At 31.8% G+C, this 117,648-nt stretch overlaps 1 protein-coding gene and 2 long non-coding RNA genes across 5 annotated transcripts; 2 read left to right on the forward strand and 1 right to left on the reverse strand.

The window, feature by feature from the left end:
* The first annotated feature begins 3,807 nt into the window (after positions 1-3,807).
* Positions 3,808-77,928, forward strand: LOC143062574 (uncharacterized). The gene is made up of 13 exons (XM_076234236.1): positions 3,808-3,895; positions 4,277-4,433; positions 6,373-6,421; positions 16,611-16,695; positions 18,066-18,230; positions 25,215-25,301; positions 28,461-28,617; positions 39,416-39,422; positions 40,340-40,372; positions 43,229-43,383; positions 56,880-56,962; positions 58,887-59,043; positions 77,827-77,928. Exons 1-13 carry the CDS (start codon positions 3,823-3,825, stop codon positions 77,888-77,890), a joined length of 1,272 nt encoding a protein of 423 aa, XP_076090351.1. The 5' UTR covers positions 3,808-3,822; the 3' UTR covers positions 77,891-77,928.
* Positions 77,929-92,321: 14,393 nt separating this feature from the next.
* LOC143064844 (uncharacterized) lies at positions 92,322-94,647 on the reverse strand. The gene is made up of 2 exons (XR_012975331.1): positions 94,539-94,647; positions 92,322-93,143 (listed from the first exon to the last, which is right to left on the reverse strand). It is a non-coding gene; the product is annotated as an uncharacterized LOC143064844 (long non-coding RNA).
* A 4,597-nt stretch (positions 94,648-99,244) lies between these two features.
* LOC143064845 (uncharacterized) lies at positions 99,245-109,958 on the forward strand. Of its 3 annotated transcripts, none has more exons than XR_012975332.1 (4): positions 99,245-99,259; positions 106,551-106,682; positions 108,897-108,967; positions 109,823-109,958. It is a non-coding gene; the product is annotated as an uncharacterized LOC143064845 (long non-coding RNA). The 3 variants fall into 3 exon arrangements; XR_012975334.1 differs by having other exon boundaries at positions 108,897-108,963; XR_012975333.1 differs by lacking the exon at positions 99,245-99,259 and adding an exon at positions 99,427-100,262.
* The last annotated feature ends 7,690 nt before the right edge of the window (positions 109,959-117,648 follow it).

Below are 117,648 nucleotides of genomic sequence, written 5' to 3' on the forward strand. Positions count from 1 at the left end.
AGAGCGAGAAATTTTAACTAGCAACAGATCACCAACGAAAATTTTAAACAGTTGAGGCAATAATTCAACTTGTGCAAAGAGATTGGTGCCCACCATTGTGTCTTTAAATATCTAAGACAGCCAAGCACACGTCCAGCTCAATGGTTTTTATGTGACAGTTCTTGTCCATTCGTTTTTGATGCGTTTTGTTATTTGATTTTGCCATGTGATTATGGACTTTCCGAATTGATTTTCCTCTAAGTTCAGTATTTTTGTGATTTTACTTTTTATGCTAGACGAAAAAATATTCTAAGCCATACTATATTTGGTTAACCAGTGAATAGGCCAGATCATAATTCTAAAAATTGAAATCGTGAAGTATCTAATATTGAAGAACAATTATTCCAAAAAAGATCACCAAACAACAGCTTCTTGACCTATGCACGAAATCAAAATCTTAGAACTTTATGTGTGACGTAAAAACGTAATTATGGCGGTTGTGAAATAAATATCGCCCAGCAATACATATAGATATCTCAGTGGCACATTGTAATTCTGGATCATCATAAGAAACACATCTATGTTGTACAAAAGGTCCCGGTCTTCAAGGTGTAGATGGTTGGGAGGTTCACTCTTTTAATCCACTTTTTACGACAGAGGTCTATGATCAAGTTGTCGTTGTGTTCATGTATAAAGTCTTTTTTCCCTTTTTATGGATTTGGAGTATCTATTTCGACAACTTCCCTTTCATATCTTATTTCCTGTTGGATGCCTATATATATATCAACTTCTTTGAAAACCACATTGTCTTTGTTCCATTAACATTTGAATTTATTAACAACAGGTTTATTATAAGAATCGATGTATGTGTAAACACATATTGAACACATCCTGTTTAATCTTTTGACATAATTTCCAAGTATAAACTGATTGATTTGTTGTGTGTATATTGTTGTATCAACACCTTGAACTTCGTGTAAATCTGAACTGGTTTGTACTTTTATCCGTTCATTGACTCAATTGTCATTTAAATAAGTGACATCTTCAGCATTAGAAAATATGAAACCTTCAGTTCATCTTAGTGCCGAATTAAAATAAAGACTTGTTTTTTTTTTGTCTTTGCTTCTTGACTTATTGTCATTTGGTGCAATGCTACTTTTCCCTCTGGAATCTAGTTATATATGTTATATTTACTTCTTTCATTTTGAATTGTTGTTTCGCTTGCACATTATTGGTAGATAGTATTTTTTTATATGTTTTTCGAGTTTGTCAGCCTGAATTTGTAAAATTCTACAGTACCACAGAAAGTATACTCCAGATTTAAATTGTGTATGGTGGGTGTCATGATTTAAAGTTAAGGTACTGATGAGAGTCCGTCGTTTTATAAAATATATCCGTTATAATTCTGTTGGCACAGTTTTGTTTGCTGTATAACGTTTGATGGAATACCTGTACAAAAGAAGTGTTTCTAACTTTTTCCATTTCTATGTAGCAACATTACATCAAGAGTGCATATGGAGTATACATCCCCAAGCGTAAGGATAAAAATGAGCTTTTCGTTCTAATAAAACAACTATAAGTTATTAATTCAAAGAGATTTGCTGCTTACATATAAACATTAGACTATGGCTTCAAAATGATGAAATTGACGCTATCATCATTTGTTTGAACGTTATGAAATACCTATGTCCCATAGGATCATGGACATGTCTGAAATGGTTTATCAGTTTCGACGCGCTTTTCAGGAATAACCTTCATCAGATTCTGAATTAAAAAAAAAGTTTCCTCTGGGTTTTTTTTTCCTTCAGGGGTTCTAAGATAATAACAGGTACATTTCACTGATGAATAGAAAGGCAAACACGAAAAAACTAAGTTAAATGAGTAAAGCATTCACGTTGAATTTCCGTATGGTTGACATTTGTCTTAAAAGAGGGACGAAAGATACTAAAGGGACAGTCAAACTCATCAATCTAAAACAAACTGACAACGCCATGGCTAAAAATGAAAAAGACAAACAAACAACAGCACACATGACACAACATAGAAAACTAAAGAATAAACAACACGAACCCCATCAAAAAACTAGGGGTGATCTCAGGTGCTCCGGAAGGGTAAGCAGATCCGTGTGGCTTAGGTAGCACTCCACAGTTAGGTGTGTAGTTTCGCATTTTGGCCCCTGTGGATTTTTCAAATATGAGAGCTAGTGTGCAATAAAATTAATATTTAGATAGCTGAGTATTAAAATAGCCTTTGTATTGGGTATATATGAACATCAAGGTTATGTAATGTATGTAATATAGGCTGTTTTCTGTATGACAGTCCGTATTTGCATGTCCCTACCATACATTGGTCCGGCAATTATTGTAATGTTTTTTTCCAACTTTTTATCGCACGAACTTTGTGATTGGATTTTACGAAAAAATAAGGCGAAAGACACTCATTTTTTATTTGATCATTAGGAAGATTTATGAAAACAGTTTCTAAAAAGGTATCACTCAAAAGCATTGAAATTCTAGTTTGATCCAAATTTTGGGGGGATATGTGACATGTTTACCCCTCCTTTTTGCAATATTTTATGGTAAATAAATGCAGAATGTTGCCATGGATACACATAAAAGGAATTAATGTTCACCCTTTTAACCTTTGAAAATCAAATTTATGGAAGATACTGATTACATACATATGCACATGTACAACCTAAACAGTTAGGTTAATGTATAAGAAATCCAGGAAAAGGAGATGATAACACATTTTGCGGCTCATTTTTAATTTTATTTTCTAACTGTGGAGTGCTACCTTATGTGATAACAAATCCGGTAAATAGTCTAATTCGGTAGGTCACATTCATGAAAGGGAAGGGGATTGTAGTTACGACGTAAGGAACATATCCGATATCATTTGTGAAACGGTTATTCCATAACGGTCAACCAACTCGTGATGGCGTCCGTAAAATTTACCAAGGGATGATTTCAACTTCACCATTTGGAACTCTTGGTTTAATAGCTTCCTTTTGAGCAGCAACCCTCTATCAAGAAAATCATGATAGGAAATGCAAGCACGGGAATATCGTATCAATTGGGAGATCCATACCCCGTATGCAGGTGCTGCTGGAATGTTGCTACTTAGAAATGGAAAGTTCACAATTGAAAAGCTGAAATCATCTCTTTTGTCGTAAAGTTTTGTTTTCAACCGACCCTCGTTGTCAATTTCTAGATGTAAGTCAAGATATGAGGCCGATTTAACTGTATCTGTAGTATCTTTTTAAGGTCAAACGTGTTAGTTGGTATTAAGTGTATTAAGGTTATGGGTGATAAGAGGTTATTTGAGACTATATAAGACAGAATGCTTACAAACTGTCTCTAACACATTTCCTTGCAAGCAGGTAAGACATTATCTAAATTGTTACCAATGTAGCTTCGCATTCATTTAAAGTCGCTAAAATAAGAGTGGTTAATATCATCTTATACTACATTCAGTCTTTTGGGAGGTTGTTTTGTTAAGCTGAAACATACTTGAATTCTGTATGCATATTTTTTTTATTGAACCTGGATATCTCGATATTAAAAATGTTTTCCACCCAAAAATGTCTCGATACCGTTGAACGTGTCATTCATAAAATATTTCCATTTATCAGTGTTTGTAAGAACAATAATTGATTGCCTTTAAATCCCCAATGAAACCTTTTGATGTATGAAAAATGATATACTAATACATCAAATGTAGTTCCATGTAGACGATTAAGACAATTATGGATTATACAATGTATTTTGTTTGATTTTAAGAAAAACATCCCTTTCAATAAACTATTGCTATTTACTTTCAGAAAAAAACAACACTGTCAAGATGAAACTTGCTTTTGCTCTATTGTTGGTGCTACCAGTTGTATTTTCTATGCCACAGAAAAGACTTGTTTTTGGTGAGTGCTGACCGCGCTGTGAATTTTTTTTAACAAACACATTTTATTTAAAATTATAAAACCCGTTATAACAGTTGAATATTCTAACTGCAAGCAGTTTAACATACCGAAACATATTGGGAAAACTGATAACTCAGAGTAAAAGATAGAAATTTCTAACACTTTCAAAGATTTGAAAATAACATTGACAGAAAAAAAATACAACTATTTGTATTCACATGAAAACTGTCGATTCAACACAAGTTATATATAATAGTATACATATTAGATATAAAACCTTTGATGGTTTTGATAAACTGGTTTTCATATACTCTATTCGAAACCGATGATTTAAAAACATTAGTCTAAGAAAGTAGTGACATAATTTATTTTCTATTTTAGATACGTTATTCCAAACTGGTGAACTGAAAACTTTAGTAGATGGGATTGTAGGAACATTAGGTACTGATGCCACCGAACAACAATGTGAAACTGAATGCCACACACTCATCCAAGCAGATCATCTCCTTCAATTCGGATGTCCATTGGTTTGTAAAAGGTAAGCATATTCTGCGTTTATCAACACTAACCAATATCGAATAGGTTGTTTATTTTCATGTTTAATAACAGATGTTAAATTTTCAATATTTCTTGTCTATTCAAGCTTTCAATGAATCTGACATGTATGTATTTCTAATGATTTAAAAATTTGTCATAGTATTACCAATGTTATTTCAACTGATCGGGTGGAGCTGACGTTTTAATTTGCAAAAGGACAATCTTGAAGATGTGTGTGATAAGGATGATTGCCGTTATAATTACTATTGATTTCGAATCACCTACTAGTCTCACCAAACGAATTTACCAAATAATGAGTGTATGATATGGGAGGAATAGAATAATTTTAAAATAAAAGAATATTTATATGTGTATTTAAGTATTTTACAATGTCAGATATTGTATTATTTTGTTTAAATATTTCTAATTGAAAGATAAATATTATAAAAACAATATATATATTAAAAAAACAGATATTTACATCCTATTTGTCCTTCCTTGAATATAATCATTACACTAGCTTTAGATCAAATAACTTCTCGATTTACGCGTGAATGTTTTGTCGCTTCTTAGATTTACTATTTAAGCACTTCTTTTAGTTCTTGTAAATCATTCTGTATTACGAATCATGGCCGAGCGTACGCGAATACTTTCCTCTCATTCAAAAGAAATAGTCTACAAGGTAAACAAATAGAACAAACAAAAAGAAAGAGAGAGAGTGTAAACGTTATAGAAATACGAAATATGCATATTTTGCAACTGTCGTCGTCACAGTAATACTTTTATATCCACAATTTCCGAAATGTGACAATTATAACATGTTTTAAAACTCCGTTTAACAATTAAATGAACTTCTGTGTCTCACTATTTACTTTTCGAATACACGTACAGTGGTTAATTTTTTTTACCGGATCAATGACCATAACTGGACACTTCATTGATGAGTTTATCCCGAAACACCTATCTATAGATGGACTGGTCTATTATGAGCGAACCGTTTAAACTAAGCCAAGTCAAGTAAAATAAATCGAGTAATACACTAAGATATTTTTTTTCATATATATATTGTCGTTTATCTTTGTACTTGTTGTTTGAGATAAATAGAATTTAAACTACGGAAAACTTTAAATACTTTTCAGCACATGAAAGTACAAGACATAGTTTAAATGAATAACATCAAGTGTTATATGTACTATAGATATTTCTGGAAAGCCATATATCCTAATCCAATAGTTTGGAATACAAAATATATACATTGTTTAATTAAGAAAATTTAAAACAAGTCCAAAATAGAACAGACAGAATCTGTTAAGACCTACTCTATATGAATCATTAAGACTCAAGGGAAATTTATCATATCCTTTTATTAGCATGCTAACAATTTTATTTATTAACAAGTTGAGCATGTCATGAATATCAAGCTAAAGTAACATGCTTCTTAGAAGAAAACAATATGGTACATTTACTTACAATTAAAGGCTGAATAGTTGATATTATATAGAATGAATTACACGAATTACCAAAAATCGTAAACGGAACAATGTACCACACAAACAACTTACACACATCTTCGCAGAAAAAAAGACGAGCAAACAAAACCAAACAATTATATACCATATGATGTATGTCAATATAATCATACCAACATGTTACCCACTTACTTTTACAATGAAAGTTAAACGGAATATGATATGACAAGCAAGGTCAAAGTGTGCTTGCTACTACAGCTACCTTATTTTCCCACAGCTGTTGGTTGAATACTGCCACGTGAGAAAGCAAAGAGAATAATAAAAAAAAAAACACTCAGTTTTCCTTTACTTAAAAATAAATATAAGAGTAACATATGATCCACACACTTTCAACGGAAAATAATATAAACTAAATATATTATATTTTGTTTTGTTTTGTTCATCAAAACATTAATTGCTTTATATTTACAGTTTACAGAGTCTGGCTCACCGTTTTGGACATGCCACAGCTGCACCAACTGTTTAAATACTGAAAATAAATCTATAAGATTTACAACATATTGTGTTTTTTTTATGAATAATTTTACATAAGTTCATCCAGAGTATTGTACTCTACGTGTTGCTCAAAATTTTGTTTCTTTGTGTAAAATACCCCGTTTTTGTCTTGCCGTCTTTTTCTATTGGTCACGGCGTTTTGCTGTTGTTTTTTGTTGCTCCTTTGGTATTATTTTCCTCTCGTCTTTTTTCAAAGACCATTTTCCATAGACAATATAAAAAATATTTAGCTTATTACAATTATACATCATGTGCACAAGCTTAAATGTTTTGTTCCACCCTTAAACATTTTCGTGGTTGATCTCTATGTCACAAGCAATAGTATTGTCAATATAAAAATAAGGAGATTTGGTATGACCGCCAAAGAGACAACTTTACACCAAAGTTCAAATGAAGTGAAATTAAACAACAACAGGCAACCATGCGGACTCCAACAATGAGAAAACCTTATACTAATTGGTCGACAATTAAAGCCAGTTTGTTTCCGACTATATAATTTGAATAACCTTTTACTATCTTATGCCTCACTTTTAAAGTAAAGAGATTTGCCTTTCTTTTGTTAAACTTTTATGGGAATTTCAATTAATTCCTTGGTATAACAAAGACCAAAGTCGTCCATCTATATAAATGCCTATTATTTTGACTTTCTACAATTACTTTACAGATTGACAAGGGAACATATGAGTACTTTTGACGATCAGTAATGTTGGGTTTAGTTTGTTTTCTATCTTTAGAGTGTTGACTATTGAACACCGGTATGGTACTGATGTTTTTTTTTTATTAATGGTCAAATTTATAAGATATGCCTTGCAAACAACGAACATGAGCTGCCTATTTTTTTTTTTTAGTTTTAAAGGAAATATGGCAACCTTTATTATTTCTATATAATTTCAAAAGGTTGTCTTCCAAATTTGTGTTTTCTTGATTTTCTGATAAATACATTCTTATTTTCAGATTTGTATTATCAGGTTATGTGTGTATTGCATAATGAAATAATTCTCTCATTTTTATTTATCACTCATTGTAAAAATCAATTTCAATTGAAAATCTTAGTTATATTTTTTGATTTTCTTATTAGATAAAGATGAGTTTTGTTATATCGAGGGATGTCAAAAGATCTGAAATTTAATACTCGAGTTCTCGGTCATGATACTTGCAATTACTCGAATACTCCAATAAATCTCTAATATTTTGTGCAAAATATTGTTTTGTTCTTGGAAAATTAGGATGCTGAACTTTTGTTATTATTTTCATATGATGACATCTTACCTATTATCGAAGACATCAAACTTTATGACTATGAAATATAACTGTATCCCTGGGAGTGTGTATCGCTCCGTTTTTGTGATGGCTAATTGAACAATGAATTCTGTTCACCGTTTTACAAAACCCATATCAGAATAGTAATTATTGCTTCTGTATATGTGTTCATGTATCAGATAAAACATGACAATAACAACACCAATATGTTAAAGAATGTCCTACCTCACGAGAAATTTGTATCAATAGTTCCTTTGGGTTTCGTAATTTTGATGTAATGACTTGTCCGATAATTTGTTAACACAATAATGGTCTTCAAATTACTTGTACAAAACTATGTTTATTTATAAATTAAAGAAAAATATAGGTTCATTTAACAATTGATTGTTTATCTCACACCATCACGTTTTCAAAGAACTCTTGAATAACGATCAAAGGTAAGTTTACGGCTTGTTAATTATTGATTAATGTATCACAGTCTTCTTCCGAGTAAAAACACCATAACAGTTGCATGGGATGCTCTTTTTTCTTTGTTTTTTTGGCCTAAGAAAATAGAAATATAGGCCTAAGATTAGTTTTTCGAACAAGGAAATGTTAAATCGAGGTTATATAAAAGAACGTATTGACCTTTGTCTAAAACAGTTCATCGGAAGATACCAAGACGATATCGATGAAGATCCCGTTCACAACTAATACATGATGGTCGTGAAGTATAGCTGTTAGGTACTGAAGTTGTTTATTACTACGTGTTATAGGTTTTTTTTGCCTTTGTATATTTCAAACTTAACTCTTTAGTCTATTTTTGGTAATATACTTTTAGCTTAGCTCAGTATTCATGCATCCCGCCTTGATGTTATTGTGCTATGGACTTTTTTGTATTATTGTCTTTTATTTTCCTTATACGATTTGTCTTTACAGGGTTTATATTCCCTTTTGTATTTCTTTGTTGAAATAGTTTTTTTTTGTTTTTATAGTGATTACGATTATACCACAATGTTGACTGCAGTTCCCAAAGTTTTACATTTTTATCTGTTTGTTTTGCTCATACATTGATGTAAATGTAATTGATTTCTTTGCATACACGTGAGCGGTTCAGCTAGCTATAAAACATGGTTTAATCCATCATTGTCTACATAAGGAAATGCCCGTTCCAATTCAGATATATGATAGTTGTTTCCCATTCGTTTGATGTGTTTGCGCTATTTATTTTGCCATTTGATAAAGGACTTTCCGTTTTGAGTTTTCCTTGGATTATGGTATTTTTGTTATTCTACTTTATAAAATTAAAAATATCAATCTTTACTAAACTTGGTTGAGTAATACAAAAAGGAGCAACATTTTGGGTTTAACGTGCACCAAACTAACCTTGATAATTGCCCTATTAATGTTTGTTTCGGTTGAACATAAGACCACAGTGACTATATTTTACCTAAATTATTGAAAAAGTTTTGTTTCCAGAAAATATATATATTTTGAACCACACAATTGTCAACCTCCCTTTTGCATGTTTTGGTGGATTATACGACTTTTGGTCGACTTATTGATTGGATCAAAATTATAGGGCACGGTAGTGATTAGTAGAGAGTTATTTTGGCAAATATTCGGTTGTCACAGAATATAAGTTCCGTCATAATATTTATTCCAAAGATAATTTATTATGTAACAAAAGTTTCAATTGGAATTTTTGTTATGTGATATTTATTCCATCAGCATAATAAAATGACTGATGCCTCAGAATTTTTATCACATAAAACAAATTCCAATAGGATGTTTTATTACATAATAAATTATCTTTGGAATAAACATTAGGGTAGAAATTTTATCTTATGACTGGTATTATTTGGACTTTTATCACTTATCACTTTGACATATCACTCATTAAAATGAAAAAAAGGAAAAAATCTTATGTAATAATTATCCCGATTGGAAAAAATATTATGTAATATATATTCCGATTGGGCAAAAAAATATTATATAATATATATTTCGATTGGAAAAAATATTATGTAATATCTTTTTCGACCCCAAAATATTACTATATTCTATCCATAACTAATGCCGGATTGGAAAATTGGTATTTACAATTATTATAAGAACAGGTATCGTGAATATTGAAAAGAAATGTTCCCAATCTTGAAGATATTATTTTTGAATTATCCACAATTACTGGTATGCATATTTTACCTTTAAATGATATTTTCTCATTAGAATTAACATTTATATTTCACATATTTAGTTACCTTCATCATATGTTCAATCATTAAGAACATAAATATTTTCTCATACTCATCAGCCTCTATATTTCAGTATACATTCAGGTGTTGTGTACGTAAAATAAATTCATCAAAAAATCTTTTCTGATCACATTCCTATACCCTGTTGAGCCATATAGTTTTGGACCCCCTCGGAAACATTTTTCTTCTAACGTTTCAAAATTTATTCCTATGGAAAATAACCTCTGCTTATGCTTTATGATTACGTGCATTTTACTGCAAAATTTATAGATTAATTTAAGCTTGGTTTAAGTCCAATGGAAACTATTTCGTATTATGTTTATGCCGGGAACACAGTAAAAATCATACAATAAGTAAGTTCTGCAAGGAAGGTGGACTCGGCAGAAGAGAATGCATAACTGTATTGCAAATAGAGCGAGAGATTTTGACTAGAAACAGATCACCAACGGAACTTTTAAACAGTTGAGGCAAGAATTCAACTTGTGCAAAGAGTCTGGTGTCCACCATTGTGTCTTTAAACATCTCAGACAGCCAAGCACACGTACAGCTCTATGGTTTTTATGCTAGACGAACAAAAAATCTAACCCATACTCTATTTGGTTATCCAGCAAATAGGGCAGATCATAATTCTAAAAATTGAAATCGTGAAGTATCTAATATTGAAGAACAATTATTCCAAAAAGATCATGAAAGAACAGCTTCTTGACCTATGCACGAAATCAAAATCTTAGACCTTTATGTAAAAGCTTTGTAAATAATTTATTGCGGTTGTGAAATAAATATCGCCCAGCAATACATATAGATATATCAGTGTTATTTGGCACACTGTAATTCTTGATCATCATAAGAAACACATCTATGTTGTACAAAAGGTCCTGGTCTTTTAGGTGTAGATGGTGGGGTGGTTTACTATTTTCATCCACTTTTTACGGCAGAGGTCTATAATCAAGTTGTCGTTGTGATCATGTATAAAGTCCCTTTTTCCTTTTATGGATTTGGAGTATCTATTTCTACAACTTCCCTTTCATATCTTGTTTCCTGCTGGATGCCTATATGCATCAAGTTTTTTGAATACCACATTATCTTTGTTCCATTAACATTTGAATTTATTAACAAAAGCTTTATTATAAAATCGATGTCTGTGTAAACACATCTTGAACACACCCTGTTTAATCTTTTGACATAATTTCCAAGTATAAATTGATTGATTTGTTGTGTGTATACTGTTGTATCAAAACCTTAAACTTCGTGTAATGCTGAACTGGTTTGCACTTTTATCCGTTCGTTGACTCAATGTAACAGCTAATATCTATACTATTAAACGAGAAGACCTCATTTTGTGTGTCGCTTCTCTTCTTTCCACAATAAATTAATCATCATGCCTCTATGTCCTATAGGTACATAGCATAGTCGCATTTGTCATTCATTCATATGATTATTCAGTTATTTTGGTAGAAAAACGAGAAAAAAAGCGTCCGGATATTATTTCCGACATTGGACGAAATTTTAAGTCAGATTAGACTTCCGGTTTGCGTTTTCTTTATACTTTGAACATACATATTAAATACGAATAAAGAGTATTTTCTATCTGATATCATTTTCAAGTTAACTGTCCGCGGCGGTCACAGAGTTTATTAATTGAGAGAGCCTGTATAGTATATCAATGACCGCTGGTCCGTGGATGGATTAGTAAAGTGAGAATTGAAAGTAAAACACAAATACACTTTATTTATAGTAATGAATGTACATACTATACAGATAAGCGCTAAAATTATCCATGTGTTATTAAAAAATAATAGAAACCAAAGGAGAATTTTTTGGGAAAAAAGGAGGAGATGGGCTAGGAAAAGTACCTATGACTTTTGATATCTTTTCTGAAATTCCTTAAATCTTTTACAAAAAATTATTGATTCAATAAAAGAAGATGTGGTATGTTTGCCAAAGAGACAGCTCTCCACAAGAGACAAAAATGACACAGCAATTAACAACTATAGGTCACCATACGGCCTTCAACAATGAGCAAAGCCCATACCCCATAGTCAGCTATAAAAGGCCCCTAAATGACAATGTAAAACAATTCTAACAAGAAAACTAACGGCCTTATCTCTGTAAAAAAAATATGAACGAAAAAAAAAATATGTTACACGTAAACAAACGCCAACCAATATTTACAGGCTCTTGACTTGCATGTTCATAATATACTAAACATATTTTCACACTGTAATGAATAGAAAAACACTTTACATACTTTCAACCACGCACTGAATGCCCGCGATTTCGCGGGTGTGTTCTAGTTGTCATTTAAATAAGTGACATCCTCAGCTTTAGAAAATATGAAACCTTCAGTTCTTCTTAGTGCCGAATTAAAATAAAGACTTGGTTTTATTTTTTTTTGGTCTTTGCTTCTTGAATAATGGTCCTTTGGCGCAATGCTACTTTTTTTCTCTGGAATCTAGTTAGAAGACGGGCTTCAAAGTTATTGTGAAACTGCCTATTCAAGAGGTGGCGTGAATCTACTTTGTAAAGGATCACTCTGATTCAAACAAAAAAATCACTGAAACTGACATTATCAAGATGCTTAAAAATCCCAAAGATCTTTTAGAGTACATACAATCTAACTCTCTTTTATCTTGTAATAGTATTAAAACATTTGACTTTTCTACTCTTTACACAAGTATTTCACATTCCAAACTAAAAGACAAATTGAAAGAGTTGGTATTGCTTTGTTTCATAAAAAAGAATGGCCAACGTAGATACAAGTATCTTGTCTTAGGGAGGGATAAAAGCTACTTTGTAAAGGATCACTCTGATTCAAACAAAAAATTCACTGAAACTGACATTATCAAGATGCTTGATTTCTTGATTGACAACATATTTGTTACGTTCTAAAGAAGGACGTGTTTTTCAACACGTCGGCATTCCAATGGGAACAAATTGTGCCCCTCTCCTTGCCGACTTGTTTCTTTATTATTATGAGGTTGACTTCATACAGGAACCTCTTAGGAAGACAGATAAGAAGTTAACGACATCCTTTAACTCTACGTTCCGCTATATAGATGATGTTCTTTTACTAAATAATTCAAAATTTGGTGACCATGTGGAACGCATCTATTCCATCGAACTGGAAATAAAATATACTATAGATACAGTTAATTCGGCCTCACATCTTGACTTACATCTAGAAATTGACAATGAGGGTCGGTTGAAAACAAAACTTTACGACAAAAGAGATGATTTCAGCTTTCCAATTGTGAACATTCCATTTCTTAGTAGCAACATTCCAGCAGCACCTCATACGGGGTAGATATCTCCCAATTGATACGGTATTCCCGTGCTTGCATTTCCTATCATGATTTTCTTGATAGAGGGTTGCTGCTCAAAAGGAAGCTAATAAAACAAGAGTTCCAAATGGTGAAGTTGAAATCATCCCTTCGTAAATTTCACGGACGTCATCACGAGTTGGTTGACCGTTATGGAATAAGCGTTTCACAAATTATATCAGATATGTTCCTGACGTCGGAACTACAATCCCCTTTCCTTTCATGAATGTGACCTACCGAATTAGACTATTTACCGGATTTGTTATTACATAAGCAACACGACGGGTGTCACATGTGGAACAGGATCTTCTTACCCTTCCGGAGCACCTGAGATCACCCCTAGTTTTTGGTGGGATTAGTGTTGTTTACTCTTTAGTTTTCTATGTTGTGTCGTGTGCACTATTGTTTGTCTGTTTGTGTATTTTTCATTTTTAGCCATGGCGTTGGCAGTTTATTTTCGATTTATGAGTTTGACTGTCCCTCTAGTATCTTTCGTCCCTCTTTTATATATGTTATATTTTTTATCTTTCGTTGTAAACTGTTGTTTAGGTTGCACATTGGTAGATGGTATATGTTTTTTCGAGTTTGTCAGCCTGAATTTGTAAAATTCTACAGTACCACAGAAATTATACTCCAGATTTAAATTGTGTATGTTGGGTGTCAGGATTTAAAGTTGAGGTACAGATGAGAGTCCCGTCGTTTTATAAAATATATCCGTTATAATTCTATTGGCACAGTTTTGCTTGTTTTATAACGTTTGATGGAATACCTGCACAAAAGAAGTGTTTCTAACTTATAAAAGGGAACTTTTCATTTCTATGTAGCAACATTACATCAAGAGTGCATATGGAGTATACATCCCCAAGCGTAAGGATAAAAATGAATTTTTCGTTCTTATAAAACAGCTATAAGTAAATAATTTAAAGAGATTTGCTGCTTACATAATAAACATTAAACTATGGCTTCAAAATGATAAAATTGACGCTATCATCATTTGTTTATGAAATACCTATGTCTCATAGGATCATGGACATGTCTGAAATTGTTTATTAATTTCGACGCGCTTTTCTGGATTTACCTTCATCAGCAACACCTAAAACAGAATACATAAAGCTCTGATGTATGGGAATCAAACAGTTATAAGGGCTATATGATTAAAATGTTCCGTTATGTCAATAGCAAAATCCCTTAAGATAATTTATCAATTTATAAACGGACAGTTTGTTATCAATCATGTCACTACTGAAGTATTCCTTACTGAGTACTAGTATATGATCATGATGATACCCACGGCGACTGAAAGTTGATCAGCAGTGGTATGGACCCAGTGATGTAAACATTGAAAACAACCTATTATAAATTTCATGCGTCCGACGCATTTTTCTAGATTTACCTTTAGTGTGAAAGCTCAAGCCAAATATTTGAAAGCAAATGATGCAAAAGAAACAAATAGTTGAACTACTGTCTTCCAAAAAAAGAACATAAGATAAAAGTCAAATCCAACTGAGGTCAATTTTGCCTGAGAACGTCGAAACCTTAGGTTCTAAAATGTTTATTTATTTATAAACGGATGTTTTTAAACGAAATACCCAATAGTTTTATACATCTGCCGATCAAAAGTCATTGAATGTTTTCAAGGATATATTGTAGTTTATTCTTATATAAAGAGTTATTTTTGAATGAAGTCATGCTGTCAAACATACTTTAAGTTCAGAGAAATATTTTCATTTCATTCCGGTCAAATGAAAAAACTGTCGGCCAGAGGTAGATGTTGGACTCAATTAACCAATTTTCACGAATTTTCTTTTCTGATTTGTTTTGTGTGATGTTCCAAAACAAGAGCAGATTCTACTGTGGAAAGGAAAAACTAAACAAAGAAAAATAATTACATGATTACAGCCTATGTCACAAAGTAGAATTTCTATGGGATTATCAGTTGTCACATTCAAGTTCAAACGTGCCTCGTCTATAAAGGTTATCAATAGTTAGAGATTTCATGATACTATAAAGGACGTTTAAAGCGTCCAAACTATCTCACACAACATTCTATTACAATCAGGTAAGACGTTTTCATAATTATCGTCAATTAAGATATTATCAAATAAGAGCAGTAAGTCTCACTTCATTTATTGGTTTGGATATTTTAATGAGATGAAACATACCTGACTAGTGAAATCAATTTTTATTGAATCAAAAATATCGCAACATTTAGTACATTCATCAAAAAACCAAAGAAATACTTCTGTGCTGACATGAATTATCAAAGATATGGTCATAATTATAAATTAACCGTTTACAAAACTTTAAATTTTGAAATACTAAGGGTGTTCTACCTCAGGAATTGAATACCCTAACCGTATTTGGCAATACTTTAACGAATTTGTGGTCTTCAATGTTCTTCAAATACGTACTTTATTTGACCTTTTAAAGTTCTTTTTATTCGATGATGAGTCTTTTGTAGACGAAACGCACATCTGGCGTAAATACCAAATTTCAATCCTGGTATCTATGATGATTTTAATGATACCATATATAAGTAACAATACAAATCCGTTCTATCCTTTTCATATTTAAAAAAAACGTTTAATAGTGTAAGTGTATATAAAGATATCTTTCAATCCGATGCATATATCACTCCTTCAATTATTGTTTTGTAAAGTTTTGTAAATTTGAAAATCTTTCCTATTACAATGCAGTTACACATTCTGTTTTATTCACCAATTAAAAAAGGGAAAGAATACATGGACGATTATGCCACTAAGACAAAATATTATCATTCCCCCATTCTTAGTTTTAAATTGTCGCCACGGTATACTTTCCTCGTTTATGTCTTAAACTGTTGTTTTCTGAGCAGGATCTATTCGATGGTATTTTTAAATATTGCCCGACTAATGATGACTATAATTCATAGATGCTAATGCTATGTACTGCACGTAATCTGTTCAGTAGCGTATCTTTTTGCTTTGTTTTATCCACCTGTTTATAGTTATACGGAAAATATTGTTGATCCGTAAGGAAATTTATTACCATAGAATATTGTCAAATTATTTTAGTCAAAACTCATACAGCCTGCTGTTTCCAACACTTGTTGTATTAAAAAGTGAATGATAATGGTAGCACGTAAATTTTCCCCTATTTTTTTTAATCTTTATTTCTATTTGCGAAAACGTTGTATGTAAACCTAAAATCTAAAGGGTCAATTCAAAGAAACAAAAATTATTGGATAGTTTTATATTTGGTTTCAATATATATGATACTGACATTTCCAGATTATATACTGTATTTGGTTTTTAAGAAGTTGCAGTTTAATTAAATAATTGATATCTATTTTCAGTAAAACAAAACCTTGAAGATGAAACTTGCTTTAGTTTTATTGGTATTGTTACCAGTAGTATTTTCTACACCACAGAAAAGACTGATTTTCGGTAAGTGCTCATAAGGCAGTGTTTTCTTCTCTAAGAAACTCAGGTTTCAACTTTTTAGGTAGAGCTGACCATAGAAATAAATGGTTCTATTGTATGTCCTGTTGCTCAAAAAAGTTTTCAAATGTTTCGTTTTTTTATGCATCTTTAATCGTTCCTGACGGATGTATATCCAGAAAAGCGCTTCTGATGAGTGAACTTTTTTTTGTTACAACTATATATCATGTAAGGATGAATTTAGTTATATATTAATGAAATTTTAAAGCTTATGAACTAAGCATCTTTTTTGCTTGATTCAAACTTTATCGTAAATATAACTTATATAAAAAATTGAATATCGTCGAATAAGCAACGGTTGTTTTCTATTTGTTGTCAATTTTTTGAATGTTCTGTTGGTATTTTTGAATATCAGTAAAAACATATCAATAACATTCAAAAGACTCGCAAAGTCTAATGAAGAATTAAACTTTCAAATCTAAATCAAGGGCTCTACCAATAATGTTGAAATTCTTGGTAAAAAGATATCTGTTACAGTAGATAAATATCCATCAAATATAATATTGATAAGACCTTCGGTACGTCTTAACGTGGTATGGGTGTCTTTCGCCATCTTGAATTGTAAAAAACAGAGAATCTTAGGTCAAGATGTTCAATCAAATTAGCAAAATGTGATATAAAATGCAAATAACAGATGTGATTTGCATGTAGAAGAACAAATTTATAAGATTATAACTTCTAAATATTAATATTTTACAAGCGTAGATTATTTTTGTTTGATTTTTAATGATTTTAAATTGACATTTTAAGAGGAGGTAGCTCTCCAATTGTGCATTTTCTGTAGGAATTTTGCTATTTTGTATTTTAGCCGAAACAAACGCACGGTGATCTCATCTTTTCTTTTGATATTCTTAAAGCATTTTCTAAAAGCTATCTTCTCGTATTTCATTTTACAATTCTATCATTTGGCTTAGCTTCTAATCACATAATGATGTTTGATCTTTTATAATACAAACAAACCTGTCATTTTGTCACAACCTGTAGCTTGAGAAAATATCATTTTAATTATATTTTTGAACATTAATCAATATATACTATGTTATGGAAAAGTATGAACAAATTTTATCATTTTCAATTAAGACTCCCATACCACCTTAAGAAGTTTATATGTATAATTTGTTTGACACCCCCTCCACATTCTTCCCAACAGAATGTGTAAATAACCGTGATACAACAACTCAACGTCACAAAAACAAGTCTAGTAAATGTTTTCTAATAAAGAATAATTTTCGGTTCACTAATCGATAAAACCATATACATTGTTCATATCATTACAAGTAGCTAAGAAAGTTGTGACAGATTATTTTCTATTTTAGATACGTTATTCCAAACTGATGAACTGAAAACATTAGTAGACGGGATAGTAGGTACAGTAGGTACTGATGCAACTGAACAAGCATGTGAAGCTGAATGCCACACACTCATCCAAGCAGATCATCTCCTACAATTCGGATGCCCACTGATTTGTAAAAGGTATATTGGTTTTATTTTTTTTAACATTTAACAGGATTTGTATATAATCATTTAAGATGATTTGTATATTATCATTTAAAGTATGTATTAATGTTATATATTTCTCGACACCTCACGTTTGTAATGCAACTGGGTGTAGCGTTTTTGTGAAAAATAAACTAAATTTTGGTGTACACTTATACATTTCTCTGTCTTTGTCGTTTGTTATCAAGAATTTGTTAAACTATTCCAAACATTCTGTTCATCGAATGTAGTTATAAGACATAATTTAAAGTATCAAATCTAATAAACGGCACGTGAAACTGTTGAAACATCAGTTAACCTTCTTGACCAATAGTTTGAATAGAAAATACAAACATTTTAATATCAAAATTTGAAATCCTTACAGAACAATCAAAATATTTTAACATGAAAATCTGAAACGTTGATAACACATATAAAGAATAGCATGACCATACAATATGTCGGAGAACAAAATACTAGTACGTATAAGTAACACTTAACGTTGATATATTGTTCGAATATAGCCTGATTTGGTGCAGATTGAACACGTTCCTTAATATTAAACAATAAGACAGCATACAGTTTTGAAAACAACAATCAAAATGTGTTTGCTACTCTTGGACGTTATCTAAGGTTCCCATAGCTGTTGGTGAATATACTGTCGCTTAAGAATACAAAATAATCTGAAAACAACATTCATTTTTTCTTTTTCCTAAAATTCAATATGAGCGTTACTTAAGATCAACAGTACTTCAAGGGAACATATTATAATCCAGATATATTATATGTATACATATTTATTTATCTATATTGTTTATTCAAATTATCTTTTATTTTATATCAACAGTTTCCAGAGTCTGGTTCACCGATTTGGACATGTAACAGTTCCCCCAACTACTGTTTAGATACAGAAAAAAATAAATCTACAAGATTGATAGTATCTTGTTTTTTGTGAATTATTAACATAAGTTCATCCATTGTTTTGTGGACTACGTGTTATTCAATCTTTTATCATACCACATCTGCCTATATGCCCATGTATACTTAGTGGTTAAGCAACAACAAAAAATCCACAAGATTAAGTGCACCGTGTTTTTTTTTATAAGTATTAAATGCTTATATTAAATGAAGATGATCTTTCGATTATAAAATTATAATAAGAAAGACAATAGCAAAAGGATTAAGAAAAGTTTAAATCACACGTAACTCCAAGTCCTTAAGGAAGGAATGTGATACGAACAACAAGCATAACATTTATTTGACAATATACAGCAACAAACAATTTGCTCAATTTCATTTGATGACAACTGATCACTGACGGGCAAACTAATGGTCAGTGTAAAACAATGTATAGCTACTAAACAGATACATGATAGATCAAAGAGTAAAATTTGAATGAATAACTGCCAAAATTGGCCTTTTTTTTAACTCACCATAAAAGGCTTACTTGCCATGACAATACTATGCAGTAGGTTTTTCTTTTATCTTTTTTTTAACATATAACAGTGTTATAACACAATTGCTTACATGCATCGGATGAAAAGAATAGACTTGATAATATAGAAATAAAATGATGTGGTATGATTGCCAATGAGTTAACATTTCACAAAAGACTAAATGACCCATATATTAATAATTATAGGTCATCGATCGACCTTCAACTATGAAGATAGCCCATACCGTAGAAAATATTTCAGTTTATTTTAGGAGAGGGTATGTTTACTCTTCCAGAACACCAACTGACACGAGGCCTTGTTTTAGCTTTGTTTAGGGTTGGGATATGATATTAGCTTTTTAAATTTCAACATCTGTGTTTCAACCGATAACAGTCTTGTCCATCCTTTTAAAAAATGTTTTTTTCTAGTTCAAATTTTTTTTTTGATGTTCGTTTGAGATTAGGAAATTTCATTTCAAATGTTTACGATTTTAATGATGTCTTACGGTTAGAAAATAATCAATTAACAATCCGCCATTACGTGATGGCTTATCACCTTATGTTTCATATATTCTAGGAGTTAAAGGACTAATGATACATGGAAAACACCATATGGTCACCCGTCTTTTTCCAGCCCAGTAGTCAACACTTCGGTGTTGACATGCATATCAATGATGTGGTCATTTTTATAAATTTCCTGTTGACAAAACTTTTTTTAACTAAGTATTTTCTTATCTCAGGCATATATTAACTTAGCCGTATTTGGCACAACTTTTAGGAGTTTTGGATCCTAAATGCTCTTCAACTTTGTACTTGTTTGGCTTTATAAATATTTTGATATGAGCGTTACTAATGAGTATTATGTAGACGAAAGGCACGTCTGACGTACTAAGTTATAAATCTGGTACCTTTGATAACTATTCCTAGATACCAGAGATCAAACTGGGGTTTTATAAGGGATTATGTTAGTCAGTCTTAAGCCTTTAGAAAGGATTTTTTTTGTTTTATCTTTTTCGTAGTTTTCGATTTTTTCCACTGAAGTGTCATTTTGTTTTCCAATGTTGTGTTCTGAATGTCCCGTTGTTGACGAAAGAAACAAATGACTATTATTTAGATTAATACTGTAGGTAAAATGAAATGAGATTATAAGCAACAAATATAGTAAATAATGAATTCAATCAACTGATATTTCTGTTTGTTAAATAAATTGATGAAGATGTTATTCAAAATATCCTGCAGTTTCATACAAAATACAGTTGTGGTGCAATTTATGTATTCATTATTACATACAACGCTATTAATCTCATAACGGTCGGAATGTAGGCAGTGTTCTTCAATGTATGATCACTGTTTATTGAAGATACGATTATAAAGCGTCTTCCTAATTCATTTTTAAAGACAATTGAAGATCATGAAAAGAATCTCCAATTAAATGTCGTGGTTGTAAGCAAAGTGTTCTAAAATATATAGAATAATATAGAGGAAACAATAAAACACAAATAAAAACACAAAAAAGCACCGTTGCAACCATGTACTAGTATTCTTAAAGCATAACTACTGAACTGCAAACGAAATAGCTTGAGGAATTGCAAGAAAAATTGTTTCCAAAAAATCATGAAGTATCTACTGTGGATTCATTATTATTCGTTGGATACCAAATAACAAATACCGGGAACCACGAATTTCAATGCACAACGATTTACAAATTGTCAATAAGAATGAATGTAAACGTAAATGCAAGATTTCTCCAATTCGTGAAAATTGGTACCCACGAAAATAAATGAATCCACAGCATACAAGTTACAATGTATTCAACTTTATAATCGGCTAACCTTTATTGAATATATATTTCTTTTCTTTACTTAAATGTATCTGTTCTAACCTATAGTCCCGCTTTCCTTAAAGTCGTAGCTAATAAAGCGCCACACCCGGGCAAGCTGTTAACTCTTATGTAACTCCAAATTCATGAAAGTTCAGGCAACTGACCGGCTCAACTTGGCCCACCATTCTTGTTTTCATTGTTACGGTTGGCCAATACATGTGACGGGACATATAAATTTATTATACAAGGAGCACCGCTTTCATAATATGTAAATAGCTGCCGTGGCGGGTAACTACACAATTCCAAAAAGAAGAGTTATAATTATTTGAAAGATATAACAACACAGTAGCGGCATGAATATTTATTATAATTTTTATACCATTTTTAAACACATGAACGCACAGAATTTAAATGGGAAACAAGAATAAAAAAGGCTGTCAGTTCCTACCTTGTCCAGTTGCCCTAGTGTGTTAATAATGTAATCCTGTAGTTATTCCCCATCACATCGATCTTTTGTAACCATTGATATTTAACAAGGGACCATTGATTAGGATTCTGCTAAGGATAAACTGTTATTTCAGGCCTGAAATAATTAGTTACATGAATGTGCAAATTGTTTGGTGTTTGAATGTTCCACTTCCAATTTGGATGTGTCATCACAATCTTATAGATTGTTCTTACCCTAAATTATACATGCTTCATCACCAGGCTTAGTCAAGGGTGACTTAGTTATAGAAACAATATAAGAACAATATGTCTTATTCATGTATTGTACCATATTATTATATCTATGTGCTAATAAATATTTAGTCCTGTGGATTATTCATTATAGTTAGTGAAATATGAATTTCCAGTAAATGCTAAATCAACTTACAATTTCCAAATGAGCAAAGATTGGTTTCCTGACTAGAAATGGATCCTTCTGAGAAATCATCTAAGTGCTGGTGCACTAAACTTCATAAGATTAAGATTATGCGTTTTGGGAAGTTATCCTGTGGCTGGGCAGATATTTCTCTGTTACAGGCAGGCACAATTGGTCCACAATGGCTGACCATCTAGACATATATATAAATTGTTTATTGCTGCAACCTTTACAGAGACTCACCCAAATGATATAATTATATTGAAACCCATCCCAGGTCCCTTACAATATGGCGTATTGAATTTTGCCGTATATTCCTTATGCGAGAAATTCTTTATTCTAAATGACATATTTTCGGTAACTCGTTTTTCTTGCCGAATAAATGTACAAATAATAATGTTAAGACAACTCTTACCTTTTACAAATTAATAAGCATCTAAATTGTTAAAAATGGTCTTGTTTAATGTGTGACATTCAGCTTTACATCGAGAACAGTAATATTTCATAAAGTATTTTGAGATTGTTATATTTGTTTTTCAATACGGAAGATAGTTTTATTTATTCTCGGATTTATAGTCTGATTGTTATTGTTTATAGATATAGGAAGATGTGGTGTGAGTGCCAATGAGACAACTCTCCATCCAAATATCAATATAAGCGAAAAAAAGATTCAATCGCATTCTGAATGGGCCTGGGCTAAAAAAGAGGGTCGAAAGATACCAAAGGGACAGTCAAACTCATAAATCTAAAACTAACTGACAACGCCATGGATAAAAATGAAAAAGACAAACACACACCAGCACACATGACACAACATAGAAAACTAAAGAATAAACCCCACGAACCCAACCAAAAAACTAGGGGTGATCTCAGGTGCTCCGGACGGGTTAGCAGATCCTGCTTCACATGTGTCACCCGTCGTGTTGCTTATGTGATAAGCTGTGCTGAACAAATAAATTAAAAAAAAATGAAAACAATCTTAATAAATTCATGCGTCCGAAAGTACCTTCATCAGGACTGCTCAAAGACAAAAACGTGTGTATTTGAAAGCCAAGGATTTATAAGAAACGACATAGTTAGTAGCCTTTCAAACCATTCATTACTGTTTTTGGATATGCTAGCAAATCAATAAGAAAACTTCATTGGCATGTATTTGATAGTACAGAAGGTTCAAATTATGGATATTGTTGCGTTTGTTGTCGACTTGAACTACGACAAAAACTAAAGTAACAGATATTGTAGATACCAAGATGCCAAGGAGCTATACTACGCGATATAATATTCATTAAGACCATATGGTTCATCAATCCAAATTTCGTTATTGCGAAAATGCTATTTCTTAAATAAGGGCTTTAGGTCTGATAACCGACATTGTTTAAACGTTAGATACTACAATCTATGCCATATTACTTATTTATTACGTTTAGCAACCCACAGTTTATCAATCGTCATTTGCTGTCACCCTTGCCTGAGGCAGGTAAAACCTTAGTTTCGAAATGCTTATAAGTAAAATAGACTATTCAAGAAATACCCAATTAACGTATACACATGTCTGTCCAAAGTCAGTGAATGTATAAGTCATAACAAATTGAACTAAAATTAAAATAAATAAATATATGAGCCTTCTTGTCTGATTTGTTGTTTTGGAAGATTAAAAAAACAACACCATATATACATGTGGAAAGAAAAGAAAAGAAACCAAACACGCAAAAAATGATTACATGCTTACAGCTAATGTCGCAATGTGGAATGTCAGTATGATTATTAGTTATGACATTTTAAGTACAAACGTGCTATAAAGGTTATCAATACTAAGAAGTTGGTAATACTATAAAAGACAAACCAAGCCTTCATACTGTCTCACACCACATTCCATTATAAGCAGGTAAGACCTAATCATAAGTATTGTCAATGTATTTTGTTACACTTAGTTTATTTATTAGCCTATTTTTGTTGAGTTGAAATATACTTTTCATTGGAGAAAATGTATTTCAACATTTATAGCATTTATTAAAACTCAAAAGAAATCTTTTGATACCATTTTCAGTACCAACAATTGAAAAAAAAACCCATTTTATGCTTCTCAAATTTGACAAACTTTTCACTGTATTTTTGTAAATACACCTAAAACTATCCCATGCATGTATTACTACTTTGACAATTATTTGTAATTTTTGTTACTTATATTTTCTTATATAAAATGTTATAGCACATCATTTTTTATTCACTCATTTGGAAAAGAAACAGAAAGAATCAAGGGATGAGTTATGCCACTATGTTGAAAGGAAAAATATTATTATTCCTCCATTCTTTGTTTATCTTATAATTGTCGTCTCACGTCTTCAATTAGTTCAAAATATGTTTTCATCATTTGAATAAAAGATCGTCATAAATTTTGTATATATGTACGATGTTTTCAATTTCTTTGCACTTTATGAATATTCTTCAATAAGGTCCGACTATGGAGGACTATAGTTTTTAATGATATTTCATACTGCGTTCTAGTCTATTTTGTTATGTATTGCTTTTCTATTTTGGTCAAGCATTTATAGACATCGCAGAATAGAGGTAGGTTCTAGTGATTTTTATTCCCATCGAAACATTTCAAATTAATTTAATACACAATTTTATAGCCTGTGTTCCAATAACTTGCTATAACAAACGGGATGTGATAACTTTGTATACCTGTTTATCGTGATTACTATTTCCTAAAACATTCTCTCGTCAGCATTTAACCTTTAGGGTCATTACAGGGAGTGTGCCATCCTTGGACAACTTTCAATATAGTTCCAATAGGACCAACCTTTTTGGATTATACACTGTATTTGGTTTGATTCTAATGTTTAATTACTATTGTTATATTCTTTCAGCTAAATACATGAAGATGAAACTTGCTTTTGCTTTATTGCTGTTGTTACCACTAGTGTTTTCTACACCACAGAAAAGACTTATTTTTGGTAAGTGGTCACAGGGCAGTAGTTTCTTCTTTAAGAAACTCAGGTTTCAACTTCTTTAGGTAGAGCTGACCTTAGAAATAAATGGCTCTATTGTATGTCCTGTTGCTCGTAAAGGTTTTCAACTGTTTCGGTTTTTATGCGCATCTCTGATCGTTCCTGACGGATGTTAATCCAGAAAAGCGCCTCTGATGAGTGAACTTTATAAAAAAAAAGAATAAATTTAACTTACCGAAGTGGATAACTTAGTAATTACTTTTTTGTGTACTATTGTATGACGAAACGGGTAATAACTTTCTTGTTTTGGTAGTATTAAGCCTTGACAATTAAGTGAGTGACAATATTTTACCAGTTACATGTAGTTATAGTTTTGAAGCTATTGTACAAGTTTATTCCAAAGATTTGAAAGGTATATTATAGTATTAAGTTTGTTATTTATCTGATCTGATTTTTTTTTTCATATGCTGGATTGGAATGTTATTCAAATATAACATTATTCCATTAGTGTGCTGAAGTGAAATATCATTTAACTGCAATATGTTTTAAATATCGATAATTATTGTGCACAACGAGATATAATGAGTATGAAATCTAACTTAACGAGAAGTTGAAAACTGTATGGAATGAAGTATTATTTCTAATTTTCATGTTCATTTTGAAACTATTTTTAGTGCAATCATAACTGATCGTTCTAACAGTTTTTATAGTGGACATTTTTGAAATATTTGAAATTTTCTTCATTAAAACTGTATATCATGTAATGATGAATTTAGTTATATATTAATGAAATTGTAAAGATTATGAACTTAGCAACTTTTTTGATTGATTCAAACTTGACTGTCCCTTTGATATCTTTCGTCCCTCTTTTAATAAAATCAAAATCTAAATATCGTCGAATAAGCAATGGTTGTTTTCTATTTGTTGTAAAAAAAAATTCCCGAGTTTTGAATGTTCGGTTGGTGTTTTTGAATATCAGGCATAACATATTAATTCAAAAGACTCGCAAAGTCTAAGGAAGAATTAAACTTTCAAAATTAAAACAATGTAGAAATTCTTGGGGAAAAGACATCTGCTGTCCTTATGAAGGTTTACTGTTACAGTAGATAATTACCATCAAATATAATATTGATAGGAACTTTGGTACGTCTTAACATAGTATGGGTGTCTTTCGCCATCTTGGAATGTCAAAAACAGAGAATTTAAGGTCAAGATTTTCAATCAAATTAGCAAAATGTGATATAGAAATGCAAATAACAGATGTAATTTGCATGTAGAAGAACATATTTATAAAATTATTACTTCTAAATATTAATATTTTTACAAGTTTAGATTTTTTCTGAAGGAATCTACATGGAATTTTGCTATTTTGTAGTTTAGCCGGAAAAAAACGCACGGTGATCTCATGTTGTCTTTTGTTATTTTTTAAAAATCATTTTCTAAAAGCTATCTTCTCGTATTTAATTTTACAATTCTATCATTTAGTTTAGCTTCTTAACACATAACAATGTTTTTTTTTCTTCTCTATAATACATACAAATCTGTCATTTTGTTACAACCTGTAGCTTGAGAAAATGCACGGTTACCTATCATTTTTATTATATTTTGAACATATTTCAATATATACTACGTTTTGGAAAAATATGAACAAATTTTATCATTTTCAATTTAGACTCCCATACCTCTTTAAGAAGTTTATATATAATTTGTTTGACCTGAAAAAAAAACAACCCGACAGAAAGAGTAAATAAAATTGAGAATGGAAATGGGGAATGTGTCAAAGAGACAACAACCCGACCAAATAAAAAACAACAGCAGAGGGTCACCAACAGGTCTTCAATGTAGCGAGAAATTCCCGCACCCGGAGGCGTCCGTCAGCTGGCCTCTAAACAAATATATACTAGTCCAGTGATAATGAACGCCATACTAATTTCCAAATTGTACACAAGAAACTAAAATTAAAATAATACAAGACTAACAAAGGCCAGAGGCTCCTGACTTGGGACAGGCGCAAAAATGCGGCGGGGTTAAACATGTTTGTGAGATCTCAACCCTGCCCCTATACCTCTAACCAATGTAGAAAAGTAAACGCATAACAATACGCACATTAAAATTCAGTTCAAGAGAAGTCCGAGTCTGATGTCAGAAGATGTAACCAAAGAAAATAAACAAAATGACAATAATACATCAATAACAACAGACTACTAGCAGTTAACTGACATGCCAGCTCCAGACTTCAATTTAACTGACTGAAAGATTATGATTTCATCATATGAACATCCGGCACAATCCTTCCCGTTAGGGGTTTAGTATCATACCATCATAACATATATGAGAAGAACATAACCCGTGTCATGCCAACAACTGTTTTTAGAATAGATGTGTTTAGTTCCGATGCAAAGACCTTATCAGTGACTCAATATTAACGCCAAAATATGCAATCTTTAATGACTTGACAACAGTATCGTAATTATATCCCTTCTTAAGAAGTATGTTCAAAGGTTTTGTAAGTTTCTGAGGTGAATACTGACACCTTTGTGCTTTATAAAGAATATTTCCATAAAAAATTGGATGTGAAATACCTTAACGTATTAGAAGTCTGCATGTTGAGCTATATTTACGAATGATGTCTTTATACCGATGATAAAATTTAGTAAATGTTTGTGATATCGAAAACCCTGGTGTAATAATTTTTCAGTAATGCATAAATTCTCTTGTTAAAATCTAAAACATTGTTACATACATGAGATATATAAACACCGTAAGATGGTGACAAGGGAACGTCACCATCTAAACACGGATAATAACGATAGGAAATGAAAAATCATCCCTTTTATCATAAATTTTAGTATTCAGCTTTCCATTAGTGATATAGATATCAAGATCGAAAAAAGGGCAGTGGTCATTGTTAGTATTAGCTTTATTTAAAGTAAGTTCAACAGGATAAATTCCATTAATATACATACTGAAGTCTCATTATTGAGAGCCAAAATATCATCCAAATATCTAAAAGTATTATTAAATTTTTTATCAGATGTTGTTTCGATGGGTCTATGTTTTCTAATAAAGAATAAGTGTCAGTTCACTAATCGATAAAACCATATACATTGTTCATATTATTATAAGCAGGTAAGAAAGTTGTGACAGATTTTTTTTCTATTTTAGATACGTTATTCCAAACTGATGAACTGAAAACATTAGTAGACGGGATAGTAGGTACATTAGGTACTAATGCAACTGAACAGGCATGTGAAACTGAATGCCACACACTCATCCAAGCAGATCATCTACTTCAATTTGGATGTCCATTGGTTTGTAAAAGGTAAACATATATTGGTTTTATTTTTTTTTAACATTTAAGAGGATTTTTATATTATCATTGCAAATATGTATAAATGTTATATATTTCTCGACACCTCAAGTTTGTAATGCAACTGAGTGTATCGTTTTTGTGAAAAATAAACTAAATTTTGGTGTACTCTTATACATTTCTCTGTCTTTGTCGTTTGGTATTAAGAATTTGTTAAACTATTCCAAACATTCTGTTCATAGAATGTAGTTATAAGACATAATTTAAAGTATCAAATCTAATAAACGGCACGTGAAACTGTTGAAACATCAGTTAACCTTCTTGACCAATAGTTTGTATAGAAAATACAAATATTTTAATATCAAAATTTGAAACCCTTACAGAACAATCAAAATATTTTAACATGAAAATTTGAAACGTTGATAACACATATAAAAAATAGCATGACCATACAATATGTCGGAGAACAAAATACTAGTACGTATAAGTAACACTTAACGTTGATATATTGTTCGAATATAGCCTGATTTGGTGTAGATTGACCACGTTCATTAATATTAAACAATAAGACAGCATACAGTTTTGAAAACAACAATCAAAATGTGTTTGCTACTCTTGGACGTTATCTAAGGTTCCCATAGCTGTTGGTGAATATACTGTCGCTTAAGAATACAAAATAATCTGAAAACAACATTCATTTTTCTTTTTACTAAAATTCAATATGAGCGTTACTTAAGATCAACAGTACTTCAAGGGAACATATTATAATCCAGATATATTATATGTATACATATTTATTTATCTATATTGTTTATTCAAATTATCTTTTATCTTATATCAACAGTTTCCAGAGTCTGGTTCACCGATTTGGACATGTAACAGTTCCCCCAACTACTGTTTAGATACAGAAAAAAATAAATCTACAAGATTTATAGTATCTTGTTTTTTTGTGAATTATTTAACATAAGTTCATCCATTGTTTTGTGGACTACGTGTTATTCAATCTTTTGTCATACCACATCTGCCTATATGCCCATGTATACTTAGTGGTTAAGCAACAACAAAAAATCCACAAGATTAAGTGTTATAAGTATTAAAAATGATTATATTAAATGAAGATGATCTTTCGATTATGTAATTATAATAAGAAAGACAATAGCAAAAGGATTAAGAAAAGTTTAAATCACACGTAACTTCAAGTCCTTAAGGAAGGAATGTGATACGAACAACAAGCATAACATTTATTTGACAATATACAGGAACAAACAATTTGCTCAATTTCATTTGATGACAACTGATCACTGACGGGCAAACTAATGGTCAGTGTAAAACAATTTATAGCTACTAAACAGATACACGATAGATCAAAGAGTAAAATTTGAATGAATAACTGCCAAAATTGGCCTTTTTTTTTTAACTCACCAAAAAATGCTTACTTGCCATGACAATACTATGCAGTAGGTTTTTCTTTTATCTTTTTTTTAACATATAACAGTGTTATAACATAATTGCTTGCACGCATCGGATCTAAAGAAAAGACTTTATAATATAAAAATAAAATGATGTGGTATGATTGCCAGTGAGTTAACATTTCACAAAAGACTAAATGACCCATATATAAATAATTATAGGTCATCGATCGACCTTCAACTATGAAGATAGCCCATACCGTAGAACATATTTCAGTTTATTTTAGGAGAGGGTATGTTTACTCTTCCAGAACACCAACTGACATGAGTCCTTGTTTTAGCTTTTAGGGTCCCATTGTTGACGAAAGAGACAAATGACTATTATTTAGATTAATACTGTAGGTAAAATGAAATGAGATTATAAGCAACAAATATAGTAAATAATGAATTCAATCAACTGATATTTCTGTTTGTTAAATAAATTGATGAAGATTTTATTCAAAATATCCTGCAGTTTCATACAAAATACAGTTGTGGTGCAATTTATGTATTCATTATTACATACAACGCTATTAATCTCATAACGGTCGGAATGTAGGCAGTGTTCTTCAATGTATGATCACTGTTTAGTGAAGATACAATTATAAAGCGTCTTCCTAATTCATTTTTAAGGACAATTGAAGATCATGAAAAGAATCTGTAACTCCAATTAAATGTCGCGGTTGTAAGCAAAGTGTTCTAAAATATATAGAATAATATAGAGCAAACAATAAAACACAAATAAAAACACAAAAAAGCACCGTTGCAACCATGTACTAGTATTCTTAAAGCATAACTACTGAACTGCAAACGAAATAACTTGAGGAATTGCAAGAAAAATTGTTTCCAAAAAATCATGAAGTATCTACTGTGGATTCATTATTATTCGTTGGATACCAAATAACAAATACCGGGAACCACGAATTTCAATGCACAACGATTTACAAATTGTCAATAAGAATGAATGTAAACGGAAATGCAAGATTTCTCCAATTCGTGAAAATTAGTACCCACGAAAATAAATGAATCCACAGCATACAAGTTACAATGTATTCAACTTTATAATTTGCTAACCTTTATTGAATATATATTTCTTTTCTTTACTTAAATGTATCTGTTCTAACCTATAGTCTCGCTTTCCTTAAAGTCGTAGCTAATAAAGCGCCACACCCGGGCAAGCTGTTAGGTAACTCCAAATTCATGAAAGTTCAGGCAACTGACCGGCTCAACTTGGCCCACCATTCTTGTTTTCATTGTTACGGTTGGCCAATACATGTGACGGGACATATAAATTTATTATACAAGGAGCACCGCTTTCATAATATGTAAATAGCTGCCGTGGCGGGTAACTACAAAATTCCAAAAAGTAGAAGAGTTATTATTATTTGAAAGAAATAACAACACAGTAGAGGCATGAATATTTATTATAATTTTTATACCATTTTTAACTCAGCACATGAACGCACAGAATTTAAATGGGAAACAAGAATAAAAAAGGCTGTCAGTTCCTACCTTGTCCAGTTGCCCTAGTGTGTTAATAATGTAATCCTGTAGTTATTCCCCCATCACATCGATCTTTTGTAACCATTGATATTTAACAAGGGACCATTGATTAGGATTCTACAAAGGATAAACTGTTATTTCCGGCCTGACATAATTAATGACATGAATGTGCAAATTGTTTGGTGCTTGAATGTTCCACTTCCAATTTGGATGTGTCATCACAATCTTATAGATTGTTCTTACCCTAAATTATACATGCTTCACCACCAGGCTTAGTCAAGGGTGACTTAGTTATAGAAACAATATTAGAACAATATGTCTTATTCCTGTATTATACCATATTATTATATCTATGTGCTAATAAATATTTAGTCCTGTTGATTATTCATTATAGTAAGTAAAATATGAATTTCCAGTAAATGCTAAATCAAGTTACAATTTCCAAATGAGCAAAGATTGGTTTCCTGACTAAAAATGGATCCTTCTGAGAAATCATCTTAGTGCTGGTGCACTAAACTTCATAAAATTAAGATTATACGTTTTGGGAGGTTGTTCTGTGGCTGGGCAGATATTTCTCTGTTACAGGCAGGCACAATTGGTCCACAATGGCTGACCATCTAGACACACACATATATAATTATTTTCTGTGACTGTATCTTACATTAATTTGTAGGATCCTTTACTATAGATAATTTAGCTGATCTGTAACAATAACATCTTCATGCCTTATATATCATGTACTGTAGTACGCCGCTAGATTAAAACTGACGTGGAAAGGTAACACATGGCCAGCGAAAGCTCTTTTTTTGAGAGCCCAGGTGGTCGTGTGGTCTAGCGGGACGGCTGCAGTGCAGGCGATTTGGTGTCACGATATCACAGTAGCATGGGTTCGAATCCCGGCGAGGGAAGAACCAAAAATTTGCGAAAGCAAATTTACAGATCTAACATTGTTGGGTTGATGTTTAGACGTGTTGTATATATATATATAAGTACGTCTGAGTCAGTGACAACTCTACAACAGGTGTATCCATCGTACTTATAAATATAATTATTTTCTGTGACTGTATATTACATTAATTTGTAGGATCCTTTACTATAGATAATTTAGCTGATCTGTAACAATAACATCTTCATGCCTTATATATCATGTACTGTAGTACGCCGCTAGATTAAAACTGACGAGGAAAGGTAACACACGGCCAGCGAAAGCTCTTTTTTTGAGAGCCCAGGTGGTCTTGTGGTCTAGCGGGACGGCTGAAGTGCAGGCGATTTGGTGTCACGATATCACAGTAGCATGGGTTCGAATCCCGGCGAGGGAAGAACCAAAAATTTGCGAAAGCAAATTTACAGATCTAACATTGTTGGGTTGATGTTTAGACGAGTTGTATATATATATATATATATATATATATATATATATATATATATATATATATATATATATATATATATATATAATGTCTAAAAATAGCAACAATCAACATTCAATCTATTTAAGCGTGGATCAGTTTGTGAAAATAAACTGATACAGTTACTGAATTAAAATTATATAAATGTCTAAGAATATAACTTAAACACACTAATTAATACATTAAAAAGTTCTATTAGATGTTAAATAGAAATACGCAATATTTCGCTAAACAAATTAGCTTCATCAGGCGTGTGCATCTCTCAAGGTGAAATCGGATGCTTAACTAATCGATCAGATCGGTAATCGAGCACTAATCGATCATATTTGATCAGTACTCGATTGATGACTTGAAGTCATCGATCAGTAATCGATCAAACTCTCTCAGGAGTTTGATCGATTAGTGATTGATTAGATTACTGATCGATTTAAGACCGATTACTGATGGATAAGTGATTGATTAATGACAGATTAGTGATTTTATTATTATTGACAAAACAATGCTATTCCAGAAACAAGCCTTATGAAAGACATCATTTGTGAAATAAAAATTCCATGAAAATATTTTCACCATTGCCAAAATTTTCTGGAATTCTAGAATTTAAAATCATTTCACTGCTAAGAAGATACTGGAATTTTTTGTTCATGATGTTGTCAATATGTCTGGAAATTTGAATGTAAAGATTAGAACCAATACCCATGCCAGACATCAGTGTTTATTTTTAAGTCTTGAATTTATGTTTCTGTCTAAATATGCCAAAAAATCCAGGATTTACTCAGCAATACATTTTTACACATAATGCAGTCGTAACCAAGAGAAGCGTATCTAAAAGCTTAGCCCTAACATATTCCTGATTAAAAACTACATTTTTGTAGGTTTACCCATGTATATTGGTACAATAACTGTGACGTCTTGAAAGGCTATTGTAATTTTTTCTTTTACAAACTTTCATTGACGGAAGGCGTCAAAGCAAAATTTAAAAAAGCCATCCAAGATGTCATAATTATTGATATAAAAACTCTAATTTTTATATGTGTGCATGTAACAAATTTGGTTGTAGAGGGGTCTAAATACAGCACAAACTACATTTTCCAAAAGACCAAAAGAGTGAAAAAATAGATTTTAACAACAACATTTGACTTGATAATAGTAGTATATATATACTTCCATTGTTTGATAAGTATTTGATGCCTTTTAAGTTAATGACCTTTGTTAACACATCAAAATTAATTTTTACATATAATATTAGCTTCAGACACTTGTGATTTTATTAAGAAGATGAAAATTTCAACCAAGCTAATATATACTAAAATCTGTATTTTTCATATATACGGATTAATCAAGACAAATAAATTGTGCAATTTGATATATCCTTAATTTTATGATGAAATTTAGGGTTTGTCCTATAACATTATTAACTAATGCCAGAATTTAGGTCACAACTAAATAGCCAGAACATTTACCAATTAACAGAAAATTGATACATCATTTATTCAAACACACTTGTTTGTCTTCACAGCAGGATATTGTCTAATTTCCACAATATTGTAGAAGACTGACCAGAAATGACCAGCTGTGGACTATGACTCTACTAAGGATTGCAAAATACTGATAAAAATAAATAGATTGTTATCAGAGTCGGTGGAAAACTTTCTATTGACTTTTGAATTTACATACAGAAGATCCCCCCTTTTTTCTAAAATTTTAAAATAGTCCTAATGCAAGGCAATAGTGGTTAGTGTTTTATTTTCACACGAAAGCATACACATCTAAAGATAAGTAGAATGAATATGAATAAGAAATTAAAGATGTTTTTAAATAGAATTGAGTATGTGCCCGTCACAAGTCAGGAGCCTGTAATTCAGTGATTGTCTTTTACATATTTGTTTTTAAATAAATAAGGCCGTTATATCCACCTATGATTTGAAGTTGCAAAGCGCAACTACAAATCATTGTTCTGGCCTTTCATTGATACTGTGTAGCAATGTTTAGAGTTTTTCTGTAAATATGGTGATTAAAAGGAAACTTTCAGCAGAGACCACCCCTTCTGTTTGTCATTTTTTTATTACTGCTTTTAATTTATTGATTTTTTCATAATTTTGTAAAATTTGTTAATTTGAATTTAGATTTTTTGTTTTTTTTTGTAGAGTTCACGAAATCTTTTTTCCCCAGGTGGTCCTTGGAGAAAATCTGCTGGTCCTCATTATTAATTCTATTGAAAAATACTAAAATTATGTCAGTCCTATGCAAAGTTTTGGTGGTAAAATCCAGAGGACCACCACTTTTCACGAACTCTGTTTTTGATTTTCTAACTATTTCATCCTATTTCAATAAATATTGAATTAAGTGTTTCCTGGTAGAATTTTGTCTTATAAGAATTTCAGTTTACATGTGAGGTTTACATGATGATGGTCATTAATTAGTTCTGCACAGTGAAATATTTTGAAGGAATTGTGACCTTCATACAAACTATTTTATAGGTCATTTCATTAATTCACCAATGTTCTATTTCTTTTGAATCCTATGGATAGGTTTTAATGGGATATGATACACAATGTAGCACTTATTGAAGAATCTGTTTTAATAAGATGCCAGAATTTCCTGAATACTTTTTGAAGTTCTTCTGCTTGAGGATGATAATATGTAAATGATACATAACATCTATTTTAAACTTTTTTCTTTTTCTTAATTTTATCTTTTCTGTCATGGAATTTAATAAAATTTGTTTTACCAATTTTAGTTAATAAAATGGTTTTTCAATAAAGAGTTTTCTTTCTGGTTTATGTTTCTATGTAAATGAATACCTTTGCCTTTAATATAGGATTTAAAGTTCCAAATGGGTTGGTTTTGGGTTTTTATGAAGATGTTGAAATTTTTCTGTATTTTTTTTTATAGCATTTCATATCTTACCAGTATTTTCATGTGCTCGTCTTTGAGGATTTCAAGGTCTAGAAATTTTATGGAATGATTATTGCATTCCTTAGTAAACTTTAGCAGGGTAGTGTTGTTGAATGAATTGAGTGGTAGGGATGAGCTGGTCACCATGGTCACTATTTCAAGCTCTATTATATATTTCATGATAAAATCGTGAAATTTAGATGGAGGTGAAGTTTTCAACTTGCCTGTTTATATCACAAGTGTCTGAAACTAATTAGATGTCAGAATCTTTTGATGTTTGTTAATGTTTCCAATAGTGTGGTCAAATCAATTATCTCTAAACAATTTTCCCAAACAATCTTACCAGCTATTTATTTGCTGTTTGTGCTTTTGATCCTATTATTTTGACATTTTCACTTAATTAACATTAACAATATATAATAATGAAACATTACATTACTACAAATGTATCCTGAAAAGAAATTCTGATGTGTTTAGAAAAAAAAGCAATGTATCTTTCATCAGTTATATGCATGTATACTTTAGGTTAATCTTATTTTCATAAAAAAAAACATTTTATGACAGATATACATTTTTGATAAGTAAAAATATGATACGAGAAGGGTTGGGTAAGTGCTGGATCCAAATTCACATGGAAATAATGTTGTAGGTCATATCTAATTATATAAACAGTAGTCCAAATAATTATGACATCTTGGAAGGCTATTTTAAATTTTGCTTTGACCCCTTCCGTCAATGAAAGGCATAAAAGAAAAAAATACAATAGCCTTTCAAGACGTCATATCATAGTTTTTAGGACTAATATACATGGGTAAACCTACAAAAATGTAGTTTTTAGTCAGGAATTTGTTAGGGCTAAGAATTAAATACGCTTCTCTTGGTTACGACTGCATATTGTATAAACATGTATTACTGAGTAAATCCAGGAATTCAAGAAAATTTTGGCAATGGTGAAATTATTTTCATGGAACTTTTATTTCACAAATGATGTCTTTCATAAGGCTTATTTCTGGAATAGCATTGTTTTGTCAATAATAATAAAATCACTAATCTGTCATTAATCAATCACTAATCCATCAGTAATCGGTCTTAAATCGATCAGTAATCTAATCAATCACTAATCGATCAAACTCCTGAGAGAGTTTGATCGATTACTGATCGATGACTTCAAGTAATCAATCGAGTACTGATCAAATATGATCGATTAGTGTTCGATTACCGATCTGATCGATTAGTTAAGTCTGGTATTAATTAGTGTGTTTAAGTTATATTCTTAGACATTTATATATATATATATATATATATATATATTGCTGCAACCTTTACAGAGACTAACCCAAATGATATAATTATATTGAAGCCTATCCCAGGCCCCTTACAATATGGAGTATTGAATTTTGCCGTATATTCCTTAGGCGAGGAATTCTTTATTCTAAATGACATATTTTCGGTAACTCGTTTTTCTTGCAGAATAAATGTACAAATAATAATGTAAAGACAACTCTTACCTTTTGCAAACTAATAAGCATCAAAATTGTTGAAAATGGTCTTGTTTAATTTGTGACATTCAGCTTTGCATCGAGAACAGTAGTATTTCATAAAGTATTTTGAGATTGTTATATTTGTTTTTCAATACAGAAGATTGTTTTATTTATTCTCGGATTCATAGTCCTATTGTTATTGTTTATAGATATTTGAAGATGTGGTGTGAGTGCCAATGAGATCCATCCAAATATCAATGTAAGGGAAAATATTATTCAATCACATTCTGAATGGGATTGGGCTAAAAAAGAGGGACGAAAGATACCAAAGGGACAGTCAAACTCATAAATCTAAAACTAACTGATAACGCCATGGCTAAAAATGAAAAAAAAACAAACAAACAACAGCACACATGACACAACATAAAAAACTAAAGAATAAACCCCACGAACCCCACCAAAAAACTAGAGGTGATCTCAGGTGCTCCGGAAGGGTTAGCAGATCCTGCTCCACATGTGTCACCCGTCGTGTTGCTTATGTGATAAGCTGTGCTGAACAAATAAATTAAAAAAAAAATGAAAACAATCTTAATAAATTCATGCGTCCGAAGGTACCTTCAACAGGACTGCTCAAAGACAAAAACGTGTGTATTTGAAAGCCAAGGATTTATAAGAACCGACATAGTTAGTAGCCTTTCAAACCATTCATTACTGTTTTTGAATATGCTAGCAAATCAATAAGAAAACTTCATTGGCATGTATTTGATAGTACAGTAGGTTCAAATTATGGATATTGTTGCGTTTGTTGTCATCTTGAACTACGACAAAAACTAAAGTAACAGATATTGTAGATATCAAGATGCCAAGGAGCTATACTCCGCGATATAATATTCATTAAGACCATATGGTTCATTAATCCAAATTTCGATATTGCGAAAATGCTATTTCTTAAATAAGGGCGTTGGGTCTAATAACCGACATTGTTTAAACGTTAGATACTACAATCTATGCCATATTACGTATTTATGACGTTTAGCAACCAACAATTTATCAATCGTCATCTGATGTCACCCTTGCTTGAGGCAGGTAAAACCTTAGTTTCGAAATGAAGTAAAATTTGAAACAGACTATTCAAGAAATACCCAATTATCGTATACACATGTCTGTCCAAAGTCAGTGAATGTATAAGTCATATTGTTATTATTTGTTGTAATTTTCAGAATTTGGTTATGTCGATGTTATGCTTTCAAACACGCTTTAATTTTAAAAATTTCAACAATTATTTCCGATCTCAGGAAAAACTTTTTGGCAAGATTAAGTCTTTCGGCATGTTAACCCAATATTCAAGCTAAAATTGAGGTTAGAAACAATTGAGAGTAGAAACGGGGAATGTGTCGAAGGGTTAACTATCCGACTAAAGAACAAACAAAAAAGATAACACCATTTAATGGTCATAACATAGCGAGAAAATCCCGTATCCGGAGACGGACTTCAGCTGACAATATTAAGAAAAATGTGTACTAGTTCAGAGAAAATGGATATCACAATATACTCCGAAGCATACAAATGAACCAAAATTAAAATAAATAAATATATGAACCTTCTTGTCTGGTTTGGAAGATTAAAAAAACAACAGCATATTTACATGTGGAAAGAAAAGCCAAACACGCAAAAAATGATTACATGCTTACAGCTAATGTCGCAATATGGAATGTCTGTACGATTATTAGATATGACATTTTTAAGTACAAACGTACTATAAAGGTTATCAATACTAAGAAGTTGGTAATACTATAAAAGACAAACCAAGCCTTCATACTGTCTCACACCACATTCCATTATAAGCAGGTAAGACCTAATCATAAGTATTGTCAATGTATTCTGTTACACTTAGTTTATTTATTAGCCTATTTTTGTTTGAGTTGAATTATACTTTCCATTGGAAAAATGTATATCAACATTTATAGCATTTATTAATACTCAAAAGTATCTTTTGATACCATTTTTGAGTACCAACAAATAAAAAAAAAACAACATTTTATGCTTCTCAAATTTTACAAACTTTTCACAGTACTTTTGTAAATACACCTAGAGTATCTAAAACTATCCCACGCATATATTACTACTTTGACAATTATTTGTAATTTTTGTAACATATCTTTTTATACAAAATGTTTTAGCACATTATTTTTTATTCACTCATTTGAAAAAGAAACGGAAAGAATCAAGGGATGAATTATGCCACTATGTTGAAAGGAAAAATATCATCATTCCTACATTCTTTGTTTATCTTATAAATGTCGTCTCACGTCTTCAATTAGTTCAAAATATGTTTTCATCATTTGAATAAAAGATCGTCATAAATTTTGGTATATATGTACGATGTTTTCAATTTCTTTGCACTTTATGAATATTCTTTAATAAGGTCCGACTATGGAGGACCATAGTTCTTAATGATATTCCATGTTGCGTTCTAGTCTATTTTGTTATGTATTGCTTTTCTATTTTGGTCAAGCATTTATAGATATCGCAGAATAGAGGTAGGTTCTAGTGATTTTTTTATTCCCATCCAAACATTTCAAATCAATTTAATACACAATTTTATAACCTGTGTTCCAATAACTTGCTATAACAAAAGGGATGTGTTAACTTTATATATTTATTCTGTTTATCGTCATTACTATTTGCCAAAACATTTTCTCGTGAGCATTTAACCTTTAGGGTCATTACAGGGAGTGTGCCATACTTGGACAACTTTCAATATAGTTCCAATAGGACCAACATTTCTGGATTATACACTGTATTTGGTTTGATTCTAATGCTTAATTTTTATTGTTATATTCTTTCAGCTAAATACTTGAAGATGAAACTTGCTTTTGCTGTATTGCTGTTGTTACCAGTAGTATTTTCTACACCATAGAAAAGACTGATTTTTGGTAAGTGGTCACAGGGCAGTGTTTTCTTCTTTAAGAAACTCAGGTTTCAACTTCTTTAGGTAGAGCTGACCTTAGAAATAAATGGCTCTATTGTATGTCCTGTTGCTCGTAAAGGTTTTCAACTGTTTCGGTTTTTATGCGCAACTTTGATCGTTCCTGACGGCTGTTAATCTAGAAAAGCGCCTCTGATGAGTGAACTTTATAAAAAAAAGAATAAATTTAACTTACCGAAGTGGATAACTCAGTAATTACTTTTTTGTGTACTATTGTATGACGAAACGGGTAATAACTTTGTTGTTTCGGTACTATTAAGCCTTGACATTTGAGTGAGTGACAGTATTTTACCAGTTAGTTATAGGTTTGAAGCTATTGTATAAGTTTATTCCAAAGATTTTGAAAGGTATATTATAGTATTGAGTTTGTTATTTATCTGATCTGACTATATTTTTTTTTTCATATGCTGGATTGGAATGTTATTCAAATTATATCATTATTCCCTTAGTGTGCTGAAGTGAAACATCATTTAACTGTATTATGTTTTAAATATAGATACTTATTGTGCACAACGAGATATAATGAGTATAAAATCTAACTTAAGGTAGCACAATACAAAGATTTTTTCACTCCCAATCAGATAGTTTAAACTGATCTAATTCATTTCATCCTTCTTTATATTTTATAAATGAGGTACCAAAAGAAAGAAGAAAGATTAACTTTCAAATTAAGATAATTTCATTATGACATAATTATTACATTATTAATTATTATGTAATTAGTTGCTATATTGTGATGTTCACACTTGAATGAATTTAGCGTCTTTGTTCTTCTTAGCATCCCAAAATATTTTATAGATTCTTGTACAACACAGCGACCTCCAAAACTGTGTCTCAGATTTCCAAAAACATCAATAGAAATTTTTTTATACCCAACTGAATTTAGTGGTCTCTTATGAATTAATGTGGCAAACTTCATTGAAGATTTATGAGAGAATGAAATACAATAGGAAAAATCTGAGACACAGTTTTGGAGGTCAAACTGTGTTGTGAAAGAATCTATAAAATATTTTGGGATGCTATGAATAACAAAGAAGCTACATTCATTCAAGTGTGTACATTACAATATAGCAACTAATTACATAACAATTAATTATGTAATAATTATGTCATAATGAAATTATCACAATTTGAAAGATAATTCCTTTTTCTTTCTTTTGGTACCTAATTTATAAAATTTAAAGAAAGATGAGTGGAATTACATCAGTTTGAAGATGTGTGATTTGGGATGAAAAATCTTTGTATTGTGCTACCTTAACAAGAAGTTGAAAACTGTATGGAACGAAGTATTATTTCTAATTTTCATGTTCATTTTGACAATATTTTTCAGTGCAATCATAACTGATCGTTTTAACAGTTTTTGTAGTGGCCATTTTTGAAATATTTGAAATTTTTCCTTTCAAACTTTTTTTCATGTAATGATGAATTTAGTTATATATAAATGAAATTTAAAGGTTATGAACTTAGCATCTTCTTTGCTTGATTCAAACTTGACTGTTTCTTTGGTATCTTTCGTCCCTCTTTTAATAAAATCAAAAGTAAAAAAAATCGTCGAATAAGCAATGGTTGTTTTCTATTTGTTGTAAAAAAAAAAATCCCCGAGTTTTGAATGTTCTATTGGTATTTTTGAATATCAGGCAAAACATATTAATAACATTCAATAGACTCGCAAAGTTTAATGAAGAATTAAACTTTCAAATTTAAATCAAGGGCTCTACCAATAATGTAGAAATTCTTGGTAAAAAGACATCTGCTGTCATTATGAAGGTTTACTGTTACAGTAGATAAATACCATCAAATATAATATTGATAGGAACTTCGGTACGTCTTAACGTGGTATGGGTGTCTTTAACCATCTTGGATTGTCAAAAACTATATTTATAATTGAATTCGAATCGAATGCGAATCGAATTCGCTAATCCCGTTCACACACTCTTCTTTTTTTAATTCGAATTGATTCGAATTGGCTAATTCGAATTAACTAATTCGCATTAGAAATACGTTTTTAATAATCCGAATAAAAAGTTAACGTCATTAGGATAATAAAGCGAATTTGACGCGCTTTCCAATTCGAATTAGAATTGACGTTAGGACGTTAAACGTTTCGAATGCGAATTAAATTAATTCGAATTAGTTAATGCGAATCGAATTCGAATTACGTGCGAACTCAGCATTAATATTTTTACAAGTGTAGATTATTTTATTTGATTTTTAATGTTTTTAAATTGATATTTTAAGAGGAGGTAAAACTCCAATTGTGCATTTTCTGAAGGAATCTACATGGAATTTTGCTATTTTGTATTTTAGCTGGAAAAAAAACCACGGTGACCTCATCTTTTCTTTTGATATTTTTAAAATCATTTTCTAAAAGCTATCTTCTCATATTTAGTTTTACAGTTCTATCATTTAGTTTAGCTTCTAAACACATAATAATGTTTTTTCCTGTATAATGCATACAAATCTGTCATTTTGTCACAACCTGTAGCTTGAGAAAATGAACGGTGACCTATCATTTTTATTATATTTTTTAAAAACTATTTCAATATATACTACGTTATGGAAAAATATGAACAAATTTGATAATTTTCAATTAAGACTCCTATACCACCTTATGAAGTTTATATATAATTTGTATGACCTAAAACAAACCCGACAGAAAGAGTAAATAGCAGTGAAACAGCAACCCAACTTCTCAAAAACAAAGATGATATCAAGAAGTCAACAACAAATGACATATGCCTATGTAATATGTCAAGCTCTAAATAGTCGCAAGTGTAGTAAATGTTTTCTAATAAAGGATAATTGTCGGTTCACTACTCGATAAAACCATATACATTGTTCATATTATTATAAGTAGGTAAGAAAGTTGTGACAGATTTTTTTTCTATTTTAGATACGTTATTCCAAACTGATGAACTGAAAACATTAGTAGACGGGATAGTAGGTACAGTAGGTACTGATGCAACTGAACAGGCATGTGAAACTGAATGCCACACACTCATCAAAGCAGATCATTTTCTTCAATTCGGATGTCCATTGATCTGTAAAAGGTAAACATATATTGGTTTTATTCTTTTTTAACATTTAAGAGGATTTGTATATTATTATTGAAAGTATGTATTAATATTATATATTTCTCGACACCTCAAGTTTGTCTCGTTTTTGTGAAAAATAAACTAAATTTTGGTGTACTCTTATACATTTCTCTGTCTTTGTCGTTTGATATCAAGAATTTGTTAAACTAGTTCATCGAATGTAGTTATAAGACATAATTTAAAGTATCAAATATAATATACGGCACGTGAAACTGTTTTTGAAACATCAGTTAACCTTCTGGACCAATAGTTTGAATACAAAATACAAACATTTTAATAACAAAATTTGAAACACTGACAGAACAATCAAAATATTTTAAGATTTTAACAACCATCAAAATGTGCTTGCTACTCTTGGACGTTAAGGTTCCCACTGATGTTGGTGAATACACTGTCGCTTAATAGTACCAAAGAATCTGAAAACAACATTCATTTTCCTTTTTCCTAAAATTCAATATAAGTGTTACTTAAAATCAACAGAAGCTCAAGGGAACATATTATAATCCAGATATATTATATGTATACATATTTATTTATCTATATTGTTTATTCAAATTATCTTTTGTTTTATATCAACAGTTTCCAGAGTCTGGTTCACCGATTTGGACATGTAGCAGTTGCCCCAACTACTGTTTAGATACAGAAAAAATAAATCTACAAGATTTACAGTATCTTGGTTTTTGTGAATTATTTAACATAAGTTCATTCATTGTTTTGTGGACTACGTGTTGTTCAATCTTGTGTCATACAACATCTGCCTATATGCTCATGTATACTTAGTGGTTAAGCAACAACAAAAATCCACAAGATTAACTGCACCGTGCTTTTTTGTATGAATTACGTTATCTATAGAAATAAAGAGATATTGTATGATTGCCAATAACACAACTATCCACCAAAGTTCAAATGAATTGGACGCATACCAGAATAGGCAACCGATCGACCATCAACAAAAAATAAACCCAATACAGTATATGTGTGCCTATGACTGTGCGTACATTTTTACTTGATTATTGAAAATAGACGTAGCACTGAATTCAGAAACATACAAATGAACTGTAATTTGAAAAAAAAACATTATCAATGGCCAGAGGCTCAAAACTTGGGATAGGATAAAAAATGCAGCGTGATTGAACACGTTTTATGAGATATCTACCCTCCCTTACACCTCGTTTTATTTCTCCATTCAATTGATTAATTGTCGTATTTGTATTTTTTCTCCTTTTGAAGAGACCATTATCTTTAAACAAGGTGAACAAAATTTATTAAGCTAATTACTATAACATCTGAAAGATATGTTTTGACAAGTAAGAACTGTACATGTTTAGTTCATACGATTCCACAGAAACATATGATATTCTGCAATATCTTTTCCATAGAGAACTTTCAAAAAGAGGATTAATTCTGCCATTATAACCTGTATGATCAGGAGATAGGAGTATTTTATAACGGAACTATTCTCTCAATTATGAATACTATTCAGAATAAAAAATAAGTTCAGTTCAAAGTCGTACCGAAAGTATTAAATGCTTATATTAAATGAAGATGTTCTTTCGATTATGTAATTATAATAAGAAAGACAATAGCAAAAGGATTAAGAAAAGTTTAAATAACACGTAACTTTAAGTCCTTAAGGAAGGAATGTGATACGAACCACTTTTTTTAACATATAACACAATTGCTTGCATGCATCGGATGAAAGGAATAGACTTTATAATATAAAAATAAAATGATGTGGTATGATTGCCAATGAGTTAACATTCCACAAAAGACTAAATGACCCATATATTAATAACTATAGGTCATCGATCGACCTTCAACTATGAAGATAGCCCATATCATAGTACATATTTCAGTTTATTTTAGGAGAGGGTATGTTTACTCTTCCAGAACACCAGCTGACATGAGGCCTTGTTTTAGATTTGTTTAGGGTTGGGATATGATATTAGCTTTTTAAATTTCAACATCTGTGATTCAACCGATAACAGTCTTGTCCATCCTTTTACAAAATGCTTTTCTCTAGGTCAAAATTTCTTTTTCGATGTACGTTTGAGGTTAGTAAATTTCATTGCAAATGTTTACGATTTTAATGATGTCTTACGGTTAGAAAATAATCAATCAACAATCTGCCATTACGTGATGGCTTATCACCTTATGTTTCATATATTCTAGGAGTTAAAGGACTAATGATACATGGGAAGCACGATCTGATCTCTCTTCCTAGATACCAGGCCTTGCGGTCATAAAACTTTCGAGTCAGTTTTTTGTACTCGTACTCGAAAATCAACCAATCAAAATGTTGGATTTCATGTTTCGAACATGATTTTTGTGCTCCATGCACTAAGCAAAGTTTTATGACTTCAACCCCAGATATCAAACTGTTTTTTTTTATTGATGGATATGTTAGTCAGTCTTCAGCTTTTATGAAGTGATTTTTTTGTTGTTGTTTTCTGTTGTTTTTCGATATTTTCCTCGGCATTGTTATTTTCTCTTCCAATGTTGTGTTCTGAATGTGCTGTTGTTGACAAAAGAGACAAATGACTATTAATTGAATTATTACTGTGGGTAAAAAGAAATGAGATTATAAGCAACAAATATAATAAATAACGAATTCAATTAACGGATATTTCTGTTTGTTAAATGAATTGATGAAGATTGTATTGTCAAATAAATAACACAAACTCTATGTTTATACTATGTTAAAGTTGGTCCGAGTACACTTTAAAATTACGACCAGAGTTGACAGTCTTTCAAGTTATACAAACGATAAATATAGAGTTCAACAAATAAATTAAAAAAAAAAACGAAATCAACCTTGATATTGTGTTGCTTCAAGTAAATTTTATACTTAATTGATTAAGATGAGAGGCAGTTTGAATTCACATTAAACGAATTTGGCAACATGTAAATAATACTTTCATGTGAAATATAACATTCAATCATTTATAATTTACGTAGTTTAAATACTGTCTTAGTTATAACTATGAGCGGTCCGAATTGACTTATGAGCCCGTCCGAGTTGACTCGGAGTCAAGAGTCGAATTTTTTTTTTACAAAAATACTGAACTCCGAGGAAAATTCAATCGTTAATTCCCCAATCAAATGGCAAAATCAAATGACAAATCAAATCGAAACGAGTCGTTATATTAAATCAGTTTACTATATGTACAGAGAAATGGGGAAGAGGTTACCATCGTCACCTACTGGAAATTATTCCAAATCTTCAGCTTGTGCTGAAACTTTATTTAAATCCTCCAGGCAAAGTTTATCTAAGATTTGGCCGTTATATTTATTTCATTTTGGATTTATTAGCCCTCACCTATCGTTTGTTTGGCAAAACAAAGTAATTTTGCAAGCATTTTGTTCACATTGGTGGGTTTTTGTTTTGCGTGGTTGGTCTATTTGGACGAATCATATTCTATAAAGTTCAAAAGAAATTTAGATATTTTTACAAAAAGTTCTCTTTTAATCATATTTATATGCAATGCAGTTACTAACTTTTTACCACCCTTGTATTTTGTTTGTCGTCATTGTTTTCGTTTTTTCTCCATCCCTCTCAAAACTAATTAAATATTAAGATAAATAATGTAAGAACCTTCATGTGCATCTATATTAATAAAAGTATTTTTTGAAATCACATGATATTGATGCACTTGTTTTGTTGTTAAGAAGCTGTTGAAAAAAGAGGGGCGAAAGATACCATGGGAACAGTCAAACAAAAGTATAATCTTTAACAGCAATGCCCTGAATAACTTTATTTTGAATTATTGTTACGGGACGGGTGTGTTTGTCCCATATATAAGTAACAGAATTTACAAATGTTTGCTGGTGACTATACTTTTTGCAAAACAATAACTATGTGTATGTCAACCCTGGTGTCGAGTTAAAAACTCCTTAATACTGGTCGCGTAGTTGGAAAAATGATCACAGCAGTGATAGCGTAGCAGGCAAAATAGCTGAGGCACTGGTTAAAATAGATTTGCTCAGAAACTCACATAAAACCCACCCGACCACTTAAGTTATAAAATATACAGGACCCCTTTATCATACGTCAATCGTCTGTCAACATCGTAGTTAACGTACTAAAACATCTAGGTCAAACATGGTTTGGTCCATTTATTCAACGGGAATGCATACAATAGTATAGGTACATGTGTTTTATGGGTTGCATCGACTGCTGCACCTTCTTTTGCTTTGGCAAGTTTCCTTGGTATCAGGAATGATCGCCCTGGTAACGGGCCTCATTCTGCTTGAAGACTGTTGTGCACCTGTTTTTATACTTCTGTCCCACCTATGGTGATGTCGGGCAAATTACGTAATGCTGACAGGATGCTGATCTCAGGTCATTAGGTCACTGACGTCAGTAAATCTAGTGATACTAATGGCGGCGATTGTGCATGTTGACATTCTGTCGAGTCGGGGTTAATCTAAGCTTACTTTAAGCATGTATGGGCCTCAGTTACAAAATTCAGGTCTTACGTAAATAAAATAGAAAGGTGATAAAGCGGAAACGTCTGAAATAAGGGAAAACAGAAGGTTGGAACAGTCGTTAAGTAACTGTGAAGAAGAACTATATAATCATGAATCCCAGAGACCTATTTTACATTATTTATATACAACTACAATAACATGTATCTAATGTTCATCAAATGTCTCTGTATACGCGTTTTCTAACAGTAAACGACGAGCGTGAAAAAAGAAGCGAGTGTTTTATAAGTAGCTCAAACCTACAGCTACCCCCTAAACCGTAACAATATGTCTCTTTTATTAGTTGCTGATGTTTTACGTGTCCAAAGAGGTGAACTAATCTCTGTAAGGTAGAGGAAAAGTTTAATCTTTGAAAACAATGCACTGAATCACATTATTTTGAAATTATTTGAAAACACAACATGCGCGCGAAATCTTTTGAAAACATCCCTTTAGGCCAAAATCTTTAAAAAAAATTACACACAAATTTTAATAGCGAAATGAAATTGGAAACCTGTCAGATGCCGAATAGAACAGTCAAACATTTGTAAGACGAAAATCTGAAATGTTTTAAAATAACATATAAGCAGGATAACATGAGCAAACAATTTTGAAGAACGCAAAAAACAAAAATAACGACACATTGTTCAAATAGATTTTGTACAGACATACACTTTTGTTATTATTATTATATGCGCCTATTCTAGCCTCATATGCCTATCTAGACCATATGTCGTAAAAGTAAAATATACAATAAAAGCCATGCACTGTACAGCTATCAAAATGACAACTTTTCTTGATATTGACAGCATACAATTTTAAAAAGAAACACCAATATGTGCTTGGTACTACAGGACGCTAGCTGAGGAACCCACAGCTGTGTGCATTCGATGACACTGTTGATGGAGTTTTTATCCACCGTGGATATCACCAGTCCTATAGTCAGCCAATCTGTGTTAACATGGACTATCATTGATATGGTCACACTTATAAATTGTGTGTTTACAAAACTTTGCATTTATGAAATACTAAGGAATTTCTTCCTTAGGAATAGATTACCTTAGCTATATTTGGTAAACCTTTTAGGAATTGCTGTTCCTAAATGCTCTATACATTTATATTTTCTATTAAAGTATCTTTTATCTTATATTAACAGTTTACAGAATCTGGTTCACCGATTTGGACATGCAACAACAGCCCAAATTGCTTAGATTCAGAAAATAAATTTACAAGATTTACAGCATCTTGTTTTTTATCAATTATTTTACATAAGTTAAACTAGTGTTATATGGACAACGTGTCGCAACATCAGTCCCCAACCAATGTATATGTAGTTCTAAAGCAACAGCAAATAAATTAACAAGAATAACAGCACCATGCTTTATAAATTATTCTATATTATAGAAACAGAGATGTGGTATGATTACCAATGATACAACTATCAACCAAAGTGGATGCATGCACTACTAGGCAACCATATGGACTTTTTGGTGTGGCCTACGTGTTGCTTAATTTTTTGTCCAGCAAAATCAGCACATATGCCAATGTCTACCTAATTGAAAAGCAACAAAACAAAATCAATCAACAAGATTAACTGCAACAGGTTTTTTCTATAAATTATTTTATACTGTAAAAAAGGAGATGTGGTATGATTGCCGAAAAGACTTTTATCAACATAAGTGAAAGTGAAAGCATGCCATTATAGGCAACCGTACAGATCTAAACAATAAGACATCCCGTATAGTTGGCTGAGAGAACTCTCAGGTATGTCCTTAGTGGCCTTGTGTTTTGGGAATGCATAAGTACCCTGTCGCGTCCAATCTGTGATTTTGTTAACTGTATTTCGGTTTTTAAGTAAACGAGTGCTTATTATCTTTGCTGAGTGTATTGATTGTTGCCAATCTTTATTTTAAAACAATATATTTTGTCTCTAGATTTTCAATTGTATCAGTTTTTCTAAATTAAATAATAACTAAAACACTATTTACGGTATCAGAAATTATTATTATTAATAATTATGAATACAAAGAAATCAAGTACAATATTTTTAAACGGTTGTATGTAATTTTGAGTATGTATTATTTACCTCTTTGATTCTTTAAAGATCAGTTCAAATTCAATCATAATCATGTTTGCAACGGGAAGTCCCCTTTATATATGCCGACTTCTGCTCTTTCTTCCGTTTCCTCCATTTTTTTGTGTTTTGAGTTACCTATTTTACATTCTCAAGTTCTTTCTTAGTTTTGTCTAAATCTGTTTTACGGACACTATCTTTCAGTTGACTCATTTTTTTCTCCTGATAGAACATGTTTCCGTCTTTTTCTATAACTGGAACATTTTCATTTTTGTCTGTTACTGGAACATAAACAATTTCTTTTATACCATTGACATTTTCTTCTGTAACATTTATGTTTTCTTCTGTAACATTACATTTCAGGCAACGTTTGCACATCGACCTTGTCCATATGTGTACCCTTATAACTTACACTTGTAAAACGTTTAATCCCGCTGCAAATGTTTGCACCTGTCAGGAATCTGATGTACAGTAGTTGTCGTTTGTTTATGTAAATTATACGTGTTTCTCGTATCTCGATTTTTTATAAAGATTAGACTGTTGGTTTTCCCCTTTTGAATGGTTTTACACTAGTAATTTTAGGGCCCTTTATAGCTTGTTGTTCGGTGTGAGCCAAGGCTCCGTGTTGAAGGCCGTACCTTGATCTATACGGGTTTACTTTTATACATTGTTATTTGGATATGGAGTTGTCTCATTTGCACTCATACCACATCTTCCTATATCTACTTGTAATACTTCCTATATATAAATGCATGTCCTGTGTACTTGCTACCATGGATTTTCTGTAATCTGCCATTACCGGCTCTTCCATTGAATCTCTGGTTGACAGACACTCACGTCTAACCGCTCCTTTGTAAATGATCGTTATATCCTCAGGATGTTCTGTTTTATTTTGACCGAATCCGTACAGAGATTCCATATGAGAGTTATTTCCCCTTTTTATTTGATATAAGTGAAATGTAATTTTAACTGGAAAACCATAAGTGATAGAGGCCTGGGGTCTTTTGATTTGAGGTTCTTGGTCCAAAAAATTTTAAATGAGGTCATAGTCAAAGGTCAAGGTCATGTTCAAAATTTTGATTTTATCTTGTTATCTCTTACTTTCAGAAATCATATAAGAGATCGACAAAATATTTCCACACAATTGTTAGTTGCGACATGTCGTAACACATAAATTTTAGTTGAAAGGTTACGTAGATATACGATGCAAGTTTTCCCCCTTTTATACCTAATATTAGTCGCATGGTAATATAACACATTAACAATATAAAGTAGAAGCCTAGAGTATTTTGATTTGAGGTTCTTGATTGATGACCTTGAAATTGAGCTCAAGGTCATAGATAAATTTAGCGTTCTAGATTTTGATTTTTGCGTTTACCTGTATACATGATAAAGCCATGGGACTTTTTGCAGTAGGTTGCAAGCAACGTGACCTTGAAAAAGCCAACCGGAAGTGATCTTTTTTAAACCGGAAGTGGCTATTTTTTTTACTAAAACAATTTAAAAGTATATAGGACCATATATTTTTGGAATCAGTGTCAAGTAAACTATCAAACAATACCGGAAGTAACATCTTTTAAACCGGAAGTAAAAAAGTATCTGCCTTATTTATATCTTTTCGTATAAAAAGCCTACATTTTCGGAATCAGCGTACAATAAGCTGTCATTTGACGCTGACATTGACATTTAAAACCAAATTTTAATATTTTCATATCAAAATAGATTCTAACTGGTGGAAAGACAATTGGTTTTTAATTTTAAATTGAATTTTTGTCAAAGATCAAATTCATTTTTTCAGTGTACTGTTCACTTGAGTTTATTTGTCTTTTGATTATGTTAAACCATTTCAATTGGTATTATATATATAGTGTATCTTTCAATGTGATGTTGCACTATTGTTTCGGGAAGGGGTGAAAGTTGGTACCTATTAAAACGTTCAAAACCGCTGCATTTGTTTGCACCTGTCCTAAGTCAGGTACATGAGGTTCAGAAGTTATCGTTTGTTTATGTGGTCCATAAATGGCTTTGTTTCTCGTTCTTTTTATGAATTAGACCGTTAGTTTACCCGTTTGAATGGTTTTACAATAGTCATGTTTTGGGCCCATTGCATATTACTGTTCGGTGTAAGCCAAGGCTCCATGTGGAAGACCGTACTTTGACCTATTATGGTTTTTCTTTTACAAATTGTGACTTTGATGAAGAGTTGTCTCATTGGCACTCTTACCACATCTTCATATATCTATTAAATATGTAAAGTTGTCAAATATTGGGGTTATATGGAGTATTGAATTTTACCGTATATTTCTTATGCGATGAAGTCTGGGGTCAAATGACATATTTACGTTAACTCGTTTTTCTTGCCGAATAAATCTACAAATAATAATGTTAAGACAATTCTTACCTTTTGCAAACTAGTAAGAATCTCAATTATAGAAGATGATCTTATTTAATGTGTGGCATTCAGCTTTGCATCGCGACTAGTTACATTTCATAAATTATTTTGAGATTGTTTCATTTGTTTTCCAGTATGGAAGATAGTCTTGTCTGTTTTCTGATTCATAGTTCGATAGTTAAGATTTATGTAAAAAGGAAAACATAGATTCCATCGCATAGAGAATGGGCTAAGCTGTGCTCAACAAATTGATTAAAAAAGTATGAAAACCACCTAAAAATTGCATGCGTCCGAAGGTACCTTAATCAGGAATATTCAAAGACGAAAACGTGTGTATTTGAAGGCTTGTGATGTATAAGAATCGACATAGTTGTTTATCATTGATGAAGATGTATTTGAATACTTTTGCAAGGCATCTAATCGTCTTCGATATGCTGTTGAAACTAACAAATGAAGCGTATAACTCCAATTAGGTGTCCTGTGTGATAAACAACGATCAGCTGAACAGTCGTTTATGGAAAGTAGAAATGGTGAATCTCTATATATGCGTTAATTTAAAACTGAAACACAGCGGTCTTGATTATGCCCCCAAAAAAGAACAAAAAACCAATCAACGACATTGTTAATATCTGCTATATTTTCTCGTTTTCATTTGATAAGCGAACAAGATTTTCACGAAGAAAGCAAAATATACTGTGCTTTGGTCTCTCATTTGTCCTCCATTATGTTATCGTGTAGCTTGTGGCACAATTATGTAGTTGCTTTCCATTGGTTTTTCTACTACGTTGTATTTTCTTTTGAAGCACCGATATTTGACAAATAGTTTAACCGGGCTACATTACAAACTAAAAACAAACAATTTTATTCAGTAGAACCTATGCTATACAATTATCTCGACATTATTCGTAACCCAAAAATTATTTGTATCCAGTAATTTTCCTACTTTTATCTAGTCTATATAAACTTGTTACCTCATTGTAATACAAATTATTATAGGATTACACGCCTTTTTAAAGGAATTTATTGGTGTATTAACTCGACCAATTCACTCACAAACAAATACAAGTCCGACTTTTATGATCTGTTTGTGAGTGACTTGGTCCAGTTTATACACCAATAAATCCCTTTAAAAAGGCGTTTAATCCTTATAATTCTTTAAAATTGGAAATAGGGAAAATATGTTTTCACACTCGTAACCTCTATCCAACGTAAGTTGTATATTTTTCACATTGAATAGGCCTGGCGCATGAATTTATTTGTTGGCTCACGCCAAAATATGTACTCCTTGAAATTCGCAATCTGATAAAAATAAACTATAAAAATTTGTATTAGCATTCAAACGAATCTTTTTGTTTTTGTTATTTTATTTAACGATTAACGTACAGTGAAATCAATTTTGTTAACGTCTGTGTTATTATCACCGCCATCTTGTTTACATTGGTTACGAAAAGAAGTTCGATCAACGTCGTCTATCGCAAAATAACCAACGTCAAGATCAACTACCGGAAGTCCTCTCGACCAATCATATCAACGTATTCCCTAATATGCAAACCATATAAGTTTTATTGTACCAAAGCAGACGCATCGTTTTGCGGTTGTTTGTCTATTATTTAACCTGTCCAAATTTGAACTCCAGTAATGGGCGCACAGCTTGTAGATGGAACCAGAAGCATATCTTTAGAATATATTGGTTGTGCGTCTTAATTTAACGGATATCAATGACGACAATTTATTATCATAGTGCAAGTCATTAAAAACATTCTAGTCCTATAACATTGATGCAAAATCCTTGAATATTTTTGAGTTTCTTGGGGCAATATTCTCGAATATAACTGATGTTAGATAATTTGGAGCAGAAAGGAATATTAGTTTTCGATGATTATATGCATAGGAATGCGAATTACAGATATTTAAAACAAACCTAAGAATCTTTAATGTAACGAAACAAAACAAAGTTAGAAGTTTAAAAAAAGAGTGAACATGGGATAATAGAAATGCCCTTTACGCTTATAGTATAAAGGAATTCTTACAAATATAACGGATTCTACTGTTATAGTAGCCTTTCAAACGGTTCATTATTGTTAGTGGATAAACTAACGAATCAATTAGGAAACTTCATTGGCCTACATTTGATAGTACAAAAGGATACAAATGACAGATATAGTTGAGTTTGATGTCGAATCAAAATGAGACCATGAGAACAAATTCGACTTGAGCAACAACAATAGCGGAAGTAACAGACATTGTAGGAACAAAGATGCGAAGATGATGTGGCCGCAATACACCGCGAAATAATATTCATCTAGACTCTATGGATCAGCAATTCAATATTCGTTATTGCGAACATGCTATTTCATTAATAAGGACTTTGGGTCTGACACCCAACACATGTATGTCCAAAGTCAGTGGATGTCAAAGTCATACTAGTATTGTAATTGTTTGTTGTAATTTTTAAATTTGCTTGTGTCAACGTTATGCTGTCAGAAACGGTTTAAGTTTTAAACATTTCAACAATTAACTCCGATCGCAGAAAAAAACATTTTGGCCAGATTACTATTAGTTAGTCTTTCGTCATGATGAACCAAAATTCAAGCTAAAATTGAGAATATAAATGATTGAGAGTAAAACTCGTAAAGTGTCATAGAGACAACTATCCGACTAAAAAAACAACCAGTGGTGGGCTTCAGCTGGCACTCTAAGCAAAAAATGTGTTTTAGTTCAGCGAAAATACGCCACACTTTACTCCGAAGCATACATATGAACCAACATTAGAATAAATAATTATATGAACCTTTTTGTCTGATTTGTTGTGTTGTAGGTTTAAAAGCAAAAGCATATTTCACTGAGGAAAGAAAAGAAAGAAAAAAAAACACGCCATGACTATTACATGCTTACAGCTAATGTCGCAATGTGGAATGTCTGTATGATTATTAGTTATCACATTTTTAAGTACAAACGTGCTATAAAGGTTATCAATACAAAGAGGTTTGTAATACTATAAAAGATAAAGCGTGCGTTTATACTGTCTCACACTACATTCCATTGCAAGCAGGTAAGACATATTTATAAGTATTGTCAATACTATGAATAAATATCTCATGTCTTTAATTGGTACATTTACCAAAATATTGTGTTCATCATTTGAAGAATAGATCGTCATTAATGTTTTACTTATATACAATCTTTTCGATGTCTTTGCACTTAATGACTATTTTTGGATAAGGTCCGACTATATAGGATTATAATTCATAAACAATATTCCATATTGTAGTCTTTCTTTGTTATGTATCTATTCGCTTAAAACCGTTTTGGTCAAGAATATATAGATATCAGAGAAATAAGGTAGGTTCTTGGGGATTGTCATTCCCATCGAAATATTTCAAACCGATCTAAAACAAAATTCCTACAGTCTGCAGTTCCCATTACTTGCTATATCAAAAGGAGTGCAAATAAATTCATCATAGAGACCAGGAATGAAAATTTGTGTGTACGCAAGACACGCGTTTTGTCTTCTAAAGACTCACCACTGACGCTCGAATTAAAAAAAAAAGAAGGTTAAAAGGTCAGATAAAGGACGAAGTTGAAGAGCACAGAGGACCAATTCCTCAAAGTGTTGCCAAATACAGCTATGGTAATCTATTCGTGATGTAGAAAAGCCTTAGTATTTTAAAAATTCAATGTTTTATAAACAGTAAATTTATAATTATGACAATATCAATGATAATTCAGGTCAACACAGAAGTGCTGACTACTAGGCTGGTGCTACCTTCGGGGAATAAAAACTCCCCTAGCAGTGACATCGACCCAGTGGTTGTAAATTAACTCACCATATATACCAGGAACAACAGACGCGCGTTTTATATTAATTCTGTTTATCGCTATAATTATTTACCGAAACATTCTCTGGTGAACACTTGATCTATAGGTTGCGTTTCTGTAAATATTGACAATGTAATTTCCCATAGGAACTCCTTTGACGGCTAAAACTGTACCACTTTTACTATGAAGTTTTGAAAAAAATCTTATCCTAGAATTGAAAGTTCATATGCACTACAATTTTTTTCAAAGGCCAAAATAGGGCTGTGCGGCATATTTTCAACGTTTATATGCCCTGAATTTCTCAATGTTTAAACTTACAATAATTTTCTTAACTACTCCTACCTCGAATGAAGGGTTACCCCAGATTTCAATATAAACAATATGCACATGTATATTTACTGGTAACATTCCCAAGTTATGCCTCTTTGAGATGGAACACAGAGAGCATAACTGGGAACCAGTATGTAAACAAAATTAATTTTCTATGAATATTAAAGATCTCACAAAAAGAGGCGTGGTTTGAGAAACAGCTGTATTTACAAAGTGCAACCTATAGGGTCATTACAGGAAACTTGCAAATCCTTGGGCAACTTTTCATTTAGTTCCAATAGACCTAACATTTCTGGATTATATGCTGTATTTGGTTTGACTTTAAAGTAGTTATCATTTATTCAAACTATTTTTTCTACTTTCAGTTTAAACCTTGAAGATGAAACTTGCTTTAGCTTTATTGGTATTGTTACCAGTAGTGTTTTCTACACCACAGAAAAGACTTATTTTTGGTAAGTGGTCACAGGGCAGTGTTTTCTTCTTTAAGAAACTCAGTTTTCAACTTCTTTAGGTAGAGCTGACCTTAGAAATAAATGGCTCTATTGTATGTCCTGTTGCTCGTAAAGGTTTTCAACTGTTTCCGTTTTTATGCGCATCTTTGATCGTTCCTGACGGATGTTAATCCAGAAAAACGCCTCTGATGAATGAACTTTATAAAAAAAAGAATAAGTTTAACTTACCGAAGTGGACAACTCAGTAATTACTTTTTATTGTGTACTATTGTATGACGAAACGGGTAATAACTTTGTTGTTTTTGGTAGTATTAAGCCTTGACAATTGAGTGAGTGACAGTATTTTACCAGTTAGTTATAGTTTTGAAGCTATTGTATAAGTTTGTTCCAAAGATTTTGAAAGGTATATTATAGTATTAAGTTTGTTATTTATCTGATCTGACTATTTTTTTTCATATGCTGGATTGGAATGTTATTCAAATTATATCATTATTCCCTGAGTGTGCTGAAGTGAAATATCATTAAACTATAATATGTTTTAAATATCGATACTTATTGTACACAACGAGATATAATGAGTATAAAATCTAACTTAACAAGAAGTTGAAAACTGTATGGAATGAAGTATTATTTCTAATTTTCATGTTTGTTTTGACAATATTTTTTTAGTGCAATCATAACTGATCGTTTTAACAGTTTTTATAGTGGACATTTTTGAAATATTTGAAATTTTTCTTTTCATACTTTTTTTTTTTATTAAAACTGTATATCATGTAATGATGAATTTAGTTATATATTAATGCAATTGTAAAGGTTACGAACTTAGCATCTTTTTTGCTTATTTCAAACTTGACTGTCCCTTTGGTATCTTTCGTCCCCCTTTTAATAAAATCAAAATTGAAAAATCGTCGAATAAGCAATGGTTGTTTTCTATTTGTTGTAAAAAAACATTCCAGAGTTTTGAATGTTCTTTTGGTGTTTTTGAATATCAGGCAAAACATATTAATAGCATTCAAAAGACTCGCAAAGTCTAATGAAGAATTAAACTTTCAAATTTAAATTAAGGGCTCTACCAATAATGTAGAAATTCTTGGGAAAAAGACATCTGCTGTCCTTATGAAGGTTTACTGTTACAGTAGCTGAATACCATCAAATATAATATTGATAGGCACTTTTGTACGTCTTAACGTGGTATGGGTGTCTTTCGCCATCTTGGATTGTCAAAAACAGAGAATCTAAGGTCAAGATTTTCAATCAAATTAGCAAAATGTGATATAGAAATGAAAATAACAGATGTGATTTGCATGTAGAAGAACATATTTATAAGATTATAACTTCTAAATTTTAATATTTTTCCAAATGTAGATTTTTTTTTTTTTGATTTTTAATGTTTTTAAATTGAAATTTTAAGAGGAGGTAACTCTCCAATTGTGCATTTTCTGAAGGAATCTTCATAAAATTTTGCTATTTTGTATTTTAGCCGGAAAAAACGCACGGTGGCCTTATCTTTTCTTTTGATATTTTTAAATCATTTTCTAAAAGCTATCTTCTCGTATTTAATTTTACAATTCTATCATTTAGTTTAGCTTCTAATAATATGAACAAATTTTATCATTTTCAATTTAGACTCCCATACCACCTTAAGAAGTTTATATATAATTTGTATGACCTAAAAAAAAAGCCGACAGAAAGAGTAAATAACCGTGAAATAGCAACCCAACGTCTCCAAAATAAAGATGATATCTAGAAATCAACAACAAATGACATATGCCTATGTAATTTGGCAAGCCCTAGATATTCGCAAGTCTAGTAAATCTTTTCTAATAAAGAATAAGTGTCGGTTCACGAATCGATAAAAACATATGCATTGTTTATATTATTATAAGCAGGTAAGAAAGTTGTGACAGATTTTTTTCTATTTTAGATACGTTATTCCAAACTGATGAACTGAAAACATTAGTAGACGGGATAGTAGGTACAGTAGGTACTAATGCAACTGAACAGGCATGTGAAAGTGAATGCCACACACTCATCAAAGCAGATCATCTCCTTCAATTCGGATGTCCATTGATTTGTAAAAGGTAAACATATTGGTTTGATTCTTTTTTAACATTTAAGAGGATTTGTATGTTATCATTGAAAGTATGTATTAATATTATATATTTTTCGACACCTCAAGTTTGTAATGCAACTGAGTGTATCGTTTTTGTGAAAAATAAAATAAATTTTGGTGTACTCTTATACATTTCTCTGTCTTTGTCGTTTGATATCAAGAATTTGTTAAACTATTCAAATAAACTCATCATAGATAGCAGGACTAAATTTAGCATATACGCCAGACGCGCGTTTCGTCTACAAAAGACTCATCAGTGACGCTCGAATCCAAAAAAGTTAAAAAGTCCAAATAAAGTACGAATTTGAAGAGCACTGAGAACCAAAATTCCTAAAAGTTTTGCCAAATACAGCTAAGGTAATATATGCCTGAGGTAGAAAAGCCTTAGTATTTCAAAAAATTCAAAATTATGTAAACAGTAAATTTATAAATGTAACCATATCAATGACAATTCATATCAGCACAAAAAGTGCTGACTACTGGGTTTGTGATACCCTCGGGGAAATAAATCTCCACCAGCAGTGGCATCGACCCAGTGGTAATAAATAAACTCATCATAGATACCAGGACTAAATTTAATATATACGCCAGACGCGCGTTTCGTCAACAAAAAAACATTCTGTTCATCGAATGTAGTTATAAGACATATTTTAAAGTAACAAATCTAATAAACGGCACGTGAAACTGATTTTGAAACATCAGTTAACCTTCTTGACCAATAGGTTGAATAGAAAATACAAACATTTTAATAACAACATTTGAAACACTGACAGAAAAATCAAAATATTTTAAGATTTTAACAACAATCAAAATGTGATTGCTACTCTTGGACGTTAAGGTTCCCACTGATGTTGCTGAATATACTGTCGCTTAATAGTAGAAAAGAATCTGAAAACAACATTCATTTTCCCTTTTCCTAAAATTCAATATGAGTGTTACTTAAAATCAACAGTAGTTCAAGGGAACATATTATAATCCAGATATATTATATGTATACATATTTATTTATCTATATTGTTTATTCAAATTATCTTTTATTTTATATCAACAGTTTCCAAAGTCTGGTTCACCGATTTGGACATGTAGCAGTTGCTACTGTTTAGATACAGAAAAAATAAATCTACAAGATTTACAGTATCTTTGTTTTTGTGAATTATTTAACATAAGTTCATCCATTGTTTTGTGGACTACGTGTTTTCAATATTTTGCCATACAACATCTGCCTATATGCCCATGTATACTTAGTGGTTAAGCAACAACAACAAATCCACAAGATTAACTGCACCGTGCTTTGAATTACGTTATCTTTAGAAATAAAGATATATTGCATGATTGCCAATAAGACAACTATCCACCAAAGTTCAAATGAATTGGACGCATACCAGAATAGGCAACCGATCGACCATCAACAAAAAATAAACCCATTACAGTATATGTGGGCCTATGACTGTGCATACTTTCTGATCTGTCCACAGAGAAAATCCCACGCCCGGAGACTGGTTCAGCTAGATCCTAGACAAACATTTGTACTTTATTATTGAAAATAGACGTAGCACTGAACTCAGAAACATACAAATGAACTGTAATTTGAAAAAAAACTATACAAGATTATCAAAGGCCAGAGGCTCCTGACTTGGGATAGGATAAAAATTGCAGCGGGATTGAACACGTTTTATGAGATATCTACCCTCCCTTATACCTCGGTTTATTTCTCCATTCAATTGATTAATTGTCTTATTTGTATTTTTCTCCTTTTGAAGAGAGATTATCTTTAAACAAGGTGAACAAAATTAATTAAGCTAATTACTATTACAACTGAAAGATATGTTTTGACAAGTAAGAACTGTACATGTTTAGTTCATAAGATTCCACATAAACATATGATATTCTGCAATATCTTTTTCACAGAGAACTTTCAAAAAGAGGATTAATTCTGCCATTATAACCTGTATGATCAGGAGATAGGAGTATTTTATAACGGAATTATTCTCTTAACTATGAATACTTTTCAGATTAAAAAATAAGTTCAGTTCAAAGTCGTACCGAAAGTATTAAATACTTATATTAAATGAAGATTTTCTTTCGATTATGTAATTATAATAATAAAGACAATAGCAAAAGGATTAAGAAAAGTTTAAATCACACGTAACTTCAAGTCCTTAAGGAAGGAATGTGATACGAACAACAAGCATAAAATTTATTTTACAATATACAACAACAAATAATTTGCTAAAAAATTCATTTGATGACAACTGATCACTGACGGGCAAACAAATGGTCAGTGTAAAACAATTTCTAGCTACTAAACAGATCCATGATAGATCAATGGATAAAATTTGAATGAATAACTGCCAAAATTGGTCTTTTTGTTAAATCTCCATCAAATGCTTACTTGCCATGACAATACTATGCAGTAGGTGGTTTTTTTTTTATTTGTTTTTTTTTTTATCTTTTTTTAACATATAATACAATTGCTTGCATGCATCGGATGAAAGGAATAGACTTTATAATATAAAAATAAAATGATGTGGTATGATTGCCAATGAGTTAACATTACCCAAAAGACTAAATGACCCATATATTAATAACTATAGGTCATCGATCGACCTTCAACTATGAAGATATCCCATACCGTAGAACATATTTCAGTTTATTTTAGGAGAGGGTATGTTTACTCTTCCAGAACACCAGCTGACATGAGGCCTTGTTTTAGCTTTGCTTAGGGTTGGGATATGATATTAGCTTTTTAAATTTCAACATCTGTGATTCAACCGATAACAGTCTTGTCCATCCTTTTACAAAATGCTTTTCTCTAGTTCAAAATTTCTTTTTCGATGTACGTTTGAGGTTAGTATATTTCATTGCAAATGTTTACGATTTTAATGATGTCTTACGGTTAGAAAGTAATCAATCAGCAATCCGCTATTACGTCATGGCATATCACCTTATGTTTCATACATTCTAGGAGTTAAAGGACTAATGATACATGGGAAGCACGATCTGATCACTCTTCCTAGATACCAGGCCTTGCGGTCATAAAACTTTCGAGTCAGTTTTTTGTACTCGTACTCGAAAATCAACCAATCAAAATGTTGGATTTCATGTTTCGAACATGATTTTTGTGCTCCAAGCACTAAGCAAAGTTTTATGACTTCAACCCCAGATATCAAACTGGTTTTTTTATTGATGGATATGTTAGTCAGTCTTAAGCTTTTATGAAGTGATTTTTTTGTTGTTGTCTTTTGTTGTTTTTCGAAATTTTCCTCGGCATTGTCATTTTCTCTTCCAAAGTTGTGTTCTGAATGTGCTGTTGTTGACGAAAGAGACAAATGACTATTAATAAAATTATTACTGTGGGTAGAAGGAAATGAGATTATAAGCAACAAATATAATAAATAACGAATTCAATTAACGGATATTTCTGTTTGTTAAATGAATTGATGAAGATTGTATTCAAAATATAAAATCATTATGATGCAGTAGAATTTAAATTAGCATTAAAGAAATTAGTGTACAGCTCTTCCTCTGCAAATCCAATAACGTAGAAATGATACATTGTCAAATAAATAACACAAACTCTATGTTTATACAATGTTAAAGTTGGTCCGAGTACACTTTAAAATTACGACCAGAGTTGACAGTCTTTCAAGTTATACAAACGATAAATATAGAGTTCAACAAATAAATTTAAGAAAAAACGAAATCAACCTTGACATTGTGTTGCTTAGAGTAAATTTTATACTTATTTGATTAAGATGAGTGGCAATTTGAATTCACATTAAACGAATTTGGCAACATGTAAATAATACTTTCATGTGAAATATAACATTTAATCATTTATAATTTACGTAGTTTAAATACTGTCTTAGTTATAACTATGAGCGGTCCGAGTTGACTTATAAGCCCGTCCGAGTTGACTCGGAGACAAGAGTCGAATTTTTTTTTACAAAAATACTGAACTCCGAGGAAAATTCAATCGTTAATTCCCTAATCAAATGGCAAAATCAAATGACAAAACAAATCGAAACGAGTCGTTATATTAAATCAGTTTACTATATGTACAGAGGAATGGGGTAGAGGTTACCATTGTCACCTACTGGAAATTATTCCAAATCTTTATACATGGTTTAGTCCATTTATTCAACGGGAATGCATCAGTTTACTATATGTACAGAGGAATGGGGTAGAGGTTACCATTGTCACCTACTGGAAATTATTCCAAATCTTTATACATGGTTTAGTCCATTTATTCAACGGGAATGCATACAATAGTATAGGTACATGTGTTTTACGGGTTGCATCGACTGCTGCACTTTCTTTTGCTTTGGCAAGTTTCCTTGGTATCGGTAACGGGCCTCAGTCTGCTTGAAGACTGTTGTGCACTCGTTTTTATACTTCTGTCCCACCTATGGTGATGTCGGGCAAATTACGTAATGCTGATAGGATGCTGATCTCAGGTCATTAGGTCACTGACGTCAGTAAATCTAGTGATACTAATGGCGGCGATTGTGCATGTTGACATTCTGTCGGGGTTAATCTAAGCTTACTTTAAGCATGTATGGGCCCCAGTTACAAAAGTCAGGTCTTACGTAAATAAAATAGAAAGGTGATCAAGCGGAAACGTCTGAAATAAGGGAAAACAGAAGGTTGGAACAGTCGTTAAGTAACTGTGATGAAGAACTATATAATCATTAATCCCAGAGACCTATTTTACATTATTTATATACAACTACAATAACATGTATCTAATGTTCATCAAATGTCTCTGTATACGCGTTTTCTAACAGTAAACGACGAGCGTGATAAAAGAAGCGAGTGTTTTATAAGTAGCTCAAACCTACAGCTACCCCCTAAACCGTAACAATATGTCTCTTTGATTAGTTGCTGATGTTTTACGTGTCCAAAGAGATGAACTAATCTCTGTAAGGTTGAGGAAAAGTTTAATCTTTGAAAACAATGCACTGAATCACATTATTTTGAAATAATTTGAAAAGACGACATGCGCGCGAAATCTTTTGAAAACATCCCTTTAGGCCAAAATCTTTAAAAAAAAATTACACACAAATTTTAATAGCGAAATGAAATTGGAAACCTGTCAGATGCCGAATAGAACAGTCAAACATTTGTAAGACGAAAATCTGAAATGTTAATAACATATAAGCAAGATAACATGAGCAAACAATTTTGAAGAACGCAAAAAAACAAAAATAACGACACATTGTTCAAATAGATTTGGTACAGACATACACTTTTGCTATTATTATTATATGCGCCCATTCTAGCCTCATATGCCTATCTAGACCATATGTCGTAAAAGTAAAATTTACAATAAAAGCCATGCACTGAACAGTTATCAAAATGACCACTTTTCTTGATATTGACAGCATACAATTTTAGAAAGAAACACCAAAATGTGCTTGGTACTACAGGACGCTAGCTGAGGAACCCACAGCTGTGTGCATTCGATGGCACTGTTGATGGAGTTTTTATCCACCGTTGATATCACCAGTCCTATAGTCAGCCAATCTGTGTTAACATGAACTATCATTGATATGGTCACACTTATAAATTGTTTGTTTACAAAACTTTGCATTTATGAAATACTAAGGAATTTCTTCCTTAGGAATAGATTACCTTAGCTATATTTGGTAAACCTTTTAGGAATTGCTGTTCCTAAATGCTCTATACATTTATATTTTTTATTAAAGTATCTTTTATCTTATATTAACAGTTTACAGAGTCTGGTTCACCGATTTGGATATGCAACAGCAGCCCAAATTGCTTAGATTCAGAAAATAAATTTACAAGATTTACAGCATCTTGTTTTTTATCAATTATTTTACATAAGTTAAACTAGTGTTATATGGACAACGTGTGGCAACATCAGCTCCCAACCAATGTATATTTAGTTCTAAAGCAACAGCAAATAAATTAACAATAATAACTGCACCATGCTTTATAAATTATTCTATATTATAGAAACAGAGATGTGGTATGATTACCAATGATACAACTATCAACCAAAGTGGATGCATGCACTACTAGGCAACCATATGGACTTTTTGGTGTGGCCTACGTGTTGCTTAATTTTTTGTCCACCAATTCAGCACCTATGCCAATGTCTACCTAATTGAAAAGCAACAAAACAAAATCAATCAACAAGATTAACTGCACCAGGTTTTTTCTATAAATTATTTTATACTATAAAAAAGGAGATGTGGTATGATTGCCGAAAAAACTTTTATCAACATAAGTGAAAGTGAAAGCATGCCATTATAGGCAACCGTACAGATCTAAACAATAAGACATCCCGTATAGTTGGCTGAGAGAACTCTCAGGTATGTCCTTAGTGGCCTTGTGTTTTGGGAATGCATAAGTACCCTGTCGCGTCCAATCTGTGATTTTGTTAACTGTATTTCGGTTTTGAAGTAAACTAGTGCTTATTATCTTTGCTGAGTGTATTGATTGTTGCCAATCTTTATTTTAAAACAATACCTTTTGTCTCTAGATATTCAATAGTCTCAGTTTTTCTAAATTAAATAATAACTAAAACACTATTTACGGTATCAGAAATTATTATTATTAATAATTATGAATACAAAGAAATCAAGTACAATATTTTTAATCGTTTGTATGTAATTTTGAGTAATGTATTATTTACCTCTTTGATTCTTTAAAGATCAGTTCAAATTCAATCATAATCATGTTTTCAACGGGAAGTCCCCTTTATATATGCTGACTTCTGCTCTTTCTTCCGTTTCCTCCATTTTTTTTTGTGTTTTGAGTTACCTATTTTACATTCTCAAGTTCTTTCTTAGTTTTGTCTAAATCTGTTTTACGGACACTATCTTTCAGTTGACTCATTTTTTTTCTCCTGATAGAACATGTTTCCGTCTTTTTCTGTAACTGGAACATTTTCATTTTTGTCTGTTACTGGAACATAAACCATTTCTTTTATAACATTTACATTTTCTTCTGTAACATTTATGTTTTCTTCTGTAACATTTACATTTCAGGCAACGTTTGCACATCGACCTTGTCCATATGTGTACCCTTATAACTTACACTTGTAAAACGTTTAATCCCGCTGCAAATGTTTGCACCTGTCAGGAATCTGATGTACAGTAGTTGTCGTTTGTTTATGTAAATTATACGTGTTTCTCGTATCTCGATTTTTTATAAAGATTAGACCGTTGGTTTTCCCCTTTTAAATGGTTTTACACTAGTAATTTTTTAGGGCCCTTTATAGCTTGTTGTTCGGTGTGAGCCAAGGCTCCGTGTTGAAGGCCGTACCTTGACCTATACGGGTTTACTTTTATAAATTGTTATTTGGATGTGGAGTTGTCTCATTTGCACTCATACCACATCTTCCTATATCTATTTGTAATACTTCCTATATATAAATGCATGTCCTGTGTACTTGCTACCATGGATTTTCTGTAATCTGCCATTACCGGCTCTTCCATTGAATCTCTGGTTGACAGACACTCACTTCTAACCGCTCCTTTGTAAATGATAAGCCCAGAATTGGTGCCCTTTTTTTCCGACTCTAGGTACTCCATCAGTTTTCTCTTTGTGTCACACCCAATCATCTGACCATTAGTCTGTAGGCCTCTCTTGGAATTGATCGTGATGTCCATACCATCTATCAGGTCACAACCTAATAACATTTTGTCACCAATGGGTGCTACATTAACTGGCCATTTGAAGGTTTCACTACCTAGATCAACTTCAATCTCTGTAACCTCTCTTGTTGTCAAGTACTTTTCGGCCTCAGCAACTATCAAATGTTTTGCTGCTCTCTTTATTTTTGGTCGTTTACTTTCAGGAATCTGATTATACAACTTCTCACCTAGAACCGTCACCTCTGCTCAAGTTGCAATAACTGCGTTCGTCACAATCTTGTTAATGACCACCGGAACTGCAATGCTAGCTGCTGTCACCCGTTCAATGATAATATTCTCTTCTATCCTGTTGATGGGTTCTGCACTACCCATTACCTCCTTTTGGTATGTTCTGTCTGTTCCTTAGACTCCTCAAACAACATTTCTAGGTTTAAATCTAGGTCCTGTATACATAGGCTATCGTCTTCAAATGAACTCTTCATATCAGCTGTATCCACCGATTTTTTTCGGTTCAACCAAATGTTCTTTCATTTGGCAAGGTTTCTCTTCATATTTCAAATTATTCTCTTTAACTTTAAGTTAACATCAGGTGTCATTTCTCTCTGAATTATCTCCCCTACTGACTGAGTGATGGACTGGGTGATGGAGTCTTTCATCCCTCTTTTAAATTGTGTAAGTCCCTCCTCAGTTACATATCTTTTGCCAACGCTTTCCTTATTTCAATATCATCTTCACCTTCATCTAAATCAACAAATTCTTGCGTACTAAGTTGATGGATGTTTCTGTCTCTATTCCCTCTTTTATACGTTTCATATAAAATCACCTGGTGAATAGTTTCACTCATACTTGTAATCCTCTTTGTCAATAATTCTATGGCAATGCTCTGATTAGTTAATCCTCTTAACATGTACTCTACACTCATTGTACTGTGCGTGGCTGCATCACTAGTAGTATAAGAAACCGACAAATTTATTTTTCCAAATTGATCGTTATATCCTCAGGATGGTCCGAGTATACAGTTATTTCGTAATGCATTTCTTTTAGACAATAAATGAAAATTAAAAAGATCCCACCTGCGCTTTCTCAATAATATTTTTACAGTGTGTTGTGCTACTTTTGGGACAAATTATATCAAAATTATAGAAAACTTCATCAGCTCTAACTCAAAATATGGACAATTTTATGTTAAGGGACAAAATATTTCCACACAATTGTTAGTTGCGACATGTCGTAACACATAAATTTTAGTTGAAAGGTTACGTAGATATTCGATGCAAGTTTTCCCCCTTTTATACCTAATATTAGTCGCATGGTAATATAACTCATTAACAATATAAAGTAGAAGCCTAGAGCATTTTGATATGAGGTTCTTGGTTTATGACCTTGAAATTGAGCTCAAGGTCATAGGTAAATTTAGCGTTCTAGATTTTGATTTTTGCGTTTACCTGTATACATGATAAAGCCATGGGACTTTTTGCAGTAGGTTGCAAGCAACGTGACCTTGAAAAACCCAACCGGAAGTGACCTTTTGTAAACCGGAAGTGGCTATTTTTTGTACTAAAACAATGCAAAAGTATATAGGACCATATATTTTTGGAATCAGTGTCAAGTAAACTATCAAACAATACCGGAAGTAACATATTTTAAACCGGAAGTAAAAAAGTATCTGCCTTATTTATATCTTTTCGTATAAAAAGCATACATTTTCGGAATCAGCGTACAATAAGCTGTCATTTGACGCTGACATTGACATTTAAAACCAAATTTTAACATTTTCATATCAAAATAGATTCTTAATTGTGGAAAGACAATTGGTTTTTAATTTTAAATTGAATTTGTGTCAAAGATCAAATTCATTTGTTCAGTGTACTGTTCACTTGAGTTTATTTGTCTTTTGATTATGTTAAACCATTTCAATTGGTATTATATATAGTGTATCTTTCAATGTGATGTTGCACTATTGTTTCGGGAAGGGGTGAAAGTTGGTACCTATTAAAACGTTCAAAACCGCTGCATTTGTTTGCACCTGTCCTAAGTCAGGTACATGAGGTTCAGAAGTTATCGTTTGTTTATGTGGTCCATAAATGGCTTTGTTTCTCGTTTTTTTATGAATTAGACCGTTGGTTTACCCGTTTGAATGGTTTTACAATAGTCATGTTTTGGGCCCATTGCATATTACTGTTCGGTGTGAGCCAAGGCTCCATGTGGAAGACCGTACTTTGACCTATTATGGTTTTTCTTTTACAAATTGTGACTTGGATGAAGAGTTGTCTCATTGGCACTCTTACCACATCTTCATATATCTATAAAATATGTAAAGTTGTCAAATATTGGGGTTATGTGGAGTATTGAATTTTACCGTATATTTCTTATGCGATGAAGTCTGTATCTAAAATGGGGTCAAATGACATATTTACGTTAAGTCGTTTTTCTTGCCGAATAAATCTACAAATAATAATGTTAAGACAATTCTTACCTTTTGCAAACTAGTAAGAATCTCAATTATAGAAGATGATCTTATTTAATGTGTGGCATTCAGCTTTGCATCGCGACTAGTTACATTTCATAAATTATTTTGAGATTGTTTCATTTGTTTTCCAGTATGGAAGATAGTCTTGTCTGTTTTCTGATTCATAGTTCGATAGTTAAGATTTATGTAAAAAGGAAAACATAGATTCCATCGCATAGAGAATGGGCTAAGCTGTGCTCATCAAATTGATTAAAAAAGTATGAAAACCACCTAAAAATTGCATGCGTCCGAAGGTACCTTAATCAGGAATATTCAAAGACGAAAACGTGTGTATTTGAAGGCTTGTGATGTATAAGAATCGACATAGTTGTTTATCATTGATGAAGATGTATTTGAATACTTTTGCAAGGCATCTAATCGTCTTCGATATGCTGTTGAAACTAACAAATGAAGCGTTTAACTCCAATTAGGTGTCCTGTGTGATAAACAACGATCAGCTGAACAGTCGTTTATGGAAAGTAGAAATGGTGAATCTCTATATATCCGTTAATTCAAAACTGAAACACAGCGGTCTTGATTATGCCCCCAAAAAAGAACAAAAAACCAATCAACGACATTGTTAATATCTGCTATATTTTCTCGTTTTCATTTGATAAGCGAACAAGATTTTCACGAAGAAAGCAAAATATACTGTGCTTTGGTCTCTCATTTGTCCTCCATTATGTTATCGTGTAGCTTGTAGCACAATTATGTAGTTGCTTTCCATTGGTTTTTCTACTACGTTGTATTTACTTTTGAAGCACCGATATATGACAGATAGTTTAACCGGGCTACATTACAAACTAAAAACGAACAATTTTATTCAGTAGAACCTATGCTATACAATTATCTCGACATTATTCGTAACCCAAAAATTATTTGTATCCAGTAATTTTCCTACTTTTATCTAGTCTATATAAACTTGTTACCTCATTGCAATACAAATTATTATAGGATTAAACGCCTTTTTAAAGGAATTTATTGGTGTATTAACTCGACCAATTCACTCACAAACAAATACAAGTCCGACTTTTATGATCTGTTTGTGAGTGACTTGGTCCAGTTTATACACCAATAAATACCTTTAAAAAGGCGTTTAATCCTTATAATTCTTTAAAATTGGAAATAGGGAAAATGTGTTTTCACACTCGTAACCTCTATCCAACGTAAGTTGTATATTTTTCACATTGAATAGGCCTGGCGCATGAATTTATTTGTTGGCTCACGCCAAAATATGTACTCCTTGAAATTCGCAATCTGATAAAAATAAACTATAAAAATTCTTATTAGCATTCAAACGAATCTTTTTGTTTTTGTTATTTTATTTAACGATTAACGTACAGTGAAATAAATTTTGTTAACGTCTGTGTTATTATCACCGCCATCTTGTTTACATTGGTTACGAAAAGAAGTTCGATCAACGTCGTCTATCGCAAAATAACCAACGTCAAGATCAACTACCGGAAGTCCTCTCGACCAAGCATATCAACGTATTCCCTAATATGCAAACCATATAAGTTTTATTGTACCAAAGCAGACGCATCGTTTTGCGGTTGTTTGTCTATTATTTAACCTTTCCGAATTTGAACTCCAGTAATGGGCGCACAGCTTGTGGATGAAACCAGAAGCATATCTTTAGAATATATTGGTTGTGCGTCTTAATTTAACGGATATTACTGACGACAATTTATCATCATAGTGCTAGTCATTAAAAACATTCTAGTCCTATAACATTGATGCAAAATCCTTGAATATTTTTGAGTTTCTTGGGGCAATATTCTCGAATATAACTGATGTAAGATAATTTGGAGCAGAAAGGAATATTAGTTTTCGATGATAATATGCATAGGAATGCGCATTACAGATATTTAAAACAAATCTAAGAATCTTTAATGTAACGAAACAAAACAAAGTTAGAAGTTTAGAAAAAGAGTGAACATGGGATAATAGGAATGCCCTTTACGCTTATAGTATAAAGGAATTCTTACAAATATAACGGATTCTACTGTTGTAGTAGCCTTTCAAACTGTTCATTATTGTTAGTGGATTAACTAACGAATCAATTAGGAAACTTCATTGGCCTACATTTGATAGTACAAAAGGATACAAATGACAGATATAGTTGAGTTTGATGTCGAATCAAAATGAGACCATGAGAACAAATTCGACTTGAGCAACAACAATAGCTGAAGTAACAGACATTGTAGGAACAAAGATGCGAAGATGATGTGGCCGCTATACACCGCGAAATAATATTCATGTAGACTCTATGGATCAGCAATTCAATATTCGTTATTGCGAACATGCTATTTCATTAATAAGGACTTTGGGTCTGACACCCAACACATGTATGTCCAAAGTCAGTGGATGTCAAAGTCATACTAGTATTGTAATTGTTTGTTGTAATTTTTAAATTTGCTTGTGTCAACGTTATGCTGTCAGAAACGGTTTAAGTTTTAAACATTTCAACAATTAACTCCGATCGCAGAAAAAAACATTTCGGCCAGATTACTATTAGTTAGTCTTTCTTCATGATGAACCAAAATTCAAGCTAAAATTGAGAATATAAATGATTGAGAGTAAAACTCGTAAAGTGTCATAGAGACAACTATCCGACTAAAAAGCTACCAAATGGTCTTTAACACAGCGAGAAAATCCCACATCCAGTGGTGGGCTTCAGCTGGCACTCTAAGCAAAAAAATGTGTTTTAGTTCAGCGAAAATACGCCACACTTTACTCCGAAGCATCTATACTATTAAACGAGAAGACCTCATTTTGGGTGTCGCTTCTCCTCCTTCCACAATAAATTAATCATCATGCCTCTGTGTCCTATAGGTAACATGTATAGTCGCATTTGTCATCCATTCTTATGATCATTCAGTTTGGGTTATTTTGGGATAAAAACGAAAAAGAATGCGTCCGGATATTTTCCCGTCATTAGACAAAACTTTAAGTCAGATTAAACTTCCGGTTTGTGTTTTTCTGTACTTTGAATATACAAAGACTATGAATAAAGTATATGAATTTGCTTTCTGCTGTCATTTTGAGTTCTAGCATGTATCATCCTTGCTTAACGTGTTTCAGTTTGGGTTATTTTGGGAGGAAAACGAAAATGAATAATATTTGCTATTATTTTTACTATCAATTAGTTTACAGTGGCGGATCCAGAACTTTTCATATAAAGGGAGGGGGAACTGACTGACCTAAAAGGGAGGGGGTACCTCTCATGCTTCAGTGATTCCCCATATAATCAACAATTTTTTTAAACGAAATGGGGGCAGTGCCCAGTCCCTAAATACCATTGACTTTTGATACCTCTCCTGAAATTCTCTGCATAGTAATTAAAGTATATATGCATGTTCATAGAGTACAGAAAAACAGAAGGTATAAAAATCGGTATTTGGAAAATAGGGGGAGGGCAAAAAAATGAGCCCAGTCCCTAAGTACCTTTGCCTTTTGATATCTCTCCTGAAATTCTCCAGTCAGTATATTTTTTTTTACAGTTTACATACACTCTATTTCCCCGCGATTTCGCGGGTGTGTTCTAGTACACATGAACCAACATTAGAATAAATAATTATATGAACCTTTTTGTCTGATTTGTTGTGTTGTAGGTTTAAAAGCAAAAGCATATTTCACTGAGGAAAGAAAAGAAAGAAAAAAAAACACGCCATGACTATTACATGCTTACAGCTAATGTCGCAATGTGGAATGTCTGTATGATTATTAGTTATCACATTTTTAAGTACAAACGTGCTATAAAGGTTATCAATACAAAGAGGTTTGTAATACTATAAAAGATAAAGCGTGCGTTTATACTGTCTCACACTACATTCCATTGCAAGCAGGTAAGACATATTCATAAGTATTGTCAATATTATGAATAAATATTTCATGTCTTTAATTGGTACATTTACCAAAATATTGTTTTCATCATTTGAAGAATAGATCTTCATTAATGTTTTACTTATATACAATCTTTTCGATGTCTTTGCACTTAATGACTATTTTTGGATAAGGTCCGACTATATAGGATTATAATTCATAAACAATATTCCATATTGTAGTCTTTCTTTGTTATGTATTTTTTCGCTTAACCGTTTTGGTCAAGAATATATAGATATCAGAGAAATAAGGTAGGTTCTTGGGGATTGTTATTCCCATCGAAATATTTCAAACCGATCTAAAACAAAATTCCTACAGTCTGCAGTTCCCATTACTTGCTATATCAAAAGGAGTGCGAATAAATTCATCATAGAGACCAGGAATGAAAATTTGTGTGTACGCAAGACACGCGTTTTGTCTTCTAAAGACTCACCACTGACGCTCGAATTAAAAAAAAAAGGTTAAAAGGTCAGATAAAGGACGAAGTTGAAGAGCACAGAGAACCAATTCTTTAAAGTGTTGCAAAATACAGCTATGGTAATCTATTCGTGATGTAGAAAAGCCTTAGTATTTTAAAAATTCAATGTTTTATAAACAGTAAATTTATAATTATGACAATATCAATGATAATTCAGGTCAACACAGAAGTGCTGACTACTAGGCTGGTGCTACCTTCGGGGAATAAAAACTCCCCTAGCAGTGACATCGACCCAGTGGTTGTAAATTAACTCATCATATATACCAGGAACAACAGACGTGCGTTTTATATTAATTCTGTTTATCGCTATAATTATTTACCGAAACATTCTCTGGTGAACACTTGATCTATAGGTTGCGTTTCTGTAAATATTGACAATGTAATTTCCCATAGGAACTCCTTTTACGGCTAAAACTGTACCACTTTTATTATGAAGTTTTGAAAAAAAATCTTATCCTAGACTTGAAAGTTCATATGCACTACAATTTTTTTCAAAGTTCAAAATATAGGGCTGTGCGGCAAATTTTCAACGTTTATATGCCCTGAATTTCTCAATGTTTAAACTTACAATAATTTTTTTAACTACTCCTACCTCGAATGAAGGGTTACCCCAGATTTCAATATAAACAATATGCACATGTATATTTACTGGTAACATTCCCAAGTTATGCCTCTTTGAGATGGAACACAAAGAGCATAACTGGGAACCAGTATGCAAACAAAATTAATTTTCTATGAATATTAAAGATCTCATAAAAAGAGGCGTGGTTTGAGAAACAGCTGTATTTACAAAGTGCAACCTATAGGGTCATTACAGGAAACTTGCAAATCCTTGGGCAACTTTTCATTTAGTTCCAATAGACCTAACATTTCTGGATTATATGCTGTATTTGGTTTGATTTTAAAGTAGTTATCATTTATTTAAACTATTTTTTTCTACTTTCAGTTAAATACTTGAAGATGAAACTTGTTTTTGCTCTATTGCTGTTGTGACCAGTAGTGTTTTCTACACCACAGAAAAGACTTATTTTTGGTAAGTGGTCACAGGGCAGTGTTTTCTCATTAGGAAACTAAAGTTTCAACTTCTTCAGTCAAAGCTGACTTTATTTATGTTTGAATTTATGACAAAACAGGAAATAAATTTGTTGTATTTGGTTGTTGTTACTGGAAAGTAGAGTGAGTAGTGCTGTTTCACAAAACACAAAACAAACTTATATAACAGTGAACTATAATTCTTAAGCTATTATGCAAGCTCATTTCGAAAAAGTTTAGAAGAAATTTTGTAGCCGTAGATGACTTTTTTTTATCTAATCTAACGTATTTTGTTTGAAAAATAATTATATGTTTTAGACACATGATTTAGAAAGATTTGATGTGCTGGATTGTAATGTAATTCAAAGTATATCATTCTCCTGCAAATGTGTCAACCTTATAATTAGATGAAATATCATTTAACTTCAACATGTTGATACTTATTGAGCAAAAAAAAAACTCAGAGTATTAAATTCAACTTATTGATTTTTTGAAATTTGTAGAGAATGAAACGAAGTATGCCTGTTTTAATTTATTTTCATTTGACAATATTTTTCTGATGTATGTTAATGTGACTGTTCTTACAGTTTTCGTTTACTTTACTACATTGGTTAGAGGTATAGGGGGAGGGTTGAGATCTCACAAACATGTTTAACCCCGCCGCATTTTTGCGCCTGTCCCAAGTCAGGAGCCTCTGGCCTTTGTTAGTCTTGTATTATTTTAATTTTAGTTTCTTGTGTACAATTTGGAAATTAATATGGCGTTCCTTATCACTGAACTAGTATATATTTGTTTAGGGGCCAGTTGAAGGACGCCTCCGGGTGCGGGAATTTCTCGCTACATTGAAGACCTGTTGGTGACCCTCTGCTGTTGTTTTTTATTTGGGCGGGTTGTTGTCTCTTTGACACATTCCCCATTTCCATTCTCAATTTTATTTATCTTGACCATTTGTGTAAACATATACACTGTTTTTATTACAGTGTATTCTGTTACACTTAGTTTATTTATTAGCCTATATTTGTTAAGCTGAAATATCCTTGACTCAAATAAATCAACTCATCGTAAATTAAGCTATAGTCGTTTTACATTTGTTTTTATTTCATTTTTTGGGTTTTGAATGTTCTGTCGGTATTTCCCGACAGTTTTTCTATGTCAAAAAACATTGTGTAGACCCATTCGACAAAATTCAAAAGTTATATAGAATCAAAATTTCAAATTCAATTAAGTGCAATAATCTGTAAAATCTGTTGAACGGGCTGTTTCATTGATAAACGAAATTCTTGGGAAAAACATCTGCCGTACATAAATATAGATAGAAATATCGGGACGTCATTAGAGATTTATATATTATTTGTATGAGTAAAAAGACAAAATAAGTTTATAACAGTGAACCAGCAACCGAAAATCACAAAATCACAAAAACGAAGATGGCATCTGGAAGTCAACATACAGTCTTCAAGCTTTAAATCAGCGCAAATATATTTAATGTGTTCTTATAATTAATATGCTTGGTTCCCTTGTCGATTTATGATATAAACATCCAACAAAGTTCTGACAGATTTATTTTCTTATTTTAGATACGTTATTCCAAACTGATGAACTGAAAACATTAGTAGACGGGATAGTAGGTACAGTAGGTACTGATGCAACTGAACAGGCATGTGAAAGTGAATGCCACACACTCATCAAACAAGATCATCTCCTACAATTTGGATGTCCATTGATTTGTAAAAGGTAAACATATATTACGGGGATGTTGTATATTAGCATGCTTAAGATGTATGAATGTTGTATATTGCATGTAAACTCAAGCTTTCAAGGGTTTTGGATTATTATTTTTTTTTTAGATTAAAAAAAATTTTTTGAGTACACTCTATCACATTAAATTTCCTGTATACAAAACCTTGAAATTTTCAAAAACTAAGGATTTTCTTATCCCAGGCAATAGATTACCTTAGCCGTATTTGGCACAACTTTTTTGAAATTTTGGATCCTCAATGCTCTTCAACTTTGAACTTGTTTGACATTATAAATATTTTGACGTGAGCGTTACTGAAGAGTTTTATGTAGACGAAACGTGCGTCTGGTGTACTAAATTATAATCCTGGCACCTTTGATAACTATTTACACCACTGAGTCGATGCCACTGCTGGTGGACGTTTCGTCCCTGAGGGTATCACCAGCCCAGTAGTCAACATTTCGCTGTTGACATGAATATCAATAATGTGGTAATTTTTATAAATTTCCTGAATACAAAACCTTGAAATTTTGGAAAACTAAGGAATTTCTTATCCCAGGCATCGATTACCTTAGCCGTATTTGACACAACTTTTTGAAATTTTAGATCCTCATTGCTCCTCAACTTTGTACTTGTTTGGCATTATAAATATTTTGAGCGTCACCGATGAGACGAAACGCGTGTCTGGCGTACTAAATTATAATCCTGGTACCTTTGATTATATCTAACTATTATCTAACCTTGTTGTTTTATATAAAATATTTAAAATATATTAAAACAATTCTGTTAATTTAATTGTTATAAGACATAAGTGAGATTATAAAATTGATTGTACGGTGCATGAAACATGTCATTTACATCATTAGACTAATAATTGCGAATAGAAAATACATAAAACTCTTAATAAATCTGTCAGGGGCCGAACAGAACGAACAGTCACAATATTGCATGTCCAAATCTGATTAATTCATAAAGACCTAACAAAGGCGTTAGGTTATATTCTATTATCAATGTGCTTACAATATTTGGTTTACCAATATTCATATTGTCATAAAAGATACTAAGTGTTTTCAATTGAAATTAATTATAAAAAGAAACGTTTACTGAATTAGTCAGGTACGAACATTTGGAACGTTTGTTACACATAGAAAGGATAACTTCTCCAGACAATATCGGAGAAAAAATGACATATAAACAAAAACAAACAATACATTGTAAATTTAGACTGACTTGGAACATGCAACATGTTACACGCAAATGTATTCGCTACTACTGAACGCTAGCTAAGGAAACCACAGCTGTTTGTTAAATACTGTCGCTTAAGAAAACAAACAAATCTGAAAACAGCCTTTTTCTCCTTTTCCTAAACTTCTATATGACAGTTTAGTAGAAAAACTATTACTTCAAGGAAATATGATATAATCCAGAGATATATATACATCTATAGTATTTATCAAAGTATCTTTTATTTTTCATATTAACAGTTTCCAGACTCTGGTCAACCGCTTTGGACATTCAACATCAGCTCCTATGCCAACGTCTATCTAATTGTAAAGCAACAAAATAAATCAACAAGATTAACTGTACCATGCTTTTTTTTATGAATTATTCTATACTATAAAATAATTTGAAGATGTGATATGATTGACGATGAGACAATATTTATCACAGTTAAATGGAGTGAATGCAAGACATTACAGACAACCGTATGGGTTTCAACAATGGGAAACACCTTACCGTATCAGTATAAAAGAAAGACAATACAGTAAGGGGAAAAGTTACAGCCTTGTTTTTAGAAAACAGAAACATTGAACGTTTAAACCACACGTTACACCGTTTCTAAATGTGATGTAAAATTGACCATTTCTCCAAGAAAGAAAATGTTAAGACTAAATTAATATGACACAGATTGAATCAAAAGTTGTGTTTAGTCATGAAATTGCTACCACTGAAATATTTTTGAAACACAGTTTACAGTGATGTCTAAGCTTAGTAGGGTTTAGTTGTTTAGTTTATCATGTTTTACACGAGTGCTCCTTTATTTTACTGATAATAACTATGACCCTCGAAACCGTCAAAGAGCTGATACTAGTGTATTTATTATATTGCTGCATTGGAGGAAAATCTTTTTATAAATCTATTTATTGCATATTCATTGAGTGCAATGATCATAATACCATTGGGTTATGTTTGTTTCATTCCTTCGTAGATGAATATAATCAACAAACAACTAAAAATTGGTCCTTTTTTCAGTATGGCATTAATTTTGCAATATCAAACAACAAACAGACCACGATCTACTCAACAAGTGAACAGTTGATGACACTTGATCACTGAAGGAGAAATCAATACTCAGTGTAAAACTAGTTACTAGGCAGATCTTAAGGGGGTACAGAACACCTAAGAAAAGAGAACTCTTTAAAGATTTGTATACCTGAAATTTAATGTGGAGATATTGATTTTTGATTGTGAGCAGTTTTGACCATTTACTACAAAATGCCTTTAGGGAGTTCTTCACAAGGTGACAAAACTGGAGTTAAACCGCAAGGTAAAAAATCTACAAATACAGTTCAGACATTGCTTTCAGCTAGAAAAGATTTGGATTCACAAAAGAATCCTAAACTCCCAAAAAAGAACTCATTCAGAACTTTCAAGTGAGTCAGATAACAGTATGGAGTTAAGCGGTTTAACTAATTTAGAAAAAGACCTTGATGAGATTAAATTGAACCTTAAGGGTGTAACAAAGAAAGATGATTTTGATATGTTTACAAAAGATCTAGTTAGAACACATGATTTGGAGATAGTAGTTACTACAATTGTAAATAAACTTTTCCAAAGATTTGAGTCTACCATGGACAAGAAGATCAATTGTAGGGTAGCACAGGTAGAAAAAGAATGCAAGAAAAAATTGAAGCTTTGTCTGTTGAAAATGAAGACCTTAGAAAACAAATTAATCAAGTAAGAGAAACAGTCATCAATGAATAGAAAATTTTAAAAGACACTGTCAATTATACACAAGAAGCAATTGTAAGTGCAAATTACAACGAACAATACTCAAGGAAAAATAATATAAAAGTTATGAATTTTCCAAGACATGAAAAACAAGACTTAAGATCTGATTTCATTCAGAAAGTAAGGAGAGATCTGAATGTGCAGTTACAAGAGAGATATGTAGTCGCTATCCATCGCTTGCCCTCCAATCAACCTGGGCCCAACCCTGTCATTGTAAGACTTTTCAATAGTGACGTTAAAAGGAGCATAATGAGAGTTAGAAAAGACTTGAAGGACAAGGTACGATTCTCTGATGACGTCACAAGGAGAAATATGCAACTGATTACCAAACTTAGAGACATGGAATGCTTTGAATCAGTGTGGTATTATAACTGTGGGGTGTTTGGAAGAACTGAAGATGGATTGCAACTGAAATATAGACTTTTTGATGACGTTCGAAGAAGACTGCAGGAAAGAAAATGAACACTTGACTTTATAAATTGATAATTTTTGAATAAGATATATATACTAACATAGAAATTTGAAAACAAACTATATATATATATATATATATAAATACTATTAAATTATTGTTCAAACATTAGGTTGGCAAAATTAGTTGTAAAATATAAATTCTGCAATACTATAAATTTTGACATAAAAAGTATAGAATGATACTTTTGTGTTGCCATATTGAATCATTTACATATGTTTTTAATCTTTTTTCATTACAATTTCTTCAAATTTACTGTCTTCAATTTCTGCTAATAATCATGTTTGATATCTATATATCCTGTTACTGTCAGCAATGTTGTGCTGTTTTTGAAAAATATTTTATGTTGTATATTGATACAAAGTTATTATAAATATGGGTTCTTTAAAAATTCTATCTGTTAATTGTCAGGGACTCAGAGATAAAGTTAAAAGAAAAGATGTCTTTAATATGCTGAAGTCAAAAGCATGTAATATTTACTGTATCCAGGATACACATTTTACAAGTGATTTAGAAAATAGTATTAGATCTATGTGGGGATATGAAAGTTATTTTTCTTCTGTCAGTTCCAATTCTAGAGGAGTTGCTATATTATTCAACAATAATTTTGAGTTCAAAGTGTTAAAAGAAAAAAAAGATATAAATAGCAACTATTTGATTTTAGAAATTTTTGTAGAAAATCAAAAAATTACTTTAGTGTGCTTATATGGACCAAATATGGATAGTTCTGATTTTTTTGATAATATTATGGGCATTGTTGATGATTTTGAAAATGAATGTTACATAATTTGTGGTGACTTCAATCTTGTACAGAACCCTTATATAGATTATTGTAACTACAAACATACTAATAATCCTAAGGCTAGAGATAGTATTTTAGGAATCATAGAAGAAAGAAGTTTAATAGATCCATTTAGGGAGCTTTATCCCAATGTCCAAAGGTATACTTGGAGAAAAAGAACTCCATTTAAACAGGCTAGATTGGACTTCTTTCTTCTTACAGATAATATGTTAAATAGTCTCAAAAACTGTGAAGTACATCCAAGTTATCGTTCAGATCATTCTATGGTATTACTTGAACTGGAATTTAATCCTTTTATTAGAGGAAAAGGTTTATGGAAGTTCAACAACTCCTTACTTTATGATATAGAATATATAAATACAGTTAAACAAAAGATTAGTGAAATCAAAGCACAATATTGTGCACTAGTTTATGATTTTGACAATATTGATGAGATAGATAATGAAGATATTCAAATGAGAATTAATCACCAACTTTTTCTTGAAACTTTATGAATGGAAATCAGGGGAAAAGTATTTCTTATTCCAGTTACAAAACAAGGGAATCTGAAAAAAGGGAAACAACTTTACGAAATGAAATTATACAGTTAGAGGAGAATGTTGACGAACTTTCAATAACTAAACTTGAGAGAAAAAAAATTGAACTTGAGCAAATACGTATTAAAAAATTAAAGGGTAAAATAGTCAGATCACGTGTTCAATGGATAGAGGAAGGTGAAAAACCAACAAATTATTTTTGTGGACTGGAGTCAAAAAATTTTATGAGTAAAATTATACCAAAAATTGAAAGCGATAATGGGGAAATACTTACTGATCAGAACAAAATTTTAAAAGAAGTAAAACTTTTCCATGAACATTTATATAAGAAGAGAGATAACTCAAGTTCAGTTGCTGATCTGAAAGAAGATCTTAAAAATGTAAATGTTCCAATACTTTCTAATGGTGAGAAGGAGAGCTTGGAGGGTAAAATCACAGTCAAAGAGGCTGGACAGGCATTAAAAAATATGAAAAATAATAAAACTCCTGGCTCTGATGGCTTTTCTACTGAATTTTGTAATTTTTTTTGGAAAGATCTCCATTTTTTTGTGGTTGAATCTTTAAATTATGGTTCAGAACAGGGAGAATTGTCAGTAACACAAAAGCAAGGAATTATTACTTGCCTGCCAAAAGGAAATAAACCACGTCATTTTTTGAAAAATTGGCGTCCTATTTCACTTTTAAACACTGTCTATAAAATTGGGTCAGCAGTAATTGCAAACAGATTTAAGACTGTCCTTGACAAACTTATTAATCTTGATCAGACTGGTTTTATCAGTGGGAGGTACATAGGAGAAAATATAAGGCTTTTATATGATATCATGCAATACACAGAAGATCACGAAATACCTGGACTCTTGTTGTTAATTGATTTCGAAAAGGCTTTTGATTCTATTTCTTGGGATTTTTTGCTAAATGTTTTAGAGTTCTTTAATTTTGGGGAATCAATTAGCAACTGGATAAAAGCTTTTTATAATAATATCAAGTCTGCAGTTATACAAGGGGGTAACCTTTCTGAATTTTTTAACATAGGTCGAGGCTGCCGACAAGGAGATCCCCTTTCACCTTATCTTTTCATCCTTTGTGCTGAGATTCTTGCACTAAAGATAAGAGGAAATAAGGAAATTAGTGGTATTGAAGTAACTCAAGTTGAGCATAAGTTGTCACAGTTTGCCGATGACACTTCATTGATTTTCGATGGTAGTGAAACATCTTTATATGAATCCTTATCTGAATTGAAATGGTTTGCAAAAATATCTGGTTTAAATATAAATTTTTAGAAAACACAAGTAATTTGGTTTGGAAGTAAAAAGTATAGCAAGGAAATTTTATGTCCCGACGTTAACCTTTCATGGGGGGAGACAACTTTTAAACTACTTGGGATAAATTTTGATGTGGACTTAGACAATATTGTCAACATCAACTATAATGATAAAATTATACAGATTAAGAACATAATAAAACAATGGTCAAAAAGAAACCTTACAGTAATAGGTAGAATAACTGTGATAAAAACTCTTGTTTTACCTATTTTAAACCACCTTATTATGTCTTTGCCTAATCCTTCAAACAGTGTATTCCAAAAAATTAATGACATTTTTTATTCTTTTGTATGGAATTCTCCTATTCATAGAGTGAAGAAGGACATATTGATTAAAGAATATTTGGAGGGAGGATTAAAAATGATAGATCTTTATAGTTTCACCATGGCACTAAAATCATCATGGATAAGAAGGATTTTTCAGAGAGATAATAAGTGGCAAAGTATCTTGATGTCTGATATTGATAAAAATAAACTTTTTAATTGTGGTGTTCAGTATATCAAACAAGCTAGTTTATATATCAAAAACAGTTTTTGGAAAGATGTATTCAGAGCATGGGAAATGATTACTGATAAAGAAAGAAATATGGACTACGAATATTTTTTATCAAGTCCTATTTGGTTTAACAATATGATCAGAATTGGTAATAAACCTGTTTTTTATCAACATTGGTTTAATCATGGTTTACAATATGTTAATGATGTAATAGATGAACATGGATATTTCATTTCATTAGAATTGTTACAGCAATGTTATGATATCAATGTAAATTTTCTGAATTACATGAGTGTTATTTCTGCTATTAAAAAAGCAGCAAACAATTACAAAAAAGGTTCATATAAGTTATGTTGTCCATTTATTCCAGCTTGCTTACAAGTCTTTTTTAAAAGTAGAAAAGGTACTAAAGATATGTACAAAATACTCATAAGTAACAAGGTGACTCCAACAGGACAACTGAAGTGGAGTGAAATATTAGGTGAAGATCTCATTTGGAAACATATATTCAAACTACCTTTTACAGTCACTGTCAATACAAAACTACAGTGGCTTCAGTACAGAATCAACCATAGAATTCTTGCCACAAATAAATTTTTATGTAAAATCAAACTTATCGATAACCCTCTATGTACTTTTTGTAAATTAGAAGATGAAACTGTTGAACATATTCTGTGGAATTGTGAGATTATCCAAACCTTTTTACAAGATGTAGATTATTGGTTCTTATCTGGTGGGGTAAGCCTGCCATTGAATAAGTTGAATTTTATTTTTGGAGATATATCAAAAGTTCGAAAAGGTGACCCATATAATATGATTTTTCTATACATGAAACAATATATATACAACAGTAGATGTTTTTCAAAAGATCTTTCAGTCAGTGCCATTAAAGAAAAGTTAAAATATATGTACAATTTAGAAAAAATAATGGCAGTCAAAAATAAGAGACAAAAACACTTTGATACCATGTGGAATGCATTTAAAGTATAATTTTTATAATTCAATTTGTCATTTGTTTTTACAACCTATATTTATTGTCAAAACTAACATAAAATATTATTGTATCTAATAGCACAATTTATTATGTACTGAAAATCTTACGGGATATTTTTTAACCTCTTCCTTTTCTTTTTTTTTTTTTTTTTTTTTTTTTTTATAAAATTCTTTAAAATTCTCAAGTGCCACACAGTGGTACATAAACATTTAACTCTAATTATATTTTCTTGCTTATTAAGAATATATTACTGTATGTATGTTTGATGTGTTGTATTTGTTGTAAATCTTGAAAATAATAAAAATTAAAAAAAAAAAAAAAAAAAAAAAGAGAACTCTTACTCATGGTCTGATTCATTGCTACGTTTTAAAATCATGTTGCAATATGCAAGCTTTTAAAAGGTCATGATTAAAATGTTTATATTATTTTTAAGAGCAGCTGTACACCTATTGTTATTCATTTAATCTTTTAATCCATTTAAAGTTACTCATTTTTCATGAATGAATCTCCAAAGACACATAATAGGGAAATTTCAGAGAGAAATAAATTTACCAAAGGAAAACCAGGACGTTAAAAAAGAAGGGAAACAAAAAGGTCAAAGGACCATAACTGTTTTCGTTTTTTACTTGCCAATGCCTGGGTTTTACTTAAAATGAAATACAGTACAAAAAGTAATAAGTCTAAGGATAATACCATTTGATTTTATTGGGGGGAGGGGGGAGGGCTTGAATTTAAAATATTGTCCTGCATTTTTTTTTAATGTAATCATTGGGGAGGGGGAGGAGACCGGGATCTTTTTTAAGCTAAGGTTTTCGGGAACCGGGAATTCTTTTTTCTAATTTCGGGATGTCAGGATTTAGATATATTTAAACTCGGGATTTCGTGTCTTTAAGCCCTGGATTTCGGGATCAGGACCCTCCTACCCTCCCTTATCTGACGTCATTGTCCTGCATTTTTATTTTTCATTCTTTAGGGACCTACACTTTTTATTAGTTTATCCTGAAATTGTTTACATAAATAGTAATCTGCTTGTTATGTTAATTACTGTTCCTGCCTTTGTTTGCTCAAAAGCCTGTCTTGCCTTTTTTCAAATTTTATCCAAGCCTCCCTCCTCAAATAATAGCTCCCTCTGACCAAATGTTAATCAAATAAATAAATAAACCATGGACAATTATACAATGCTTCTGTTCGTAGAATGATCTTCACCAAATTGATTGAAAGCAAAACTGAATTGACTTCACAGTACATTTTTTTTAAAAACCATACATGTATTGTCGCTCCTTTAAATAAACTTATTCTAAAAGGTTACCTATTCAACACTGTAATTAGATCATTGAATATTGTTTTATTGGTATAAATATTTATTTTGTTATCAGTAAATTAAAAGCTAACTAAATATTACTAGTATGTTATATGAATATACATATTCATGAATCTACAATCTGTCGATACCTGTAACTTGGCATTGCACAAGGTTATGTTTTTCTCTGGCTGTTTATGACGTCTTTACACTAAATCCATTGGATGTTGGATGTGTACGGATTGATAGTTAAGTCTTAGTTGCATGATATTTTTATTAGTTGTTAGTGGCTTTGAACTAGCTGTCAGATAACTGCGAGTACTCTCATTTCTGTTCATTGTGTCTTTTTGTGTCGGGATGTATAAGTACCGGGCCACGTCCACTTGTATTTTTTTGTCCATCTGATGAGTTAAGCCTTTTTCAACTGATTTTTATAGTTCGTTCTTATGTTGTACTGTTATACCACTGTCCCAGGTTAGGGGGAGGGTTGGGATCCCGCTAACATGTTTAACCCCACCACATTATTTATGTATGTGCCTGTCCCAAGTCAGGAGCCTGTAATTCAGTGGTTGTCGTTTGTTGATGTGTTACATATTTGTTTTTTCGTTCATTTTTTTTACATAAATAAGGCCGTTAGTTTTCTCGTTTGAATTGTTTTACATTGTCTTATCGGGGCCTTTTATAGCTGACTATGCGGTATGGGCTTTGCTCATTATTGAAGGCCGTACGTGACCTATAGTTGTTAATGTCTGAGTCATTTTGGTCTTTTGTGGATAGTTGTCTAATTGGCAATCATACCACATCTTCTTTTTTATATGTAGTTTTTAATGAAATACACTATGTGTTTAGTGACACATGAAGTAATGTTAAATAGGTTATGAATAATTTATAATTTTAAAATTTCTTGCATATTTTTCTTTAAGTGCAATTGAATATTTTATTACATGATTTATATTCATGTAAAAAGTAAGAAGTTACCGAGGGGGGTAATCAAACACCAGTGTATTATTTACATGTCACGGGACAAAGACAAATGAAGGGGAAAACATCCGATTCAGTCCACAAAACACTACACATATTTATGCACTCTCACATTCATCTGAATAAAAGAAAATACATCTTTCTAGTATCTTTTTTCAACCTTAATCCTGACAGAACTGGTAATAAACGGGTGTCTTCTATTCCGTCCGCAATTTTCAGGAAAGTAAAGTCTATATTTACAATCATGGTTGAAACAAACTACACATGAATGATATAAATAGAACATGTTATTTTTGCTTTATCAAATTTAGATTTTGAAGGGATAGCAAAATTTGTTATTTTTCTTTTGTTCTGCTTTTGTCATGTTTGTGTATCTTTTCGAATTTTTTAATCAAATGCAATTTTGAAATAAATATAAAAACAGAAGGTGTGGTGCTATTGCAAGTGACAAGTGAAAATGTTTCTTCTAAAGTCTCAATTCAAGATTATTACTGAATAGAGTAATCCTTCTCCCCCAAAAATAATGTAAAACTTGTAATTGCCGTGCTTTTAACTAAAAACCAGTTGTATCTAATTTTCATAACCTTGAGCTCTGCAGAAATATTTAAAAAAAAATCTATGTTTAACGAACTTGATTTCACAGTATAAGGATTTCGCACAGTCAGCTATATTTCATCTCTCATGAGCCGTGGTTCTTTGAACGAATAGTTTTGTTCTTAAATTTTGAATTTGTATATTTATGAATCTATGGATTAATAAAGTGAAAATCTTGATCATGTAAACATGTAAAGCAACTGCAAAAAAAGCTTCTCCCTATGTATCATATGTATTTTTGGCTTGTCATACTTTCATTTTCAACAGCTCGTATCTCAAATCAAAAATCAGTTACATCCTTTTTTTGGGGACGGGGGTATTGTTTTACCCCTGTCCATATGTCCTTCCGTCCGTCCCATTATTGGTATATAGTTATTTTGCATAACTACTCCTACTGTTTGAATTTTTTCACTTTGCTGTCTGTTGAGTAGTTAAGTACGTACACTGCACTTTAATAGAAACTATTCCTTTCTCAAACAATTTTATGTGACAACATGTCCATTATGAATTCCGTGTGCATGGAATTGGTTGACATGTCATTAAATGTGTCTATATTTTTGTATGGTCGATTGAAACTTGTGTAATATGTTTTTTAAAATAAATATGAATTAATAACCACATAAAAGTCATGGCCCGTACAAGTGTTTCTTACCAAAAAAACACAATTATCGTCCTCGAGGTCAAAGTTCAAGGTCACATGAAGGTCAAAAATTTAAGAAGGCACATCACCTCATGATGATACATCCACATGCCAGAGATGTAAGGCTTAGGTCAAAAGGCAAAGAAGTTATGGCCTACATGATTGTGTTTTTCACGAAAAAAAACCAACATAAAATTGACCTTGAGGTCACATTTGAAGGTCACAAAAAGGCCATTATGAAGACACTTAACCCCATGAAGATACATCCACATGTCAAACATCTAAGGCCTAGTTCAAAAGACGAAAAAAAATATGGCCATTATGTACTTTTTGACTTATTTAATGAACCAAGTTGAGGGTGGGGCGTATTTTAAACTTAAATACCAAAAAAGCTAACGGTTAAATTTTAAAAAGATTGAAACCAAAGTTTTGTTATGACAGACATCCAAATTCATCTACATAATTGCTCTATTGATGTTTGGGTCAAGGTCACTGTACCTATATCTAACTGAAATTCTAACAACGTTTCGTTTCCAGAAAATGTCTTTTGAACAATTAAATATTTGGTCCCCTTTTTTTATAATTTTGCAAGAACAACCGACTAGAATAGCAATCCAAATGCTTAGTTTTTTGAAAAAAATAAACGACACATTTTTTTTCAAAAAAAAAAATTCTTCTTCAAATACTAGAAGCACAGCATTCACTTTTCGGGGCTGATTCTGATACTCCCTATTAAAGTTCGAGCGAATTTTAAATCCGGAATAAAAAACTTACGAGAAAAGGTATCAGTGATTTTATATTCACCTCAGCTATCATTATTAGCTATGTTATTGTCAATTTAGGAATAATTTTTTGAAGTTATAATTCATCGTAGCATACAAAACATAACACATATGGTTCCAAATGGTGAAGTTGAAATCTTCCCTTCGTAAAATTTACGGACGCCATCACGAGTTGGTTGGCCGTTATGGAATAACCGTTTTACAAATGATATCGGATATATTCCTTACGTCGTAACTACAATCCTCTTCCCTTTCATGAATGTGATCTACCGAATTAGACTATTCACCGGATTTGTTATCACATGAGCAATACGACGGGTGCCACATGTGGAGCAGGATCTGCTTACCCTTCCGGAGCACTTGAGATCACCCCTAATTGTGGTGGGGTTCGTGTTGCTTATTCTTTAGTTTTCTATGTTGTGTCATGTGTACTATTGTTTGTCTGTTTGTCTTTTTCATTTTTAGCCATGGCGTTGTCAGTTTATTTTCGATTTATGCGTTTGACTGTCCCTTTGGTATCTTTCGTCCCTCTTTTATATGAACAAACAACATCACACATACATAGGAAAAACGGAATAGACTTTGAAGTTTTTATTAACTTGTGTCTCATTTCTTTTTCATTTTTGAGAAAATAAGATTTGTTCAAACTTAAAAAAATAGTTATTCTGCAATGAAATTGTTCCAAGAGTTCTCCTATTGATTTTGAGTCTAATAAAGGTTAAAATCACAGCTCATTTTAAGACTGAAATTGAAACCAAAGTTTTGTTATGACAGACATCCAAATTTATCTACATAATTGCTCTATTGATGTTTGGGTCAAGGTCACTGTACCTATATCTGACTGAAATTTTAAAAACGTTTCGTTTCCAGAAAATGTCTTTTGAACAATTAAATATTTGGTCCCCTTTTTCATCATTTAAAATATCGATTTTTGACTATTGAACAGCGGTATACTACTGTTGCCATTATTGAGCTAAAAATGTAATCAGTTACCCTTTAATGTGAAAATATCCCTTGAGGAAAGAAAATGTGGGCAAAATATTTTTTTTGTGATAATATTTTCGGTCAAACCTAGTTTTCGATAATATGTTTTAACCTTTAAATAGATATTAGCATTTCAAAATGGCAAATAGACAAATATAAAAATCTGGTCCTATATTGTTTTGCCGACAATATGACCGCGTAGTACTACCATGTGTGAAGAAAAAAAGGCAATAAGTAAGATATTCTGGTCACATTTTAATACAATATTAAGCTTTTATTTCAAATCATCATTTATATTTGAATAAGAAAAAAATCAAAATGTTTAAGGAAATTTAACAGTTAAAGAAGTTCACGAGAAAAGTATATTGTGAGGACATTGGCTGTCATCAACTTTGAACTTGTTTGGCTTTATAAATATTTATATATAAGCGACACTGATGAGTCTAATGTAGACGAAACGCGCTTCGGCGTACTTAATTATAATCCTGGTACCTTTGATAACTATATACTCGTAATAAATTTTACATTTTTGCTTTTACGTTCCACTGTGAAATATCCTCTTGTTATTGAACATCTTGCAGACACCCTCAGAGGAGAAGGGTTTTGAAAAAAATGTCAATAAGAATCAAAATATCTCTAGCAATTTTTTTTTTTTTCATTCGATTGGAATTAATAGAGAAGCAAATGATACCAAAAGGACTTTCAAACTCATAAGTCGAAAATAAAATGAAGCTATACGTTCAGTGTATGGTTACTAGGTGTTGTTAAATTGTCCTTTTGATCGAGTTAAGCTAAACATTTTTTTATAGTGTTCTTTCTGGCTTTTTTTATTTTTGTTGTAATGTCGCACTACTGTCTTAGGTTATGGTGAAGGTTGGTGCCTGTTTAAATGCTTAAACCCGCTGCATTTGTAACAGAGATTAGCAATAAGTGTCTTCGGCCGATTTGGATTATATTATATAATGAGTAAAATTAAGACCGGGAAAATTACGACATATATTTCAAAGTATTAAAGACATCATAAACGTTACCCATTTATTATACAAGTAATTTCATTTTCTGTTATTAAGGTATAGTACAACAAGCCTTGATAAATTTAAAGTATCTGACATAAACGTCTCCATCCAATGTGTTCTTATGGCTTAATAGAATATAAGTTCACTAAATACAAGTGTAAGGGGAAAAAATAGTCTATTCATTTTCCTATATATTGTTTTCAAATTTTATCTGATAGTTCGTTTCTATGTATGTTGCATTGTCGTTTGCTTTTTGTTGCACTTCAGTATTTCTGTTGTTCCGCTGTTTTCCTCTTACAGTTAATAACTTTCCCTTGTTTGTAGTTTGTTACTAAGATTTGTTTTCTCTCAAACGATTTATGACTTTTGAATAGCGGTATCCTACTGTTCTCTGTATTTATATCTATGATTCATAACACTGTGTATTGTTTTATGTGTTCTTTATAGTTTATGTATATGCAAACAATTTCTTGATTGGAGAGGAAGAAATTGCCATAAACAACGGTCGTTTATTACTATTATTCTATTTTAAAAAACATAATAATATTTAAACAGTTAAACTGATATGTATATTAACTTAAGTAGCTGTTTTATTTATAATTTTCGCAAGCACCGCTCTCCCATACCACCACAAATACAGTCATTCCATTTTTTTCTAATATTATCTATCTGAATAAAGCTTGGGGTCATCGTTCTTTTTTATTTCAATAATCCGTTCTAATTTGATATTTTCATGAATTTGCGTAAGTCTTCTTTTGCATCAATTGCAACTGATTGTTATAACCGCTTTTTTCGACTGTTTTCGATAGTTTTAGATAATCAGGCCGAGAAAAATATTTCAACGTTATTTCTATTTTATCTGTTATAAATTAGATTAAATGTATACATCAATTAGGACCATTGACCGTGAAAAGGAAGCTTACTGTTGTCTTTGTCAAAATGTCAGAGATAAGAAATATAACGATCAGGATAAGATAACATAACATTTCCTTGTAGGTTTTTAACATAAGAATCTTCTAAAACTCTAAAGAAAAATCCTTTAAGGTAGCACAATACAAAGATTTTTTTACTCCCAATCAGACAACTTTTAACTGATGTAATTCATTTCATCCTTCTTTATATTTTATAAATGAGGTATCAAAAGAAAGAAGAAAGATTAATCTTTCAAATTGTGATAATTTCATTATGACATAATTATTACATAATTAATTATTATGTAATTAGTCGCTATATTGTGATGTCCACACTTGAATGAATTTAGCGTCTTTGTTTTTCATAGCATCCCAAAATATTTTATAGATTCTTTTACAACACAGCTTGACCTCCGAAACTGTGTCTCAGATTTCCAAAAACATCAATAGAACAAATTTTATACTCAATTGAACCATGGAAGTATTATATTAACAGGAACTACTACGACCCGACTTCGAACGTTTCATCTGCGATGCCGCGCGCAATTTAATGACATGTTAATTAGCTTGAAACATGGCAAGTTATTTACATACCAGCGTGTGGTGCCCTACAATATTGTCATTCTCAGTTGCTTTCGGGATTACGGAAATAAACAAAGAAATCGAAAGTTGTTATAAATTCTTAGGAAACAGCAATCGTCAAACCTCGGCAGATTCCGCGTTACCCTGCATACGTGTGCCGATGGAGTGATTGGTGGATTAATGCGAGTCATCATTAATTCTATAGAAAAACACATTGACGATTTAAATTTGTACCAAATTTATTGAATAAATGCCCTATTTTTATTGATTTATTTTTCGGTAGAAATTGGACTATATGTAATATATATCGCAAGTTGTGATTATATAATAACTACTTCACTCCACTGAGTGGCACGCATTTCCTGCATATTTAAGACGATTATAAATTATCGTTCTGATAAAATCAAAAGATCAAAGAGATTTTAGATCAATGTAGCCTAAGGAATTATTAAGCTTCGCTCTAAATCCAGGGAAAGATCATAGGTTGGTATATACGAATGTTTAGCTGAACCCCGATGTGTTGAATTTTTTTTCAATACTGCGACTCAAGGATTTGTACACAGCAAAAAGTGCCACGCATGTTTCACGCATGGTAAAGAAAACGTGTGTAAAACGTATGTTTTTTGTGTGTTTAACGCATGTTTTTTACAACATGCGTATAACAGGCGTGCAAAAACATATATTAAATATGCGTTACAAAACGCATGAAATATTTCACATGTGTAAAACATGTGTAAATACAAACTCATGTAAAATACATGTTTTACATGCGTTTTACATGAATTTCAAAATTATATTTTTTTTATGACTGATTTTTTATCTTTGGCTTATTTTTTTTTAGTTTTGTAGTGGAAATTAACAATTTATAAATGAAAGACATGATTGGAACCTCTCCTTTATCCTTGGTTGGGAAACCCCTTTGAAAAATGGGCTTTTGGCTGGATCCGCCACTGAAGAATGTAATAACTTGAAAGTTTGAAAAATAAATGAAAATTACAAAAACATGTCTGCCTAAAATATTTAATATTTTAATTTCAAAGCATTTTGTTAAGCTTGAATAGACAAAATTTACACATGGTTAAAATGGAATGCTGTAAAGTATGTAGATGAATTAATGTGTTAACTGACTAAATATACATTGTGATATTTGATATGCTGTCATTTATTGTCTTTTCCTTTACTTCTCATCATTGATGTCCTCCAATAGAAGCATGAGAGTATTATCTGACACAAGTTTGGTAAATTCTATATTTTGATTCAATTCATATTAAAGTTCTATTCGTCACAGTCCTGTTGCTACAAATGACTGGAACTGCTTCCTAGCAGAGTTACTTCTCCTTTTTAATTTGCCCAAGACATTTCCGTGTGACAATTTCTTCTGTAAACATAAAAAAGGGTGATTAAGTAAAAAGACATTTGTGATGTTTATATAAGAGATGTTGAATTTCACAAGAACTGAATGTAACTGAAAGTTAAAAGTTCACGAAAGGCAAATATATACTGAACATTCTTATGAAAAAAATGCGCAAAATCAACAAGTTATTATACTTGAAATAAGTAACAAATGCAGTTTTCCAGAGCAGCTTAACTCCTGTAAAAAAAAAGGTAATCTGCAACATTTATTGAACTCATCCATGACTTTGGCTTGCCAAAACTAACCTTTGAATTTGATAAAAAAAAATATAAAAACAAACATGAAGTTGAACAATAGGATCGAGATTGACAATGCAATTTTCATTATACTTTCCATTTTAAAGGGGAAAATATAATTCCTGTAAAAATAGTTTCTTAGCACTTAATTTTTAAACTAGAAAAAGTCAAACACCTTCCTTTTTAACAGAATTACAATGCATAATTGACCAAAGCTGATTATTTAACTGGTCTTAGCAAAGGTGGATTTAGAGTGGGGCCAGGTAAAAATTTGGTTGATTATATAGGGATTCACTGAAGCAGGACTGGAGCGGGTGCCCTCTTAGGCAGTCAGTGGCCCCCTACTTATGAACAAATGATTAAAATTTCTAAAATCCTACAACTCACATAGGCTTGCGAGAGCTCACAATACTATTTTCCATATCATTTATATTTCCAAGTGGCAACATGTGTACAAACTACTATTATTTAACTTCACCAAAACATTGTATGGGAAAGAGAATGTGCAAACATGAAAAAAACTGGATAAAATGAAAACTTGTTGCATTTACTTTATCCCTGCAATGTGTTGTTTTGCAAGACAAAATTTTAAAAAGATGAAAAAGTACTAACCTAACTAGATATGCAAAGGCAGTGAAAAATTTGCGGCTAGCATATAGACATAATAAAGGACAGATTTTTTCTGTAAAATTCCTGTTGCATATATTCATACCTTCTTCAGATGAAGGATAATTTATAGCATGGCACTTTGGTATTAACTTTGTTGGATTCAGTAAGCAAAATATTTACCACTTGATATCTCTTCTTATTTATTGTTTGTTGGGATGCTGTCCCACTAAAATATACTTTACACATTCTTTTACTGTAAATTCAGAAATTAATGCGATGTTTTTATTATTGCGAAAAATGCGACAGAGTTGTAAACGCAATAATTTAAACTCGCATTTTGAAATATTTTATATGAATTAAACAGGGTTTTTCTTAAAATCGTAAAAATTAAAATCGCATATAAGTCTAAAACTACAAAATCGCAATAATAAATGCACGCAATAATTTCTGAATTTACAGTATTCAAAAACAGATTATTATTAAACAAAAGTTATTGCAGAATAAAACTTCTTACCTGAAGAGTCCATTTTTTCTCCAGTGTCGATTACAAGTACATTTCCTTTTCTTTTCTTTGGTCACGTTTTTTAAACAGTGTCTTCTGTCCCAAAAGTTTTTTGTTATTGCATAAAATTGAGAAAGGAAATGGTGAATATGTCAAAGCGACAACCACCCGACCATAGAGCAAACAACAGCCGAAGGCAACCAATGGGTCTTCAATGTAGCGAGAATTCCCGCACCCGTAGGTGTCCTTCAGCTGGCCCCTAAAATATGCATAATAGTACAGTGATAATGGACGTCATACTAAACTCCGAATTATACACAAGAAACTAAAATTTAAAATCATACAAGACTAACAAAGGCCAGAGGCTCCTGACTTGGGACAGGCGCAAAATTGCGGCGGGGTTAAACATGTTTATGAGATCTCAACCCTCCCCCTATACCTCTAGCCAATGTAGAAAAGTAAAAGAATAACAATACGCACATTAAAATTCAGTTCAAAAGAAGTCCGAGTCTGATGTCAAAAGATGTAACAAAAGAAAATAAATAAAATGACAATAATACATAAATAACAACAGACTACTAGCAGTTAACTGACATGCCAGCTCCAGACCTCAATTAAACTGATTGAAAGATTATGTCTTCATCATATGAATATCAGGTACAATCCCTCCCGTTAGGGGTTTAGTATCATACTATCATAAAATATATGAGAAGAACATAACCCGTGTCATGCCAACAACTGTTTTTTTAGAAGTAAATGTGTTTAGTTCCGATGCAAAGACCCTATCAGTGAATCAATGTTAAAGCCAAAATATGCAATCTTTAATGACCTGACAACAGTATCGTAACTATATCCCCTTTTAATAAGTCTATTTAAAGGTTTTGTTAGTTTCTGAGGAGAATACTGACATTTTTGTGCTTTATAAAGAATATTTCCATAAAATTTTGGATGTGAAATACCTGAACGTATAAGATGTCTGCATGTTGAGTTATATTTACGAATTATTTCCTTATACCGGTGATAAAATTTAGTAAATGTTTTGACCAGTTTGTGATATCGAAAACCCTGGTGTAATAATTTTTCAGTAATACATAAATTTCTCTCGCTAAAATCTAATACATTGTTACATACACGAGCGAATCGTACAAGTTGAGATATATAAACACCATAAGATGGTGACAAGGGAACGTCACCATCTAAAAATGGATAATTAACAATAGGAAATGAAAAATCATCTCTTTTATCATAAATTTTTGTATTAAGCTTCCCGTTTATGATATAGATATCAAGATCGAGGAAAGGGCAGTGGTCATTGTTATCATTAGCTTTATTTAAAGTAAGTTCTACAGGATAAATTTCTTTAGTATACATACTGAAGTCGTCATTATTTAGAGCCAATATATCATCCAAATATCTAAAAGTATTGTTAAATTTTTGTATCAAATGTTGTTTTGATGGGTCTTTGCTAATTTTAGTCATAAATTGTAACTCATAACAATACAAAAACAGGTCCGCAATAAGTGGTGCACAGTTAGTCCCCATTGGAATTCCAATAACTTGACGATATACGGAATCTCCAAAGCGAACAAAAATGTTATCAAGTAAAAATTCAAGTGCATAAATAGTATCAAAGCATGTCCAATTGACATAGTTCTTTTGTTTATTGCTACTAAAAAATGATCTAAAAGAGTTTGAACATATGTACTCGCATTCCGACTTTTTAAATGCCCAGTTAATTAGGGATGTGAATTTTTTCTTAATAAGAATATGAGGCAAAGTGGTATATAGGGTAGAAAAATCAAAACTTTGAACAGATTCAAAATCACCAATATATGCATGCAATTTATCAAGTACTTCCAACGAGTTTTTGACACTCCAAAAGTAATTAATTCCACTATTTTCAAAGGCCTTATTTGAACAATTTATTATCAGGTTTTTTATTGTACCAAGTGTACTAGTAAGTAAAACAGACAATTTAGTAGTTGAACAATGGCTGGAAGATGAAATAAATCTATATTTGTAAGGTTTTTTGTGCAGCTTCGGAAGCCAGTACATAGTTGGGACTTTCATTGTGTTTGGTTCTGCTTGTAAAGAAGTAGCTAAAAGTTTATGTTTGTTACAGATGTCGTTTTCTGAAAATGAAGTCAGTTGGAATGTTGGTGAATTCGTGATTTCCTTTTGCAGAACCTCTATATAAAATTTACGTCAAACAATAATGATATTGTATAATGATAATGATAATGTATTGACTTGCTTGGAAACTTTAATAAAAAATATATCAGTTATAGATAATTAAACATGTTAAACAAAAATTGTAAAACGAATTTCTCTGATAATTACATCTATACATATATATATATGTGTGTACGGGAAAACATGGTTTATATATAATGTTTGAGTTTTTATTAGCTTTTAATGAGCTTTCAATAACTGAAAGTACTATTAAGTTTTGATTGTTTGTCTTCATGTTAGATTTTTTAGCTTTGTACCAATTCAATGAATCAAAACAATTTCTAACCGATTTCACCACTTTGTTCCTCTTTTGTGCTGTTACACAACAGTCCCAACATTCTATTTATGCCTGTTCCAAGTCCGGATGAAATTTAGTTGTTGTTTGATGCAGTCTGCCATATTTGATTTATTTTGGCAAATCATTTTACATTTTGTCATGTCAAGCCTTGATGGCCTGTTATACATTTTTTGTAGCTGACAGTATGAGCTTTGTTCATTGTTAAAGGTATTCAGGTATCCTATATAGATGCTTAAATCCAGTTCATATGGACATTATTAGATAGTAATCTCATAGGTGCTGACTGACCTAAGGGGGGGACCGCTCCAGTCATGCTTCAATGATTCCCTATATAATCAACCAAATCTTTCCCACGAAAAGGGGGCCCCCCCCCCCCTGGATCCGCCTATGCATAATTGTTTTATAAACTATCTAATATAATTGAACTGATCCTTAAACCTCCTTTGAAAAAGGAACCATATTTTCACATGTAGAATCTAGGTGCTCTATTTATATACAGTGCTGTTTTTCCATCTACCATTGGACATTTAACCAAATTTACATGATCAGCTTGTGTGCTCTCTGTATAAACAATCAATGGAGCCACAATAGATCTGTTCCTACTGGAACCTATATTTATTATAATGAACTTTTATTTCATAACAACTGCACAATACTAGCAAACAATAGTATTTATTGTTTTCAAGTATACAGGTAAAAGCATAGGTGGATCCAGGCGGGGGGAGGGGGGGAATCATTGGAGCATGACTGGAGCGGGCCTCATGTTAGGTCAGTCAGCGCCTCCTCCCCATAGGAAAAGTTATGGATCCGCCACGGAAAAGATCAGGAAAATCAGGAAAGGCAGATTATCAAAAAAAAAAATCATTCATAAAATTTAAGTGTTTTCTTTTCTTTTTATCCTCATCTTTATTATATATGAGGGGGAGGACAGGGGGGTACCCTTCTCCCTTCTCCCACCCCTCTTCTCCTTTCTCCTACCCCCGTTCTCCTTTCTCCCATTAGTCTAAGAATAAAACATCTCCTTTTGAGATATTTTTTCTTGAAATATTAGATCATTTTTTAAAAGGAGAGATATTTTATTTTTTCTCCTTTCTCCAACTTTTTCTCCTTTCTCCCAGCCTTCCTCTCCTTTCTCCTACCCCCTTTCTCCTTTCTCCCACCCCCTTTCTCCTTTCTCCTACCCCCTTTTACCCCTGTCCTCCCCCTCATATCTGCAGTAGAGAAGAGAACCAATAATTACTTTCAAATAAAAGATGAAAAACGTTTTAAATATCAGGTGACAGTTAAAAAATCAATTTCAGAAATGTCCTGAAAAAAGGTGCCGATTTGACTTTAATAATGTAATGAAGGTGACGAATTCGGTGCCCGTGTGTTTTGTGTCCAGTAAAATTATTAAGAAATTACAGAGTTTTTTCATGTTAATTAATTCACCGTATCGAAATACTTACACTGAGTGAGTCTTTGCAAAATTGTTCATTCTGTTAGGTACATAGTGGCAAGTGATAGTCATACCGTATTTTATTTATAAGTTGTACAAAAATAACCGCGGGAAATACCATTACACTGGCATGGAGACTCAGAGAAAATTACGGAATCCACATTCATATATATTTTTTTAAGGTCCAATCGGTTACATACAATTATTAATCATGTTTACTTGTTTTCATTACTTATAAATCTACGCATGGATTTCAATCATTAAATGCCGTTTAAATGTAATTTTTAATGCTTCGCCTTTGGTTTAATATTAGCCCGTACGGTTCACCCGGAAACGAGCGTTCAGACAGACGACACTGATACTGACATCATGATTCGTGAAGCAAAACGCAAATTTTATGGAAGATATGAGATGCAGCTAGGACAATGTAGGATATCTTCAATCTAGGACACTAAGGCAGCAACCATTTGATTTTCTGGGGGGGGGGGGGGGGGGGGGCTATGGGTTTTTTTTCTGGACAAATTTTTTTTTTCGACTGCGGCGAAAAACAATCTATTTTTTTCGCGACAAGTCGAAAACAATTTTTTTCTTTCAATTTTAGCATTACATGTAGTGGCAGCTGAGGGTGAAACAAACATTTTTTTTTCTCAGAATCAAAAACAAATTATTTTTTTCTCCAAAAACTGGAAACAAACTTTTTTTTCCAAAAAAAACCATAGCCCCCCCCCCAGAAAATCAAATGGTTGCTGCCTAAAGACAAAATGGGTAAGAATACAACTTTAATATTTTATTCGATTAACATTTCACGAAGGATTTTTAAATGTCATTTCCAAAACTGATTTATTTATCCACAGGACTCAGGAGTTTGAAATCCTATCAATAACGGGGTAAACATATATATACCAAATTTGAATATCACAGTAGAGCTTCACTCGAATCAATCTTCTGTGATATATCCAGTTTGAGTAAATTATAAAGACATGCACGAACTTAAGTTAAGACCGTAAAGTAGAACCAGCTAGATGACCATTTATTCTTACACTTCCGGAGCACCTGAGATCACCCCTTGTTTTTGGTGGGGTTCGTGTTGTTTATTCTTTAGTTTCCTATGTTGTGTCGTGGGAACTATTGTTTGTCCTTTTCTTTTTTAGCCATGGCGTTGTCAGTTTATTTTCGATTTATGAGTTTGACTGTCCCTCTGGTATCTTTCGTCCCTCGTTTATCTGTTTATAACCATTGAAATGTATATGTCTCTTTGATAACTATACATTTTTTGGTAGCAAGTGAAACCGGAGTGAAGTTAACACTGGCTTCGTAATATTCCTGTTGTCTTCCCAAGTTCTGAGATAAACTATCAAAGCACGTAAACAATAAGATGTTTATTTAAAAGACATATATATATGGTTGAATATAAGTCTATTTGTTAATGTTATTGTAACAGTCCCTAAAGTGGGAGCCATAGGATGAGCGTCCTCTCAATTCAAATCCTATTAGTAAACTTTCCTAAACCCAATGAGTGACATCATACTTATAGTTCCTAGCTAGGGACAAAGAGTCCAATAGGGTTTGGAAGTCTGGCAAGATCAAAGTCCTGACAAGAATAATAACATGGCAGGTGGTGTCTCAGGAGAAAGAGTTACGGAACTATAAGTAATACATTTGTACTAACAATAGTAACAATATATAACACCAGACTAGAGGACTGTGAAAACAAGTGACCTGGCATAAAATGAATATCCTGGTCTGGTTTCTCAATCTGGGGTGACTGGTAAGAACACATTCATAAATCATGGGCTTTAAGGAATCTTATTTAAGAATGTCATATCAAATTAAAATTTTCAGAGAATTGGATTATAAAATTACAGAACCAGGTGCTCTGCAGGGAGCAGCTTTCTACGACCCGCTGAGGGTGAACCATGAATAGTTGGGGCTCAGTATCATGAGTATTGACACAACATTCAAGCTTGATACAGCTCTGAATTTGGATTCTGATAAAAATTTTGACATACATGTACATGTAATATGAGTTTCTGACACTAAGCAAATGTCAAGATCTTACAAATCTATTGCTCAATATTGTGCAGTTAAACATTTCTTCTTTAAACTTTTTAAAAATTTGGAATCCAAGAAATTCAATGACATTTTGTCATTTTTATACGACTGCAAATTTTGAAAAAATTTTCGTCGTATATTGCTATCACGTTGGCGTCTGCGTCGTCGTCGTCGTCGTCCGGCGTCCGAATACTTTTAGTTTTCGCACTCTAACTTTAGTAAAAGTGAATGGAAATCTATGAAATTTTAACACAAGGTTTATGACCACAAAAGGAAGGTTGGTATAGATTTTGGGAGTTTTGGTCCCAACATTTTAGGAATTAGGGGCCAAAAAGGGCCCAAATAAGCATTTTCTTGGTTTTCGCACTATAACTTTAGTTTAAGTTAATAGAAATCTATGAAATTTTGACACAAGGTTTATGACCACAATAGAACGGTTGGGATTGATTTTGGGAGTTTTGGTCTCAACAGTTTAGGAATTAGGGGCCAAAAAAGGGCCCAAATAAGCATTATTCTTGGTTTTCGCACAATAACATTAGTTTAAGTAAATAGAAATCAATGAAATTTAAACACAATGTTAATGACTACAAAAGGAAGGTTGGTATTGATTTTGGGAGTTTAGGTCCCAACAGTTTAGGAATTAGGGGCCAAAAAGGGACCCAAATAAGCATTTTTCTTGGTTTTCGCACCATAACGTTAGTATAAGTAAATAGAAACCTATGAAATTTAAACACAAGGTTTATGACCATAAAAGAAAGGTTGGGTTTGATTTTGGGAGTTTTGGTCCCAACATAATAAGGGGCCCAAAGGGTCCAAAATTAAACTTTTGTTTGATTTCATCAAAATTGAATAATTGGGGTTCTTTGATATGCTGAATCTAACTGTCATGACTGTGTATGTAGATTCTTAACTTTTGGTCCAGTTTTCAAATTGGTCTACATTAAGGTCCAAAGGGTCCAAAATTAAACTTAGTTTGATTTTGACAAAAAATGAATCAGTTAGGTTCTTTGATATGCTGAATCTAAAAATGTACTTAGATTCTTGATTATTGGCCCAGTTTTCAAGTTGGTCCAAATCGGGGTCCAAAATTAAACTTTGTTTGATTTCATCAAAAATTGAATAAATGGGGTTCTTTGATATTCCAAATCTAACTGTGTATGTAGATTCTTCATTTTTGGTCCTGTTTTCAAATTGGTCTACACTAAAGTCCAAAGGGTCCAAAATTAAACTTAGTCTGATTTTAACAAAAATTGAAATCTTGAAGTTCTTTGATATGCTGAATCCAAAAATGTACTTAGATTTTTTATTATGGGCCCAGTTTTCAAGTTGGTCCAAATCAGGATCTAAAATTATTATATTAAGTATTGTGTAATAGCAAGTCTTTTCAATTGCACAGTATTGCGCAATGGCAAGAAATATCTAATTGCACAATATTGTGAAATATCAAATTTTTTTTTAATTAGAGTTATCTTTCTTTGTCCAGAATAGTAAGCAAGAAATATCTAATTGCAAAATATTGTGCAATAGCAAGATTTTTTTTTAATTGGAGTTATCTTTCTTTGTCCAGAATCAACTTAAATCTTTGTTATATACAATATACAATGTATATTCACTTTTTACTACCAACTGATAAATTAAAATAATCTTTACCATTCAGTGATAACAAGCAGTTTTTTTACATCTTAATATTTTATGATGTATTTAAATGAGTAGTTATTGTTGCAAACTCCATTAGAAATTTTAATTGAGATTAGTTTTGGAATAAGGGAAAGGGGGATGTGATTAAAAAAATTGGGTTCAATTTTTCTTATTTGAAATTTCATAAATAAAAAAGAAAATTTCTTCAAACATTTTTTTGAGAGGATTAATATTCAACAGCATAGTGAATTGCCCTAAGAGAAACAAAAATTTTAAGTTCATTAGAACACATTCATTCTGTGTCAGAAACCTATGCTGTGTCAACTATTTAATCACAATCCAAATTTAGAGCTGAATCCAGCTTGAATGTTGTGTCCATACTTGCCCTAACCGTTCAGGGTTCAACCTCTGCGGTCGTATAAAGCTACACCCTGCGGAGCATCTGGTTTTTTATTAAATCGCTATTGACAGTAAAAGCTCGTCTGGCCTACTAAACAAGCCCCTGTGAACCACTAAAAAACAATAAATTAAGCAGCTTTGACTCCATAATAAATAAGATGCTCAAGCGCAGCCAATCATATCTGCTTAAATGTTTTGTAAAGATATTTAACAATGTATTAACAACAGGAAAATTTCCTGAAATATGGGCTAAAGGATTTATTGTCCCATTACATAAAATCGGATCTAAAGATTACCCATCAAATTTTAAGAAGCATCACGATAGGAAGTTGTGTAGGAAAACTCTTTTTAAAAATACTCAATAATAGATAAGAATAGTTTATATAAACTAAAAGAAATATAGTTGGTCCAGAGTGGACAATGCTCATTGTTGAACGCTGTATGGTGGCTATGGTTGTTAATTTCTGTGTCATTGGCAATAATATCACATCTCCTATTTTTATAGGACGACTGCAAGTTCTGGTTGATGGTCTTAGAAAAATATCATAACATATACATGTACATGTATACGGTATGATAGAAAAAAAATTTCTCCGATAAGTAACTGTGTGGATGATGAATACATGACAGGGATTTTAACCTCACTGTAATAATTTAAAATATTGTAGCACTTGATACAATCACTTTTTAAACGACTGCAAAAATTAAAAAAAATCACGTCTGCGTCGTTGTCGTCCTCGTCCGAATACTTTTAGTTTTCGCACTCTAACTTTAGTAAAAGTGAATGGAAATCTATGAAATTTTAACACAAGGTTTATGACCACAAAAGGAAGGTTGGGATTGATTTTGGGAGTTTCGGTCCCAACATTGTAGGAATTAGGGGCCAAAAAGGGCCCAAATAAGCATTTTCTTGGTTTCGCACTATAACTTTAGTTTTATGTAAATAGAAATCTATGAAATTTTGACACAAGGTTTATGACCACAAAAGGAAGGTTGGGAAAAATTGAATAAATGGGGTTCTTTGATATGCCAAATCTAACTGTGTATGTAGATTCTTAATTTTTGGTCCCATTTTCAAATTGGTCTACATTAAAGTCCAAAGGGTCCAAAATTAAAAACTAAGTTTGATTTTAACAAAAAATAAATTCTTTGGTTTCTTTGATATTCTGATTCTAAACATGTACTTAGATTTTTGATTATGGGCCCAGTTTTCAAGTTGGTCCAAATCAGGATCCAAAATTATTATATTAAGTATTGTGCAATAGCAAGAAGTTTTCAATTCCACAGTATTCAGCAATAGCAAGAAATCTTCAAATGCACAGTATTGTGCAATAGCAAGAAATTTTCAATTGCACAGTATTGCACAATAGCAAGAAATCTTCAATTACACAGTATTGTGCAATAGCAAGTATTTTCAATTGCACAGTATTGTGCAATAGCAAGAAATATCTAATTGCACAATATTGCGCAATAGCAAGAAATTTTTCAATTGGAGTTATCTTTCTTTGTCCAGAATAGTAGTTGAATCAACTTAAATCATTGTTTTATACAATATACAATGTATATTCACTTTTACTACCAACTGATAAATTAAAACAATCTTTACCTTTCAGTGATAACAAGCACTTTTTTTATATTTTAATATTTTATGATATATTTAAATGAGTAGTTATTGTTGCAAACTCCATTAGAAATTTGAATTGAGATCAGTTTTGGAATAAGGGAAAGGGGGATGTGAAGAAAAAAAAATTGGGGGGGGTCAATTTTTCTCATTTCAGATTTCATAAATAAAAAGAAAATTTCTTCAAACATTTTTTTGAGAGGATTAATATTCAACAGCATAGTGAATTGCTCAAAGGCAAAACAAAAATGTTAAGTTCATTAGACCACATTCATTCTGTGTCAGAAACCTATGCTGTGTCAACTATTTAATCACAATCTAAATTTAGAGCTGAATCCAGCTTGAATGTTGTGTCCATACTTGCCCCAACCGTTCAGGGTTCAACCTCTGCAGTCTTATAAAGCTGCGCCCTGCGGAGCATCTGGTTATAATTATACTATGGTTTGTTTTAATACAAAAATGTATATAAAATATTAATACAACTGATCAAAATATAGCATATTCCCTCAACCAATATAGTGAGTTCAGTATAATATACACTTCTTAGTTTTATTATTTGATTGACATGAATTGTTTATACTGTCTTTTTACTGATATCTGAAATATTTGCCACTGAGACATTATGCAGACTGCCTTATGTAGGCATTAAAAATTTAAGGGACTGTTGGTCCATCTTTCAGTATTACATTGGATGATGATTCAATTTTTGTTTCCTTTTGTTAACTTTAGTTTGCAGTTGCCTCATGCAAAGGATTAGGTCCAGTGTGACCCCTTTTTGGCCCCAAAATATAGCAGTTTTACAAAACTGTTTAAGTGTAAACTTCTAGTTATTCATCGGAAAGTAGAATGCTACTGCTACATAAATGTGGGCTGTTTCAACAATACAACGCACATATATCGGGTACTAGCATCATTAAGTCATGCTAAATTACTGAAATCTTCACAATTTTAGAATTTTAGTTAAATTTTAGACGTTTTTTTGTCTTAAATGAAAGTAGCCGCATTGGTGTCCATTCTTAAAAATATTGAAAAGTAAGTTGTATTTGATGATAACACATAACATATATGAAGGTTGAGGATGAACACGAATGCAGCCATTTCAATTAATATTTTATAGTGTGTCTTTCTATGTTGTGATGTTACACGTGCACTATTGTTTCAGATAAGGGTGAAGGTTTGGTACCATTTAAAAGTTTAAACCCCCTGCAATTGTGTGTCACCTGTCCTTAGTCAGGAATCTGAGGTTTAGTAGTTTTCGTTTGTTGATGGAGTAACTAAGTTCATAAGTTTTTCTCGTTTCTTCTTTTTATACGCCCATTTATGTGAGTACATATATTATGGTATACCGTTGTCTGTCTGTCCATGGTCAACATGTTGGACATTAACTCATAAATGCTTTAACCATTTTGCATAAAACTTTGGTGAATTGTTTATATCTATTGACATGAGCTGCCTTTCATTTTTTATAAAGTTTAGATTTTAAGTTTCTGAGTAACAGGGTTGTTCATAAAAAAAAAGTGATTTTCCAGTTTTTAGTCAATAACTCAACAATGTTTTCTCCTACTTTCAAGAAATTTTGGTGTATTTTTTATATCTATTGACATGAACTCCCTTTCAATTTTTATAAATTTTAAATTTCTGAGTTACCAGGTTTTAAATTCATAAAAAAAGGGTGATTTTCCAGTTTTCAGTCAATATCTCCAGAATGTTTTCTTTTTCTTGCAAGAAATTTTGGTGAATTGTTTATATCTTTTGACATGATATCCCTTACAATTTTTATAATTTTAGATATTGGGTTTTTGAATTACCAGATTTTATTCATAAAAAGATGGGGAATTTTTCCAGTTTTCGGACAATAACTCAAAAATTCTTTCAGCAGCTGTTCTAGTGAAACTTTTGTGATTTGTTTATATCTTTTGATGGAAGCTCCCTTTAGAATTTTAAAATTTTAGATTTTACATTTCAGAGTTATGGCATGGGGTTTTATTCATTAAATAAAGGGGATTTTCCAGTTTTGGACAATAATTCAAAAATGGTTGCAGCAATTCTCATTGGATGGTTTTACTTTAGTAGTAATTTTGTGGGCCCTTTATAGCTTGCTGTGCATTGTGAGCCAAAGCTCTATGTTGAAGACTGTACTTTGACCTTTAATGGTTTACTTTTACATGTTTTATAAATTGTGGCTTGGATGAAGAGTTGTCTCATTGGACCTCATACCACATCTTCTTATATCTATCATCTTCATTTTGGCTTTCACATGAACACAGACTGTGTCTGTAATTGTAAAGTAATATGAAAATAGTTTCTGTAAAATTTTTATGAAATGGATTTCTTTTTATCCTATAGGCTAGTTATCAAATTTGACCTCCCCTATGTCAGGAAGGTACATGTACATGGATGTTTAAAAAATTCCACAAATGGTGAAGAAAATGGCAAGGGAAGACACCTAGTAAATGTTTCAAGTACAATTCAGCAATGGTAAGTATATTTTTTGTATGGTGCAAGATTTTTTTGCTGTGTTGAAAACAATTTGTGGCCTTCCGTTGTTTTTTGCTCTTTGTCAGACTTACTGTATTGAATATGTGTGAGTCGGCAATGCCAAACAAACAATTTGTTAAGGGTGGCCTTGCTTTCAATACATTATTTATGCTGAAACTTTATTACTATATATTAAGGTAACTTTGCTGTTACAGTCTTTGCCAAACTGAAATTTGAACTTTTCTACTATACATTCAACTAAAACATCTTGAAAAATCTTTCTGTCTGAATTGCTTCTTGTCTGAGACTTGTTGGTTAGACAGAGTTTGGGATTCACTGCTGTTACAAATAGTAAGGAGAATTTATTAAAAAAGATATAATGCAATAGAGAAACAACTGATAACTTATAAGGGGTATACTATACATGATATATATCAATGAATCAACATTAGTAAATACACAGCGGAAAAAAAAGAAACACATACAATTGCAAGATGGCCCCTATATGGTTTTTTGAACCTCATCAGGTCAAAATACAGCTATGGCAATTTAACCCCCTTGTATGGAAAATTGAACATTGAGGTAAAATATAGATTTTGGCTTACAAAAAATGTATATCTCTGAAAACAAAGCATTTAGAGCAAATCTGACATGGGGTAAAATTGTTTAACCAAATATTATGAAACTTACACACCCTGATAATATCCACTAAATGCAGATCAAGTACAAATTTGGGTAGGTCACTTTTACTGTTCTGGAGTTATTTCCCTTATTATAACATTATACCTATGCAAGAGGGGGCATCATCTGTGTCCCATGGAGATAAAAATAAATAATTAAATTATGAAAATGGACAAATCTGACATTTTGATAAACCAAATATTTATAGTGAATCTAGTGTTTTATTTAGAGATGTCTAAAAGGATGGAACATGATGATCCGGCATGTATTACAGCTGATTTCCTTATGCTTGCAAAGTAAAACTTTGGTTGGCTTGCTTGCTTTGTTTGTATAATTGTTTATACAAGCTTTGTGAATAAGATTGACATCTTTAATCAATATATATATGGCATAGCTAAACCTGTATATATTATAGATAGATAGATAGATAGATAGTTTATTAACGTCTCACCATTAATATACACAATACAATATTTACATATATATCATAAAACATAAATATATATTAATGCCACTCTTAAAAGAATTATGAGAGACAAAAAGTAAAATTTCATCAAACAATAAAAGGACTTTATAAAACTATGTACATGCACTTATTAAAATTTCTAAAACAAATTACAAAAATTTAAAAGTCTAAAAAAATTTATCGATATAAAAAACGTCTCCTTCTGTCTAAAATAGATTTGCAGGTTTTGGCACATTTGTAAATTACATTAACGTTTTGGCATCCCAACACAAAAGACAGTTGCTCACGGTTCGTCAACATGTTAAAGTTCTCATCTACACTGTTTATATATTCATAAAGTTCGTTCCTTAAATCGTCATAAAGTGGACATTCAATTAGTACATGTTCCTCAGTTTCAGTTTTATTTTCACACATAAAGCAAGTCCGTTCATGCATTGGTAAACGTTCGAAGTGCTTGGTTTCGATTCGTATGGGTGCAACCCCACATCTGAATTGCGAATATGCTCTACGTTGAGCAGGAGATAATAGTGTTTTTTAAATAAAGTTCACAACTAATTTCGGTTTTAAATGTTCTATATGTCCTTAATTTGTTACTACCACCATCCATACGTCTTGCAGAAACTCTATGTAGATCTTCCGTCCACTTATTTCTAAAATCGGTTAAAAGTTTATCTTCTATTTTCGCTAACACCATAGTTTTGTGAATGTTCGTGTCATTATACCAGTCACTAATATTACACGATTCAAACTGCTGATAAAGTCTATAATTTGAATTTTTACATGCTTTATAACGCCTAAAACTATGTTCCGCCCAGTTATATTATATTATATTTGAATTCAATTGGGTGTTATCCTAATATGATTGTACAATATACAAACAAAGCAAGCAAGCTAACCAAAGTTTTGCTCTACATGCATTAGGAAATTAGCTGTAACCCTGTATGGAAAAACACTGTCATTGAGAGTGAATTGAAACTATTTGTACCTTTACCATGTTCATAATTAGTACAAAATGACATCTAATAAAGAATTTATTCAAAACTTAATTTATTTCATTTATGTTACAGGAGTTTCTGGAATGCCAAGCAAAATCAAAGGATATTTTCATAGAAAGGACTTCTGTAGGCAAAAAAAGTAGGTATGTGTATAAATATATTTATCTTAATGTAATATTTGGAGAGAGATTTAAAAAAAAAAATGTTTTAATCCTTGCTCTTCCAAACACATTGCAGTTGTTAAAGTTTCATGGGTTACCTATTATATAAATAAATGAATGAAAAGTTTCAACTTAATTCGTATGGTTATAACACTTTAAAAACGGCTCGATTTTGTAAGTAAAAAGATCAGTTGTGGTTACATTTTGTATTCAAGATTGTTTTTATTACAAATATTAATTGCTTCCAATTTTTAGCTACATATATTAAAGTTTAAAAAAAATATAAAAATAAGAAGATGTGGTATGATTGCCAATGAGTCATTACTCTCCACCAGAGACCATTGAAGAAGAATTTAAAAATTAGCAAAACTCATGCCAAATGTAAAACCAAAAATCATGTGTCTAAGACTTAAATATCAATCAGTAAACATCTAATTGATTTAGACTGCCATTAATCATAGGATAAGAACATGATCTTGTACAATGTCAAAATATAGGTATCAACAGTTTGTAAAACTGGTCAACATACATATGTGTATAACAATAATGTTTAGTTTGGTTTTAATTTACTGATAGCAAAATCAATATTTATATTTATAAAATACTTTCCAGTTTTATTCAAATATGTTGTTATATCAAAACGAGACAAATATAAAAAAGTAGATGTGGTATTATTGCCAATGAGACAACTCTCCATAAGAGACTAAAATGAGACAGAAAAGCATGTTTAAAAGTCACTGAGGATATGTCATTATGTTTAAAACTAACAACTTACAGTATATGGGAATAAATCAAATTAAGTTTTTAAAAGTATGAATGTAATTTTATTTTTTTCAGATGAAGACAACTTCAAGAGTGACATTTAGAAGATAGAACATTCTATTGATATTGTTATTATGTCAACAACAAAAAAACATTTAGTTGTGTAACGTTTTGAGATTGCTGTATAAAATAAAAGTAGAGTGAAATCAAATTTTTGGAAGTTTTTTGAAAAATTTATATTCTGCAACAAATAGACAACAGAGAAAAAAAATATGAATGAAATTCTTTAAAGTGGATTTATTGAATTTTTCATTTAACATGTTTAAAAAAATAATACAATCTCAGATTTCTCAAGACATTGGTTATTATCAAACCGGCAAGGGACACAACTTCAAAATTGTATTTAAATTGATGCTAGAGGAAACATCTTATACACTTTTGGGGTTTTCCTTTTCATATTACATGCATAAGTCAACAAATGTGTTTGTCAAAGTTTAACCATAATGAACATTTTAACAAAAATTGTCAAATACATGTACAACATTCCACAAAATCCATTTAAGACAATTTTGACCTCTTTTTAAAAGAGTTGTGGTATTACTGCCAATGAAACTACAGAGACAAAAGATTGTCGGTTTATATTCCATGAAATATTTCATATCATGGTCTTTTCAATCATCTTAGTGTCAAATGTACCTGATCAAGGTTTTAGAAACATGAAAATTATGTTACAGATATTTCTTTTGTTTATTGGTGTATTCAAACAGGAATATTTAAAAGACTGATGAAAAGTGAAGTCTGGTCTGCAATATATGATTCTGATGTTGCTTGTCAAACATGTCAAAAGGAGATTTGTGGTCAAAATAACATGAAGAGATGTTGTGACGTCGCGCAAGATACTGGTGACAATTTGAAGGTGATTCGAGAAAAATCGGCGAAAAGGCTAACTGTCCGTTTAGGACGCAACAATTTGCAGAATCGCTAAATAATTTTCGTTACCCAATCTAATGGCAACAAAATATCTGTTTTTCATGATATTTTTTTCACGAATAGGTTTCGATTTGAAGCGCTAAATTTTATGAAATAGGCAATTTTGCCGTGTAATGCGTAACATTGAACATTGAGATCTCCAAACATTTTTGAGAATGAAATATGGATTGAGTAGCCAAAGGTAGTTCTCATTTGGAAGGAATTAAGAACCATATGTAAAGTTTTGAATTACATAATTTTACTTACATATATGACGTCATACATGTAGAAAAATGACGTCATAGCAACTTTTTGATCTTGTAATGGTGACAAATAATCTAGACTCCAACTGCAAACTTTGAAGATCAAATTCATATACGGAAGGTAATTTTAAAAGGATATCGTTTATATTTATAATTTATAAATTACAAACATTTCTGTTTAAATTGGTACCAAACTTTTTGAGTTTACTTGTTTTAAAAAAAAACTATTGAAAAAATTTAAAATCAGAAAAAATGTCCCGTATCATCTGAAATCCAAACAAATATTCCATTTTGACGATTTCGGGATCTACGATGTATCGCGATTAAATCAGAAGAAAAATACTGATACAGATTTCAAAAATTACAACAAATACTGAACATGATAATATAAATACTGGCTGTTTTTATATTTTATCCTTTTCGCAAATAAAGAAAAGAAAAATCAGAAAAAATGTCCAATGAGACAAAAAACGTCGAAAAATAATGAAACGTCATATTTCACACAGAGTCAATACGCAAAAGAAATTATAAGAAGAACTTGTAAAGAATCGATCTCCAAACATGAAACGATATGGGCATGTTTTTGCCTTAGGGAGCTTCCATTTGATTTTTAAGGGGGGGGGGGGGGGGGGGCTAGAATGAAATTTGAAAAAGAGGGAGGACAGGGGTTTTGAGTGTAAAAAAAAGGCAGACAGGAGTTTCGAGTAAAAAAATAATGAATAAGAATGGAAACGGGGAATATGTCAAAGAGATAACAACCCGACCAAAACGTAGAAAACAGCTCAAGGCCACCAATGGGTCTTCAACATGCGAGAAATCCCGCACCCAGGGGAGGTCTTGAGTAGGCCCCGAAATCCTAATGTATACTAGATCAAGAAAATGGACGCCACTCTTCACTTCGAAACACAGAGATGAACTAAAAGTAAAAAAATATAAAAGACTAACAAAAGCTATAGGTACCTGACTTAGGACAGGCGCGAACTGCGGTGGGGTTAAAAGGGCAGGATGAGCAGTTGGCAAACAAACCCAGGATAAACCCCCCCCCCCCCCATTAAAATCAAATGGTTGCTCCCTTAATGAAATAAAAATATTATTCTATATTAAAATTCGTAAAAAATGATTTGACTTTAGGAAGTTCTGGAACAATCTAAAAGAAGAGTTACCATATTAGATAATTTTCGTAGACAAAACAAGAGGCACCAATCCCTTCAAACAACCGAAATGATCTCTGGTGTTTCAGGAGAATGATTAGTTCCAAAAAAATAAAACACGAGACAAAAAAGACTCATATTTAATTATTGAATGTATTTATAAACCAACAATCAATTAAAATAATCGGACTTAAAAAAATCAGACCAAAATTTTGTGTACATTCAAATATAAATATGCTTTCAGAAATATGAATAACAGAAAAAAAAGTAAACTTTCGGCTAAGGAAATACTTATTAGGAACAGAGAACGAAAAAGGCTTCAGAAAAATGAAACGAGTAGAAAATCTTATGGAAAGTTGTACAAGAATAAAGAGAGCGAGACAAAAACATATAGTCAAACGATTAATGCAAGAAAAAAGAGAGAACAAAGGGAGAAATCTAAGAAAATAAATGAAAGAAAACTGAAAAATAAAATGAATGTCCGTAAACACAGAGGTAAAAAAAATGTAGAACTTTCATCAATGTCACTTGTTGTACCAGAAGGTTCAAATGTTTTCAAAAACAGAATGGAAAAGGCCAGAGCCCTAAGAAAATTTAAAGAAGGTTTACCAAAATCTCCATCTAAACGATGCGCAGTTATATCGACTTATTTGGCCCGCAGATCCCCTCGATCGCCAACAATAGCTAATCTGAAACATTCAGTTTCGCCAGTTGAAATGGCCGTCGTTGCAGATATTCAAGAAATAATAAAATCTACAAAATTAAAGCGATCTAAGAATGCACGTTCGGTAATGAATTCTGTTACTGCATCAATCAGCGGGGAAAATTTAGCAAACTCGAGAGGTAAAATTAAACTGTGTAAAAATTTAGGTTTGCCAGCAAGAAGGGTTGCTGGAGGCCAGCGTATTAGGTCTAGAATTCTTAAAAGTGAATCGTCTGCATGGGCTCTTACGCAACAGAAAACAAGAAAAGATTCCATTTCAGAAGAAACAAAGAAAACAGTTTATAACTTTTGGCTCTCTGATGGCATATCACACCCGACCGGCAACAAATCCGATATCAAAAGAGAACGATTGGGACCAAACTTATATACTTCGCATATGACACACGTGCTGGAAAAAACACAAACTGATGCGTATTTAGATTTTGTCGCCAAATATCCGGAAATTAAAATTGGACAAAGAGCATTTGAGAAACTTCGACCGTTTTTCGTAAGACCTGCATCTGAAAAAGATAGAAATACATGCTGTTGTAGATATCACGTGGAAGCAAACCTTGTTTTCAAAGCATGTATGAAGTTCAGAAAATCGTGTGACAGGGAAACCGATTCGCAAGAAAGTGACTATCCCGTATTTGAGAAAATGTCAGACCTTATACATATTACGCTATGTCCAAAAGTAAATGGATTTTATAGAAAAAATTGTCTTGACCGAAAATGTAGCCTTTGCGGAGTTGGTAATTTCAAACTTTCACCCAACGAATCACAGTCGTCTTCAACTGTTGAATGGCAAAAATATGAATATATAACTGAAAAATCGAAGGGTAAAAATGTAAGGCGCCGACTGACCCTGATAAAAAAGAAAACTAGCGTAAACGAAATGTTTCTCAATTTAAAAAAGCTTCTCGAAACTTTCCCCGCTCACCAGCACCGATCAAACTGGCAAAGCAATCAACTTAAAAGTCTTGTTCAGAACTTGCCAGTCAATCATTGCATATGCATCCACGATTATTCGGAAAATTATCGCTGTGTCGAGAAAGAAGAAATCCAATCCAATTACTTCCAAAGAACTGAATGCAGCATTCATGTAACCGTCATGCACCGACACGCCATTTTAGAATACGATGGTGTAGACAGTACAGAAGAATTTCCGGAAATAATTACGGAACATTTTTTCGTAATTTCCCCGGACCTGCAACATGATAATGATTTTACAAAATATGTCCAAAAGAAAGTTAAGGAATATTTAGATTCAATATCATACACAGTTGATCATATACATGAATTCACAGACGGTTGTTCTAGCCAATATAAATCGCGGCACTGTTTAGGAAGTTTATCTACTGCCATCCCTGATTTCGGATATAAAACATTCCATAGAAATTTCTTTGAAACAAGCCATGCAAAAGGGCCTCAAGATGCCGCGGGGGGATTTATAAAAAGACAGGCGGACATATCTGTTCTACGTGGCAATACAGTGATTCAGAATGCGAAGGATTTATTTACGTTCTGCGAAAGTAGCCTTAAAAAGCCAAGAAGTGCATTATTTAAAAGAAGGGTATTTCGATATGTGGACTCAATTGATAGACACAATTCCAAAATATTTAAGCCGATCCAGCAAAATAGACAAATACATCATGTTTTTACTAGTACATGTAATGAAATCATTGTTTCCGATCTCTCTTGTTACACGTGCGATCAATGCATTTTGGGGAATTATCTTAACTGTTTAAATGTAGAAAATACCGGGGTAAAGAAAACTATTAAGCCACGCGAAATAACACAAACTTCTAACGAAGAAGAAGTAGCACAAGACACTGACATTCTTTCAGAAGACATATCAGATTTGGTATCCATAAACTCTGTTGTGGCTGTCAAAACCGACGATGATAACTTTGACTATTATTTAATGAAAATTTCCAAAGGTTCACACGTATTGAATTCAGCAGAGAGTGACAGCTGGGGTGCTACATATCCCCCTGGATTCGAGGTTTTCCGGGGTCATTATTATGACAAAATCAGTGACAATGATCCGTTAAAATATAAACTTTTAAAGACAAAGACTGCTTTGGTACCGACGAAATCTCTGCTATACATACTTGCTGATGTAGATGCCTCTTATCGTATAACTATTTCAGAGGACACCCATCTAGACATTCTTTCTGTATTGGACAATTTGGATTGAAATAAGAATTAAATTATAAAACATCATGCACTGTTGTTTAGCCACTCATAAAATATTTTAGTAGACCTTTCCGATTCAAATGAAATGATTCAACGTGGCTCTGCTTATAATTAAAAAATATAAAATATATATATATATATATATATATATATATATATATATATATATATATATATAAGTACGTCTGAGTCAGTGACAACCCTACAACAGATGTATCCATCGGATCGCCATCAATGATGGTGATACATGGCTGTGTACATAATGTATATACAACTCGTCTAAACATAATGTTTAGACGAGTTGTGTATATATATATATATATATATATATATATATATATATATATATATATATACATTTTTCGTTAAATAAAATATACATGAATATCTTTACTGAAAAAAAATATTCCCATGAAAAAAAAACCTGAATGAATCAATGCTTACACATTAGAAATCACATTAGAAAAACGTTACGTAAAAAACAAGAAAATAAGACGGCTTTTTGCTATATTTCCGACGTTACGTTATTATCACCAGTATTTTGCGCGACGTCTGTATGATTGCCAATTGGACAACTATCCAACAGAGTCCAAATTAAACTGATTAAAGCAATTATATGTCCAGGGAACAGCCTTCAAAAGTAAACATAAGTCGTCTTGGTTGTGTGGAACATATGGAATGTGAACTAGTAAACTTGACAAAGGTTTTATGGATGATTTGGAATAATATCTTATAATTTGTTTGAAATATGCATTATTCGCATGTTTGTTACACACATGCTATACGCATCATTTAAAACGCATATTATACACATGTTTCTTACAACACATGTTTAACACATGGTTTTGAAACATGCGTTTTACATCACATATATTTTTCATGTGTAAAACGCACGAATAACGCATGTCTTAAACATGCGTTTTACATAACATGTACTTTTCATGCGTAAAACGCACGAATAACGCACGTTTAAAACATGCGTTTAACATAACATGTATTTTTCATGCGTAAAACACATGAATAACGCATGTTTAAAACATGCGTTTTACATGCGTGGTAGGAAAAAGACGTTTCCCGTGCGTTACCAAACACATGTTTTACATATGTAAAACATGTGTAAAACATGCGTGGCACTTTTCCCTGTGTATGTACCCTTCTGTAGCCATTTTTGTACGAATTTTTCAAACCTCAATTGTATCAAAACTAAAGATATAATAAATAATAGAGATAGGCCATTTAGTACATGTTCCAAGGGGAAACTTGATGCAAAGCATTATTTGATACTGTTTCATCGCATTTGATAGAAAAAGAGGACTTTGTGGCAAATAAATCAAGATTTTTATAGAAAATCCACAGCCTTTAATACAGATATTTTTGTTATAAAATTTGAAACGTAAATTACTTACTTGATTTTCTATGATGTGCTAGTGTTTATTTTTTACAAAAAGTTCTAAGTAACCTGTAAATTCCAAAACACCTCGTGCTGAGTCACTAAAGTCGAGCGCACCCTAAAAGGTGTACTTGATTTTGGCCATATTTATACTTGTCTTAACCAATAACTATATTTATAAACTTGTTTTAAGGAAATCAATGCTAGCACTGCATGCAATAATCCTATATCTATCAGTCATCAAATTGCCAAATATGAGAGTACAAGGATAAAGGCTGTGGATTTTTTATAAAAATCTTGATTTATTTGCCACAAAGTCCTCTTTTTCTATTAAATGCAATGGAACAGTAAAAAATAATGCTTTGCATCAAGTTTCCCCTTGAAATATGTACAAAATGGCCTATCTCTATTATTCATTATATCTGTAGTTTTGATACAATTGAAGTTTGAAAAGTTCGTACAAAGATGACTACAGAAGGATACATAAACCTTAACGACAGTGTACTAGTTAGACAGTTTCCATATCTTTTCTACAGGGCTACCCGGGTTATAAATAAATGCTAATTAATCGTTGTAGTTCCTGTCAATATAATACTTCCATGATTGAACTTAGTGGTCTCTAATGAATTGATGTTGCAAACTTCATTGGAGATTTATGAGAAAATGAAATACAATAGGAAAAATCTGAGACACAGTTTTGGAGGTCAAACTGTGTTGTGCAAGAATCTATAAAAAATTTTAGGATGCTATGAAGAACAAAGAAGCTAAATTCATTCAAGTATGGACATCAAAGAATGGCAACTAATTACATAGCAATTAATTATGTAATAATCATATCATAATGAAATTATCACAATTTGAAAGATTAATCCTTCTTCTTTCTTTTGGTACCTCATTTATAAAATTTAAAGAAAGATGAGTGGAATTACATCAGTTTAAAGATGTCTGATTGTGGATGAAAACTTTTTGTATTGTGCTACCTTAAGGGAGGAAACAGATATAATTCGTCATTTCCTTCAATAAAATCTAACAAATGGTTTTAACAAATTACAGAAATGTGCAGCCATGTCTTTATTTACGAATCCTGTCCAATACAGAATGTTTACATTACATTGCCTATTTTTCTTACATTTTGTAGTTTTCTAACACAACATGTAAAGCAACTGATTTCCGTGGATATTTTTACGCGTGTAGACAAAACGCGCGTCTGGCATAAATACAACATT

The sequence above is a fragment of the Mytilus galloprovincialis genome, chromosome 2 (genome assembly GCF_965363235.1).
Source record: "Mytilus galloprovincialis chromosome 2, xbMytGall1.hap1.1, whole genome shotgun sequence".
Taxonomy (NCBI): Eukaryota; Metazoa; Mollusca; class Bivalvia; order Mytilida; family Mytilidae; genus Mytilus; species Mytilus galloprovincialis.

Excerpts from the sequence above, each read along its gene's own strand:
- LOC143062574 (XM_076234236.1), top strand. The coding sequence starts at position 3,823 with ATGAAACTTGCTTTTGCTCTATTGTTGGTGCTACCAGTTGTATTTTCT. Across the intron at positions 6,422-16,610 it reads ATGCCACAGCTGCACCAACT|AAAACCTTGAAGATGAAACT; the intron begins GTTTAAATACTG and ends TTTCAGTAAAAC. Across the intron at positions 59,044-77,826 it reads TGTCCATTGATTTGTAAAAG|TTTCCAGACTCTGGTCAACC; the intron begins GTAAACATATTG and ends TCATATTAACAG.